General features: G+C 39.4%; 5 protein-coding genes and 2 long non-coding RNA genes across 16 annotated transcripts in view; 1 reads left to right on the plus strand and 6 right to left on the minus strand.

Moving 5' to 3' along the window:
• Positions 1–24,179, minus strand: part of MYH15 (myosin heavy chain 15) — a 59,152-nt gene extending 34,973 nt beyond the window's left edge. Inside the window, exons 1-12 of one of the 3 annotated variants that reach the window (XM_035315071.1) lie at positions 24,108–24,179; positions 17,629–18,007; positions 14,387–14,536; positions 13,213–13,316; positions 12,549–12,692; positions 10,674–10,830; positions 9,364–9,391; positions 8,375–8,468; positions 7,114–7,134; positions 6,427–6,519; positions 5,367–5,430; positions 5,158–5,256 (exon numbers count right to left, since the gene is read on the minus strand). In XM_035315071.1, the coding sequence (XP_035170962.1) occupies positions 5,158–5,256; positions 5,367–5,430; positions 6,427–6,519; positions 7,114–7,134; positions 8,375–8,468; positions 9,364–9,391; positions 10,674–10,830; positions 12,549–12,692; positions 13,213–13,316; positions 14,387–14,477 (895 nt within the window). In that variant the 5' untranslated portion in view covers positions 14,478–14,536; positions 17,629–18,007; positions 24,108–24,179. Of the gene's footprint in view, positions 1–5,157; positions 5,257–5,366; positions 5,431–6,426; positions 6,520–7,113; positions 7,135–8,374; positions 8,469–9,363; positions 9,392–10,673; positions 10,831–12,548; positions 12,693–13,212; positions 13,317–14,386; positions 14,537–17,624; positions 18,008–24,107 lie in introns of those variants that run through there. The other 2 variants (XM_035315072.1, XM_035315070.1) reach the window with 2 other exon arrangements.
• Positions 24,180–37,547: 13,368 nt separating this feature from the next.
• On the minus strand, positions 37,548–63,485 carry CIP2A (cellular inhibitor of PP2A). The gene is made up of 21 exons (XM_035315095.1): positions 63,296–63,485; positions 61,687–61,834; positions 60,317–60,429; positions 58,676–58,770; positions 58,008–58,104; positions 56,920–57,042; positions 56,623–56,768; positions 55,840–55,915; positions 54,476–54,703; positions 53,836–53,995; positions 52,657–52,798; positions 51,872–51,971; positions 50,931–51,049; positions 46,903–47,089; positions 44,997–45,071; positions 44,802–44,912; positions 44,326–44,522; positions 42,740–42,853; positions 40,772–40,854; positions 40,131–40,270; positions 37,548–39,013 (listed from the first exon to the last, which is right to left on the minus strand). The coding sequence occupies exons 1-21, from the start codon at positions 63,395–63,397 to the stop codon at positions 38,843–38,845; spliced, it is 2,727 nt and encodes a 908-aa protein (XP_035170986.1). The 5' UTR covers positions 63,398–63,485; the 3' UTR covers positions 37,548–38,842.
• A 1,220-nt stretch (positions 63,486–64,705) lies between these two features.
• On the minus strand, positions 64,706–90,029 carry SH2D1B (SH2 domain containing 1B). 3 transcript variants are annotated; one of them, XM_035315119.1, is made up of 5 exons: positions 89,941–90,029; positions 74,043–74,263; positions 68,636–68,699; positions 66,352–66,520; positions 64,706–65,758 (listed from the first exon to the last, which is right to left on the minus strand). In XM_035315119.1, the coding sequence occupies exons 2-5, from the start codon at positions 74,174–74,176 to the stop codon at positions 65,721–65,723; spliced, it is 405 nt and encodes a 134-aa protein (XP_035171010.1). In that variant the 5' UTR covers positions 74,177–74,263; positions 89,941–90,029; the 3' UTR covers positions 64,706–65,720. The 3 variants fall into 3 exon arrangements, with proteins under 3 accessions (XP_035171010.1, XP_035171009.1, XP_035171011.1); XM_035315118.1 differs by lacking the exon at positions 89,941–90,029 and adding an exon at positions 84,041–84,173; XM_035315120.1 differs by lacking the exon at positions 89,941–90,029 and adding an exon at positions 74,349–74,438.
• A 2,883-nt stretch (positions 90,030–92,912) lies between these two features.
• LOC118160421 lies at positions 92,913–95,740 on the minus strand. Its single transcript, XR_004747484.1, has 3 exons — positions 95,572–95,740; positions 93,687–93,826; positions 92,913–93,222 (listed from the first exon to the last, which is right to left on the minus strand). It is a non-coding gene; the product is annotated as an uncharacterized LOC118160421 (long non-coding RNA).
• A 1,458-nt stretch (positions 95,741–97,198) lies between these two features.
• Positions 97,199–101,955, minus strand: LOC118160418. 4 transcript variants are annotated; one of them, XR_004747478.1, is made up of 4 exons: positions 101,889–101,955; positions 101,301–101,373; positions 100,623–100,720; positions 97,199–99,362 (listed from the first exon to the last, which is right to left on the minus strand). It is a non-coding gene; the product is annotated as an uncharacterized LOC118160418 (long non-coding RNA). The 4 variants fall into 4 exon arrangements; XR_004747479.1 differs by having other exon boundaries at positions 101,801–101,953; XR_004747477.1 differs by lacking the exon at positions 101,301–101,373.
• Positions 101,956–125,063: 23,108 nt separating this feature from the next.
• LOC118160414 (T-cell receptor-associated transmembrane adapter 1) lies at positions 125,064–135,793 on the plus strand. 2 transcript variants are annotated; one of them, XM_035315116.1, is made up of 6 exons: positions 125,065–125,291; positions 129,885–129,998; positions 131,632–131,668; positions 133,570–133,631; positions 134,188–134,246; positions 135,454–135,793. In XM_035315116.1, the coding sequence occupies exons 2-6, from the start codon at positions 129,893–129,895 to the stop codon at positions 135,712–135,714; spliced, it is 525 nt and encodes a 174-aa protein (XP_035171007.1). In that variant the 5' UTR covers positions 125,065–125,291; positions 129,885–129,892; the 3' UTR covers positions 135,715–135,793. The 2 variants fall into 2 exon arrangements, with proteins under 2 accessions (XP_035171008.1, XP_035171007.1); XM_035315117.1 differs by lacking the exon at positions 129,885–129,998 and having other exon boundaries at positions 125,064–125,291.
• HJURP (Holliday junction recognition protein) overlaps positions 131,395–144,179 on the minus strand; it is a 30,265-nt gene continuing 17,480 nt past the window's right edge. For both annotated transcript variants that reach the window (XM_035315097.1, XM_035315096.1), the window contains 4 exons: positions 143,894–143,957; positions 142,648–142,735; positions 139,752–140,497; positions 131,395–131,404 (listed from right to left, as the gene is read on the minus strand). In XM_035315097.1, coding sequence (XP_035170988.1) covers positions 140,458–140,497; positions 142,648–142,735; positions 143,894–143,957 — 192 coding nt within the window. In that variant the 3' untranslated portion in view covers positions 131,395–131,404; positions 139,752–140,457. The remainder of the gene's footprint in view (positions 131,405–139,751; positions 140,498–142,647; positions 142,736–143,893; positions 143,958–144,179) is intronic.

Below are 144,179 nucleotides of genomic sequence, written 5' to 3' on the forward strand. Positions count from 1 at the left end.
GCTTTTTTCAAGTGCAGGGCAGCAACCAACTCTTTCATTTTACTGTTCCAGTCTAAAGACCAAGATTTAGAGAAAGAGTAAATAAAAGTAATATGAGAATACTGCACACTCTTCTATTAAACATGTTTTGCAGTATGCTGAGGTCTTCACTTCCTATATAGCCCGACTTTCTGCTTTGCATGGCTTTAGGTGGTAAGAACACTATCTAGTTACAGAGAAAAAATATTTTAGTAGGATTCAAGATAGGCACAAGTGGGATGGTTCCCTCTTTTATGACAGACCTCCTGAAAAATAGGAGTTTCAGCATTCTTTGGAGAAGTCTCTTGTATCTTAATGAACAAAAGTCTGAACATGGTTTTTTACTTCTCTCCTCTTTCCTTTCTCTTCACATCAAGTTAAAATTATAGAGTTATTTTCTAGAAAGCTAGAAGGCTCCAGTACTTCACAGAGTCCTGCTTCCTTATATTCACAGGAAGTTTCACCTGTATTCAGCAGACCAAGCTTTGACCAAGCTAGACGTCAATGTTTTATTTACATACACACAGATCACAGAATATCCTGAGTTGGAAGGGGCCCACAAGAATCATCAAGTCCAAATTCTGGCTCCACACAAGACCACCTCGAAATCAGACCTTGTGTCTCAAAGCATTGTCCAAAGCGTTGAACTCCCTCAGGCTTGATGACACGACCACTGCCCTGGGCAGCCTGCCCCAGTGCCCAACCACCCTGTGGGTGCAGAACCTTTCCCTAACCCCCAGCATGACCCTCCCCTGTCCCAGCTCCATGCCGTTCCCTCAGGTCCTGTCGCTGTCCCCAGAGAGCAGAGCTCAGCGCCTGCCCCTCCGCTCCCCGCTCCCCTCGTGAGGGAGCTGCAGGCTGTCATGAGGCCTCCCCTCAGCCTGCTCTGCTCTGGGCTGAACAAACCAAGGGGCCTCAGCTGTTCCTCATATGTCTTGCCCTCTAAACCCTTCGCTGTCTTTGTAGCCTTTCTTTGGATGTTAATAGTTTTCTGTCCTTCTAATATTGTGGCTCCCAAAACTGCATACAGTACTCGAGGTGAGGCCTCACCACTGTAGAGTAGAGCGGGAGTACATATCTAAGTGTGTGTGTAAATATATATATATATTTGTCTGTTAATATGTGTATATAAAATCATGTTCTCTATGTCTACACGTTACTTTGCTATGTAGTCACTGTCTTATGCAATCACTTATAAATATGGACATAATACATATATTTATCTATATTTAGATAACTATGTATTGATGTACAAAGATGTACATTTATTGTCTACAAAACAAAGCCACCACTGGTTTCAGACTCTTCAAGAGGCTGTAAACATGCCCCTCCTGGCCAGAAAGGTGAATGCTGTTTGTGGAATATACAGACAGTTTATGAGAAGGACCATATTTTCCCAGCACAGGGATTCACAGAGGAATCTCAGTGCAATACTTCCTTGAAATCTTTCCCAGAATTGTCATTAGGCCACATAAAAGCTAAGAGGGTTAGGGACTTGACCGCACACTGTCAGGATAAGACTTCAAAACAGATTATGATTGCTATGGCTTAATGGTAGTTTAGTGTAGCAACAGAGTGACTCTTCAATGCATTTTATAGAATGTGTTTCTTAGAGCACAAATAAAAGTCAGCTAGCCACATCACTTAAATGATTAGTGAAGGATCTATTTAAAGCATTAGGAGATAGGAGCAAGGAGACCTCATCTGCTCTCTGCTCTTCTCCAGCAGGTCTATGGGATTGCCTTCAGCCAGGGGAAACTTGAAAGGGGAGATCGCCAAGCAGCCTTGCATATTTCTCCTTTGCTATTAGTTGTGCTAGGATACTATGCCCGTTTGGGACAGGAAAAGGGAAATAGTTTTTCTTCATGGATATATAAGCAAAGCTCCTCATACACACACACACAAAGTGTGTGTGTATGGGCCGGGGAATTTAGGCCGGGTGTGTATTTAGGCCGGGGAATAAGGTAATGGCCCAGCTGAAGTGCATCTACACCAATGCACGCAGCATGGGTAACAAACAGGAGGAGCTGGAAGCCATCGTGCAGCGGGCAGGCTACGACTTGGTTGCCATCACGGAAACGTGGTGGGACCAGTCTCATGACTGGAGTGCTGCGATGCCTGGCTATAGGCTCTTCAGAAGGGACAGACAGCACAGAAGGGGTGGCGGTGTGGCTCTCTATATTAGAGAGTCTTTCGATGTTGTAAAACTCGAGGCTAGGAATGACAAGATCGAGTCCCTTTGGGTTAGGATCGGCAGGGACAACAAGGCTAGCGTCCTGGTCGGGGTCTGTTACAGACCGCCGAACCAGGACGAGGAGACGGATGAGGAGTTCTACAGGCAGCTGACAGAAGTTGCGAAATCTTCAGCGCTTGTACTCGTGGGGGACTTCAACTTCCCTGACATATCCTGGAAGCACAACACAGCCCAGAGAAAGCAGTCTAGGAGGTTTCTGGAGAAAGTGGAAGATAGCTTCCTGACGCAGCTGATTAGTGAGCCTACCAGGGGTGGTGCCCCGCTAGACCTTCTCTTCACAAACAGAGAAGGACTGGTGGAGGATGTGATTGTCGGGAGCTGTCTTGGGCAGAGTGACCACGAAATGGTGGAGTTCACTATTCTTGGCGAGGCCAGGAAGGGAACCAGTAAAACCACTGTACTGGACTTTCGGAGAACTGACTTTGGGCTGCTCAGGACACTGGTTGGTAGAGTCCCTTGGGAGGCGGTTCTGAAGGGCAGAGGGGTCCAGGAAGGCTGGGCGCTCTTCAAGAGGCAAATCCTAATGGCGCAGGAGCGGTCTGTTCCCATGTGCCCAAAGATGAGCCAGCGGGGAAGAAGACCAGCCTGGCTGAACAGAGAACTGTGGCTTGAGCTTAGGAGAAAAAAGAGGGTTTATAATCTTTGGAAAAGTGGGCAGGCCACTAGGGAGGACTATAAGGATGTAGCGAGGCTGTGCAGGGACAAAATTAGGAAGGCCAAAGCTCATCTGGAGCTCAATCTGGCTACTGCCGTTAAAGATAACAAAAAATGCTTTTATAAATACATCAACACAAAAAGGAGGACAAAGGAGAATCTCCATCCTTTACTGGATGCAGGGGGAAACTTAGTTACAAGAGATGAGGAAAAGGCGGAGGTGCTCAATGCCTTCTTCGCCTCAGTCTTTAGCGGCAATACCGGTTGTTCTCTGGATTCCCAGTACCCTGAGCTGGTGGAAGGGGATGGGGAGCAGGATGTGGCCCTCACCATCCACGAAGAACTGGTTGGTGACCTGCTACGGCACTTGGATGTGCACAAGTCGATGGGGCCGGATGGGATCCACCCAAGGGTACTGAGAGAACTGGCAGAGGAGCTGGCCAAGCCACTATCCATCATTTATCAGCAGTCCTGGCTATCGGGGGAGGTCCCAGCTGACTGGCGGCTAGCGAATGTGACGCCCATCTACAAGAAGAGCCGGAGGGCTGACCCGGGGAACTACAGGCCTGTCAGTTTGACCTCAGTACCAGGGAAGCTCATGGAGCAGATCCTCTTGGGAGTCATCATGCGGCACTTGAAGGGCAAGCAGGCGATCAGGCCCAGTCAGCATGGGTTTATGGAAGGCAGGTCCTGCTTGACGAACCTGATCTCCTTCCATGACAAAGTGTCGCGCTGGGTGGACGAGGGAAAGGCTGTGGATGTGGTCTACCTTGACTTCAGCAAGGCTTTTGACACCGTCTCCCACAGCATTCTCCTCAAGAAACTGGCTGCTCTTGGCTTGGACTGGCGCACGCTTCGTTGGGTAAGAAACTGGCTGGATAGCCGGGCCCAGAGAGTTGTGGTAAATGGAGTCAAATCCAGTTGGAGGCCAGTCACTAGTGGCGTCCCCCAGGGCTCGGTGCTGGGGCTGGTCCTCTTTAACATCTTCATCAATGATCTGGACGAGGGCATTGAGTGCATCCTCAGTAAGTTTGCAGATGACACCAAGTTAGGTGCGTGTGTCGATCTGCTCGAGGGTAGGAAGGCTCTGCAGGAGGATCTGGATAGGCTGCACCGATGGGCTGGGGTCAACTGCATGAGGTTTAACAAGGCCAAGTGCCGGGTCCTGCACCTGGGGCGTAATAACCCCAAGCAGAGCTACAGGCTGGGAGATGAGTGGTTGGAGAGCTGCCAGGCGGAGAAGGACCTGGGAGTGATAGTGGACAGTCGGCTGAATATGAGCCAGCAGTGTGCTCAGGTGGCCAAGAAGGCCAACGGCATCCTGGCTTGTATCAGAAATAGTGTGACCAGCAGGGCTAGGGAGGTGATCGTCCCCCTGTACTCGGCTCTGGTGAGGCCGCACCTCGAGTACTGTGTTCAGTTTTGGGCCCCTCGCTACAAGAAGGACATCGAGGTGCTTGAGCGGGTCCAAAGAAGGGCGACGAAGCTGGTGAGGGGCCTGGAGAACAAGTCCTACGAGGAGCGGCTGAAGGAGCTGGGCTTGTTCAGCCTGGAGAAGAGGAGGCTCAGGGGCGACCTTATCGCTCTCTACAGATACCTTAAAGGAGGCTGTAGAGAGGTGGGGGTTGGTCTGTTCTCCCACGTGCCTGGTGACAGGACGAGGGGGAATGGGCTAAAGTTGCGCCAGGGGAGTTTTAGGTCAGATGTTAGGAAGAGCTTCTTTACTGAAAGGGTTGTGAGGCATTGGAACAGGCTGCCCGGGGAGGTGGTGGAGTCACCATCCCTGGAAGTCTTCAAAAGACGTTTAGATGTAGAGCTTAGGGATATGGTTTAGTGGGGACTGTTAGTGTTAGGTTAGAGGTTGGACTCGATGATCTTGAGGTCTCTTCCAACCTAGAAATTCTGTGATTCTGTGTGATTCTGTGAAATAGCATGCTTAAAGTTCTATTGCCACAAACACTTTTAAAGGAATAGATTTTTCTAGATTTTTTGAGAGCTTGAATTACATGAATTCAATATGATGGGTTTTGGCTTCATAATGCTACATTTTAAAAGTCACATCCAAGTCTCATTCCCTTATTCTAATATCTAAAATTACATCACTTTATTGGGTATTTGCATTAGTGGAAATATAAGGGACTTTCTGAACACAACTTTGCTCCCTGTCTCTTTAGCTTCTGTCTATTCAGAGAAAGGCTGGTTCTTAAAGAGTGTATCCATTAAATGCTTACCTAGTAACTCCGGTTTCTTTCCTGACAGGATTTGGTAGAAGATGTGATAGTCTCTTTCGCCCGGCTGCTGGAAAATCACTCGGGATTTCTCCAGTAAATCTGGTTTCATAAAGAAAAATTCTGTGAGTAAGGTTCTCCAAGCTTTCAGATGAGGAATTGTACTTTTAATTACTTTAAAAAGAAAAAAGAAAAAAAAGTTTGCTGCTTACAAATCTCAATATCAGCGGATGACAGTTTGCCTGTGGTTCCAAAATGGATTCGGATAAATTTACCCTAAATCCCAGAGAAAAAAATATTCTAATTAGTGCATATAGTATACAGAGAGGAAAACTTGAAGGCATTCATTTGGTTCAAAGAATCAGGTTGTGCTAACTACTTGGCTTTGCATAGGCATGTTTTCAATGAGAAATGCCAAACAATGATATAACAGTTTTCTAAGCAGCCTGAGTCTGTATCTACGGCTCTTTAATCAGCTTGTGGGGAAAGGATAACTGTGTACTGTTATACCAGGCTGAGATATGAGAAAGCACGTGGCTTCCAGTTTCATGTTACAGATTTACAAGAACGTTGGACTCAGAGAATTAAGCCAATAAACCTTTAAACCTTAACATGAGACACAGATGTCTGTGTGCATGTGTGCGTGTGTAGTGACTACCCCTCATTTGCAATCCTGAATTATAATTTACAGGTCTAATGAAAACAAAGAGAGAGGCCCAAGCTCATGACAGCACTAAGAAACAAGCGGGGACAGCTTATTGAGCCAAAAATAAAGTAGATGGCATGGATCAAAAGCAGAACTGCTGTCTGTATGGGTCTGCAGAGGGGGAGGATTTGGGAGGGAGCAGGGATTGTGGTACATCTCTGACACTTCATGACAAAGTAGAGGTATTGTAGAGAGGGGGAATGACTTGGGCTGGTGGAAAATGGCAGGAAAACAAAGCTATGCAGCAGAAACAGTCATGGGGAGAATCTGCTGTTGCAGTTTAAAATTAGGTGATGTGAAGGGCTTCATAAAGTGAGGCTTTGCTTGGTTCCTGCTCAAGAAATTATTTAAAAAACTATTCAAAGTGGATTGATCTTTCTTTTCTCCCTCATTAATCTGTCCAATAGTTTTTCCTAGACAGATCCTACTTTGTTATTTCTTCCTTGTGAAGAAGCCCAACCATTTTAGTGGACAAAATGAGAAACAGTTTATGAAATGAGTATTGCAGAGATGTTACCAAGTGGCTTTGTTGACGACGACATTATTATGTTGCATTACAGACTTACAAAACGTGACGAGTTGTCATTTCTCAGGGTTTTGGCATTTCCAAAAGCTTCTAGGGCTGGGTTGGCTTGAATGATTTGATCCTCCAAGGTTCCCTAGAAACCAAGGTTGCAGTACCATTGAGAAACTCAGCTGGCAACTCTAACTCAGGCATGTGTTCACTTACAGAAAGATGCCTCCCAAGCAAAGCAGCTTAGCTCCACCCGAGGGGTGGCACAGCATGAATAGCCTAACAGCAGAATTGGCAGTCAACTAGGAATGCTTATAAGGCCTTGAATGTTCAGCGGCTCTCCACGGTTTTGCTTTGTAGATTTGCTAATTTATGCCATCTGCATGCAGATGAAATCACCATATCTTCCCGTGTACTCCGAAGTCTCTGGGGACATCCAAGTGCATGTGTGTAGGAGAGGGGCTACTGAAGACAGTGACAAGCACTGCAGTGAAATGCATTCATTTTTAAAGCACTCAGAGCTTTTACTGTCTAGAATTTTTGGAAACGAGAAAAGCATTAACCACCACTTGCACAAACTTCAGTTTGCTGAAGAAAACTACAACTGCCTTGGCTTCAGGGAACACTTCATAGGGGAACCATGCAAAGCAAAATGCCGAGGTTCATGAGATGGGATGACAGAGCTGAGTACCATCTTCACATGGAAAGGTAAAAAAAAAAAGCAAAGCTGGATACTTACCCCAGTTTTGGTAGCCGGTTGCTGTCAAAAGACAGGAAAAGAAATGTGAGTACTCACAAAAAGGACATCACAGAATATAGACATTAGCAAGGTTAGACATATAGCTGGGGCCTTCATACTAGCAGGAATTTCTGAAATCTTATTTTGCATTCAACACATCACAAAATAGCCAAGTGCTGCTCCTACCCAGCTCATTATTTTAACTCCCTGCTCTAAACATACGCCTGGTTTTGCTCCAGAGGTATTCCAGAAGGAACCACAAGATTAACGAACCAGACAGAGAAAAGAGGCTGGTACCATATGGTAAGGATATAAGAATGTAAAGGCAAACAGGAAAGTTTTAGACAATCAGATTGTTCTGCACGTGAATTCTTGAATTATTAGAAACAAAGGCTGATGATATTGAAGATAAAATGTGACCCCAGGTGACAAGTTATATGGACAAAGTCTTCTAGCTGCAATATCTGTTATTTGCACAATTTTTGCATGAGCATGCCAGATTTCTGACGCCATTATGAGCATCAATGTCATTGCACATACAAGGCTGGCTCTGGACCACTTCTGAGGCTGGCTGAAGTCGTAGCTTTATAAATATAGTTCATAGGAATCAATTTGCCACAAAAGAGCGTTGAACCTTGAAGTGCAATGAAGCATAGTGAATAAACTCATAGCAACACAGAATAAAAAGCAACATGAATGCAGTATTCACTGTAACCTTAGCACTTAAAAGCAGAACAGCACTTAACCAAAAGGAAATATAGAAAAGATGATTTAAAAACCTTTTGTCAAAACATTCCTATTTAAGAGGACAAAAAGGCTTTTCAACAAAACAGACATTTCAATCAAAGCTATGCTTTTGAAGACTGTTTTCCATGTGAAAAGAAATCTATTTTTCTTAATCTTCGTGGTTTTCCCAGCATTTGACCAGCTTTAACGCATTCAGAAACATTTAACACATGTGACAACTAAAACTCTTAGAAAAAAAGTATCAGCAACCAGCAGTACTTCAGAACCAGGAGGGGTTTTGCTGCTCTGCCTGCAGCATGGCAAATCTGGAAGAGCATTGCCTTCCTACCTTCAGGACTACATGGTTTCAGTAATGCCATTTAGATGCATCAATATATTTTCCCAACAAATTCTTATCTTAACCATGCCCATTGAGGTCTAGCACATGGCTCAGCACTCAGGATGCAGACTTGCAATGTTGTGCACAACAAATATCTTGGAAGCTTGAAATGAAACAGATGCTGGCAAGACTTACGTTCTTTTTACCAGGTTCACCCAGGGCTGCCACTGTGGCAAAGTACTGGATGACACGTTTTGTGTTGACAGTCTTGCCAGCACCGGATTCTCCACTAGGGGAAGAAGGAAGATAACATTAGTGTCGCTCAATCATCTCTAACCCATTTTTTTGCCCGCCCATCCTGTCAGCTTCGTGCACCTGCACAGGCTATTCTTACAGTCACTGACTGATTTCCGCAGCCTGTTTTGGGGTCATTCCAGGGGAAATCATGCCATATTAACTGAATGAAGAGGTGAATGCTTACAACAAGAGCAACTAAATATGACTGTGTTCAGAAATCTAATGGAAACCCATGCTACTTTGAGCTTCCTTTATGTTTTAACAGAAAGTTTTATTAAAAACATCCAGACTCAGGATCCTACTCTATACAGCTAATGAGTTAAAAAACATACAAAAAGCTGCAGTATTTTGCCAACATCATCCAGTAGAATATGTGAACTGTGTAGAGAGAGACCCAGCTCTCCTCCTTTCATGCTTGACAGTAAATGTGCCTCCTCTTTTCTTGATCATCTTCCTTCCTGTGGATGGGTCTATTAAATTTTATTGACTATGTTCTGTAGCAAGAACAACAACATTTTGAAGAAAATCCTCTGTGTCTAGAGAGGACAAGACACAGCAAGAACAACCCTGGAAGAAGCTTCTCTAACTGCCTGTTGGGTTGTTTTCATGCCTACTTGTGAAGAACACCAAATGCAGATTGGAAACGGGCTAGCCTCCATCAAACCCTCAGCTATTCCTTTCCAATGGGGCTAAAGGCAGCCATTACGTGGCTAAAGTGCCAATTATTTGACTTGGATCAAGTTCCAGGCAATACAGCTGAGCTTTCAAGGGTCAACTTGTATTTCAATGGGATTTTCAAGGAGATTTTTCAATAGTCTTTTTTTTCCCCTTTGAAGTTTTTTTCTGCAGCAAGAGAGTCTCAAATCAGCCAAAAGAGAAGCACTTACGTGATCAGCATAGACTGATTCTCCCGATCTGTGGAGGAAAAAAAAAAAAAAAAGAATTGTGGCAAACTTAGTTGGCTGTAGAAATTGCTTGTTATCATTTCAGATCAGAACCAACTGTTCCAGAAACAGTTCTGAATGGACAGGAGAGAATCACAGAAAGCAGCAGTGGAAAGGTAAAAATAAGCATTATTTAGTCCAACCTCCAGCAGTGCCAGTTTTTCCAGTACCCTGAAGCCTCCTCTCATGTTTTGTTCAAGTCAGTGCTAAAGACCTGCAAGTCATGCACATTCCCCTACATCTAGGAAACAAACAACAAAAAGAAAGTAATTTCCTGTCAGCAAAATGCTGCTTTACTTACTCCCGTGTAGGTCTCTGCTCACATCTGACCCCTCTGCCCTGCATTATTGCACCAGCCCAAGCATTGTTCATGGGCCATTCATTGTTCATGGGCCATTCATCACTGTATATATGTATTCTTCTTTGGTGAGCCATGTTGCTGAAATCAAGCTTTATAGTCTCCCTATTGCTAATGGCCTGAGCAGAAATAGACATCTATAAGAACATTTTGAAATCAATATATTATTAAACCAGTTCACCAAATGCTATCTAGAAGCAGATTCTAGGAACCACTGGGCCTGAATCCCTCTTTTCAGACATCCTGAAAAGATACATATTGGGCAGCCTGTCCATATTTCACTCTCATCTGATAAAAGAGCATGTTTCTGCAGACACGCCTCTGCCCCAGCACCTTTTGTCCCCTTGCAGCCATAGTGCTTGCCATTTTATGAAAACCAGGTGACAGCAGCGTGTGGCCACACCAAGTCTCTTTGGGATTTATCCTGCAGCCTCACAGGACCCGGTGTAAGTGCATCACTGCTGCCCTCTGCTGACAAACTCTTTTTCCAGTAATTTGAGGGCTGGGGCGAGAATTCACAGAAAAATGGCAGAGCTTGCTGCTGCACAGTAGGCGCCCAGACCCCACACGCAGTCAGCACGCTGCTGATCCACAGCAGCTTCTTGCCAACGATGTGCACGCAGCATCCTCCATAGCTGCCCTTCATTAACTTCTGAATGTTTGCATCTGATGAGCATCAGAATGAGCAGTTACCAGAACTAGCACAGAGACAGACAGGGCAGAAAAAAACAATAATTAAAAAAAATTACTGATGCAGACTCCCAAGCCCCTGTTGCTTGTCGAGTATCTGCACATTTGGTGCACACTGCAAATGCTCTCACAAACGGCCATCTGGTATCAATCATGTCTGCTAAATAAAGCAAAACTAAATTTAAAAGCAAGGAGCGCCACTTACTACGCAGCATGTCGTGGTATGCGTTATCAGCAATGGAGAAGATGTGAGGAGGAGCCTCTGAGCGCCTCTTGCCTTTGTAGGCAGCAACAACCTCCGACTTGTAGACAGGCAACCATTTGTAGGGGTTTATAGTCACGCAGAATAAGCCTGAGTAGGTCTAGAGGGGAACACAAGAAAAAGGTGGAAAAAAAACTTTCAAGGAATAAGAAAGAAAATCTGAGTTAACCCAGCAGGATGTTGCCAGCTTTTGATCTGTCTTTGAATTTTGGTCAGAATTGCAGCCTTTGATCTGAATTCCTAAAGCTACTGGTGTGCTACTGGACTTCCCATTGGCAATCAATGATGCCAACATGACAGATATTAAGCAGTTTTCCAACGGGGGAAAATTATTGTCAAGATGACATCCAGAGAGAAACAGCCCCTCCAGAAGAACAGAGGAGAAGCAAGGAGACCTCTGTCTGATTTTCGGCCTGGACACCCACTGAAAGCCATTTCCTTTTGAAAACAATAATTATGAAAAGAGAAAAAAAAAAAGTCACAGCATTTCTGTTTGAACTCTGTTCTTAGGAAGAGAAATCTGGGAGAAAAAATCTCCCATAACTAACTTGATGTGAACACCCTGGGGCAAATTTCAGTTGGATATTCAAAAAGAAAACAACTTTGTCGTACTATTCCCCAAAGGTTTTTCAGCTTTTGCAGAAATATAGTTGGCAAATAAATAAATAAATAAAATCTATCTTTATAGTCACTCTGTGGGATCTTTGTATCAGTTGGCTGGGGCCTGACAATTCTGAGGAAGAATGAGTTTCCAGTTGTAACACTGGGGGATTAGCATTAGCTGGTAACTTTTCAGGTACTTAGTCTGGGTCAGTGCAGAAAACTTCTCAGAACCCAGATATGATATGGGCACAAGTACTACATGCATATAGATTAATGAATTCAATGAGCTAATGATTCCAGGTGTCTTCCCCTAAAAAAGGATTAGGTCCTGCTCCAGAATGGCCTTGGCATGAGTCTTCAGTCCTAATTTTCTAAGCAGAAAAGCAAACAAACAAAATAAATCAACCTGTAAATGGATTAAGCAAGATGATGAAATTTCATTTTCTAACTATAATGATCTACAAGACAAAGCTATGTTTTAGGCCATATGTGTTTATACAGGGGTTATTAAATAAATACAGAAGCTATATAACAACCAGAATTTAAATTGGATTCATTCCTCTGACGTAAACCAAAAACCTGAATAAGGATTGGCTAGAAAAATCTATAGATTCTCCTGACTGACTTCAGACACAATTGTAGCAAGCTAAAGGTAAAAGTTTGGCCTCATGAAACTTGATGCCACTGAAACTTGTTCTGGTGATAACAGAAATTATGTTAATGATGTCATGGGGAAGACACAGAGTGAGGAAAAAGGCCAGAGCAAAACAAGACAGATGTCAATGCTGAAAATGAAGGGAATAAAATTACTGAACTAAAGATAGCAAGGCTCCTAGTTAAAAGTAGTTATATGTGTGCTCTAAGCTTGAGGCATTGTTTCTTAACAAGGAAATGGCTGGTAATGACATGGATTAGCATTAGAAGTGGAAAAATAAACTAGGTCTCCCCAAGGTCTTGACTGCTGAAAATATATCCCATGACACCTCTTTCCTAGACAAGCAAGGAAAAACAGAGAGTTAGACACCATCTTATTCACTTTTGTCTGTATTCAGTCAAATCTACTGCAAGGAACTTTCCTTTTTCCTCCTGAAAAAGTGAGTGAGACCCTCAGTTTTATAACATATCCAAGTTGTAAACTGAATACGAAGATCACATGTTCAAATATCACAGCATTTGAAATGCGTATTTCCAGAGATACAAAGCAGTGACCCTTACGTAAATCATCCAGTTGCTGTAGCGCTTCCTCAGGTTGTACAACACAGATGCTTCATTCAGATGGGTCAGCATAGCCATGTCCTCAATCATGTCAAATTTGGGAGGGTTCATGGACTGCACGTCGTCTTCTTTTATAGTCATGGTCTGCAAAGACAGATAGAGTACAGCACCACTGGAAGACACTGAGATTTTCTGTCACTTCACACACCCTAGAGGAGAACACATTTTCTCTGTAGAGGGAGATTCTTTGGCTCAATGTGGCCTATGTCATTTGTTTTCACAGACACTGAAAGAATGAGGGAAGGCTGAGATGGTACAAATAAGGAGAGTGATGGTGTGGCTGTGGAGCCATGGGAATTCACTGTAAGCATAGGGTTTTACCTCCCACCTCCTCATTTCTCCCTCTGGGGTCCAAACCTGGACTGGTCGGTCACATACCTCTGCTCTCTTTGCTGTGCAAATACTGATGCTCCTTCAGGCACCAGCAAATTCCTGTTTTTCCCTTGGCTGTTTCTCATTTGCCATCAGTTACTGAGGCTTCTCATTCACAGCCTATTTCATGGATGGCATGAACCAGGCAGCAGAGCTTAAACCAAGCCAGCTATGTTCTGGGGCTTGCTGCTCAGCCCTCATTCATCATGGGTCAGAAAAAATGCTATCATACCCGTCCATCTGTTGTCTCAACAGTCACTTTGCCACCACTGGTTTCTGTAATTTCAGCTTCAACATAAGCTTTCTTCTCATCGGGAACCCAACATTTCTTCTTCCCTGTGAAATTAAGGAGACAGAGGGTTCACAGTCTTGAATTGAGTAATAACGCCGTGCCCTACTAAGTGCGATTGCTTGGGTTAGTTAAACCCCTGGGACCGCAGCAGATCGGCAGTGCTGCGGGAGCTGCATGCCAAAACAGAAGGCTCCGGGCTTCCAAATGTTGTCTCTCCTTTGAAACTACCACTTGGCTTCCCTAGATCCTCCCAGCACAAGGTGTCACAATATTTCACGAATGCTGGCGAAGCCTCAGCCTCCATGGGAAATCCACAATCATCATCACCAGCGTGCAGATGGAGGAACTGAGATCCAAGCCCAAATGAAGCCATTTGCTAAAAAGCCACACAGATTATTGCTATCTGAATGAGGAATTCAGCCCATATTATTTGCCTGCCAGCTATCAGATTTAACTTTATTCCTGCACATTCCTTTGAAGTCTGTCTTGAAAAACAGTAATATTAATAACTCACACTGAGTTATGTACGCTGCTTTTTGGAAGTTTGGATTAGCCGTGCTGGACTTCAGATGCCTTGTTTTAGCAACTACTCTGAATAGCATACTGCTGTGGTTATTGGTGAATTTACTCTTACTACTACACCTCAGAGCTCCCAAATCCATTTCACGAAAAATAACTTATGGAAAGTTAAAACCTAGCACTGGGTTGTCGATAAAGCATGCAATCAAGCAGAGATACACATACAACAGGGACATTTAGTCAGGTCACAGAATTTCTTGCATTACAGCAACATCAGCAAGTGACATTTCTCTCCCAAATGGACAAAGCAGAGATCTCTCTTTTAGCAGTGCAGTGCAAGTATGTCTTGCTTCTAAATCTAGCTAATTACTTAGTACGAGTTGATAGATTGCTTCCCTTCAGCACTGCCTTAGGGCTCTTTGTAGCTTTGTAGAATAATGAAGCTTATTCAAACTTGGTTGAACCAGCCACCTCAAGAGCAGCAGCAACAGGGGCTTTGCATCCTGCTTTGCTCTGCATCCCCCCAGCTACATTATGGATGCAACCCTTACTGGGTTAACTGGCCACCACCAGCACAAATGGTGCCACAACTCACCATCGAAGGCGACGGTTTGTGCCATCATCAGCTCCTTCTCACTCTTTCGTAGGAAGGGAGCAGCCTCCCCGAATTCCGACATGTCCATCATCTTGGCAAGGTTTCAAGGTGGCACAGCTCAAGGAGGAGAAAGGCAGGGACCCGCTCTAATAAAAACGAGGAAAATGTTGCATTTCTTGGACCGTGTGATGCAATATGAAACACTCAGCAGAATGTGGCAGGTGGCTGATTAAAGCGATGACTAATTTGAAACAGAAATACCTAATGGAGATTGGGGGCTTTACTGAACCCTTCGCTAAACCCTTGCCTGTCTCAGTTTATTTAAAGCCAGACAGATCCTGTGTGGTTCAAAACCCCGACACGGGTTGCAGTTATCTCCACGGGAGAATGCAGTCTCCTCTTTATGGCATGAATGGTGCTTAAGAGCAGCAGATAAAAGGGACCACTTCAGGCTGTGACTTTGAAAACCACTTAGCAGTGGCTCTGCCTCCTACCAAACTCGCCTGGCGCGGGCTGCATGCCCTCCAGTGCTGGGGCACATCCCCCGGGGCTCTGCCACGCATCCTCTCTGGCAGGCGCTGCCTTGAAACTGCAGAGCGAGAATTCCCTGCTGCGAGCTGTCGCACAGGCATGCTTTACACCCCCTGGCGAGGCTCCAGGGAGGCATGCCCATGCTCCTGCAGCAGAAAACTGGAGCTGGAGACGGTGGAGTGCCCGCAGTGCTCGCCTCCGATGGTGCCAGACAGCCTGGCAAAAACCCAGGACTCATCTGGCTTGGGTACGGCAGAAGGCAAACGTGCCTGCAATACTGGCACTAAGGCTTTGTTGTTTCCCACATTGATCTGGGTTTATTAGTCCAGCTTAATATCTACAACACTTGTTTTCTCAGATGACACGGCCTCAGCATTTAGGAGCCTCTTATCATGTAAGAAGAAGCAGGGCACATTCATGTAAGTGAGACTGATTTGCTGGGTTTGTACTGCCAAGCACTAAGGCTGGTTATCCCACTCTTATTTTTAATGTCTGGAAAGCAGATAGCTCAAATCAGTGGCACTTTATATAATGGAAGCTATAAACACAGAACTTAATCTTTCAGGAAAATTAGTTTAAACAGCTCTACACTATATTTATTTTTAAAGATTCAAAACTTGACAGCTGGGCTGAAGTAAGTCTTACTGAATACCACTGATATGGATAGCTTTTTACTAGGAGTTAATTTGATTCGTGTGTGCTTTCTATATTAACTGTATAAATGATTTTTTATGTATATATATGTATTCACACACGCATACTTATAAAAACTTACACAAACACACAAGTATGTAAAATACTCAGGATGCTGTCCAGAGACATCTTAAAAGTTCCGCTGCTAAAAGGTGTCTATCCCCTTCCACCTCCCTCCCCCGGTTTAAATATTTCATATATTTTTCTCTTTCAAATCAATACTATTTAATTAGTACTGAAACTGCCTAAGTGACCCTCAGATATTACCTTTTCCCTTATTATTTTTACTATGCAATATCCAGAGCAGCTGATAAAGTTTCAAGAGTCCTATCAAGACAGACACTGCAGTCTTTTAAAATTTAATTAAATTTCTTCCTAACAAATCTTTATACAGATAAGAGATCTTCATCAATGAAGGCAGGTGATTTTTTTTTTCTTTTTTTTTTTTTTTTTTTTTTTTTTTCCCTTCTTCCCCCACCACATTCCTCCTGGGGAATGTAAAGCCCTAAGACAGTTTGGCTGCCAAATGTTTTACATCCAGCCCTCTCCCCCTGCCACAGTGCAAGCTTTGGATCTTCTGTCTTGTTGCTGTAAAGCAAAAACTTTCTTCTTCCCGCAACTAGCCTCAACTTTTTTCCTTTCTAAAGATGAAGAGCCTACCTAAGCACAAATATCAGCAATTATTTTAACATCATCTGAACTGACCAAAATTCCCAACTGGAGACAACTGAAAACTAGCACAGTGAAGTCTGTCTCCCATGGGGAGTGTCTTAGCTCTGGTAGAGCACAGAAACTACATCGGTTCATACATTTAAACAGAACAGGGTTAAGGCATGTAAGTGCCATTTCACATTAAACATGCAAAGGTAAGAGGAGCCACTCCAGTCTTTATCTCTAGGATTCAGGACAGATTCTCACGAGTCCGAATATAAACCAAACCTTTTCTTGTGGTTTAGCTCCACTTGCAGACCTCTTAGCGAGGGTTATCCTGCTTTGACTTTCTGATGTACTTTTGTTTTCATGTATATTTAGAGCTAAGCACTGTGTCTAACATGTTAGAGTGTAAGGAAGCCCTTGCTGCAGCTGGAACAGAGTCCCTTTTTCTGCAGCATTTTCATGTGCTGGGAGTTAAGACAGAAGCCAGAGCCCAGGAAGAGCACAACTTGGGGGTGCAGAAGACTCGGCATGGGAAATACACTGCAAGATATGAGAAACTGGAAGTGTTGCTTGGCTTAGGGTCATAGGATTCTTTGTAAGAGGTAGCAGAGTCAGGAGAGATAAGGCAGAACTAAGGACATTCACTTTCCTTTCAGTTTACTTCAGCTAATAACAAAAAGAGGTAGTCCTTGTACATAAATTTTGGAAGACCCTTGGAAGCACCTGCTCCCTGTAGAAAGCCAGTATTGGGACACAAATTCAAGTGGCACACCCAGGAGCATCAACAATTTGGTGGTGTGCTCCGACTTGGAAATCAGGGACCTCATCTTCCTTTGCTGTGGTTATTGGAAGAGCTACCACAGTGCCGGTCGCTCAGCTGCTATACCAACAAAAGCCATCCTTGCCTGCCTTTGAAAGGGAAACCAATAAATCTCCAAGGCTTGTAACTCAGTCTGGATTAAGCAATTCTTTGAGGCAACAAGCTGTTTAAAATTGTGAACTGCACAAATCATCATCTCTTGCAGATAACAGAGAAGACAGCAAGGATGACTTGCAGGTAGCGGTCAACCAGTCCACCCAGATGCACAATTATAACAGACCTGACAATTTCCTAAATGTTTATTCTAGCTGGCTAAACGAATGCACTGAAGTTAGACAAAAAAGAAGCACATATTTGCCATCCTACTGTTCAATCAACATCCCAAGACAACCAACATAGTGCTATACGTTTAGCGATACTACTAACACTCCTACTCCTCCTTAAGCCACATGAAAACCTTATCACACCAAAACTATGGCAAAGTGTTAGAGCACAGCTGGGCACACACATTTAGAAGTGAGAAAAGTCGGTACTCACCCTGGAGAGCACACAGTGTCACCACTCTGCCTGGTCCAGACTTTATATACTCCCACCTCAAGGTCACCGGTGATGGCTTTTTAAAGGCATCAGGGGGTTTTCTTCATGCCTATATTTGTCCTCCGGATGAGGAGACAATGCCGGAGCAGGGAGCGTGTCTGGCTGCGCCCCAGCCCAGGGGGAGGGCAGGAATGTCGGGGGGAGCACTCCTCGCCCCCCGCCCCTCGCGGTTCCATTCTTGCTCCATGACTTCATGGAAGAAACTTTTCCTGCTTCTCTGCTGTGTTTGTGCAGGGGCAAGGATAGCTTCTCCACGTGCCTCAGGACTTAATTAACATTGGCTTGGGGAAGGGGGAAATTAAGATTACTCAGATGCAGCTCCCCTAGAAAATAAGAAGCAAATCTTGTGCAAGGGATGACTGACTTTAAAGGGAATTTGGTTATGTGAGCCAAACAGCCTTTGAGCATCAAAGCAAGGATGCGAGTTCTCAAATCCCAGTCAAGCATCTTAAATCCCCTTGCTGGGTCCCAGAGAATAAAAGCCAAGCCCATCGGCTCAGGTTTGGGATACGTCGGTATTCCACCATTTGTAAGAAAGGCGAGATGGCGAAGAAGTTTAAGAATTTATTGATTCTGCCTGAAAAGTAAACCACAGACAACAAATAAAGCAAGCATCAATTTTAGTGAATGCTTTGCTTCAGCAAACTCATTTATGAGACTGAGTTCAGGCAACGTTTGGCCTTCTTGTCCACTAATTTTTCCTGTAAAACAAGTGTCATAAGTAAGTCAGGACTCATTTCACTTCAGCCCATAAACAGCAAAACAACCGACACATCCAGATTGATTTCCTTTTACCAGCATGAGTAGATATATGGGTTTCCTTTGGTTCCAGCATAAACTGAATATAAAAGCACAAGGGAAAAATAAAGGCTGTGGGCAATGCTTGCTGGCCAAAGGGGAAGAAAACATGTTAGCACTTCAGAAAACTCAATTTCAAGGAAGCAAGGGGGATCAGGGAGGGAGCTAGCCCATGGCTTCATCGAATTCTTAGATAACCACAGGAACAAATGGCTTTGTTTGTGACCTGGCGAGAAGAAAAATAATTGCATACTGAATCTGCTATTTTTAAAGCTGCTGCCCTGATGACTGGACAGTGACAGGTTGCCCAGACAAAGTAATTTTGGAAGAAATGAAGGGATCTGTGGAAGCGATAGGCTTAGAGATGGGAGATTGATGTGGCAGGTCTGAGGATCTGAGTGCTTTAGTGACTTGTTATTTTTAGTGTGAGGGGAATGCAACCAAGAGACAGAGAACCACTACTGCTTCACTGGAGACATGCTACCTCCAGACAGATTTAAGCTGAGGAGAGGGCCCTTTGCTAAAGCTACGAGTAAGGCTTTCAGTCTTGGTCTGGATCATCTGTAAAAGCAACCTGAGCTTCAGCCAAAAACGAGGTGCCTGTGTCATGCTCTAGCACTCAATGGGCAGTCGTGCTCTTCTCACTTATTTCCTTAAATCAGCATCACTTCCCACCCTTCCAAGCCTGCTGCTTTGTAGATACCCAGTACCCTGCAGCATGGAAGTGTTTTGATGTTGGATTTAACTCATTGCCTTTTTGTTTTTACATCTGGCAACAAAGAACAGAGCTCATGATCTCAAATGAGGTGAATAGTGAATGACTCTCTAAAGCTTAAGCAGATGCTCCTGATCATGTAATTGAAAACTGGATAAACTGCATGCATCACCCAGATTCATGGATACCATTAACCTGCTGTCAAGTCTAAGAATAAGATTATTTCATGCCGTGAGGATACAGCACACTGATGCTCTCTCCTTCTAGCTCTTTTCTTTTACTACCAGCAGCTTTAATTCTAAGCACAATATTCCCATTACCACCTACTTTGGGCAGAAGGCAGCATCTTTTGCAAATACTCTGTTATCACTTACATGTTTTCTGTTCTGTAAGTATTCAGCTTTTATCAGTCCTGCACAAACACTACAGTCTCTCTCCCACGCCTCCTTTTTCTTTTTAGGGGCTGCAAACAACTGTTTCTGCAGCTGATGCCAAGGCACTTCCAATGTATATGCCGCTAAAAAGGAACACAAGACAGCACTGGGTCAAAAGTGATCAATTTATTTTCCTTGCTGGCCTGACATGAATTGGCACTACACACATTATTCCCGCCTTTCTGGAGTTTATTAGCTTTGTTTTAATAAAGAAGCAGAATTCACTGAACATTTTCCCTAGATTAAATTTGTAACAGTGACAACCCCAGACACTTGTCTCTCGCAGAGGCTACTTTTAGAAAGGTTAATGCTGGTCACCGTTTCTGGGGAAACAAGGGCCTTTGATAAGAAGTGCTTGTGACAAACCTATTTTTAATGACATTACATATTAGAAAAGAATGCAATAACATTTATCAGCTCTAGACACAGATAGTGTCAATAGTGTGGTCTTATATAGTGAAGGTGACACCTGGGATCTGTAAAAGCCTAATTATGAAACCCATTCTATTTTATTAGAAAAAAAGCAACCAGCCCGGTGTGTTCTGACAATGTTGGCCTTTATTCTACCATCAGTAAAGCATGCTCTGTAATAAACTGGCACTCCTCAAAAGCCAGATCAGTGAGACAGAGGAACACTAGTTAAAGATATGAGTGCTTGGAGAAAGCTTGTAGAAAGCGTCTTCTGAGACATGATCTTCTGGGCTGCTCCATAAGTGAGCAGACAGACTGTCCCTCCACAAGATGTACCTGAGTGACTATAGCCAAAGAGACTGAGAGCCTCTTATTCACCTCCAGGTTGTTTTGGTCATTGCTTCTTGCTGATGTTTCACTCTCTGTTTAAAGGACACAAGGGAAAGAGGCAAAATGAACTAGCTGGGTGCTGTTTGCAAGAAAAAGGCCATCCATAGAGACAGAAGGAAGGAAGAAACAAACATTGCACCCAGCAGCAAATCCAGGCCCATTCTGTAGGAGCAGATGAATTTTCTCTTGTGAAGAATTACACTGCCATTATTTAAGCTGCTGATGCCCCGAAGAGAAATTGGAGGGGGAGAGAAGCTTAGCTTTAAAAATAGCTGCACTCTGCTACATCTCAAGAAAGTTGGCACTAAACAGTGCATTTAAAGTATGTTTATGACAGGCAGATTAACACTATTGGGATAGCAGGCTTCCCAGTTTGTGCAAGCCTTCCTGCTCTAGTGCACGTGCGGGGCTGTGGGCATAGACACCTGCAACCTGGAGAGGGAGGAGTAGCTCCTGTTCACACTTTTTTCAGAATAATCATTTTAAGCGGTTTCCTTTATTTAATTATTTGCTGATACCTACTGTGTGGTGTGCAAGCTTACCATCAATAGCATAAAGGAAAGCTAAGTTTCTCTATGGAAAGCACCGTGCCAAGTAAGATAATTTCTAAGCCAGAAAAGAAAAACAAAAAAAAACACAGCTCAAGTGTCTTTTGAACCACTGAAATCCGTGATCTATTGCTCTTGGTATGCAGACCCCTGCACCAGAATACCTCCTGCTGCATGAGCAGCCTGAAACCATCACCAGTGGTGGCAGAGGACAAACGCACAAAACAACAGGAGGCGAGAAGCCAGACTCGGGAGCTTCGCCAGGCTTCCCGCAGGGCTCTGCTCCCACCCCTGCCGAGATGAGCAACCTCTGAGAGCTGTCACTGGTGCCTCTGCCCCGCTGACACGCGGTCATTATGCTATCTTCAGGGCGTTTGAATAGGTCAGGGCTCTAGTGGGGGAGTGCAGCTTCTGGGAGCGAGACTGACAGCGCTTGGAGAGCAGATTACTGGCGCTGATAAATCAACCTCGGGTTGACTTGCACACCCCAAGAAAAGCAAAAAGGTGAAAACGGTAAGGAGTGAGCCTAAGTGAGTGAATGGCCTAAGATATCTGGCTGTGGAGAGGTGCTGGAAAAGGGAACAAAAGCTTTTGTCATGTGCCTTCTTATACCTGTCTCTAAAAGCTGGCATTCCCCACCCCACCATAAAAAGTTTTCAGTCTTGACCAATCTCGAGTGTCCTACACTGCCAGCTGGGTTGGAGACTAGTCAATGGCACATTTGCAGAACTGCTCTGCATCCTTTGCCCAACTTCCACATATCTCAAAAGCCTTTAGAGAGTTCCCCTCCCCACCGCTCTGCATTATCCGTAACCACTGGGGAAAGGCAGAGAGTTAAATGCCTTAATGGTGTATGTAAGTAGTTCAGGTTAATCTTTTCAGTATTCATTAACCAAGCATTTATTTGCACAGCACGTCATTAGAATTACCGAAGACCGTTCACCAGATTGTGCCCTTCTAAAGTTACTAGTCAGAAGTGCTTTAGCCTTGATGAAGGCAGAAAAGAAAAAAATAATCCATAAACTTCTCTCTAGAGTCTGCGTTATGCAACCCGGCTTGGAAGGCAGGGTGCTTCCTTACCAACCAACCCACGACTACGATGTAATCTCTCCGCTCAAACCGTCCAAAAGCCACATTTCCTTATCGACATGCAGCACTGCCCTAAAGATACCTGAAGGCCTTCAGACAACATATTCCAGCTCTCAGTGCCAAGCTCCTGCAAGACAACTTGCCTTTGTCTTTTCTACATTTCAGCCTCAAGCATTTAAAGCTTGCCTCCTAGCGATAAGCAAAGATAGGCAGAGACCTCACCTGTTTTTGCTGCTGCAGAGGTTGATTTTTCAGAGGTGAGGGGGAAAGAAAGGGAAATATTAATGCCTTTCTAGATTCAAGGAACTTTTCAATTTTTTGCTTCTGTAACTCCAAGTCTTAGCTTGACTCCTTGTCAAGGATTGTTTGCTATCTTGTGTTTGCTATCTTGTAGCTGTGTTTACCTTATGCCAATTGCAAACTATACCAAAAAATGCACCGACAGTTTAATCAGCAAAATAATTGTCTTACAGAGATACTTACTTAACATTGCAAGAGCTGAGAAAACAGACCCTGTGATTGACATGACACTAAATAGCTGGGAGCCACTGCAGGAAGCCAACTGTGTGATTTTTCACTATTTACATTCTGTGAGCAGAGACAAGACACTGTCTCTTGCCAAGTACAGCTATGCTGAGCCGATCACCTCAGCCAAGAAACTCAGCCAGCAAAGCTTGAAAAAACAATCCCAGTTCTTAAAAATCTATTTCTAGAGATATTACTTTCTGCCATAAGCTCAAAAAAGCACAAGTCTGTGCTTTGACATGGTCTAATGACTTAAAAACTTGACTGACAAGAAGCATCAACACCTCCCAAAATGGACACGCCATCCTTCTCTCTAGTGGCACTATCCTGAAGCAACTGGTTGGTGAGTGCATATAGACATAGATACATTTATATGCCTCTGTACACACACACACACACGTGTATATGTTTATGGATATACACGTGTATATGTATATGGAAACAAGTTTAGTGTTCTCACCTCTACCCTCCCAGCTATGGTGTTCCACACTTGTAGCTTAGTAGGTGACAAAAGGGACTTTTCCTGTGCAGACCCCACAGAACTGATCCTGGGAACTGATGCTGTACCAAAGGCAGCTTGGCCACTGCAGTGCTCCCCCCCTTTCTCTGCACCCAGCTCCCCCAGATAGCTCATCCCTGCTGCCCAGGTTCAGCCCCAGCAAGACCAGGGGCTGTTCCTGAATAAGCACATGACACCTAAAAACAGTCATTTATGAGAATGCACAGCAGGGCATGATTGGAAAAGGGGAAGAAGTACCAGGCTGCAGCATGCCAGGCTGCTGAAAATGCTTGTTGTTGTTTGGGTGAAGGGCAGGGGTGGGAATACCAAGATGCCAGAAGTGATGAGAGAGAGGGACTGGGGAGGCTACAGTGAGAAAGGGCTGTGCTGGACCAGCCAGAATAATCCAGAGCATTTGGAGACAGGCTGCGCTATGTGTCCAAACCAAAATCCACTGAGAGATCACAGCCAAGAGGGGCCAGGCATTGCCTTTGCAGAGGAGGACTGCTTCTGCTGCAGGAGCCAGCAGCAGCTGGGATTTCCAGCAAGGTTACATGCATAGCTCCCGTTAGAGTCATACCAGCTCCTCAGCAGCAGCTAATCGTATTGCACCAGAACTGATTTTAAACACCCTTTTTGTAATTGAAATACATATTGTGTCTTTATGTTGGGGGGGAAAGGGAGGGAGATGAAAAAAGTCAAATTACATGCTTGAGAATTATTGCACAAAGCCAAAGTGCACAGTACACATCCACAGTTTTAGGCACTTCAGTCTCACACAATGGTCTAGAAGAAAGAAGAAAAGAAATAACACATATGGTTGGATGAGGTAAAGACAGATTACTGGAAAAAACACTGCATGAGAATGGGAAATATACCCTGCCTGCATCAGTGGGGGCCTCAGAGGCTTCACTTCAAATATCAGCAGCTCAGCAGCATGGAAACACCAAACAATTCATTTGACAGGACCACCAGCTCGGTTGAATAATTTGTTAAACTTTCATCAAAACTCACTCAACAGGAAACCTCAGGCTTCAATCCAGCACGTCCCACAGAAACTTCTCACCAGCAGCTCAATCTATTCAAACCTATTCACCGAAAGAGCACTTGGGAATAGTCCTGGGTCAAGGGCTGCTGCTGCCCTGTGGGTGCACAGGGCTGTGCACAAGGTCTCACCTCTCCTAGTGCTGTCCTGCAGGCTGGCCATCTGTGCTGTGCCTCTGCCAGAGGAGACCGTGGGGTCCTAACAATGGTTCCTGCACAGCAACAACATAACATTTTTATTTATACAGCATAGGAAGATGTACATTTTTAAAATCATCACTGACATTTTTCAGAGAATCCAAACTTACAGCAGCAGGCTTAACTGAAAAATTTGTCACAGAATTTTAACAAAAAATACAGGTTATTTTGGGGTATGAAAATTTGCTGTGGGAAAAAAAAGCAAAGGAAACTCTGTAAAATAGATTATTCTACTTCTTGCCTGGAAGGATATTTTGGTCCTGGTCCTTCTTGTCATACTGCAGTTGATGAACAGGAATCTTTCAGAGCAGAAAAGTCTCCCAGTTGCCACCCAAACAGGCACCAGAAGAACCTCAGAGTGGGAACTGCAGAACTTCAGGCAGGGCAGATCATTTCCATTGTTTTTTCAGCATGGTCACAATACCTACATTCAGCCATTACTGATTAACCTCCATCCTACAAGACCTGTGACGTGTCTATCCTCATAAATAAGTTGCAGTGATGCAGATATTACCGATACCTTTCTAGGAAAGAGGAGCTGATTGAGGCCAAGGTGAGGGCTACATCCATGCACGCAATGAGGCAGACAATTCATTCTGATTTCTCATTGCAGAGTTGCAAGGCTGATTACCTTTCAAAGAAAAGGGACTAAGCAGTCTGGTCATGGCCATGCTGGTGGACCAGGAAGAACCACCAGGCAAAACAATCTGACAGCACGCTCAGACAGTTGCTGTGTCCACGGGGAGACAGGCTTCTAGCCAGACAGGTCATCTCTTTTAATGCTTACTTGGTCTAAAGAGTAGCAATTTTACCCATGTAATAGCTAATGGCATGTCATTCTTGTCAGATCAGTTTATTTTGAATCAAGGAGAAAATTAAGATGTGCGAGAATCAGATTTTGGACGTTGAAAGCGTAAGGAGCAACAGCACTAAGTGGCACTGCTGTTCAAAACAGAACAGGCAAACATAGTCAAAAGATAATAACAAACCCATTATATTTCAAGTTACAGCTCAGAAAAAAAAAATTGGCTTACTCCACATTGGAGACACAGATTGGAGTTTTAGCTACTTGCAGCTAGAAACCATAAAACCGTCATGAACGCACCTGAACTACTTACAGCTTTCTATTGCCACACGGGGTGCGCAGCTGGGGTGATGAAAGAAGCATGCAAATTGGGATATGGGTTGAATTCATTTCAAGAAGAGAAGGAATCAGAAGGCAGATGTGTGGATCCTTTCCCATAAATAACAAAACACTCCCAGACTGAGTCCACCAGTGGGCAGCAGCTCTGTCCCACAGCCACAACATGCAGGCAGGTCTTACTGATTTGATCAAATGGTATGTATAGAGTTCAAAGGAGAAAAGTAATTACTCCCTTAACCAGAAAGGCTGCAGTCCTAACTACAGCTTTGAGATGTGTTTTGGTGAGCATTACAGACTATAAAATAAATATGAAGAAGCACTTTCTCACAGGTTATAAAAGGAAGGTTGCAAAAGGGCAAATTATACAAAATCCTCCCCACTCTCTTCCTGTTCCCAATCTCACAGCCTGTTTGTTAGCAGTAACAACGTGTGACGTGTCACACAGGGCTCTGCTGAGCTGAGCTCCAGACCTCTGACACTAAATCACTGATAAAGTCATAACATGGGGAGAAAGAAAGGCTGTCCAGGTCCATAACCACGCTTTGGTAGCCAGCAATGTCTGACTTAATCCAGCTGCCTACATTAAATGTCTCCCACCACTGTTATCACAACCAGAAGCAAAAAGGGTGTTAGCAAAGGGGAGAGATTTTTGCACAGTGCTCTTTAATTGAATAGGGTTTGTGTTTGCCTTACGCTTTCCAGCTGAGCAACAACAGGATAAGGAGAAAGTGCCTGTGCACCAGGGTATGCATGGGAACTGTCAGGCAGCTGTGAGTGTCTCGTAACCACATGCATTCAAAGAGTGGACCAAATAGCCATCATCCAGCTCTGCTTTGACATATGGATATCATTTAATTTCCCTCAGCTTCACCTCCTTTGTCTCCCTGCCTCAGCTGAGGACAAGATGATCGAGGGGCCAGCTCCTAATCTGCCTCTTCCTCTTTTTGGACTCTGGAAGTGTGCAGCAGCAGGAGAGCACCAGGAGAGGTTGTCACTTTTGGCTCTGCATTTAAAAAATAAGAAACAGACATATACAGGCAAGCAAAAAAATTAGTGGATGTTGTTTAATTCTTATTCCTTTTATTCATTAATGTCTCCAAAGACTCCTACTTCCTCGCCCCCAAATAAAATCTTCCTTGAAACAACAGGCTGAACACATCACCTCAGATGTTTTCACAACCTGACAAAACATATTAAGCACTAGCATCCAGTTCATCGTTCTCGAGGTTCAGCGCTCGTTGTGTCTACTGGAATTTTTTTTAGAGGTCTAAAATACAAAACAATAACAACAAAAAAAGGAATCCAGCAGCTGCTGACAGAGTATATTCCTAGCCTTAAAGGATTAGGGGCTTTAAAAAATAACAGTAAAAAAAAATAAAAACAAAAAACAAACCTGAAAATTCTTTGTGAACTAATGATGGGAACAGATCATTAATATTAAAATATTATGGGATATTAAAAATAATATATCATCCTACTGCGTTCACAGTATCTCTGATGAGGCAGCCTAAGTAAATCCAGCCTGGTACATACACATTCAACTTTGAGAAAAACATTTCTTAAGGGTGGAATTACAATTAGGAATGTGAAGAGGAACACAACAAGGATGATCACTGATCCAGAAAGCTAAGAGATTAGATAAAAAATAAACTTGACTAAATTAAATGAAGAAACGCAGCTCGGGGTGCTCACATGCAGGGTACTAATACAGGGTCTTAATATTGCTGTATAGTGAGGACAGACCATGACGAAGGCATCTGTGTGTTTGTATTCCTACTAGCTTTTATAAGCTAACGCCACCTTTCTGAAGTCACCGAATGAACAATTGCTATCATTCATTCATTTTTACAGGCTTTAAATTAAAAAAAGGAGAACTCGTACAGAGAAGTGGTACGAAGATCCTGCTCTGAGCTCTGTGGCTCTGCCTCATTCCCACCAGCAGCCAAGGTTTCAGCGGTATGGGGGACATTTCATGCAGCAATACGCAAGCCACTCAACCATTAAGGCATTAAACTTTTAAAGACAAAAGCAGAGTGGCATGGTTAATCCACCAGTGAAAATGTATGCATGCCTTGTCTCCCCCGTAAGATTGGCATTTCAGGCAGTACAGTGCTTGCCTGCAAATTAACCTGCAGAAGCCCAGTAATACTTTGCATTCTCTCTGATACCACAGTGGACCAACCTAAGATTATTTTTTAGCCTGGTTGTATGCTATACATAACATTAAGTACAGCCATTATTAAAAGCTTAGCTTAATTATTAGCTGATACCTTCATATGCATGCAGACATAAGACTTCAATTATTTTTAATTATATGGAAATTTTCAAGTGTCTGCTTTATTCTATTTAGATCATTCAGAACTCAGTAAAAGCGACGAACGCTTAATTTTTAAATGACAGTTCCTAATTAACTTGAACTCTGACTAATTAAAAGATTTGCAGATTCCAACAATCTAGCCCATTTTCAAAAGGCAAATCTTTAAGCCTGCAAAAAAAAAAAAATGCTCTACTTTCCATCGAGATTAAAGACTCAGCCCCTACTTGAAGTGCAAAACCCCCTTCAGCTCCAAGGTACAAACAGCCTCTCGAGGATACCCAAGTCCATCGCTCCCACTCACATAAAAATCTAGGCTCTGGAGACAGGAACAAGAGCTTCAGCCAGAGCCTGTGGCGGTGACAGCCTGGGGTAATCCCACTCACCTACCAAGCTTTTATCTTTGTGCAGCGCTATATAAAAGGGGAAACCAATGCCCAGCTCTGACAGCTGCTGACAGACAGCCTGCAATGTTAAAAAGGAAAACGCATTCGCTAGGTACCCCCACAGAAATGCTAGCTTCAGGGGATAGCTTCAGCAAGGGAAGAAAAATATTTATATCTGTAGCCAATGAAAACGAGGCTTATGGCTGTGCTACGGATCTCTCAGCACCCACAGCTACATTTACCCTCACTGATCAATTCTGATGACATTCAACGAGGTGAAACTCAGCGACAGCCCGGCAAGGCAGCAGATGGACTCCAAAGCCAACATGGACAGAAGGTGGTCTTCTCATATTGCGTATACCAGAGTCCAACTGGCCAACCAGTCCAACCAAGCCAACACCACTACATGTTGTTTCCACCCCAGCGGGAACATCAGTAGTGGCACAAAGGCAAAGAAGCTGAGGTCACTTTCTTGTGGAACGAAGCAGGGCTTAAGGAGGACACAGGACCCAATCCCATAGTGTGTGTATTTTGCTGCTTTCATCATGCGCTGCTTTTAAATGCCTGAAAATCAGGTTGTTGGCTGGTGTGAATAAAGTTGGATTTTCAGCACAGCAGCTTCACACAGCTGCTGGCAACGAGCTTCCTTCATGCACAAATAGAGCTGGCTAGATTTCTCCAAGTAGAGCGAGTAATGCACATAGCCATAGTAACCAGCTCCTGCCTCCGAGCCTTCCCTTACTCTGAAGCCGACCTGCGTGTGCACGGATCTGCAGAGAGGAGTTTACATTTCTCCTGGTTAGAGGAGCGAGTGCAGGAGACCTGGCTCCGCGATTCCGCGATGCGCTGCAGCAATGACACGGAGCGACCTTGCCTACTGGTCTGTAAGTGGTTTTCCAGCATGTCACATGCATCTGTTACCCACTTATCGACCCACTTGAGTCACATAAACCAGCCAATACTCTGCTACACAGGGTTATTACTGCACATCAATGTTGCATTTTTAACATCTCCAAACAAAATTCCCAGGCAGGACATGGTGTTAGAAGACCATTTTCAGTGAGTTCATGGAATTTCACAGTAAGACAGGTTTATAGTCAGCCTTTACGCTAGCATTTTGTCTGCCTAAACCATCTTGCATCTGAGGACATTGAGCATTTAGCATTTTAAAGATACAGGTGTGCCAGAGCCTTTAACGCAAGATAAAATCCAGTCTCACTCGCACACATCAGCATTTGTAAGTGTTGGCACCTGAGTTATGAGCTCAAGGCCCAGAGCTACTTGGTTTTATTCCTTTGTAAACAGGTAGAAATAAACACATCCTTTCTTACCCTTTATGGAGATGAAAACATTGCAAAGAAGGAAGGACGTGTGTACCATGAAGAGCAGAGTGAGCTGCAAAGATTACCCCAACAGGGCATACAGCAAGCACTGCTTCAGCTGGTGAGCACTTCGTTGTACATTGCAGTGTCTATATAGAAAATTAATGAATCAGATCATAGCTTAGACTGCATAGCTTAGACTGCATAGCTTTCCCTGAAGAGGGAAAAATCCCACCTTCCTCTCTGAGAAAACACTAAAGGTTACAGAGATCTTCGTACAGAGCAATGATATGCAGAGTAAGAAAAATCTCAAAGCTATTGTGATTTCCTACTGTTATGCAGTGCCTTCCTGAATGAAAGGGAAGCTGGCTGTGTACAAACTGTGGAAAGCAACCAATTTCATCCAGAAGTAAAGAAGACCTGACCTAAATTGCTGAGCTTAACTTTACCTTGGGCTATGGACAAGTGCAGAAGATGTTAGGTACCGCTGCAGAGCCAGCACTTTTTACCGCCATTGAATTCCTTCACTTACCTCTAGGTTGCGAGGCACCCTTGTAACTGGCTAACAAAAAACTAGTGATTCATGTCAGTGGCACAAACGATCACTGCTCAACATTTCAGTCCAGCAGGGTTCTCTTCCAACATGCCCCTGTGACTGATGACGTTTAATGAGTCTGGGAGAAATCCAGGAAAATGTTATCACCAAACAATAGACAGAGACTAATGCCAGGCTTCAGCTACCTGCTTTAAAGTTTTAATCACACTTCAGCACTACACTGAATGGAAAATACTTATCAAAAAGATTAGCACCATTCCTTCTATCTCTCCTCTAATCACTTGCTCCCTTAAGGTCTAGGAAAAGGAAGAAAATGGGGGAAGCAGTGGTAGAGGGGACACTCCAGTTCCTGTAATGCAACCACCTCACACGTCTTAGCTCATGGGGCAAAAGATGCTCCTACACCCTGCCTATCCAAGGCTGTAGCACAACAGACTTTTTAAATTCGCATGCATCATACAGGAAAATAAAGTTCTTAGAGAACTTAAGAGTGATAATTTAAATATTTTCCCTCTAACCTGAGATTTATTGACATAGTATGATGTTTTCCTTAAGCTATTCAACATGATATTAAGATAGAAGAAAAGTAACAAGTATCACCCTCCTATAAACAGGAGTCTGCTGGAGGACTCTGTACCTCCAAACAGCTCTCACTTCGGCTCAGCCAGAAGGTTTTTCACCCTTTAGCAGCATTTTACAAACCAACTTGTGTGCAGACTTGGTACCCTAATCAAATTGTACCTGCAGTTTAGGACTAGCTTCCACATTTTCTCCTCCCCAACTCATGAATAAACATGATGGTATCAGGCTCTGAGTAGTTAGATTTCTAATCAACAAGGCTTAGGAGCAGTAGGGAAAGGGGGAAAGAAAATCGCCGTTTGAGTACTCCAGGCTTCAGAAATAGAACTAAAATTGGAGGCTGTGAGACCTCGCTCCAGTACCTTCGTGCGTAAGCGCTGTGCCTCCAGTGATGTGATTAGATGCTATTTTTCCCCTGGGGGCTCTGCCTCATTCTGCGAATGAGGGAGGCCTGCGTGGGGAGGAAGGCAAAATCAGGTGGCAAGGGAGACACTGCTGTCTGCATGCCCCTTTTTGCTCTGTTGCTGGAGCTGCCTTCTGTATGAGTCAGAAGTGAGAAAAGATGATTTTAAGATTCAAGTAATTGCTGGCTGCATTAGTATGCCAGCATGCTTCGCCTCAAAGCACCTGGGTGACAGCAGCAGGGCGAGCCAGTTACACCAGCCTTTAGGCAGGCAATCACTATACCTGGTTTAATTTTCAATGTGACTAGGTTGAGATGCCCCAGGTTTGCAAAAACCTACTGGTTTGTATGGGAGCGCTGAGTAAAAGTGCATGATAGTACTGTATGCACAAGCTGCTGTCAAAGACATGAAGAACTATTTTTTGAGCCATAGATACTTGTATAAAAACCATAACTGTGCACGCACGTATGTATCAAGTGTTAAGGGCCAAGCTGGATGGGGCCCTGGCCAACCTGATCTAGTGGGTGGTATTCCTTTCTATGGCAGGAGTGTGGAGTTCAATCACCTTTAAGACCCCTTCCAACCTGAGCCATGCTATGATTCTATGACTAACAAATGGAGGTTTTTGACATTTCACAAAAGGAATCAGAAATTAGCAGCTTATCTCTATTTGCTTTGTGGTTCTCTGTTGGTAACACGAAGGTAATTGTACATAGATATACATAATAATAAATGTCATACAGAAAGGAAGAAGATAGAAGTGGGCTACCCATTAGATATATCTTCATTTGTTAAATAGCTACAGGTCAGCAAAGCTCCTTACGTGTACGCAGATGTTTGTACAGTCTAAACAGCAGCAGGTGTCCGAGCAGTTAGATCTGTAGCTTGCACAGAGAGGCAGGAGCAGTTTTTATCCTGGCATTGCCCACAGCCCGTAGCCTGTTACCTCTCTGGTGGGGACAAGTCACCTCAGAAGGCAACATGCATCAGCCAGCCCAAAGATGGCACTCCCTAAGCGCACCATGCCTAAAAATAAATGGCACTTCAGCCACGGGCATCAAACAGGTCAAGAGGTGACAACAGCCTTGTGTACAGAGGGTGCTGCTCCCCGGGGCATTAACGCCTCCCCCACCAAAAGTTACTTTGCTCTTGCTAATGAAAGGCAAAAGAGGAACTTACTTGGCCTCTGCAGAACACAAGCAAGGCAGCAGCTCAATACCTTCAAGATTATCTTGAGGAACTTCACAGCATCAAAGCAAACTGCTAAACTGATCCTGCAATGAACACAATAGCTCTCAGATTTCTTACTGCCTTTGAAAGCCACAAAGAAGTTGTCTTAATTCATCTCACCCTGAATACAAGAAAGAAAATTAAAGGCTTCTTTTAAAACATAGATTCAAATCCAATTGCTAGATATGCGATAAGAATAAACCAGAAGATATTTTGCTAAGCTTTATCCTCAAGAGATAAAAAGAGAAACAATTAAGGCACTTGACATGACACACAAGCAAGCAGAAATGGCTCCTGACTTTGGCACTCAGCTCCCATCAAGATTAAACAAAATACATTGTAACTGAGCAGCACTAGATTTTTTTTTTTCCTGGGGCTTACCATAAGCCTCTGGATTTTTAAATTACAATAGCCTTTTACTTCCTTCAAAGGTTATAGGACTTCTTGGCTGTACTGTAAAACACTGCTGAAATGCAACACTTGGGTACCAACATAAACAAATACATTCAAATAGATTATTCTGAGATAAACCGAGCCAACACGACAGCTGCTTACTCACAAAATTAGTTTTTAATAACTTAATACAGTGCAAAACCCTAAAACACATTGTTAGCTCAGTTGCTCAGAAGAAAAATGTAACTAATACAGTATTTACTGGTGCACAAAGGCTCCGTTACATATGGGGAAAATAAGGTTTAGCCATTCTTGCTATGTGGGAGATCTCAGCGTTAGAAGTGTTTGTTTTCCATGCAGAGATAACCTTTACAGAGATGTACTTCGGCTCAAAGGGAAGGGATCCCACAGAATTCAATCGGCACGTATTAAGTGACAACCCACAGGCTGGAGTTAGAACAAAGGCTCTGTATCATGAGCCAGCCACATTAAAGGAGAACTGCAGCCAATTATACTACTGTAGCTTAGCCAAGGAAATCTGGGCTTTATCCACTCCTGTGTTTCTTTAGGACAATATTCTCCCTTTCCCTACACTCTGCTTTCTTATACCAAAAGATCGGCAATGCTGGAAACATCCCACAAAGAAAACAGTTGCACTTGCCATCTACCTGGGCTCCCCATCTCACAGCGAGGAGTGTGTAGGCCATCGTCACACTTCTCAAACACTGAAGAGTTTATTTCTGACACGGAGCTTTAAAAGGAGATGATGTTCTCAAGCCCAGCAAGCATATAAGCAGTGCTTTCAAAATCCATCTAAGCACCGAAAGATGCAATGCCCCCTCTTGAGTTATGTATGCTGCCCTTGGTTTTGTACCTCCTTTAAGAGCCTCAGAGGTCTGTATCAAAATAATAAAACAAGTGCTGTGTTCACTACTGAATTACATGCTGCCCGAAAGGATACCTCAGATCATTCCCAAACATGAAAGAAAATGTAAGTCATTGACTGCTTTCCTCAAAGTTGTGCAAAAAACCCCTCATCTGAATCTGAGGCTCTTGGGCTGGCAGTTTTTAAGTGTGGCAACATTGGTGTTTGGCACTAGATCAACTGCTTCCCAAATGATATTAAAAATTCTTGCTAGACTGCGACCAACATTGTCCTTGCAGGACATTTTTCAAGCTAAGCCAGAGCCTGCACTGCAAGACTGAAGTTCTGTGCTCTCTGCTCTGTGCATTTCTATTCAACCTCTTCTGATATTCAGACAAAGTTTTGAGCAGAGCTATATTAGTATACGTTCCTATTTACATTTCCAAGGACATGCTCAGTAATAAAAGATCTATTGTTATGAGCACAGTGAATGCAATGTTAGCTCAAAAAGCAGCAGAGCCCAACAATAATAGATGAGGAAGACAGACAATAAACACATTACTGGTAGCAACACATTATATCAGAGCTCCCAGAATTCCTCAGCTTCCATTTCAGACAAAAGCTAATGCCATAAATGCAAACAAAGCAGGAACAAACAAAACCCACCACCAGCAACAACAAAAGAACAAACACAAGAACAACCAACACACCCCAAAACTCACCTTCTAGACTCAAACTTGCATTTACAGTTCAATTAGGAAGTCACACAGGCTTAAGAAGAGGCATGGAGTTCACACAGTGCTAATGCCAAGCCTGAAACACATCCATGGATGCAGCTAGCTGCTTTTATTAATTCCCCTTTAAAAGAATCACCGCTAAGACAAGATGATACCAACTGACCACCTGCTCTTCAGCCAAGACTGACAGTTAATCCAAATCAAAGGGCAATGTGTCAAAATGGACACGAGGTTCTTCCTTAGGAAGAAGAGCTTCACAGATTGCCAGTGTCAGAACCTTAGGCACAGCAGACTTAAGCAGAAGCAGAAATAAAATTAAGGATCATAGTACCTTGCTATTGCTGTTCAGGGATAAATACCCTCTTTGATTAAGATGACTTTTTTCCCTGCAGTCACCAAAAAATCCCCACTTGCCATTCTGGAGATGCTCCTTGCCCTAGCTGTCAGGCATAGTCAAGGTCTACCAAGATACCTACATGAATAGCTATATGGTTTTCAGCGTGACATAATTCAACCTAATCCCTCGTGCCTCATTTCTACATACTTCTAGGAAAGTATCCAGATTGGGTTGGGCTGGGATGGAGATACACAAATGTGTCACTGGGATCTAAAGCCAGCAGACTTTCCAGCTCTATCACCCTGCAGGAAGGAAGTTGGTGAGTGGTGAGAAAGTTGAAAAGGAGGCATGTTTCAGACAGTGAACAAAAACCTGAAGATTTCACTAGTAACCAGACAAATGCATGGAGGAGTGTGTTATATATATACAAACCAATTTTGTAAGGTTGAAAGCATATCTTGTGAAACAAGTACTTGCCTAAAAACACTTGATCTTTGGTTGCTAACAATAAATCCTTTCAAGTAAAAGGAGCAGAGAACATCTTACATCTTCACAAGAACACTTAAACTAAACCCATAAAGCTGGGTGTCAGTTTCAATGGAGTTTGTTCCATTTTTTGGGGGAGAACAAGTGCAAGTCAAGTGCATTGTTAAAGAATTCCTGGAGAATTAGACGCTCACTTCCAAATCAAGATCAAGACAACTGCAAGCACAAATAATACATAATTCCTGGCCCACATTTAACACTTCTGACACTGATGAATCAGTACCGTAAGAAGTAGATTTTAGACTTCATTCCAAATTCTGTATTTTGTTTACACAGCCTTTAAATACATCTTACTCCTTACAATCAGTGCTAAACACTGCCTGAACATCTATCAAAGAGCACACCATCTGTTCATTACATTGCTTATTCTAAGCAGGCTTACTTACCACCACAGCATTTAGGATTAATTCCTAAAGCAATGCTTTGTTTTCAGTTTGTAAAGCTCAGAAGTTGTACTATTTGTGCAGGATGTTAACTACAGGATGAAGTTAAGAAGAAATGCAGCCAAAATTCCACATGGCTGGGAAGAAAGGTTCCCCGCTCCCCATGTTAAGTCACACATTATAGCACTACATACCTGTTTTGACCATACCAATAAAACAATGCTGTCTTGGTAACAGGAGTAAGCATAGGGGGGAGGACAGTGACAACATAAGAATTGGTTCAGGAAAATCTTTGTTTTCCATCATATGCGCTGGCAAGGATGACCAACTGCACTTCAGAAGTACAAGTTCAATGACACTGTCTGTTTTATCTAAAGGTTGGAAAGACTCCACTACTAGAACCGAACAGCACTGGGAAGCTTCCCAATTTACATGCAAGACAGACGTCCCCAGGTGAGAGCAAGCAGTAGACACTGTCACTTGGAGTCAGTGCTGAAAGGAGCGGAGAGATGAAGTATGGGAATGTGAAAATCTAGAAAAAAAGATCAGTATGAGCGAAGTAATAAAAAGATCGGAGAATCCAGAATTGACACCAAAGAGGAGGGTAGTAGTAAGATGAAGACAACAAGACAAGTAATATCATACGACAAATCATATATTGAAGGGCACCAGCTCCAAACTGTCAACTCATAGCAAAGAGGCATACCAAAAGAACTAGTGAGTACAACAGACAAACATTACAGATTTCCCCCATCCAACATGAGTGAAGCAATGTGCAAAGCTTCACAGAACCCCACAAATGAAAACTTTCTCCAGGTTATGTAGGATGAAGGACATCTACTCTCAGATATTAAGGGTTAGAGTGCCCAATGAGACCTGGTGGTGTTCTGAATTAAGACAGCTCAAGTTTCTGCGCCTGTAAAACAGACAACTGACAACCTCACATAATGCACAGATAATTAAAAATCGACTCTATTGAAGAGCTGTTCATTGTACCAGTTACTCTGCACTAAATGAAGGAGCCTGTGGGAAAAATAGTCTGATAGCATATTATGTGCAACAAGAATATTAAAACTGCACAGGGAACCTGATTACAGAACTGTTTTCAACAGTGATATTATCAACAGGCCTAAAAGCAAAATCCTAGAACACAATTCATGTAGAAAGAGCTAAATGTGAAAAGCTACAGATTTTCTCTACAGTGAGAAGAACTGCGTGTTTTGAATAAACATTTTAAACAGAAACGAATTTATTTGCTATTTCCATTAGCCAATATTACAGATTTGCTTCATTGCTGATTAGAAGAAACGCTGCCAGGAAGGAACACAGAAATGCTGTCGGAGTGGCTTGATGGGCCCATGCATTTATTTGCTGTGTATCCCTATGGAGTTCAGCAACACTTGGCTTAGAATTACGTCATATTGACATAACACATTTTTTCCAAGGGGGAAAAACAACAAGCCCAATCAATACTTATATATCATGCCTATTACTGTGGATTTTATGATGTAAACTCCAAAGATTCACTTAGCATTTTCTGGGGCCATGAACCTTATTACAATATAACCTTACTCCCGTGAGTAGCATGAGATTTGCATTCTACTCTGAAAACAAAGTCAAACCAGCAATTTATCAGTTTAATTAGTAACACGCTTGACATTTCCTACTTGAATTTTTTTTCTGGCAGAAAGTGAGCAGAAAACGTTTACTTGCCCTTTCACCGTGACCAAGAGACTTAACTAGAAATGAATCCATGCCTGCAAACTTACTCTGACACTCAAATTTCTTAACTCATTACACTGAAGTAGAAATTTATACTTAATGAGGCTTTATTTCCCAAATGAGTTTGCAAAACTAACAGAAACCCTCAATTCAGCAATTTTGTTGACACTTTCTGATCTTCCTAAGCAATAACTACATTTTCTGCAAAAAGGCAGCCAAACTGCATGTATTCTGTACTGCGTTGGCAGTTTTCCCTATATCCCTCACTTAACAAAATACATAAGACACAGAAGATAGAGCAATTTGTTTTTTATTCCCCTGGTCTTCACAGAGACCAGAACAACATCTGTAAATCTTATTTGGGCCTAAGGCATAAAAATATATATGTTATAGGACCAGATTAAAATAGATACAATTCATCGGATGTATAATTGCAACTGACTGTACAATGCTATTTTTAGACATGAGTAGACATTTATTACCCAACTGAAAACCTAAGGAAAGTCAGGTGTTTTAAGATCTAGCCATTACAAATGCGATAGAAATAAAGTCAGTAATGCTACAGAAGAGGATATATAGGAGATAACCCAAAACTCTCGTAGTTACACAAAAAATATATATATATCAAGGAAGTAATTCTGCCAACTGCTAAAAGACATGTTATTCACATCATATGTAAACTAATGAGAGAAAAATGTTCTGCCACTCAAAAACTTCAGTTCTAGTCTTTCACATGAAGGTATACTTAAAAATTACCTAAATATTTATACTATGAACAGTATATGAAATCCCGTTAGTGTACAGCAGAAAACAGCAACGCTGACAAGAATTGCATCTACCAGACAGGACTGTTAAAAAAGTGCACCATTTTTTGAAGAACAAATAAAATGATGTGGGCTTAGGAAAGTATTATCTAGTATTTATGAAGTATTTGTAGATTCATATATTTCATTATGAGCATGCTTTCCCTAATTGATGCTCTTTTTTAACAAAACACTCTTTTATTTGCTCAGATGAATATCTCCTCAAAATTAGAAACACCTGCACATATTTACTACATTAAGTATTCACAATAATATGCTGATAAATACAGCTTGCAATGTAGTATGTTGTAATTGATATAATCCATTTTATTTCAGTGTTTATGCCTTAGACAGCAGGAAGCATCACTGCACAAAAAAAGATGGTACTCAGAAGAGTTAAAAAGAACAAGATTAAATTATAAAAGTGCCTAACATATCAAACCTAATTACCTGACTGCCAATAACAGAATAAACAGACAAAAAGGTTGAGCGACTCCCATTTTTCCATACATATTCGGGAAGGTTAGTCACCAACTAGTTGCATTCAGCTCCTAATACAGATGGACAGTAGTAGTTCTACCAAGACCACTATAAGACCTTTTTGGTATACAGCAGTTCAGTGTTTTTAAACAAGAGCTTCCACAATTAATTTTTTCTTCTCAATTGATTGTTAAGCTACTTTAGTTTTATATGATTTTTAAGACAGATAGCATTCTAGCTTCAAGTTATTATTTTTTTACATATTTATTCATATGTATTTCTATACTAAAATGTTAAAAGACAGCCCTATAAACTGAGGTTCACTGTTTCTGCACTTAACTTGCCACCACTTAGACTGTGAATCATTGCAATCATATTGGAATGTTTGTTCAGTTCTTCCTTCTGTAATTTTACAAGTGCTTCTTTTTCTTCCAAGCGTACTTCCAACTGAGATTTTTGAACTTCCAGAGAAGATGCCTGCAGAAAAAAAAAGTTACTATTTCCTCCACTGTTGACTGAAACAAACCTATACAGCGTGCAGCAAAAGGTAAGTGACCTGGTGGTGAATTTAAGCAAGCAATTAAAAAGCACTGTTTTAAAATTATAAGCTTGTTTCAGAAATTCTTTTCTCAGCTGTATGTTTGGTGCATACGAAAAGTTACAGCTACTGTTGCAATTTTAGCATTAAATACCAAGCGGAAGAACCAACCCCCACATTATCATTGTTCTATTTAAGCAAGAGAAGTGGGTAAGTGCTCGCAGTTAAACCATTCATGTTTCATTTCAATCCACATACTGGTAAATATTTATTAAGAACAAGTAAAATGTTTACTATATACAGAATAGTCCTAGAGATTAGACTCCTTCCAGAGAATGGAAATACTTTAACAAACTGCACACTTTGTTATAATTACTGATTAGTTTGCATCGAAAATGAACCTCTGTCTGCATTGTGTGTTTACTAGGAGCCTTACTTATAGGCAAGGATATATCAACTCTGCTGTAGTTTCTGGGATTTTAATTTATATATTTTAAAAATATTACCCTGTTAATTTTGTGGTATTGCCAAACTGGTCTCTCTCATGTTTTGAGAGAAGATATTGTTTTTAGAGGTGAAAAATATGTATTTTATTAAAATTTCAAAGACCAAGAAAGTCAGATGTATTTTGTTGTATACATACATAGTATCTTAATACAGGATGCAAGAAACAGGAAGGGGGGAAAACAAAACAAGAAACTCCCCCCTGCGTTGTACAGTAAGCAAAACTAGAAACTGAAGAGGAATATGCTGTGTTCATTTATTTAATACTGCACCACAGTTTTTCTTCCAAGTACTATGTATTCACACACCTTGCCTTATACAGCCCTATTAAACCCTGACTGTGACTGTTCTCTTGAACTCGATTTCTTTTCTCAGCGATTCAAAACTCAAAAGGTGCATAATTAAACCTGAGAGTTCATTCTTCACCACCACAGGGACTGGTCTAGTTTCTTTGGTTACTTTACCACTGAAATATTGATCTTCCAGCTCTATCAGTTATATAGGTATCTAATACTCCAGTCTCTAGAGCGCAGATTGCAAATAATTCCTTACCTTGATACTCAGTTCTTTCCTTGCTTGTTCTGTTTTACTTAATTCCTTTCTAAGAATATCTACAGTATCTTCTATATTATTTTTTTCTTTCTGTTGAGTTCTCAGTTGTTCTTCCAGAACTTTTATTTTCTGTTGCAAGCCTTAAGAAAATCAACACATTAAAAGAGGGGTTGTCAGACTTAGAAAAGACATACTGCATTGCCTAGGAAACAAGTATATACATTTATTTTTAATACTCAACGTTGCTGCTAATAAGTGAAGTACTGAGTAGTGCCACCTATTGCTATGTTCTAGCAACTGCTTTCCAGCATCTGCTGAGGAATTGAACTGAACTCGTTTGCAGTTCCTACAGAAAACAGGTCTAGTGAACGTGCTGTGAAGAGGTCCTGTAAGAACATATGATGCTGTGCACAGATTCAGTGAAATTCATATAGTCTGGGAAATCACATTTTTGTATCCTTTCAAAGATATATAGGCATATACACACACATTTGTTGAATTCAACTGTTAAATTGCATGTCCCTGGCTACCTTTAAGATCTGCAAGTTACTAAGAGAAATGTAGCTGCTTATCTATAGCACATAACATCTACTTAAACCAGTTAGTTCTTAAGGTTCAGTGACTTTTACTAAGTGACTTACTTGCTATTTTGCCATCTTTATCCTGTAGCTGTTGCTGTAATTCTTTTCTGTGATCTTCAGCTTCAACCAACTGTGCAGCAGTCCTAAAATTACAAAGAAAATTTACTTATCAAAGTGATATATATTACCATTTCTTTGTTCTAAGAAGCTAGAATGACTTTGTCTAACTTCTAACTGCTGTCAGGAGCTTCAAATCAAATCAGCAAAATTATGAAGGGTGTTAGCACAAGTTTTCTCTCCTTTTTTTCCCCCCTCATGAAACTGTTATTTCCTTCCTTTGATCAAAGACATACAGTGTAAGCTACTGAAAACGTTTATTCAGAAAGCCTAGACACCAGAAATTGGTGATCTTGATTACAGCCACAAGGTATTCAAGGTACCTTGAACAGATAGAACTGAAGATAATAGAACTGGAATTGTCTTTCAGCCAGAGTCAGAATTCACTGACATCAGTGATTGAGATATGGGGCTTCTAGCTCTTAGTATGCTCCTGAATTGACAATATCATTGCTAACACCCGTTTCATGCAAGTGTTATCATCTATGCAAACACATCTATGTGCAAAGATTTTCTAACACCATTCTGAACATCTCCAGACTGTCACGTAACACTCAGCAAAAACTGAATTTTCTAAGACTTCACAGTAATCCATATATAGGTTATCTGCAGTCCTCACTAGTTAAGACTGTGGGAACTTAATATTATCCTAATATATAGGTGCTCTCATTATAGCTGTAATCCAAGCACTTTAAACTCCACAAAGTCAATTTCCTTTCACCATTACTAACTAGCATATACCATCTCTTATTTGCCTCACCTACATGCCACCTATTGTCACTCTTGCTCACTCTTGCTTACTTTATCCTCTTACTACCTAAGAATTTCTAAACCGCAGCCTCTGGCAATAAAGGGGGAAGAAGGATATTTCCATAGTCTGTTTTATTTGTGGTAGTTCAAGAATATCTATGCAGTAACCAGTAACTGCTCCCTCCTTTTGCCTTTAAAAAAGAGCAGCTTTCTCAGAATATATCCCCAATTACACTGAGCTGCATACTGTACCAATAAGAGTTCGTGTCCACATTTATGCAGAAGCAAATAACTACATCTGTACGAAAAATTTTCCATTTGAATCAGAACTCAAGGCAGTAATCAGAGCAGTCTGAGTCACTGACAAGGCAAGAGCCTGGAAGGATGAAGTGAACTTTGCAAGTCAAACCAAGAAAAGCATTTTATTTCTACAGTGAATTTCAGGCTTGCCTGTAAGCATATTTTAAAGATACCTTCTGCAAAATTAAGTATTAAATAAGGTTTCTCCAATAGAAGCCCTATTCTTTAGATACATCGGTGAAAGTTACATCAGACCTCTAATCTTAAGCCATTAAAAATAATAAAAAAATAGTTTGTCAGACAGAAGTAGTGCTGATTTTATGGTCAAAGAATAAAATTCTGCACCAGAGACAGAAAACCAAATCAACACTATGTCTAATAAAATTTTTAATTTAGTAGGTTCTTTCCTCCCCCTCCCCTTAAGTATCTTAAAGAAGCACTTAAACACTCAAGTACTTCTGCTGATATAACATTACAGAGAAATTCTGCAGGCTAAAAGGGAATACATGGAAACCTTGGGTGAGAGTAGCATTCAACAATTCAGCAACCACCAAAAAGAACCCCTATCCCTCCAAAAAAAATCCACCCCCAAATTGGGTTGTTATCATTAGTTCTTTTAAATTACTACTACTGGTATAGTCTGTAGTGATTCCCTCCTGCCCCCAACCAATACAGTAGAAAACAAAATTGAAGTCCCTACTACAGATTTTCATCTAATATACACATACAAAACAACTCTGAAGGATCTTTTACTTCTAGTTCTACTTCTCAGATGTTACTTAAAGCATAGACAATTGAAAAATTGAATGCTGAAGCACTACTTAGTTTTACTGTCTACTTAAATGACTGAATCAAACTTACCTGTCATTCTGCTGCTTGAGTGATTCATTTAGTTTTTTCACTGCTTCCATTTCTTTATTTAGGGAATTGCATGTAATCTGTAGATCTTTATGTTGTCTTTCAGTTGTTTCATACCTACAAATAAATTAGAGGATTATGGTTGAAGAGGATAAATGCTTTTGAAGAGCTTTTACTTTAATAGTTTGTCAAAAAAAACTTGACATCTCTGTGCAATCTTCCCACGCAAGCTAGAAGATATGTATTTTAAAGGAACATACTTGAAAAAACAAACTTCCCTAATTATTAACAGAACTCCCTCCAGTAGAAAAATCTTAGAGACTAACAAAACACCAGATATCTGTGGTTAGGTATCTGACATACACAAACTGTTATAAGGTTTTTGCAGTCATCTTTGAAGGGACCCTTTGAGACAGTTTATGACCTCCAGTTATCCAGTGATACTAAAAAATGAACATAATGGAGACAGTGCAAAGTGTAATTAACAACAGTTTGAGGCAGATCTCATGCTCAAAGCAAATTGCTCTGCTACTTTCCTACCAAAAGGAAAATTCTCACTCCTCTATGGTAGTTATCTCGTTATTTTTAAGGAACAGCATTTAAAATCTACAGATGGTTTAGAAAGTATGTTTTTACTTTATAAAAACAGTATAACAATCAGTAAGTTATTTTGTTCCTACTTTAGGAAACTTATAGCTGTAAGATAACAGATTGAAGATGCCTTATTCTACACAGATTAGTCAAATGCATGCTCATAAAGGATATACATACAACTCAAGCAAAAAAGTAGGTACTTCCACACTGACCACACTAGATCCTTACTCAAGAAAAGCCATAATGGACAAATTGCATACATTTTTCCTCCGTCAATTACTTCCCTTATTGACAGTGATATACCTTCAAAATTTCTGGCATAACTTCTGTTATTAAACAACCAACTTACTCTCAATTTTATCAGCTTCTTTGCCTTGCTGACACCTAGTGACAAAACTGATGCATGTGAGCTGAAACACCATGGATATTCTAAGTCTTTATTCTTCCAAAGCATGTTTGTTTTCTCCCATAAACAATTTCTATCCCTACGTACTTTTTATGTCTCACGTCCTACGTGTTATTTGGTTTTATTTTAGCTTTAGGAGCCTAAAGAAATAATACTTGTAAATAATTTGGAACACATTTCCCCCTGCATTGCTTTAACCTCATTTCAGTCATTTGCTGCAAAAGTGAGCAAAGATGCATGCTCAAAAAAGACAGCATATAAGATCAAAGAAAGAAGCTGAGAGTATGGTGTAACACCATCAGAAATTAAGCACTGTCAGTGAGTTTTAGAGAACAATGCTCAAAGTTCTTGCCATTTCTTCAGCCAGGCCTTCAACAACTACATTTTCACTTCTCACTCCATTTAACATACTAACTCCTTAAATGATATGCTGTAACCTGATCTGCAAGCATACAAAGAAAAAAGTACTTTTTACTTAAACCCATGAACTATCATGTAATATTGCCCTTCTAACATGCTTAGCTAACCCAGAACAGGGTTTCGTCACTTTGACTATGACGTATTTGCTTACAAATCCTAAGCTTTTTACCTCTGAAGAAGATCAACAGATGACTTTTTCAGTATTTCATGTTCCTCAGCAACTGTTTGTAGTTTCCTGTTGTGTTGAAAGAGCTGCTCAATATCAGTCTGTGCCCTTTCAGATTCTATCTGCTGAGCTTTCAACAAAGCATTAAGTTCTTCATTTTTTCGTTCCGCATCCTTCAACATTGCAGCAAGAGTTCTTGCCTTTGAGTGGAAAGCCCCACCAAAAAAACACAATTACAAGCAATTCTATTTTAATTCATGTTTTAATAGGAATATTAAAAGATATTAAAGAATCTGTTCTAAAGAAACATCCTGCTTTCCTTTGGATTGTTATCATGAAAATTAATAATATCCTCATTTGTAAGCATAGGTTATCTAAGGAGTATAAAGTTTCCACATGTGCAAATACAGTTAAAGCTGCCCAGACAGTTATTACTCTGCCCCACCCCAAAGTCCCAGAAAGAGACTCCTGTTACTCACCTCAGACTCAGCCTGGACCCTCTGGCATCGGTACTGGGCCATCAGCCGATCAGACTGAGCCAGAGCCTGAGCTTTCGCTTCCAAAAGGTCTTGCAGCCTAGATTCTTTAGACTGTGCATAGGAAGAACATTCATTTGTTAACACTCCCTGGATCTACAGACAGCATCGTACCCCTACACACTAGGCTGTACTCACAGCTAATGATGCCAGCTTCTGTTCATAGACATCCATTAGTTCAGATATCCTCATATCAGTGATTGGCTCCTTCATCTGTGGAAAAGTTTTGCAATTACTGCTACTGTAAATTTGTATTTACTTGGACAGATAACGTGTCTTAAAGAGCTTGGTAGTTTTGTGAGCTTTCTGTCCTTTTTCTGTTTACTTAGCACATATGGCCCTACAGATCTTAACTGTTCATTCAACTATGTTTGAGTCAAGTAAGAATGTTAATTGATGATTTCAGGCTATGTTTCTTAGGCAGTACTGCTACTATAATGCCAATTTTGAACAGGTGTTCATATATGCTGGTGCACTAAGTGCAAGTTCTCTCTGCTGTTCATACAATAAACAACTACTAAAAATATACCACCTCTGCACCATTTTGAACTGTTACATAAGATTTTTTTGGGCATATTAACAACCCCCACATAGCTAGCTCCAGTTCCAAGCTTACTGTCCTGTCCCTAAAACAAGAAACCAGTAGTTTCTTTTCCTGCTGGCGAAGTTGTAGTAACATCTAGCAGGACACAGAAAACTATAAGAACAGCTTCTGTAAGCTCCCTTTGCTTTCTCTGTACAGTAATACTATTAAAAGTGTTCAAAACTTTTTTGCACACATTTGAGCTTCACACAACCCAGAGAATGCACAGAGATGAAGTACCAGATGTTTTAAGCTATTGTGTATATGGATTTTTAACTAATGCATTTTTAAAGGAAAATTCTACTTACTAGAAGGTCTAACAAAAGATTCACTGAACATTAGCAATGTTTCCCCTCCCTCAAAAATCCAAAGAGCTGCACCGTCACATTACAGGAAGCTGCTGCACTAGTGCTGTTGCACTGCTGCTGCTTTGACTTACATTACTAGATACTCAGCAGCGTACTTACAGACCGTCACATGCAGTCCTGAAGAGGATGATCAACAAGAATATCCAGTGGCAGAATGAGAATGAAACCAAGGAAGTGTCACTTGACTTTTTTAAAAAATATTATTCCAGCAGCTGACTGGTGGCTTGCTATTTTTTATTCTTTTCAGTTGTGACAGAGAGGAGGGTCGCAAAGCTAAGGCTGGAGGCAATGCCACTAATATAGCTCGTGAGCCATTATCTGGCACTTTCTGTTCATTTTTTGCTGTTTGCATACTGTTCTTTTGAGTCAAAAGAAAATATAGGCAACAAGCCTTCACTCCATCTGAAGTGGCTACAGAACAACTACTACCTTGCATTGAACAGAAAAGAGAAAAAAGAAATATGTTCAGTATCTCACAGTATGGTGCCCAAAGAGGTGCACCATATGTGGTGCCTGTTTGAGTGTCTCATTTACAATGCACATTGCTGCACAGAAGTAAAAAGCCTCCTTCTGAAGTAATAATAGTGCCTTTCCAAGAAGGCCACAAAAATTTAACTTGAAATGCTCAAGATACAGCTGCGGGCAAGAAAATGTAAGTGTGCGTGTGCCTGTTTAGACATACAAAACATGCGCCATACTCTTATAAAGCAGCATAATAATTTTTATTTCACCACAGGTTACTTCTTACAAAGGTGTAAGGAAGCTCCAGATGAGGGAGCTCCTTGTACAGGTCTCAGTAAGTCTAGTAATTTACAACTATATCTGACATCTGCCTCCACCTCTGACAGAGGGAAGAACATGGAAAACCCAACCAAGGGAAGGGATTTAAACAAGGAACCCAGCTGCACAAAGAATCATCATTGAATTTCACTCAAGGACTCAGTAAAAGGAGCAAAATTTTATTAGGTAGGAAAGTAAATTGAGCTCAACTGATACAGGCACTGTAGCCTGACACTTGTAGGTTAAGGTTTTTATTTTTCCTTAGTAACTGAAAAAGTCAATTATTTAGGAAAGGTATGTAAATGTTACTCACCTCTAGTCCAGAATGAAGTTTCTGTATTAAGTCCTGAATATTTGAAGTCGCAGATTCATCACCTTTAGAATAAGACAAAGAACTTGGTGTAATGCTGGTCATGGGTGACTGCATTTGGATTCTTTTTGATGTGTGCTCTGTTTCTTGTTGTCTGTAAGCATTATTTGCAGCAATACTTTCACCGAGTCTGTATAAACATAAATGATATTAATGAAACCATCTGCTACAAGTACTGTTGCAAGGACTGAAGAGGAGAACAATTTCACAGCATAATTAACTTTTTTCTTTGAAAAGACAGACTACTGGAACAGTTACATTTGCATTATCACACAACATTAAGATGTGGTTCCAGACATGTGCCCATACTGTCTGAAATACTGAAATGTCTGAGATACTGAAAGCAGAAGGAAAAACTTAAAAGCCTGTTAAGGCTAACTGTTAGAAACAAGTGCAGTACCTCACCAGAAAATGCATGTTTTTCAGCTCTCTTGAGCAAAACAGATCATCTGTGTCTTATTATTCCAAGAAACAAGTTGAATAATGACATGTGAAACAGCATAACCATGCTACTGCTTGTAAGTAGGAAGATTGAGAAGGTATTTAGTAGGAATGATTTTGTTTATCAGGCATAAACGTGAATCATCAAAAGGCAGAGTGCTACCAATACATTTTAGTTTTTCCCTCTGTAATGGTATTTCACAATATTATACTGAATACGACACATTTCACTTTTTAAACTTTAATCATATTTTAAGCATGCAGATAGAAGTCTAATGAATTCATATTCATTCGTACAAGGAAAAGACGACAAAAGCTTGGACTTAAGTAATTACAGTACATATATCCCAGTGTCTGCACGTAACTTGGGGCTGGTATTTGCAAGGCAATTACTAGGGACATGTTCCAAATCAGAGCTTATTTTTAAGTCAGTCATTTTTTTTTCCCCTTTCATTAAATTCCTGAATTACTAAGTTAACCCAAAGACTTCACTGAAGTGCTGTCTTTTGCTTAAGTGAGCAGAGCCGATTTCTAACTTGCATTTAGAGGCATGTTATTTGCCTATTCCTTTGTGCAATGCCAGGCACATTGAATTGTACAGATCCTTTGTTCCTCCACCCAGACAATTTGTTACTGTCCATTATAAGAGCGTTTTATATGCACTAAATCATGCAATCATAGAATAGTTGAGGTTGAAAGGGATTGCAAAGATCATCTAGTTTAACCCTCTTGTTCTAAGCAGATTGCTCAGAACTACATTTCATAGTTTTGAATATCTTAAAGAATGGAGACTGCACAACCTCTCTGGACAACCTTTTTCAGCGTTTGACTGGCCTTACTGCCTTAAGAGAGTTTATTTTGTATATTTAAACAAAGTTTCTTGTTTGAATTTGTGCCCCTTACCTCATGTTCTGCTAACAGCTATGACTAAGATGACTCTGGCTCAGTTTTCTTTGATCGCTCCCATCATTTATACACATCAATGAGATCCCTCTGTGTCTTCTCAAAACTAAGCAATCCCAGCTCTCTCAGCCTTGCTTTCTGTTATGACACATGCTCCAGCCCCTCAAACATTGTAATGTCCCTCCACTAGACTCACTGTGATAGGTTTTCCTCTCATGTTGGGAAGCCTAGACCTGGACACACCACTCCAAATGTGGTCTGACCAGAGGGGAAGGATTGCCTCCCTTAAAAAACTCCTAGCAATGCTCTTCCTAACACACTCTAGGATGCTATTGGTCATCTTGGTCTTCCTTGAAGACAGAAGTCATTTGCTTTCTTGTAGTCCTCAGGAACCTCTCCCAGTCACCAAGACCTTTCAAGGATGATATAGGGTGGCCTCCCATTGTTATCAGACAATTCCCTAAGTACTCTTAGTTGTATCCTGCCAGGTCTCTCAAACTTGTACATGTCCATTTTGTTTACACGTTCCAAAACATGGTCCAGTCTTCCTCCAGACTTGCCCATTGATCTCAGAGACCTGGGATTCCCAAATGCAAAGCATACCAGCGAAGACCAAGCTGAGTAGGTCACTGAGTTCAACAGCCTGTAGCACCTCTTGCCCTCCTTCTGCACTGATCTTGGTGTCTGCAAGGCTGATTCTCACTCCTCGCTCTCCCAGCTGCTGTTATGCAGCAGTTTTTTTTTTTTTCTTCTTCCTTTTTTCCTTCTCTTAAATCTGCTCTCACAGAAGCGCAAACAACATTGCTTCCTGGCTCAGCTCTGGGCAGCAGCAGGTCCCTTTGGAGCCAGCTGGCCCTTATCTAACATGGGGCAGCTGCTGGCCTCTTCTCACACAGGCCACCCCTGCAGCCCACTGCTACTAAAACCTTACCCCATAAATCCAATACAGTGCCCTACTGTGTTACATCTGCAGCAGACACCAGGGTGCTTGGACACCATGAGGACCACAGATCTGAGCCCTGCAACTGCATGCAGACCTCCAGTTTCTTCTGCTGCTTCCTAGCGCTGCATACAGGCACTTCACAGAAACATTCTGTATTGCTGATTTCCCAGAAAAAGTACAAGGGCTTTTCTCCCCTTGGTATCTTGCTGTAGACAATCCCTTACTTATTCGCACATTAGGGTGACCCCGCTTTAGCACTGCTGTGTTGGCTGTAAGGTCCCTCCTGTTCACGTGTACCCACACCCTTTGCCTTCCAACCTCACTTGATTGATTGTGGTCATCCCTTCCCCTGTTGTTTTTAGTTTAAAGCTTTCCTCATCACGTTAGCTAGTCCTTGATCCTGAATCTCTTGGTCATGGAAACCACACCTGTTTGACAGGGGTTACACAACCAATAGTTGACCAACAAAATCTGTCTGCTCCTCCTCAAGCCCTTCTACTCTCACCCACAGGAAGAAATGGAACACCACCATTGTCCATCACCACAGGAGCCATGTAACCATGCTCGACAATATTCAGGTCTCCCCTGCCATAACATTTTTGCCCTTGTGGAAGGCTAGCAGATGGTAATAGGCTGAGGGCTAGAGAATCCTCTGTATTTTTTCCAAAAACTTCCCAAATCTAATCTCCCAGAAAGTAGCAAGCCTTCCTAAATGGTAAGTCAGGTTGCCACATTCTGAAGCTGCAAGGCCTTGAAGGAGGATCTGGTCTCTCTCTTTTTCATCATCTCTGATGATGAGTCTGCTAATTTCCTTACAGCTCCTTCACTTGGCACCACAGGTCCTTAGCAGCTGCACACCTCCTGCAGGTCAGAAGACCACCTCCCGCTACCCCAGCTTAGGGAGGTCCAGAACACTGCCTGCAGCCTGAGCCCACCAGAGCTGCATACCTGTTCTGAAATTTCATTAGAGTTTCTGCCTCAGCTTTCAAAATTTATTTTGTAGCTGTTTTGATGGTATTACATACCTTCTTCTACTTACAAAATAACAGCCCCTCACCCTGATTGCCCTTCTGAAGTCTCCTTTCTGAAGTCTATTATCTAATTAGATATAGGGATATTATTGATAAATAGTACTATCATAATCATAAAAACAGCATTTATGTTTTCAGGATGAAGTTTTAAGCTGTTACCACCATATTTTTATTTAAAAAAAGAAATAACCTTCTGTACGTGCCACCATCTCCATGAGCTTTCTCAAAAAAAAAAAAAAAAAGACATAACGAAGCAAGTTACCACAATAAGGCTATTTGATCATCCTTCTTCCCCATATAAAAAGCAATTCAGACACTGTTCCAAGTTAAACTTCTGTCAGAGCACTCTGACAGAACATCAAATGCATTTCAAGTATAAAGCTCCAAGCACAGACTTGAAAAAAGTGAATCCTGAGGGATGGAAATCACTATTATGCTCTCTAGAATCTGATATTAATTAACTGTCAGCATTTCAACTAATTCCTCTGGCCTCTAAAACCACTTCTGTCTCTTAAGTGCAGATTAAGAGGAAATGACAATTTTTCTAAAGTTACTAGCTCAGATGAACTGAAAGTAATATGTCAAGAAATGCAAGCATCACGAAGGCCATAAAAATTTCAAAACCTACCAGACTATCACAAAAATAAACTTACACAAGGGCCGGAAAATCGGGTAAGGGTGCAGCCTCAAACAGTATTCTAAGTCCCACTTGGACTTGTTCTCTGTAGTCTGATGTTAAAGCAAACGTCAAAGGTGTAATCAGGCGTTGATCCTAACAAAGAAACTACTTGAGTCAGAATATATAAGAGTAAACAACAAAACCAAACTTAATACCAATGCCCATGAGCACAGAAAATTTTTATCCAAAGCTGCCTTTTTAAGTTTTGCCCTTCTAAGTTTCTGAAGCCCAAACTTAATGAAACAGAACTGATTTGAAAAACAGTTCACACTTGGGTGTATAAAATTTTGTTTTCCCAGTTAGAGTTGAAATAACAGGTAAAGAAACTACTTAATTCCTTCAAGTTTAAGTGCTTGATTTCCATCATAAAGGATCACGAGCGTTAAGTTTTATTAGGATTCCCTGATAGCTGTGGGACTACAACTGCTATCTATTAAATTACCCAATTCCCATTCTTCAAAGAAAACTCTCCAAAATAGTATGAAGTGTTCGTCTAGTTTATGTTCCATCTACAAAGTAAGCAGCTAATGTACTATCCAGCCAGACTGTTTTGTTTATGTCAAGTCACATCATAGATTTATACATTTAATAGTAAATAACCTCACAAACTACACGATTACACAGTTGTGATAACTTTTCTCTTTGTTTGCTACTTTAAAACTGTAATCCTAATGGAGTCTTAAAAGGATAATCCTTACCATGCATTATTGAAATAAGAAGTATAAAAGCAAACTGCTCTTATTTTAGAAGAATTAATAGTGAAACGATGTTTAAGAATGGTACCCAGGGGACTATTTCCCTAACAGCTTTACCACCTCAGAGACAAGCATGCAAAAGCATTTAGAACTAAACCTGCTGCAGTGCTATTATACTTTTCTTGACACATACAGTTTATAAGACATTTTAAATTCATACCTGCAGAATTTTGTAGAAGCTCACTTCCATAGTAGGTACTTCCTGCTTCAGTCTGCTCATAAGATCAAGTGTTTTCAAAATAGTATCAGCAGTGAGTTTGCTTTTCAACATACAAATGCAAAAGCAAAGTGGAAAAAAAGCAGAAAGATCTGTCAAACCAGCACTGATAAATTCAGCCAATTTACAAAATGAATAAATACCTTCATAAGGATGTTAAACATGTCTAGCAAGGCATCAGTGCCAACACAAGAAATCACTCAGGACGTGCTGTTGATTTTTTCCAGTGTACCAAGGACAGCAGTGAAGCTCAAAAAACACTTTCAACTTGAAAGTGAAGTGGGTTTAATCACAGGTCAGTTTTATTGGGCATGTAACTCAGTTATACTGATATTCAAGTCAATGCCACTGAGCTGAAGGAATGTATGTTCTTTGTTAGTGTAGTCATTGGCTCCCCTATTCCCAGAGTGTTGATGCGTGATATCACTTCTGGTAAGCTTCACCTCAGATGAGCTTAAATTAACAGATGCTTAAAATCATTGTCACACATCGGTGGAACTCTGGTATACACACAAAACAGTACCAGAATATTTAAGCCAGGTTTTATATATTGAACTGACCGATGTTACATTCTATTGCCACAGAAATATTAAATCTGATATTAAAATAGTACTGACTTACTACCATTTAAATGGTAATTTCAACTACGGTATATTTTCTGTTGGAACAGTATCAAAACTCACGCAGGTCTAGCTGAATTAGATTTCAGAAAAAAATTGTGTGCTTACCACATTTTAGAGTCCACTACCTTTGCCCCAAAACCAGCATCGATTCTGCTATAGTTAAATTGATGTTCAATTAGAGACACACATTGGCTGGCAGTCAGTACCTTTGAGGTGTGCATTTTCAGTATGTCATCTCTACAGAGCAGTAGATGGAGTTAAGTTTTATTCTCAATATATTTATGCTTATGTATTGTCACCATAAGGTAATATTTTTAATAAGACAGTTGGTACATCCAAGCATGACATAGTCAAAAATACTTTTAAAGCCCAACTACATAAACCACTTAAGTCACACTTAACAGACAATCCAAGAAAACTCTGCTGTTCAACTAAAAAACAAATGTACTTGAAAACAGACAGCTACGGGAAACCAGAATAAAATGAGGCGGCATAAAGAAAGAAGATGAACGAAAGGGATTGAACAACCAGTGCCTAAATGCAATAACTAGTTATCTATGGAAGAACTAGCCAAGAAACTCTTCACAGAATTCAGCTGAGATGCTGGACTACATCCTGCTATCACATTCGCCTTACTTCAGGACACCAAGTTCAAAAAAGGCAACAAGACAAAATCAGAAGCAGAAGAATGCAACCTTCAAGTACTTCAGAGCTGTAGGCTTGAAGATGACATTATAGATTTGCCTTCTCACCAAGCTCCTTGGCAAATCTTGCCCAAATCCTGTCAGAGACAGGATATTACAATAGGTGGACTAGAAAAGCTTTTTTGAAATTCTAATGAAGGAAACCCCATTAAAAAAAAAGTAAAATGGTATAATTCTGCATTATTTTTACTCTTATTTCACAAGTCTAAGTTTTTATCATATTTGCCTAGGCATTGCATTAAGCTTAGCTAGGCCAAAATACTCTAATGATTAAGAAGACGGCCACCCACCCTCCTCCTTACAATTTTTACCAGAAACACTAATCATTTTTGATCTGCAAAGTGCTTCTGTACTCTTGAACAGCCACATTTTATTTTGAAACCCTTTACTACAAAATAGTTTCACAACAATTAGAAAGCTATTTAAGATCTTTCAAAATGACAGTGCTAAGTAAAATTAGTGCAGTTGTCATTAAATGCTATCAGTGTGACCCAAAATGGACTTTTCTTCTAATACCTTGGAACAGATCATAGTGGAAAAAATCGTAAGTTAACTGCCAACAGGCATGTAAAAAGGATATCTATGAGGACATTAATAGCCTTGACCATTCTTTCACACTTTTTCTTCACTAACAGCTCATCCACAATCTGTTCTGGCATCTGAAGATGATCAAGAAGAACAGGCAGCAAAAGATCCACAAAGTGTTCAGCTGAGGCACTGTTCCCACTATTAATAGCATCCTGTAATAAATTTTATGTCAATGTTTAGAACTACAGAGCAAGGAAGACAAGCTTACTCCTTTCTCCACCATCTTGTAATCAAGCTTTCCCAGGCTCTTGCTATTTTAAGTTTAAGACTATTGATCAGTATCACACTGGAGAAAGAAGTTTAACAAATAACTGTGAAAGAGTAGAAACTCTCACTTCTACAAGTCCTAGAAAACAAGTCTTGTATAGCTTTGTATCTATCTGCCATCTGGCCATATGGAAGGTAGATATGGAACTGCCATATCTTCCATTTTACTTTCAGAACAGATATATTTTTGAAATACATATCTTTAAAAAAAACATCAATATTAAAAGTATGAAATTTTAGAACAAAAAGAGTAAGGTATATTTCTACATGCTACCTTTCAAGTAAAATGTTATTAGATGTTTAAAAATCAAAACAAAAATATAGCTGCTAAGAAGCACTTTAAACTCAATTATCAGTTCTGGTACCTCAAAAACCTCTTTGAATAGCTGCAATGCTAGAACTGAACAGTCTTCAGAGATTTCCAGTGGTTGGTTTGACAAGTGTACCAATGCAACAGATGGTTCAAAAGTCTTTGAGCGAGTCACAAATCTGGTATTTCCAGAGACTGGCAAGCCAGATGGTTCCAGTATCGCCTGCCGCAGGGTATGACGCAGTTCAACCACAGAACAGAAGGCGAGCAGCAGTTCTAAGATCTGTATGAAGCGAATGAAAGAGTTCAAATGCTTTTAAACCAATTACTCATACAGCAATTGCAACTCCCATAGCACAAATCTAAAGAGATATTTAAGTTTTAATCAACTATTCTCGGCATTTTAAAGTTCTATGAACGATATGTTTCCCTCCATAATGTCAAGTGAGCATCAGCAATACAGTCCACTAGACCAAAGAAAACCATTGAGTGGTGAAGACTTGCAACAGTTGGTATTCAGTGTACTGCTTTCCTTTCTTAAGCAAGAAAAAAAAAGACACCTGCTGTCTAGTGATGTACCAGCAGTAGAAATGCTTTGGTATGCACTGAATTAAAAAAAAAGCTATGGAAGGGAAAAATATTCTGAAATATTAATGAATGCCCATATGCAAACTCAGACGAAAATGAACCCCCCCCCCCCAAAAGCTCCCTGTCAACATGTTGTTTATTGGTTATTATTTAGAAACAAAAGTCACATACATGGAAACATGAGCATTTATGTACTATGATGTGAAATGCACTCTTAAAAAAAGTTTAAGATTTGTTTAAAAGATATACTTTGCCCAAGCATTTTCACGACATACCGTATTTTAGTTTTTAGCACCACATAGCCAACGTGTCATTTACTTAAGGTGGTAGTGAGACAAAGCTGAATAGAACAGTGAACCCAATTTGGCATCAATTTGTTCAATTATTGTGAAAGAACATAAACCCTACTCTGAAACTAGCGTCATGGTTTCTGGACCATTAGTTCAAAATTTGAGTAGTATTAATTCAAGTCTTGATATGTGAAGTGGGGCGCACACTGCATTTCTGGTGCAGTAACCCACATTTCTTATTAGCCAAAGTATGAAAGGTATTTATGTTTGCTTTTGCCTTTATATCTGTTGCCTGAAAATAGGCACACAAAACCTGGCAAAACAAATAAAACCCAACAAAAACAACACATCAAGCAAATACAACCTGACAGGCTTTTGAACAACTACAAGACTTAAACTGATAAACACTAAGTCACTAAAAAGTCTTGAAATCAATTTATTTAATCAATCCTCATACACAAGGAACCTATTTATGGCTACAAAAATGGAACCACGTTATGAGTTGTACCCTCTTAGCCTTAAGCTGACAAAGTATAAATACCTTAGATGATGAACTGGGATCCTTTCCATGAAGAAGATCTAATACTTGACCAAGGCATGAGGTGAAGTGTTCATACCTATACCATGCATGAGGGGGAAGGGGGTGCAGAAAAGCAGCATTTGAAATTTGAACTCTTAGAGATTTATACCAAGGGATGAAACATGACCAATTTCCTTTTTTACCCCCAAACATTTCAATTACAGGTGATAGCTTTGATGGTGTAATTTTGCTGAAACACAAGCTTGACTTCAAAAATATTCCAAGAATATAAAAAAGTCCTTAAATACATCAAGATTTCCAGCTATTCGTATTGCTAGAAGATTCAGATGGAATTTCACAACTAAATTCTACTAGCTGAATCTGCAGAAGCAATAGACAAGTACTCTACACAATTACTCTGTAGCGCCCTACAGTCAAATTATTCCAACTTCAACAATACTGTTTCACCTCAAATTAACGTAGACCTGCAAAAAGGCACGATAGCTGTTCATGAAGTTGTCCGACCAGTGATACTATTGAGACAAAGAATTACTGAAAACAAGCATTAAGTATTCCTTACGCAACAAGGAAAGCATGTATTTTGATTTACATTTCTGCATGAAACAGGTAACACAAGAATCCTTGAGTTTCAGGCAGCATAGTTATAATCAACTAGTAACACATGAGAAGCATCTACAGATTTTTTTCCAGTGTGTGGTTCAGAATACAAATGGCATATAGCAAAAGAACTGAACAAAAGCTTATAAAAAAATCTTAAATACTTTTTATAAAGTCAGGCCATACCTGGTAAGATAATCTGCAATTTTGGGGTTTTTCAGAAGATCCATGAGTAGATCAACAGAATATTTTCTTGTTAGAGTACCGTCTCCATTTACAACGATATTGAATATTAACTGAAAAGTCTGATGGATATTCCGAGCATGAAAGAGCTAAAAGAAAAAGGAAAACTATGTTCAAGAACATACCTAACTTGCTCAGGTTTCTTGCACATTAAAGTTAGCTGGAATTAGAACTTCATTTTGCCCGTGTGGCCAATAGATTTATTAACAACTTGAGAACTGATTTCAAAGTATAACTTACTTTTTCTCCTACTTCTTCATTTAAAGTAAGGCTTGATAATATTGAAAGTGCAAACACAACCACAGTCAAACTACTGTGGGCCAGGAAACTTATCAAGGTACGATAAAAACTCTTCACGTTATTCTACAACAAAAAAGAAACAGGTATTATAAGTTTCATTTTGTTCTATAAGAGCACCAAACTTACAGCTTGCTCATATTTAAAAAAAAATGAAAAATCATGAATGATACAAAAATGTTATAATGACAAACTTTCTCTAGGAAATCTATTTTAGCATTCTTCTACTGTACAACTACTGGAGTTGACATCAATGATTAAATTATTTGTTAAATTTGCATAGGGTAGAACAATAAAAAGAGAGGAAGGAATTCCGTCACTATTTTAAAGACAGATAAGAAAGTCATTTTGCTAAGACTTCAAATAAAAAAAAAAAGTGAAAATTGAACCTATCTCCTCTCTGATCAAACTTGAAAATAGTTCTTCCTTCCACCTTCCCTTCCTTTCAAGGTAAGCAATACAGCATTCACTGTCACATAGATGAAATTTTATTGCTCCATCAAGAAATAAGTTACATTTGTATGGATTGATGAAGAGACATGGACGGGAATGGTTCAGATCCGGATGTGTGGTTGAGGACTCCAAGACCCTGACCTGACATAGTTGTATTTTATTTATTTTTTTAAAGATTTATGTTTTGAAAATTAAGTCTTTTTTGGCAAGATGCAGTAAATTTTGCCTGAAATCCAACTACAGCCTTTATATTTTAGCATTTAGTTTTTCTACAGAAAATACATTCGACTTTTAAATTCACCCTTCCTTTGTAGAGAACGGTTGCAATAACTGAATGTGTAACGCAAGCCTGTGCAACAGCAGAGCAACAAAAGAAAACCTAGCTTCCAGTTCTACTGATTGTTTTCTCCAATTTGAGAGAAACAACTACCAACACTGGACACAACACTGAACAAAGAAGGTCAGGATTATTTCTTATGCATGGAAGATATGCATAAGAAATAGCAAGGTAATTCCTCATAGTCAAGTAACTCTTGTCCTCAAGCCAAAGAGCCATGCCACAAAACCAAAACACTTACCAAAGATTTTATCTGAGTTTGAATAGATAAGTTGTGACGACAGAGATTTGCCAGGAGTCCTAAACATGGTATCGTTAACTCATCTCCAGTGGATTGACTGGAAATAAAAGTCCAGAAGTTTAAACAAAGATGTTTTCACTAAAGCATCCCAAATCTAGTTACAAGTTTATTATTGTTATTATTATTTTTAATTATTATTATTATTATTTTTTAAGTAAGATACCATTACTCCAAGCAAAGCAAAACTAAGATCTGCAGGCCTCAGACTGTGGGCAGCTTTTAACTGAGTTAAACAGCAATACCAAGAACAGGAGATGAACACCATCAAAGGTCAGGTGTTTTTAACAGTCATTAGACTCGCACAAAGCTGATATTAGTCTAAAGGAAGTCTGCTCACCACAGCACGCATGAATATGGCTTTTGTGTTTGTTAGCTTCCCCTTCTCAGGGAAGGGTTAAGAGGCCAATTAGCATTCAGCCACCCACAACACTACATTTAACAAAATTGAAAAATGTGTTTAAGTAAAAGTCTCTGGTAGCTTCACAGCAAAAATGTCACAGCTTACTCTGAAGACCAGAAAGTTTGTACAATATGCAAATCATCTTCAGAAAGTTTGAAAACCTAGCTAGGGATTTCCCATGAGGAAAGATAAGTGAGTACACACTTACACGTGGTGCATTAGAAATGAAATCAATTCATCGAGGTTGGCACCAGCGCAAAAGACCGGAACATTGTAGGTTAGCCTCTGAAGCAGCTGAATACTCTGAGGAAATAAAAAGCTATTCATATATGTCTTCCTTATAGCATCTCACTGAAGAACATTACAAGTACAAAAGGCTTTTCCTACAGCTAAAACTGAAAGGAGAAATAACCAAACACTACAAATGAATTCCTTTTTCAACTGTAATGTTAGCATAATAGTTATACAAGCTGCTGCAAGTACTTGGAATAAAATAACCTACCACACTGATCACTGGGTACTTATTAAAAGCCCAGACAAGTTAGTAAAGTTTTATTTTAACAGAGAAATTAACTTTTTAGCCTATCAATTCTCCTCTTTTTCCTCATCAGCCAATTCTCCATTCTGTCACTGAGAAAGGGGTTTTGTACCAAAAGTTCCACCAAAATCTAAAAGCACTTTGGAGCCTCTTGCAGAAAGCATGCTTATAGCAAAACATACCTGCTGTAAAAACCACCAACAGACCTAGTGATAGTACTGTCCTTCACACAACATTCTTCTGGCATATAACTGAGTTCATGTGACATGAATACATTTGGACATGACAAGAATCACAGCATAGCTAAGGAAAGCAACTGATATGAAATCTCACCCTGTAGAATACCTAACATAAGAGCTTAAAAGTCTTATATCTATTTGATGACTACAAAGCCTTTTCCATTGACTGATAAGTCACTCGGATCCCCAAGTCATCTTGTACTCTCTAGTATTTTGAGAAATACGCAAAACATTAGAAAAGTGTTCATACTGGCCACTTGATTAGTTTCCAACAGATCAAGGGCAACATAACTGCTAGTAAATTCATTTTTCTGCTTTCCCTCTTCTGAAAAGACAATTGTGACCACAGATAGCCAGCAAGTACATGCTGAAAGCTCAAAGCCACATATGAGAAATCCTATACATATTTTTATAAAAAATAAGCCCAACATTACTGTTCAGTGCACAGGACAGGTGTAAGTTGGTGTAGTCAGACTGGGAGATGTCATGTGTTCAGTAAAAATAACTAAAGCAATAATGTCACAATGTCTACACTTGGCTCCTAAAATGAGCTTCCATTAGTACAGCCCTTTGTATTCACTAGTAAATAGCAATGACCACAGTGAAGGAGGCATACACACCCTGCAAACCTTCAGTGAGAACCAGCCACCACAGCTTTCCCTTCACTCATTCCCATTTACCTGTCAAAGTACTGATTAGACAAAACAATATCCAGGTTTTTGTTAGAAACATTAGAATAAATTAACAAGTTTACCTCAGCTGAAAAATAAACTTCCATGCTCTCATACAATGATTTCATGCAGTAGAAATTTACAGTTTCAATAAGTTTTTTTTGGTAAATTAATTAGAGAAGGTGAGAAGCACAAGCAATCTTAAAGAGAATATGCAGAAATATATGTAGTGCTAAAATCCGGTCATATTAGACTCACACAGCAAATAAAGTACCCAGCTTATATCAACTTTCCCTCAACACATACTGTAGGTGTATATAACAATTCTTAAAAAGCTCTATCTGAAATAACGTATACTTCATAAAAGTACCTAAATATTATTAAGCATTAGATCCTGTTACCTGTAGTAATACTGCATCGTTAAGATTAGTAGAGCTTCGATGAACCACTCCTGCCAGGACACTGGTCAGATTGTAGGTATCCTGAAGAGCTTCTCTAGTGTCATTGTCTAAAGCTGGAATTTAGGTATTATTAACAAAAACACCCTATGTAACAGCAAAAGCAATCATTGTATTAGAAACTTATCTAAGCATAAGCCCTAGTCTTTGGCCATTTTTTCCATGTAGATTTCACAAGTAACTGCAAATCACAGCTCCTACGCACTTGAATCTCTACCTTAGTTCTGAGCTTAAAGTGAATTGAAATGCTAATACTTCTCTTTGGGATGTTTCAACACTGAAGAAACTGCCTACCTCCAAAGTATAAGCTCTACCTGAGACTTTAAATCCTGCAGTTAAAAGGCTTTACAGCTTAAAATTAATGACCTTAGTTTCTTGCTTCATGCTAAGGTGGCAAGGAGACTAAAACCGATACCTTGATATGGTTATCTAGCAACAGTAGTACTAAAATCCAATTCTGCTTAGGCAGTCCTGGAAAAGACATGGTGAACAAGGATGACGGGTAAAGCCAACAGATCAGCTGGAGGAGGACTGACTCTTAAAGTTTTCCAAACTGAACAGGTTGGGAAAAATAATTATGAACCCCAGCAACAAGTATCATTTTACAATAACCGTTAAAAAATAAAAGACAAATAAGAGATCATCCTAAAGGTCTCAAAACACCAAGAACCACCCACACCTCAGGGAAAAACTCTAAGCAGAGAGCAAAGGGATAATTTTTCCCTCTACATGTAACATAAATATGTAGGTTATGGTGAGCACAGAGTTCCCTATACAGCTAAGTCCCACTTCCCCCTTCCCTCCCCCCCGCCATTTCCCCAAACACAAAAAGGCTCCAGACCGTTTTCTCATTTGGAAACATGGGCCCAGGACATTGTAGTATCCACACTGCTGCCTAGCAAGCACTCCAATTAGAGAACTAAACTGAGGCAAGGACAACCATTGATACAACATTGTTTTTCCCTTCCTTTCACATCCCCATGGCAGGTTTCTTAACTTCGAAAATATTTTCAAGTTCCCAAATCAATGCCCCTACAAGAAAATAATTTCTCACACAGCCCGGTGGGGAAAAAAAAATCTGACAAGCATGATCATTGTCATTTCACATTAATGACTTGAGCTCTGTAATAACGATTTAAGATCTTATTTGACCTTGTATATGCAGTCAGGTGGCTCAGCCAAGCGCTCCATCATGATGAAAAATACTTAGAACGTAAGATGTGAAAAATGAAGTTCAACACACACCACAGTCAGCATCCACCTTGTCTTTCCTTTCTCAGACCCAAAATTAGAAATTAAAACACAAACTTTACCTAGCTGTGATAGTAAAGTAACCAAAGACAAGGTTAGAGAAGGGTCTATATTAGTGTCCTCAAGGAGTTCTACTAGGCAATTAAGACATTCACTTGGTAGAATCTGGTTTGAAGCAAATAATCGTGTAAGCTTCAGTCCCGAGATAACCTGGAGATGAACGGAGAAAAACAACCTCAATTACTTAACTGCAGCAAAGTATTTAATAGAGAAGTCAAAGCACAAAGTTACATTAACTATATTTTGCCATGTTTGAAAAACTGAGAATGTAACCGCCACTCTATTAGGACATACATATTTGAATTTGCTGCACACACACAAAAAAATACAAAACAAGTTCATGTTGCGGTCAGTTACAACATTTTGGGACTTGTTTGCTTCCCTTTTGTCAGCATTCATTGTAACAACACATTCTTGTTAAAATGTAGCAGAACAACACTTATTATTTCTTCGCATATTGAAAAGAATTAATACTAGGTTGTTCTTCATACAGATTTCAGCATAAATAAAATACAGGATTTATTTAAAGAACTATCATAGATACTGCTCATTACAAATGATTATTGATTAAACTTCAGCTCAACCCAATAACCTATTTTCTGAAGAAGTGGCCAGACATACAAAGGTATTACTCTGCTTGCAGGTAAAAGGAAACAGCGCTGTTTTGTGAGTACTCTATGCTTAAGATGAAAAAGGGAACTTGTTTTCAGGAAAGCCCATGTAATAGTATGTTGAAAATGATACACCTGCACATCAGTACGGGTAGACACGAGTTACATGTGGATAACGCAGCAATGAAGCATTGTTTTTGCACATCCCCTGTGTGCCTCTCTACAGTGGATATGGAGAAGGAAGTTAAGATGAGTACCAGCTTTTATATTCATGTTTTAGTATTAGCAATAGAAACGATGTATTTGGAAAAGATACTTTGCAGAGTAAGCAGATAAGCCAGCATGTCCATCTCTCATCTCACCAGAGAAGCCCCCCAAGGCTGCACACAGGCCCTCCGCGAGGTCAGGGAAATCAACAAGACTTCCCCTTAGGGGCAAACACCTCTGTTTACAAGTTGCATGAAAAAGGCAGAGGCCAGACACAAGACCTGTCCGTCGTTCAGACTGTACTCTTAAGTCACAAAATTAAATGATTCTTGTTGGGAAGAATTTTGGGGATCTGGAAAAACGTCCTTTATATGCTTAGCGTATATGCATATAAGCATGCAGCGCACGTTTATAGGAATATAAATACACAAAAAGCATACGATTGTACAAAAAAAAAAAAAAAAAAAAAAAAAAAAAGGACGAAGTAAGAGCACAGGAACAGAACCAAACACTGAAACGTTTCTTCTGCCCTGGCAATCGGGCACCGGGCGGGTTTCCCCTTCCCCGCCGGACAGCTGGGGCCGCTGCGGGGCCGAGCCCAAGGTGGCCCCAGAGCCCAAGGCGATGGCGGCAGGGAGGTGCCAGCCACAGCCAGACACCGTGGCGGTGCGAGAGGAGCCGCCCAGCTCCCCGACCCCGAGGGAATCCCACTGCCAACCCCTCACCCCGAGCTGAGCCGCTCCTCCGCCTCTCCCAGCGCGGCCTGAAGCCCCAGCACCGGCGCCATCCTCACCTCCAGGCTGCGCTGGACGAGCGCCGCGTTGCACGGCGTCTTAGCAGTCTTATACTGCGTGGCTGCCAGGAGCAGCGACTTCATGCAGCCCGAGACATCCATGGCACCCCCTGGCTATCCCCTCAGATAAGGGAACAACGAAACCCGTTCATATTTCCCGCCGCCGCAGCCATTTTAGCGGCAGCGTCCACTGAGCGGGAGCGCCCGCCTACCCCGCGGGGCACGGCGGGAGGCGCCGCAGCCGCCATTTTCCTGCCGGGACAGGGGGGTGGAGGCAGGGGTGGTGCTGAGGGGAGAGAGCCGGGACGTGCGGCCCTGGGGTGGGCGCCTCCGCCGGGATGTCCCTCCTCGTGCCAGTGCGATGTTAGGAAGTTGCTGTTGGGGGGCGAAACTTTTGAGCGTGCCTCTGGAAGCGTGCACACGGGTTTTTTACCAGTGTGCTAGGCCTGCAGATCATTTCGGGGTGTGCATATTAACCACTTCCCCTCATGCTGTTAACAGAAGAATTTATTCTTACAAAATACAGCTATGCATCGTACATCGTTTTCCATTTCTTCAGGGCCTTTGCTCCAAACTTTTAAGTAGTTGATCTGTCACGGGGTCTGTGCTTCAGCTGCCTGGCACAGTGCTTTATGCATCAGCGGGAAGTCGTGGCTGTACAGGCCTGGATGTACCACTGGATATAGAAGCAGTGGCTGGAGCCTCAGCCACTGTAGCACTCTCAACTCAGAGCTTGAAGCGCTGTGGCATGCAGTACAGCATGAGAAACAGTACTTGGCCAGCTAAAAAAGCACCACAGACCAGTCCATTGTCATGGTCAGCTCTTCAGGCATCAGGAGTCACACTGTAAGGGTCACGAGGCGCAGACCTGGATCTGGTGTCGCTTGGCCTTTTCCTAAGGCTGATCATAAGTCCGACTGATACAGCCCATGGAGGCCTGCTGAGACTCTCACTACAGAAAAACTGCAGTGTTTATACTGTTGAAGACCAAGGTGCACTAGTTTGGAAATCAGCATGGCAACTGCTCAGTCTGATACATGTGATTACCAATTATTGGCCAAGTTGTTGAATTCTCCAAGTAGGGAAGACACACCTGTGTATGTGCTTCTAGAGAGGGAAGGATTCTCTCCCCCCCCCCCCCCCTCCCATAGTACTGTTTTTTAAGCACAATTGCTTTATTTTCAGTTCCTTTTTAGGGACACATACTAGTATTTTCACAATGTGAGAATTAGTTTTTCTTCTTAGCTTTTGTTTCCCTCACGCAACAAGTAACCACTTTATCCTGGCACCAAAAAACATTACTAAGGTCACAATGAAATCCAAAGCACTGAAAGATCTAAAAGTCTTTCAACAAACAGTGGTGGAAAAGATGTATAATAAGAAACAAGTCTGCTAAAATGAATGCATAAATCATTTGTGAAAGATCTTAAACATACGGAAAATATAAATGTCTTCCGCAAGATTACTGACCGAGGGGGAGTTGGTGCTAGCAACAGGAAGAATCAGAACATACATTCCAGTTATGACTTCAGCTGGCAGTTACAGGCCGCCTTCAGAACAAACACATACATTAAATATTTAAAGTGAGGGGTTAAAGATTAAAGCAAGTTCTTACATTAAAAAATACCCAAACCCATGCACATGGCAGTAATGGCAGCGGTAAATAAAATGTAAGCATTCTGAGGTATGCAGTACCTATTAGAAAAAAAAAAAAAAGTGCATAACTACACAGATGGTGAATTTGCACTCCTCTAATTATAAACCAGAACCATTCATCAATATGAAAAATACTTAAAATCATTTTCATGTTATTGATTAATTTTGTATGGCATGAATTTACAACAGCCTTTTTGTTTTAATTTAGATTATTCCGAACCACAGGATAAAACTAGTATTCCTTAACACAGCTGAACTACTACCCATATATCCACCAATGAAGTCACATGAATCACAAAAAAAGAACAGTTCTTAAGCATCGTATGATGCAAATAGAATTTTTAGCATGTATCATTTTTATCAACATATATCATTTTTGCCATAAACTAGGGCTTCAAGCACATTCGTTTATTGTCTTCACATTGCTGGCTTTCTAACAGATTATTCATTTCAGCAGTTGATACCTTGGAGAGTTTGCTAAAAAAACAAAAACCACAAAATGCAGAAAAACACATAACCCACTTTCCCCTCATATATATGTATATGTATGCATGTATCAAAAAAATAATTCTCTTAATAATGCACAAAAATATACAGTATTTTCTACTGAGGCAGAACACAGTTGCTCTGACAGTCTCCAAAAGGCACTAATTCCAGAGGTATAGATCCACTGTTGCGAATGTCCAACCATTAACTCTCCCTAGCTGTCCTGTTTTGCTGTGGTGCTGCTTAGGAAGGTGGCTTTCCAAATCATCAGATCACAGATCATTCAGGGTAAGACAGCAACGTAGTCACTTTCATCAATTTCTGTAAATAAATTAATAAATGAATTAAAAAACAAACAAAACTCGTGGTTGCAAATTGCTCTTTCAAAAGACCCCTCTAAGCAGGATGGAATGTTGCCATGTTGATAGACCGATATTATTAATTCAGTTTGATTTCTTAGTATTCTGTCTGCTATTGCAGGGCCAACTTTTTAAGCTTAGTGTCTTATGGACTGGTCATCCAGTCCGTAAGCCCATGAACTGCCTTTTCTGAATCAGCAAGCTTTGGTATTAAACAGTTGTATTCACAAGACCTCTTCTTCCTGAGAAAGTCAAGTGTAGTGAATACCTGATAGTCAATAAATCAGGTCAATAGCACAGGTATTGATCTGATTGGAACGCTCCGGTACCAAGGCTGTGATATTGAGCACAAGGCTATCTATTTCTTATTTTCAGTGTGCTAACTAAAATAAGTCATGTTTTAACACAAATCACAAGAAGCCACAAATTAGATGTCTTTTTTTTCTTTCCTTTTTTTTTTTTTTTTTTTTTTTTTTCCCCTCCAATGTCTCCAACATCAGACCTGTCATTGCAGTTGCCTTAATAAAAAGACAGAGACTGAAGTAAATTTCTCACCATCATAAATATTATCCTTTCCTAACTTGAGCCTCTGGCTTCTTTGTGGGGGCGTTGTTTTCTTGACTGGGTAGAGAAGATTTGTTACTAGTCCTTGGTTTGGTTTCTCATAGTTGTATATTAAATCCTTTAATGTTCTGAATACCTTTTCTGGAATACCTTCAGAAGTCTGCAAGGAAAGGAAAATAAAGTTAGTTTGCAAGCCTATTTCACATCAGGTACCTTAAGCGAGAGGAACTGTGCCTAGCTTATTGTTCACCAAGGGACAATTTTGTAAACCTGTTTGGTGACTGAATATTGTTGTATCACAGAGGTCCCTGTGTGGTGGTGTGGTTATGGTACTAAGCATAACCTCCTTCACCATCCCTGCTTGAGTGCGCTGCAGCCTAGGGGAAGCTGTTTAGTGCTCTCTGTCTGGGTTCAGGTCACAGGCTTCCCATCCTAGCATGAAGAAATGTTACCTCCTTCAGTCCAATAGTCACTGCTTCTAACCAAAGAACTTCACAGCTCTGCATGCCTGGCTACACCTCTCAGTTCCTCCCTTCAGGAATCCCTGACCAGAGATACAGGACCAGCCAGCTACTTAGAACAAAATTCATGTAGTTTCACATTCATATTTGGCTGTTTAAACAAAACATTCAAAGGGATCTCAGTCAACAACAGTCCATGTGCTACTGAATTTCACTCTTTTTCACAAGTCAGATTTTTTTTTTCTTCTTACATTGCAAAAGAACAGAACCAGTTGCTGTCTTCCCAGGCAAATGTTTCACTCCCTAAATCTGCCCTCCAAGACTTGGTCTGTGCTACCAAAAGGTTTTCTGATGTTGCTGTCCTGGTAAACCACCTAAACATAGATACCTACCAAGACTACAAAAAAGCTTCTTGCTTAGAGTTAAAATGTTGCTGAGGCTCAGCAAAATACGTCCTATATGTATTCTGGATTCTTAAGCAATATAAAATAGTGGAGTAGAATCAAAACTTAAACTGATATCAATTATTCAGCTGGGGATCTAAAATTATTACAGCTACCCATCCACCACTTCTTCTAGAGAGTCTCATAGATATTATGAATCTTGTGACTATTTATTGTGGTTGCAGATATTGAAAATCAATATTTAAAATATTGGTTCACTCCAATTCAGCAGAGTTCAGAAGAGTGAAAACATTACCGGCTTCCCTCTGGTCTTAGAACACAAGTTTATGGGCAACATATTTAGTTCCCACTTAAAATGCTGGGTTCAAACAACGATGTGACAAGCAGAAGCCAAATGTTTTGTGAGATATCAGCAAAGGACACCTACAAAGGCAACTACAATGTCTGGGGACCCATATGAATGTTCCAGGCATCAGCTTTTGCTTTTAGGCAGGAGTTTATTATTTGTCTCAGATTTGTCCAAGTTTTCAACCAGCACCAGAGACTCCTGAGGCCAAACATGGATGACACTCTAAACGTAGGAGAACAGGGTTCTCACAACTGCCTTTTAACACGAGGACTGAACTGCTTCCACAGCACAGCCCCTGAGTAATCTGTACAGAGATTTTTGCAACACTGGCAGTGAAGAGAGAGTAATGTCAGAGAGCAAGCACGTTAATTATCTCTCTCACAGTGAGAGTCCCACTCCCTCTACTAGTCATTAAAAGAGAATGGAGCTTTGGATTCAATTCATCACTATCCAGCAGATACTTTCTCTCTCTCTCTCTCTCTCCACATCCTCTATCTTTTCTACATCTCACGATGGAGTGGATGCCTCTACCTCTGTGTACTGGTTTTGGCTGGGATGGAGTAATCTTTCTTCTTAGCAGCCTGTATGGCGCTGCGTTTGGATTTCATGATTAGAACAGTGTTGATAACACCAGTGTTTTGGCTGTTTCTGAGCAGTGCTTACACAGCATTGAGGCCGTCTCTTTTTATTACTCTGCTCCCACATCAGATAGGCTGGGGGTGTGCAAGAAGCTGGGAGGGGACACAGCCAGGAGAGCTCACCTGCATTGACCAGAGGGGTATCCTGACATTATGCTGACATTAAGCTCAGTATTAAAAGCTTCAGGAGAGTGGGGATGCTTGTGGTTACAGTATTTGTCTTCCCAAGTAATCATTATGTCAGCTGAGACCCTGCTTTCCAGGAAGCAGCTAAACATCTGGCTGCTGCTGGGAAGTAGTGGTGAAATTCCTTCTTTGCTTTGCTTGCACATGACTTCACTTCACCTAATAAAATTTTATTTTTTTTTTTTCAGGAAAATTGTCTTTAGTGCAATCTGTACTGAGGAAATGAGGGTTACTTACCTGTATTTTATAATATCCTTGCTTTTCCCTGAAGATACGGTAAGTGTAGATGAGTTCTTCAAAGCTGTGAAAAACATTGTATACATTATGCTTTTCATCAACTGTCAGATTACGGCAAATTGCTTAGACTGCCACAGCTGAACTTGACAGTAAGGTTTTGGTTTTCTTGGCTTGTTTTTAAAGTAAACTGCAATGCTATGAAAGACTAAACCCGAAGAGACACGTCTAACGGAATGTCTGATGCTATATACCATCGATTACATATATATGCATTCAGTTTTCCATTTCATTCATATATGACTGCCTTCAAAATAGTTCAGATTCTCTAAGTCCTGTTTATTCATCTATTAGACAAAATTAATCATGCATGTTGTTTTCATATGCCTCAGAAATCCAAATATTTATTTCTCCCACCTTGTCAATTCAGATCTAACCTTCTGTAAATGACAATGAAGAGCTGCTTGATTTTTGGAACAAATGTATTGCTCTCTTTTTTGCCCTGTGGAGCTAGGCCAGGTATGGTAAACATACCTAAGAGTGCTGTGTCCAATCTGCACTCACTGCACTTTCCCTAGGATAGACTTTGACCAAGCACGGCCAGTTAGCTCATAGACCTCCACATCAGCTAGCTGCCTGAGCTCTCCTCCAGCTTCTTAGGTCCGTTTCCTGTGCTGTGTTTTGTATTTCTACAGCTCCGTTAGAATAGATCTGATAAGTCAAAGCAATGAAAACACTTCAGGTTTGCACAACCAGACAGGGCTGGATGTCACTGCTACTTGTTCTTGTGCAGTAAAACACAAAATAGAACCTAGAACTCTATGCTGAGGTGCCATGCATGTAAAAGAAATCTTTGCTTCTGTAGGATGCCTGATTCCTTACTCACCATCAGCAGAATTGCTTCATTGCACTAGAAACCATTTTGTGCAAATGTCCACATGGGAATAAAATGGAGGCAAAGAGCAGACATGCACCATTGATAATTGCAGTATCTCCATTAGCAGTGAGGAGAAGGGGGAGCAGTAGCCTTGTTGACTCTCAGACTCCAACCATGTTGGACTTACCATCAGATATCCTTTTCACGCTACAAAGATGTTGTTAACATGTACCCCTACTTCAAAAATGGAGCTACAGCGAAGACCCAAATAGCTACAGAGAAAAGTGAGGTGCCTTTCTTTCTATGAAGTCATATACCAGGGGCAAATGGGCTGCCTTCAAACTAATTAGCAACACCACAGGAGAAACCGTCACCTTTCGAAAGGCTGATCCACACCATAAAACATGGTTGAGAGGATTACCCAGGTTACGACACAAGATTGCAATGTTCTGTGGAAAACACAGACATTGTCCTGAAACGACACTAGAAGGCTGTCTTAGGAAATGTATCCTATTGTACTGATAGAAGTTGGGAAGGATGGGAGAGGAGAAAGAGAAGGAAAACCACATTAATCAAAGTAAGGGTAAAGAATGATCCTGTAGAAAATCTGCAGTTCACCCTTCACACGAGATCTACTGGCATTCCTCTGAAGAAAACAGATGTAGAAGTCTCCATGGCATACACAGAAGTGTGAAGTTGTAGAATACTTTTCATGTAAACTGCTTTCCTTGTGAGAGCCCTCAAGTAATTGTAGCAGCATAAATTCATGCTCTTAATTTCCCCACAGTGACCCCTTGAGTTGTTCATATTTCCACGTATACCGGATGTGATTGTGTACCAGGCCACTTCGACCTCGAATGTGTTTGATTTGACCAGATGCGTGTGATACTGGATATTTAACAGTGAGCACATAAATGAGAGCACACATGATATTTGGGTCTCAACACTGGGCTGAGTCTCTGACCCACAATGCTGAAAGCAGACACAATGGAGGCAGGAAGGGAAACCGCATTTTTAACAGATATTGGGGCTGGAAATATCTGCTAATAGCAGGTGATATTAGAGACACAAGAGGCTGTACACTAAGATTGACTGAAACTAAGGTAGAAAAGCAAGACAATGGGGAGTCCAGAGTTCAAAAACTGAGAGGTTTTAAATTTTGAAATATGTTTGCCCCAACTAAGGGTTTCAAAGAACTGATGAACTAAACCCAACACGTGCCTTTATATGAGAATAGTTTGATACCATAGGCTTCCCATCCTCTTGTCTATCCTCTTCTCTCCATGTGATACCTCCCTAAACTTCACTTTGCAGTTGTATCACAAGACAAATGTTGAATTCTTGGAGAGATGTTCGTAGAAAATGGCCTCCAGTCACCAGCACGCAGAAAATGACTGCACAAGTTCTACTCCTAGAATATTATTTGTCCTTTGAATTTCCCATGGTTTTGCTTACTTTTTTTTTTTTTTTTTTTAATAAAAACACTAAAAAAATAATAAACAGTTTGAATACTCAAATTACTGATGGCTTTGGATATCATTTATCAACTGAAACAAAAGCTTTATCAAATATAGCAATGGCAGCTATTCAGAAGATGAACTGCAGATCATGATCAAAAAAGGCAGTAAAGTTGCAGAGAGATGTAAACCACAACAAAGAAACAACAACAACAACAAAAAATATCTGAAGACAAGTTCTCTTAATTGGTATGTATGTTCAATGGAAGGATTTCAGCTATAGCTAAATCAATTAAGCTGTCCTGAAAGGGAGAATCTAAGGGCAAAAACCTAGTTCAGGGGACTTGCATGTAAATGGATGGTTACTCTGAAGAATTTACTACGGACTGGTTTCATAGTAACTGAAGAAGTTACTATGGACTGGGACCAGTATAAAACTTTCAGTTAGAATAGATTTACTTTGATTCAAAGAGTTGCATCTCAGGGCTACATCTTGTTTATCTCCCCCTCCCCCCCCCCCCCTTCCTGAGATACCTGTGGAAATTCATGGGTATCTATCTAGCTTATGAGTTTTTTATAATGTTAGTATTCATTCTTTAAAAATAATTTGCAAGTAAAAGTAAGACATAAAGGTGAAGAATAATAACCTAAACTGATTATTTTTTGAAACTTATTCTTTACCTGTCAAACATTGGAAGGTTAGCGCCTGTATTTTATTTTGGCTGCGGTAGTTATGACAAAATAAACATGAAACTGCCATTACAATGAAAACTTCTTATCCCAAATCAACTACTAACTGCATTTCAACAGCTGCATATTATATTTGAAATTAACAAACTGCCTGGTCTGGGCACAAGGAAGATCCAGAGGCAGACAAACAGGATGAGATGAGTTTGTTTTGGTAGGCTGACATGTTGAACCACGAGAACAGCAGCAAGTGCAATAGGTATGGACTAAGGGATTGTCAGAGACCTGCAAAAGCTTGGGATGAGAACAGCAGTACACCATGGAGGAAGAGCTGTGTGTTGTGCCTGATTAGAGATGAGATGTTTTTGAACTGGTGCCACCATTTTGACACTCAGGTCTTCTGTGGGCATGTCACCTCCCCTCAGTCAGTGGGGAGGACCAAAAATTTTGGTTGTTCTGTGTAGCATGTGAATTGCTATCCATGTCCATTGACCAGCTAAGTTGAGAACAAAGTTGTTGTTTGTTTGTTTTTAAACACAGGCGAGCATCAGTTTGTTCATCAATCCTGTTAGGTGCTAGGCAATGTTTTAAGATGTAATTCTAATCCAGAAGTTGTCTTGAAACAGCACTGAAAGTTTTAGTGTTGATGCCTCCAATTTCAGAACAAATGCATTTCCCTCAAACAGTTTATCTCCCTAGTCAGTCACTGACAGTCTCTCAGTTTCTGAGTAAATCCTCTACGACCCTCCCATTTGCTATCCTTTCACCTCTACAAGCCCAGTATCTGTTATTGCTGCCACTCCTGCAGTTTAACTATTATTTTTCTTAATGCACAAACTAAATTCAAATATGCTGCCTCCTTTCAGCATTAAAAATCCAGAGGCTGGCTGGAAGCCACATGCTTTTGTATATGTTTGCCCAGAGCACTGTAGATAGACAAATTCACAACTGCAGACTATCACGAAGTGGATCTGCTTTGCCCTTAGCAAAATAAAAAAAGAACCCTCCTCCCCACCCCCAAAAAATGGAAAATAAAAAGAAAAAAGGGAGGGAACACAACTGTGCTAGTGCAGCACTGCGCTTAACCTTTATGTCAGCTTGCATCTGCCCATGATGTATTCAGTAGATGTGCACTTTGTTACTTCAGTAGTTCAAACTCATTACACACACAAGTATATCATCTCGTTCTTATCTACCTCTGCTGCATAAGATCTCCAAAGCCATCCTCCCAAGTCAAGGACTAATATTGTCATTTCTCCTCTGTGCCGGGATCTCCATTTGTCCCTTCTGACAGGGTATACATATCCTTTCCCGCATATGCTCTCTTTGCTCTGAACATTATCTCCTTCCACACCACACTGCAGGCAGGTTCCTGCAGTTCCCTCCCGAAGTACTCTGTTTGTTCCCCACTTGCCATTTCACTTCTTACTTCATTTCTCTGTCATTTCCCGATCCTTCTTTCTCTTACCCACCAACACAATACTCCATTTCCCTCTCCTTTATCTCCCTTCTTTGATTTGTTTCAAAAGCAACAAGATTTTGCTTATTGACAAAAAATGTCCTGATATTTCTGAATTAATTAAATGTGGTGTTGATTTTTTCTCCCCACATCACACTCACATACACCCTCAAGGAGAGCGTAAAATCTTTTAGGTTCAAACAGAAAAGACTCAGAGTTATTAGCTTATAAACTGTGAGCGCATTAGGAACAGATCAATTATATATGAAAAAATGTAAAACAGGCTTCTTGAAAGGGAAATAAAAGTACTATTCCCTATAGGAAAAGAAAATCATGAGATTTTAATTGCAGTAAGTTAAGGACTAGTGGTAGTAATTTTCTGTGTTCATCTTGTTCATGGGTTTGCCATATGAATTTGAACAAGACACTACAGCTTTCAGTCTTGGCTTATATTCGCACATCAGAGACTGTGTAAGAAACACAAGGCTAAGGTTTCACCAAATAGTCAGAAAGCATGTGAAGAAGGACGTGCTTTATATCGTACTATGAGACTTTTCAGGGTCTCGATAGTGCTAAAATGCTATTTACTCATCATTACAGAGGCAGTAACTTTAAACGACTTTCTTCTCACCATGTTTTGACAGGCTGAGATATTTCCTCTGGGCTCCCTCTATTGTCTGCAGAGAGAGGCCAGCACCAGCAGAGAACAATTAATCAATCCTGTGTTGTATGAATTGTCTTTTGCAAATGCCACCCTCTCACCAGTTACTACAAAGGAAGCCCAAGTCAACCAGCAATACTTGAGTACATCTACACCAATCCTTTGAATCTGTTAACAGTAGGGAAAGAACCAGCAACCTTAGAGAATATGAACCCTTGGTTTTGAATCTGTTTGAAAACTCTTAAGAAATTTAGTATCGAAGTACTTACAAAACACACAGACACAAGGCTCCTTCCACGCTTTCGCTTTCTCGTATTAAATAGCTACCATTCTTTCCATTCTTGCACAGCAGTTCTTCGCAGGCTTTCCTTGTTATCTTTCCATGGAAAAATGGGAACTCCATGGACAAACAGGAATGAGCTTCCTTGTCCTTCAGGCCAATTCCAGGAACAGAAGACTGGCATTAAAAGAAGACTTACTCAAAAAGCAGCTGTTGAGAAACAACTGAAACTGGAAATTTGAAGTACATGCTTTGCTTGTCACCAGTCTGTTGTAATGCAGTTATAGTTATCTACTTTATGGTTGTGACAGCAGGCAGGAAATGGGAAACGGTTTGTCTACACTAGTCACAGTCCGCATCAGAAGATAAGATTGTTCTGTCATGCCACAGAGTTGACATTTGAGTCGCGTATCATGCTTTAAGTAATACAATAGCTAAGTACAGTACAATAGCTAAGACACCTTAGCATAGTTATATTTTAAAGTCAATTTTTACCTTTAAAGTTGCTCAAAGCCTTGCCAGGCTCACCTTATAGAGAACTAGGAAGAACTAGGCTGGACTGTGTTTCTGAAAGAAAGGAAATTGAGGGAGGACCTAATGATGTGAGGGAAGCTAGATTCAGAAGGTGAGACTGAAAAGAAAAGAAGCGAAGCACTGATCATGCAGATAGAGTGAGGTTGGGTTTCCAGGGGAGAGGGATGGAACAGAGAAAGCAGGAGATACACAGTCCTCCAAGGTGGAGAGAAGGATCTGGGTGTGCTGCAACACAGCCTGCTGTCGAGGTCAAAACAGAGTCCAGATCCATGAGTGCTGGCACTGGCAAAGGCTTTCCAAATTTTAAAGTTTGCACGTTCACTTCCCAGCTCTGTCACCTGAGGACAACTCTGAAGTTGTCTCATAAATGTGAAATTTCCATGAGGCAGCATGGTGTGGATGACTCCCCCAGAAGGCCAACTCTGAACAGGAACAAGAGCAGTTGCTTATCGCTGCCCAGATTGAGGCACTTTCTTTTACTCTGCAGTGATAGGAAAACTAATATTCAACAACAGCAAATTTCTCTTTCAGGAACATAATAACTGTTCCTCACATTTTTTTCCATAAAGACGTCATTAGCTAGAAACAGAAGACAGTAAATTCAGTAGATCTTGTGGGTCTGCCTCTAGACAGTTATTTAAATGGAAATGGCAGCCACACATTATATTATGGCTAATATTGTACCAGTATAACATCTAAGGATTATCAGAAAATTAATGATTACTTTTTTTTTCTATTTCTGAAATGAAAAGTCAGAACTGGGAGAATGCCTTAAGTATGTAAAAAGGGCTGGAGTAACACCAAACAAATCTTTAACAGATTTGGTAATAAATAACTGAATATAATTACAGTCAGCTGTGTTCTTTAGCATATGTAACCTCATTCCTTGTTTCAAGGTCTGGGCAGTTACTGAACTCATGTAGTATCAGAGCAATGGTACTTACACTGGTGAAAATGGCAGATTTTGAGCTTGGTATTCAACTCTCAAGTGGCATCAGATGTTGATGAACTGCTCCTGTTGTGTCTAAGGAAGCCAGCTTCTCTACCTGCTTCTTAAAGAATGAGTTCTGATCTGGACACAGAAAAATAAAGGTGAAACCAACAACTTCTTTTCAAGAGAAAGTGCAATGGGCTCAGAGGCTTCCCCCTTCCGAGAAAGGCAGCAATTCCCCCTTATCAAAACAAGTGTTGGCTCCGCTTATCTCAGAAACACTTCTGTTCTGCTTTTCAGGAGAAAAAGGTGTCTATTTCTTTCTCGTTAGTTACAGATCTGGGTGAGAACATAGGACCGTGTATTTTAGTTGTGTGCAGCTGTCTAGTCAGCTTTTTTTAAGCTTAAAAAAACTTAAAATTTTCAGCCATCACAGTAAGTTTCTGTTAGGAAGTGAAAAAATTTGTTGTGCCACTGGCCAGGTGTGTAACACCCTTCATGTGTTTATGAGCACAGCCCCATTTCTAATTTATTTCTTTCATCTGGAAATGAGGCCAACGACATGCTTGATGCAGCAAGATTGGAACTGCCCTCTAGTCAGATCATTGTTTGGAAAACCTCTTTCCTTTTAGGGTTTCCCACTTTTTTATTCAAACAATGAATTAATAATCCCAGACAGAAGTTCTCACTGTGAAATGGAAACTTGAAACGTACAGAATCTTCCTGTGGTTCGGTGTGCATATTGCAAGTTTGGTAGAGCTCAGAATTTAAAGAATACAATCAAGGCAATATGGTTCTGCAGCTCCTTGACAGTGTTCAATAGAAGAGGGTTACCCAGTGTTTGATGTGATTCTTTTTACCTTGCCCAACTGTAATATTCATGTGGAGTTGAAAATAGGAATTTGATTTAGAAGGAAAAATCAGAAAAATACAACAGAAGAAAGTCTGGGAGGATAAGAGAAGAGAGAGGCTGTAAATACCATCTGGTCTATCACTAAACCACAAACATGATTCACTGACCGGACACAGACCCGTCAACGTCTCTTGCATGCATACATGCATGTACATACGCTTTGCTCCGGCACTGGTGGGCTAGTCCATGGTGAAAAATGCAAAGCACTGACAAAGACAAAACAGGACTTTCAGGTCACAGCTGGGTATAACTGTTGACAGACACTGTATAAATACTTGGAAGGTGGTGGGAGGTGCCCTTGTTAGCCACCTCAGAGCTGTGCCACAAGCCTCTACCTCACTGAACTTCCACTGTGTACCTTTGGGTCACATAATGACATACTTCCATGGGTCAAATTTGCCAATAAATTTAGACCAAATATTTCCTAATAAGTATTTCTCTCTTAACAAATTTAGTGAGTATTTTTGGCTTACACAAGCCTGCATATCCAGGCTGCTCTCTCTGCTTAGTCTGAGGAGTGGTCAGAAACATGATCTCATGGTATTGACTGTAATGAAACCTGAAAGTATTTCAGGTTAGGAGCTAGGGAAGTTCACAGGGAGCACAATACTTGGGCTTCTTCACAATTGTTCACTGATAGAAATTCTTAGCTGGTATAACGTCTGAGAGTCTCATCTGAAACCTGAAAGGGGTTTTGCCTATGTGACAGTGAGGAGCAGAATCTTTCTTGGTGAATTCAGGATAGTAACAATTCAGGATTCATAGTAATTTTTGTGCATCCAGACTTGAGCCTGGGCTTCTGATCAGTGCAGAGGAGCTGCTGTAAGCTATAGTGGACAAAGTTGTTATTGTTTCTCAGCCGCAGCTAGTTCTTGAGCTACTGTGATCACGGCGGTGGGGCCTGAAGCCACACTAGTTCATGCTAAGGACAGTTTGTGGCAACAGTGGCTTTTCGTTTCAGAAGAAAAGTCTGAGAACTGCTCAGTCCTGGGTAATTTGTGACAAGAAGCCTGGGAAAGTAATGGTAATGATGCCCCAAAAAATTGTGTGGAGGAATCCATTGCACAAAATTGCCTGGTCAGAGGGCAGGGAAAGGTGCAGGAGAGGCACCATGCAACATCTGGGTCCCTCCAAGCCCGCTATGGGGCTTGCATCATGGAGGCAGTCATGCTGAAATGGGCCTCTGGGCATTATGATTCACATTTTAGCAACACTAAGCCAGGCTGTGGCTGGTGTGAATCTGCTCTTGAAATCATTTTGCTCCACTCCAAAATAGGACTGGGTTACTTTTTTTTTTTTTTTTTTTCCATCGTCCACTGAAGGATGGAAAGTTCCTAGCATAGCCTCCTACAGTGATTAGCTGGCCTTTAAATGTTAGAGAAACAAATAAATCTTTTTCCAAAGAGAGAGACTGCTTACTCTCAACCTTAGATGGAAAATCACTCCCTAAATATCGCATATATCAGAATAATCATTACTCTATATTCTTAAATAAACGCAACAACTTCCTTCAGTCTTTCCCCAGAGGTTTTCTAACCCTGCAATAGTTCTGTTTTTCTCTGACACCACTTTGGCCACTACTTCTATAAAATTTGATGCCTCTGGCTGAACAAAGTCTTTTGACTCGGGGAGCAAGATAGGTAGCTACTATTCCTTGCACAGAACAGCTGTTACTGAAACAAGACCTGCAACGTTTTTTGCAGCAGTGCCAAGCCCCAGTTGTCTTTAACTCCAATTTTCTTTCTGCCGTATTGCTGCCTTCACCCATTTTCAGCTTTTCCTTCTGTTCACGTAAAACCTAAAACTTACTTTTCATAGTAACACCTCATATTAATGTGCATGTTTGGCATGCGGGTTCTGCCCCCTATACAGGCTGTAGCTTTAACACAGCAAAGCTCTCAATAATGGCTCTGGTAAGAAAAGGAAAGCTGAGGAAAAGCTAGGTTGCTTGACATGAAGAGTTGTTTTCAGTAAATAATTCTAGGCCACAGGTCAGAGTTAAATTGAAAGCTGTGGTCAAAAGATGCTAAAGGCAAAGTCAGTGTGCTTGAAAACTGCTGAAGTTGTGAATAAAGCAGGAAGCTGAAGGATCATTTATAATTTGACCAGGTAGCAAAAAGCACAACATATGAAAACAGAAAGAAAGATGACTTCTAGATAAGTCTCCTAAAAATTTGACATGTTCTTGGGCTGTGCTGGCAGACAGTTCTGTTATTGGGGCTTAGCTTTACAACCGAACCAATAAAGGGTTTTATGAGTAGCAAATATAGTAACACATTTAATTTTGCAAACTTCACAACTGTTGCAAAACCAGAGACTGGTGTAAAAAACTATGTACTGCACCAGAGCACAAAGCTTTTTGTGATGCTGATGGCAAGATTTCCTTCAGAGTGAAGGATGTAGTTATGGTGTAAATTCAGGAAGAAAATTTCACTTGTGTGTCTCCTACTTATGGCTTGCTGTTGCAGTTGACTTTGAAATGTTAGAATATTTCCCTAAGGCTCCAGAGTTTTTCCATTAGCATTCTAATCAAATGTAAACCTAGGAGGAAAAGCCTGATTTATAATCCTCTTAACAGATTTACTTGTATTTTTTTTTTTTAAAATGTATTTTGAAAAATAGTCAATTTCAAACTTCTCTGTGCTAAATTAGATTAAAAGGTCATAGAGCTGAATAATTAAAAACATTTTACATCTATAAAACACATACATATGTGTAAGCAGGGGGTTTGCTTACAATCCAGTAGCAAGATAGAATACAAAAATAAATAAATAAATAAATTCCTTTTCAGTGGCAACCCAGTCATCAGGGTTGTCAGAGACCCATATTCAGTTACTCCCTGAATCTACAATATTTCTGATTACTGTACTTCAGCTAACATATTTCTTGCAGAAAATGTCAGAAAAAAAATGAGAGATGAAGTTTTTCTTTACATAAGTGTCTTCAATGTTTTTAAATTGAGGAAACTGGTGGCATAAAGTGACCTCTCCAAGAGACCATGATGCCTTCTGAAATACTTTGGCCAGCCACAGGGTTTTTGAGGGATATAGAACCCCACTTGCACCAGAGCATTTCAGTTGCTGAGCAAATGCAGAGAAACAATTCAGCCTGACCAGAAACACACTCCAGGTATTAGATTCCAACAAAATTCCTCTTATAGTTTAGTGGAACAACATTTCCACAAAGAAAAGGATTCTCTTGAAGCTTGTTTAATCAATTCTAAATGGTACAGATTTTCATAAAAAGTACACTACTATGGTTATGAAGCCTTCAAGACCTAAAAGGCAGCATCTCCAGATTCATTTTCACAAAAGCTTGTGCCTCCAGCTTGACAGTCCTTATTCATACTAATTGTTAAACACCTAGGAAAAAAAAATCAGCTCCTTAGTCATAATTGGTTCCAAATCTTGCATAAAACAATTCATGAAATACAATAAGAACTTAGTTCTTATCACAATGTCCCCGCATTACTGCCTTTCTCTTTAGAAATGTGTAAATAAAGGTGTGAGAGATAACAAAATCCACATATGTTTAATCACATCTCTATGCTTCTGCTGCATACTACATCCAAGATAACTTCAGTATATAAAACTCTTTTGTAGCTTTTCTCTTAGTATTTAATGAGAGTCTGACTAGAGTGGTCATCTGCCCTTCACATCTAGAGTAATGTCAACAGTGACTTTTTTTTTTTTTTTTTTTTTTTCTTCAATCAAACAAACAAAAAATCCTTCTCCCTTCTCTCTTACATTCTTCTAGCAAACATGCTTCCACTCTCCTGTCCAGCTCACTGCACACCTGATGACTACAGCTTGCCACTTGGGAAGAGTGGCTTGCCTTGTGCTGTTTCTCATCTTTGCATCAACTTGAAAACAACACTTTTCCTTGTAGTAATTTGGCAAAGCATTGTTTAAAGAAAAACAAACTAGGTGACAATGTGCAAATTCCAGAGGGCTTTTCCTTAATTTTCTGAACCATTTTGATACCAAAGTTTTATTGTTATTTCTCAGCTACCAGATGTGTATCGCATCTTCCTATTCCATTGCTGGCTGTCTGGGCGACACTACAGAGAGGTGATCAGAGAACCAAGCTCTCACTGTACACCGTGCACTGCATGCACAGGACAATATGATGGTCCTTATCCCAAAAGCTTACAAGCCAAGTTCACATCTCAAGGCAGATGGCTATGAATCTCCAAACAGATGTTTTGCTTGAGTGCGTCAGTTGGGGTATCTCACTCAAGTGAGAGCAACAGTCACAGACATGGAAAATGGTGTCAAAAGAATAGGCTTTGAAAACTGTTTAAAGCTGAATTTGGGGAGGATAACAGAAGAACAACAGCACACTCACCAGAAGCAAAGAAAGCATGAAAACTGCTCATTTAGGTTGAACCAAAAGCCATCTATATACCTCACCTTCAACATTGGTCACCAGCAGCTATGTATAAAAATAAAGTGCAAGAAATACATTTTTTGGTACCAAAGTGATTTTTATTATTATTATTATTTGTACAGCAGGGTAGAAGTTGTAGAAGGGTGATGGCTAGAATAAGAACTTAATCTGTAAAGATGATTAGCAAAGGACATGTCCTGGGGTTGGTAGACAGAATAAGCAAAATTTAGATAAAGACTGAATATTGGAGCTTATAGATGCCCCACTGAAGGCTACATTCAGCTTTCTGACCATTTTATTGCTTTCCATGAGGAAGATGATGAGAGTTGGTTGTAAAGAAGGAAAGGAAGGATTGACTTGTAGCTGGAGATTCCATCCAAAGAATGTGTCAGATGCTTAAATTTTGAAAGAAAGATTTAAACAATGAGTATCTTTCAGCAACTTGTTAACAACTTGTAGACACAGTTGTAACTGCTGCAAAAAGAAGCTGGAGAAAGATTTCAGTCAGAATCTGCTATGATTCCTCAGGGGAAAAAAAAGCTAGAAAAAGAGAAAGGGAAGCCCTGAAGGATAATGCTATGGAAAAGTCTTGAGGAGAAAAAAGAAATCTGGGTGACATAAAGTCACTGCAACTGAATGAAAAGAAGCCTTCAGGACAAGTGTACTTTAGGGCACTGAAATGATTTAACAGGTCAAGAAATTTTTTGCTCCCCAGCTCTTATAAACATAAGCAAGGACAGTTTTAACAAAGCAAGTCACAAAAAAAAAAAAAAAAAAAAAAAAAAGGGGGGGAGCACAAAATGAAGAGAATGTAATAGGAATTACAAGTGAGATCATGGGAGTAGTCCTTAAAATGGGGGAGTCTAACATGGGAAGAACATCACAGTACTCAAAGATAAATTACAATCCTGCAACAGGTCAGCAGATGAGGTAAACCACAGGTGGAGGCACACCGCCAGAGGAGAGAAGGGAAAGCAACAAGGGAAAAAGTGTGGGTGAGTGAAACAGAACCCAAATCTTCCTTAAAAACAGAATAAAAGGCCTTGGAGAATGATATGAAATGAAATAATACATAAAGACTATTTAAGCTTATCCTTAAAAAAAGACCTATGTGCAAGCATTGATCATACAACAAGTAATTCATTAGAGCAGCGTGAACTGCATTTGAATCACTGAAGCAGGCAGGAACATTTTTTCTCATTCCCTCTTGCTCATGGAGTTCTCAGTTCTGGTTCATTTTGACTCCCTTTGGCAGATAAAGCCTCCTGCTGCTGCTGTTGCTGCTATCAAATTCATATTCAAACCCAAATGCTCCATCTCACAGCATGCAAGCTGTGTGAAACCATTCTCTGACTTGTTGCCTCTTTTGGTGGTTTTACCCCGATGGGCAGCCAAGCTCCACCACAACCACTCTCTTACTCCCCCTCCAAAGGAGAGGGGGAGAAGAAAGTATGCTGGAAAGAAAAAGGCTCACGGCTTGAGATAAGGATGATTCCATTAAAGCAGAAAGAAAGAGGCAAACAAACAAGCAAAGGCCATGCAGAAGCAAAAATGCTAGGGAAAGAACAGTCATGCTGTACTTCCCATCAATGAGCAATGCTTTCACAAAAAATGTTTTTCTCAACTGTGAAGGAAAAATTTGTCATAAGATAGCACTTAAAGTATATGTAAAAACAAACAAACAAACACACCAAACAAACATGGCACTGGGAGCTGCTTTCAATCATGGCCCGCCAGGAGCTCTGGCTACTGCTGGATCACAGCCCTGCCTGGTCCCAACCCAACGCCAGCACCGGGGTGAAAGCCCTGAACATGGCTCCAAAAACTTACAGGAAGATATCTGGATTTACAAATAATAATAATAATAAAAAATAATAATTAAAAAAAGCTTTTACCAATGGGCTTCCTTGCAAATTTGAAGGTAATCAGTCCCAAACGAGATATCGATTTTTAGCATGGCTTTCAATAAGCTATCAAACAGACCTGGTTTGCTGTGTGCCCTCTGGGGGAGCCCAATTAGACCTCTCTGCTCCACAGCCCTAGCTCTTTACTACATGCTGGGCATTTTGTGTTAGCTTGGAGTTATTTCCTGACTGCCAAAAAATAAGGAAGGCCTGTCATGCTGATTTGTCACATTGAAGTGATTCAACAAATTGCCCTGTCAAACTTAAAGGAGCTCTGCTGGCTTCCTCAAGATCTCTCATAAAATAACAGCTCACTTGGCTCATTACAGACAAATATGCTATGGTTACATTTAATATTGTGCAACCAGCAGGTAGACTTCCGCTGTTTGAGTGGCTTTAAGAAGGTACTCAAATGTTAAAAACTTAACCCCCTCCCAAACATGCAAGAAATTCATTTCATAACAGGAATGAAAACAGATTTCTGGATAATGTTTCAGAATTCCTCCAGTTCTTTGTTTTAAAGTATGCCTAAATTATGTACAGAAACTAAGAAGAAATCAGCAAGGTAACTGGTACAAAACAATGAAACAAAAAGATCTCCTGCCTGCATTACTCTATTGCAATAAAACAATGCACATCCATCTATCTAAAGAAAGGCAGAGTGAGTTTTCTGCCATTCTGAGCCTTGTCCTACGAAGGGATATGAAGGAATGACATCTACGATGAAGACCAAGCTCAAGAGACTTCCTAAGGGCTCTCTTGACTAAATATTTTTGATGGATTAGGACGTGCTGCCATTTTCTTCCCCTTTTTTCACATTTCACTTAGCTGAGTGAAAAGAAAGGGAAGGCTGCAGATCCAGGGAAGATCCCTCTCATTTTCCTCGCAATAGGAAACAGTGAGGCTGATGGGTGCGTGGCACCTCTTTTGTTTTGACGCTACCCCCAGACTGAGGACCACAGGTCAGCTTAGGTCAGCCCCCAGATTTTCATATATGCCTCATTTTCATGGACCCATTCTTTTCTTGTTTAAGGTGGGAAAGGAATATCTTTTATGTGTTAAGGAACAGAAACAGAAAACAACAAGGAAGGGTTTTGCATACCCACTTCAGCATGGATCTACCCTGCTTTCTTCAGAGACATTGCTATGAAGGTGCAGGAGGAATGCACTGGAGCTGTGCCCCAGTGGCTGCACAGCAGCTGCATGGGCAAAAAGTACCGGTATGCCCTTTATCAAGGACTTCCTTTGGCCTCCAAATCCTACATGACCCCAACACAGATACTCTATCAGCTGTCTCAGGAAAGGTCAAGGCTTACTTTACATGATGATCACCTGGAAGACCCTTGATAAACATATGCACAGTTGCTCTTCCAGCAGAACAGTAATCGTAGGCTAGTTGTAGTAGTCATTGAGCACAATGCACCATTTCTCCTTCATCTCCAGTAGACAAAACCCGAGATGAAAACAACACAATGAGATCAGAATGTAATAGGTAAATACCCTCATGCTCTCACTACAGGAGCAATAAAAAACAGGGTCTCTCTGTATCAGAAGAAGAACATTTTCTTCAAGACGTAGAGACATACCTCTGAGAGACTTAAGGATCCAGCATAGACCTACTGCCTTCCAGTGACTCTTCTACAACCCACACAGTATTTATTATTATTACTGAGATACCCAGCCTCCATTTACACTCTATTAAAGAGAAAGAAGAGTTTAAACTTATATGGTATACAAACAAGAAATGCATCTTCAAGCATCTAGTGTTAAGTAAGAAAGTGGGGTGAGTATGGGGAAACATCATCTCAGTTTTGAAATATTTTACTTGGACTAAGAAGGGCTGAAGAGCTGAAGAAGCAGGACTGCAAGTCCAGCAGAGTTGCTGGTCTCCCTTAAATAATTTATACAGCACCCCAAGCCTCCAAATCTTCCTCTTCCTTCTCCTTTAAATCACCAAGGTTGTGAAGTGCAAGCACAAATAGCAGCATCTATATGTCCTGACTGACTGATTTAATCCCTAAAAGGGATTAAGTGAATGATTCTAACTTCTTCCACAGAGATGATATACATATAACCCAAATTTTTGGATGTCTCAGTGAATTAAACAAACTACAGCCACAAAATATATATAGGGACCTGTTGCCCAGCTCCTGAAGGTGGCTTTTCACCCTGAGGCCTCTTCAGTCTGGATCTTTCCATCACAACTGCAGGTGGCTGTTTACAAGGGCAGTTCTCAATTTACGCTTCAAGTCTCAGGAAAATTCAGACTGGCTTCTTGGATGTTAATTAAATCTCTTGTGTTTAATTAAAAAAAATAAAATGTATTCCTACTCAACATTTTTCATCCCAGATTGTTTACCTCGCTCCGTGTGGTAAGTGGCTTTTGCCAAGCGTTTGTTCCCTGCAGGTTACAGGGTGGGGCAGAAGTAACCCTCCCCAGACACTTCCTCAGCTCAAGAGTGGCATGTTGGCCGACACCAAGCAGACATAATTCCCGACACAGCTTGTACCAGGAAGGCTAGAAACACAAAGCAGGTCCTATCTGTGCCTTAACCTGCCCCTCCTTCCCATAAACACAGCAAGGGAAAACATATGCTACCACAATTAGCTTGGAAGTTTGCAGAGATGATCTTACAAGTGCTTGGTGCCTTCTGCAACTGGGCTGAAGTTTTTAACAGCTGCAGTTCAGGCTGCAGTTACTTTAGGGCCTGAGTTTGATTTGGTTAGTTTTGTTTAAGCCTGCCTCCCCTCCAGCCCCCAGTCTTCTTTGCATTGTTGTTTTTAACATCAGATCTCAAAAAGAAACAAAGGAAGCGATAGATCCATATTCCAAATGACTAACTTAAACAGCAGCAAAGACAGCCACTGCTTCAGTGACAAGCAGTATTCTCAGGGAGTAACGTACTGAACCTAAAAAAGCCTCCGTTCCTCTAAAAGCTGATTTAATAGCTGGTCAAAATTTCTGTGTGGTCTCTAGATGGCACTGTGACTCTAAATAAAGGTTAATCTAAACTGAACAGCCCTCTTAAAAAAAAGTGTTTGCATTGCCAGTTGGGCAAGAATTCACAGCTGTCAAGTGACCAGCTTCCACTTCTTTATCTATCAGAAGTGTAGTAATAGCTTTATTTATAGTGCTCAATTACTACTTGGGTCACAACACAAGCTTGTGCTTCACATGATGCCATCCTGAGCTTGTTCACAGCTAATACTGCAAATACAGCCAGCTGGGTACTGTTACATATTCTTTCTTAAGTAAGGAAAATAAGCTAATTAGGGACTCACTTGATTGCTTTTCAGTCCCTGTAGTCCCAAGGTGTGTTATCAATAGCCAGGCTGCTAGAAACGCTTAATGGAGGGGTTAATTGGCTCTTCACAGCTGCTGGGGATCTGTGTGATCAGCGTTAGTGAATTCAGTGCTGGCCATCATCTTGCTAAAGGCATGGAAGGACATATCCAATGTCTTAAATCAGTAGAAATATATATTTTCTACTTTTGAGTGGAAATGAACATTTTGAAAGTGTTAAAATAAAAACCAACTTTCTAGTCTATGTTACTGTTCAGAATTACTACTTGCTGAAACACTAGTGAAGGTAATGGGTAAAGCACAAACCAAAAGCAAGTTCAAGATTCCAGAGATTTTTTGAATCATCAAAGAGACTTGTATTTAGTCACCTGCTGATTAACAATAAGAAAAAACAGTAACACTATTTCCTTGGTGGAAAGCAGTGTGAAACATTTTGTGATGAAAGAACTAGCTTAACATCTGGGATAATTCAGCTGTGTGTTTGAGCTGCAATTGGATCACAGCTCTAAGAAGAGTAGAATGAGAGAAGAACACATTTTTCCACAGACAAGCTTTATCTGTCCTACTCTCAGATAGAATTGGGAATTAAAGGAAGAGCCAGTCTGAAGTATTCTGGTCGATATTTTGCAGAATGAATCCCACTTTTTCACCATTCACGTCCAGAAAAAATGAAAGTGAAATCACTTCTTGTTTATGGAACAGCAATTGTAGTTTTTTTTAGCCCCAGCTCCCCTTCACCACTATTCCCCCATTTATTCAAGGACAAGAATAAAATGATTTTCATATGAGAAAAATGACTCTTCAACATCTCTGCGTCTCATTTATCAACATACTTTGTGGTTCCTTGGAAAACTGCAGATTCATTGATTTTAATTAGCTATATTATACCAATAAGCTACGGCAAATGACTTACCAGTAAGGCCTACCTCTTTTTGTTCTTACATGCCATTTACTTACAAAGATAATTTCAGCATTATGTCTACAGTTTCACACTCCAGATTCCAGAACAAAAACACACATTTTGGCTTGTTGCTACATTATAGAAAATGTACATTACATTGCAAAAGCTTGTTCTTTACTAACATAGTAAGCCTATTTTTTCTAGGGAACTGAAGTAACATCTTAAGACAATTCACAAACCAGGCTTACAACTCAGTGGAAAACATGAAAGGTCATTACAAACAATAAAATCTGTATAGATAAAGATTTGAGGGGGGAAAAAAATCCTTATTTCTAATACATCTGTCTTGAAGCTCAGATTTTAATCCCAGACCAACCATTTAAAGGGGTCCAAGATTTTGATCCAAATCCACTTATTTAATGGCTCTAGATTTTCTTTCACTTCTATGAGTCTGATTGAAAAAAAAAAATCAACAGAAAACATTTTATTTCGGTTCAAAGTTATCAAAGGATTATTTTATTTTAAGACTTGTGATTTGAAATGTTTCAGAACTTTGATCTGAGAAGCAATATGTTTAACCATTGCCCTACTTCCCGGTAAAATATATACCATTTCACAGCATACAGATTTTCACTAAGGTTTTCTTCTCTTTGGTTAAACAAACTCTGCTTGAGCTTGTTATTAAGTAATTATTGAAAAACATTATCTCATTAAATACGTGTGAACTGATATAAGCATTCTTCAGTTAAGTAGATGATGATAAAAAAACACTGCAGCATAAACAGAGTCCTTAGGTATGATTGGGCTGTAAATTTCCCGATGAAATAGGGGAAGAAATAATTAGAAAATCTGGGGAACAGTTCAATGGGAACTTGCATCACAGAAAGTTTATTTTGAGCTTGTGCTGGCTACACACAGCTTTTTCTCAGGATCCTCAGGATTAATCCTGGATCAGTTTTAACCACGGTCTTTTCCTACAAGTTTTGGTGAGCACACAGCCATGCAGAGCTCCGTCAGGTTGCACCAGCAGTACCAGCTGGTGTGCTGCCACCTTAAATGAAACATGACAAAAGGTGTTGCTTGCCTGCATGCAGCCCTCAGGAGCTGTGAGCAGCTGCTGCGTTTGCACATGGGTGATGTACGCTTCGCAGAAGACATCACAGGCTGGAGGTGGGGAAACCATCAAATACCGTCTTTGGGATGCTGTTCAGGTGTCTATCTTCCTGGTTTTAGACATCACATTTATTTGGACTTTGCCTGCCCTGGAAAAGTTATGTGTGTAGCAAGTTGGCTTTCTACACCCAAGAGAGGAGTGTGGGAGCTTGCACAGAGGGCAGCCCTCCTGCACCAGCTACGATCAGATACACAGCAGAACAGCAATCCTGCCCAGCTGGCCACGGAGAGCTGTTAATATTTGTCCCAGCCATCTGATTAAGCACTGCCATGCTTCTGAACAAGGGACATGAATATTTTCCTCTCTTTTCTGATCATTCGGATTCAGGTTGCTGAGATGTTTTACAGCTTAACATTTATTATACATTATTTCAACTTACTATTATTATTTTCCAAAAGGAAAACACACATTTTATTCTGTTTTACCAGGACACTCTTCATATTCCCAAGCTTTGCTAGAGCTGTACTGAACTTCCATAATCAAAGGGATTCATTAGAAGCCTTGAGCATTTTAACACAGAATTTTCCATGGGGTTTTCCCTAGCTTTCATTTTAATTTAATTTTTCATTCTATTTATTTCCTTATGATGTTATGGGGTTAGTTAAGTGTAAGTAGTTACTGAAAGGCAAGTTTTTGAGACCAGCCTGCTCTTCATGTCCTTAGAGCCTCAGCTATTGTTCTTGGTTTTCTGTCCATGTTTCTCCTTGTTTACGCATAAGAAGTGCCATACTCATGCAAAGTTACAGCCCCAGTTATTGTGGTGAGTGTTACTGAATAACTAATGTCTTTTGTTACACATCCTTTAGCAACAGCCTCAGTTGTCCTGATGTCATCCATTCTTTTCTGATCTATTTCTTGTCTTGTGATTCATTTTACAGCAATCTTTTCTGTCTCGTTTTGCAGGTGTTAATGGAAGAAACAAGGTTTGCATTTGCTTCTTTACCTTGTTAACATAGCTTTTGGATTATTCATTAAAAAACAAATAAATGAAAACCCCTACCAAACACAAAAACACCTGAGCCATTGGCTCACATTACAGCTTAAAAGGGGATCAAGAATTTGCTTGTGCAAGCCCATCTTTTCCAAACTGGAGCTCTGCTCTCTAGTACCATTTGCAAGTGTTGTGGTAGCGTCTCTTTTATTGTCTGTTAGCTGTCTCAGGACTGTCTGGCATTTTGTTCCTTAAATGGACTTTTGTCTTGCAGCCGTACAGCGAGTGTGGTTCCATTTGATGTCACATAATCAAACGCTGACATTTGCTCTCTGGTATTACAAGCATAAGCCTCGGTCTGCTGGCCACATCCAGATCACATGTGGCTCACCGAACCTCAGTGTGCGTTGTGCTTCGTGTACTGGATGGGCACATTCCCAAACGGTCGCAAGCATCCTGCCCACTTCTTGATCCAGGAAGTAGTCATATCCCACGTGTAAACCCCAGGTGGGTGTTAGGAATGATCCCTTCCCCTTCAAGAGGGAATAGACTTACAAATTTTGGCATGGCAGTGATTTAACTAAGAGGACTTACATGGGATCTCAGTAGTCAATTTCCCAAGAAAGAAGCAGTGAGATGGCCTCTCTCTTATCAAGTGATCAGAGCCTGTCGGAAACCTCTCCTGCACTTCTATCTTAGCATGGCTCAGAGATCTTAGCTTGCATTTCTAAATGGTAATAAACAAATGATGAGCTTCATTGCACAGTTGGACGTATGCACAAATTCCTGTCAGCCAGCTCGCTACCCCTTTGTACGTTTGACAAACTGCCAGTAAGGCATATGCCGTAGCTCCCAACCACCAAAGCCCCATGACCCCCGCAAGAGAAACGTTGCTCCCGTCCGTACCACAGACAAACAGCCAAAAGCAGCACTGACACCTCCTCCCTGACTGCCAGAGAGAGAGGATCCCAGGACAAAAGATGTGTTTTCTCCTTCCCAAAGGCAGCCCAGCCTCTGAGAGTGCTTGGGGAGGAGGCAGGCATGGCTGGAGAAGCAGGGGACGTGGAGAAGCAGGGGGATGTGGTGGCCTTCACCCAGCCCCCACCCACAGCCAGTAAAGCTCTGACAAAAATGCCTCCAGCTGGTCCTGCCCTCTTCCTAGCCACAGGTGGTTTTGGGGGGCACAAGGTCAGCAGACCCCCACATTCCTACTGGGATTTTACCTCCCTCATTTCTTCTGTTTCTCAAGCTTAGCTCGGAGCAACTGGTCTGCTACAGGAGCATAAAGATGCCATGAGACACACCGAACGCTCACACTGCCAACTAGCTAGTTGCTTTCCTCTTGGAGGAGCTTTTCTCAGTTCCTGGCCTGTACTTGAGGACTTCTAAGACTTGCAGAAGGACAGGGAATTCCTATCTGATCAAACACTACATCGTGCTTTTACAGAGGGAGCCATCAGAACAATTTTATTCTGACTGTACACTGCTACCTACAGCACAGCTGAAGAGGCAGCTGGGCACTGCTTGTTTTCCAGCCCGTTACTTCCATCACTTGCAGAGGAAATATCAACTTCAATTACAGCAGCAAAAAGAAGAAAGGCTTTATGACTGCTCTAGTTGGCAGTCCATAATTTAGGCATTAGATTTCTGCCAGTACAGAAATTCAGCCATAATGTGAGTCATTGCTAAATGCAGAGAGGGATTCAATTTTCCTTTTATTCCGCTGTAAGTCAGGAGGGATTCTGGGGGAACAGTGCAGAGCTGTAATAGGTGAAGGGACTCATGTTCAAAAACATCTGTTCTTGGTAATTTTCTGCAATAACAAGGTAATTATTATTTTACAATTAACATCTTTCATACTTTTAAACCTGGTATAGACATCCACAATTGAGTGCCACCTATATGACAGTCAATCCCACACATTTTATGGAATAGTAATTAATTACAAATGTCTATTTCTGGACAATGTTTACTGTGGAATCAAAGTTTGGAAACTGGGAAATAGTGTTGCTTTTCATTGCAGTAAGGACAAAGATCAAAGGCTCCAGATAAAAAAAAGTTGTTCAATTTGCAGCAAATCCAGATGTTATAGTGAGATATTCAGGGAACAAAACCCAAACTTTTTTTTGTGTGTGTGTGCACGCACAGAGAGAACTTCTGTCTCACATGTTAAATGAAGTTGTTTTATAATGAATTAAAAGGTGCACTTTCAAGCAATCACAATATTTTCTTAGAGAAGTGCAAACATGCATCAAACCAAGGATGCTGGGTAAAAAGTTGCATAGCTATTCTTAAACCACTTTGAGCAAAATACTTGGTGCTAATTTTGTTTTGTCAGTACAGACTTCAGCACCCAATTGAAAATAAGGAGTTAAAAGAGTCTGGGGCTCTTCCCCAGTTTCTCAAGCTAAGTATTATTTCAAATTTGAGTGACTTTGTGATATGGCCAGGGGGCCCTTTCGTAATGTCTTTGGGCTCTGTAAACGTAGCAGCCTTTGAAATACATTCTTTTTACTTGGATTGCCCTACATAGCCTCTGTTATGTCACCAAGGTCAGAATAACTCTGAGTCTTGAATACTATACTGGTACTACCACCATATGCTTTGAGACAAAGGAAGGGTCTTAAGTAGTAAGCAACAAACCACAAAAGCTAGATGGGTTTATGTCAGCTGATAAATTCATCCCTTTCAGGTCTTACACAAGGCCATCTTGCTATACACTGTAAATACAAAACATTGATTTGAAAAATAGGCACAGCTACTTCATAGAAATTTCTCAGACATGCTTGAGGCACAAAGACACTGCATTCAAAAGATTTCTTTAAATCAGTGTATTAGTGCACTTTCTTAGCAATCTTTCTCTGCCAGAGTCAAAAATATGTTCCCCATTTTATATCCTAAACTTTCTACAGTTGCCCAGAATGGCTTCATAGACTAGCTATAGTTGCGTGCTCCAGACTTACAGGAAAATGCTGGTACTTTATAATCTGGTAAGCACTATTTACTCTTCATGTAGTCTACCATGCTGCCCATTTTATCAGTGGACCATTTCATGGACCACAGAAAGAAATATAATTTCATATAGGGCAAAGAACAGCAATAGAGCAGAAAACAATTTGTACAATCACAAAACAGCTAAGGGCTCTCAGTATCTTTTCATATCTTATCCTTGCTTTTTTTAAAAAAAATATGTTCAATTATATTACAAAAAGTAATGCAAACAAGCATTAGGGCACGCATTAAAGAGAACAAGCACATCCATGGCTTGAAATTGTCCCGTATTTTTGCTTTTGGAAAACAAACCTAAACCATTGGGCTCCTGAGACCATTCAGGAAAAGACCTAAACTTTTGCTTATGTTTCATACATACACATTGGTTGGAGGAAGAACTCTGTGACACAGAATGTGGTGTGTAGTTCTTCACACATTGTTAGAGAATTCCTCCTAATTTAGCACTTTATTGTGATACATCTTTCTTCTTAGGCCCCCAGATACCACTGAAGCAATTACTGAATACTGAGCTAATTGCTTTAGCTCAGTTCAGCATAGAAAAGTCAAATATTAAAATGTCCTCAATAAAGCAGGACCATTTGGATATTCTTTCCCTGGTTTTGGGCTTACTCTGACAACAAATATTACAATTATTGCCCAAGCATAGAGGATTAAATCCTCAAAGAGTCTCACAGTTCTCATAAATTCCAAATCAGCACAGAAATGGGGTGCAGAATTAAAACATCCCTCACACTGCTCATGAGGTAAAATACTTACAACTTGATTCTAGAACATCTTTTCCAAGGAGTACAAGAGGTCAAACAGAGACAATTTACAATATAAATTAAGTTGAAGACAGTACCTCTTACATTTGGTGAACGCTTCACTTTTTTTTTTTTTTTTTGGTCACCAATCCAATCTAATTCCAAGCATTTCAATTTTCAGACAGAACTGCTTCCAACAAATAAGTGGTCTTAGGGATTAATGAGGTTTAGATGATTTGCATTAGGGGTTCTTCTCTTCTCAACTTGCACTGGTTGCAAAGGGTTGTCTGTGATGCCCTGAACTGGAGGGTTTTCCATGTTTTTAAATGCTAGTATAGGGTGTCTTCCTTAGGAAGATGCTGTATTCTCACTGCAGCCATGCCAGCCATCACACAGGTACTGCTTACAGGTGACTCTTCTGGATTGCTAAAACCTGAAAACAAATGGAGAAAGCTCTATTGGATAAGCTCATGAAGGAAAACAAAACAAAACAAAAACAAACAAACAAAAACCAAGCAAACCATTAGAATACGGTACTCTTATATACTGGACCATACAACCTTGTTTCAAGAGGAAGGACAGAGTTACTTAGTGAGTTGCAGTTGAAACAGAAAGGTTCACAAACAACAAAACCAAAACCTTTATATCATTTATGTTTTTCCTCACACCAAGATGCATCAGCTATACTTCACTGTGGTTTATCACACTAGTGCAAGCATTTCAAAAACACAAGTTTTGATCAGCAGTTTTCATTGCCTGCAGACTGTTATGGAATTCAACTTCAGGCAGGGATAAATTGTAACATCTGAGAGATGGATTTGCTGATGCAGCTAGCTCATTCAATGTCTAAATGAAACAATCTCCCCTCAGGCTAGAGGTTGGTTGAAAATTATTTACCTACAGATGGGTTATATCCATGGGCTTATTTCTTTACTCTGCCGTTGTTCATTGCAGTCCTCCCATGTCCTGTTCTGTCGTATATGTAAACTTTAAGAATAATAGGTTGTCTGGAAAGACTTCTTGATTTTTCACAGGATCTGTAACATTAAAAAATAGGTATCAAGTCTAAACAAGATTTTAAGGAATGGAGAAAGAATATAATAGTGCATTAAAAAAAACTTGCCTAATGTTTTTTCTGAAAAGTATTTCACCTTTCACTTCCTTTCGAGGAAGAGAACAATTTTAGAATGAAGGAAATAATTTGCTGTGAAATGAAGGCAAGTCAAGAATAAAAGATCTAGAAATAAAGTTCACTTATTCCCCAACAAAGGCTGTAGAATGATTTCTTTAGGATAAATGTGACTGGTGGTGGCAGAAGAAAATCTATTGACATTTAGGTGGAGTGGCATGGGGGCATCTGCATTTGTGTGAGTGACCTGTTAATCCAACTCTCAAGAAACTAGGGATGGTCAGTAGGTGGAAGCCTTTCTTTTGAAATGAGCCTTTATCCTGGTGGTCTTTGAGACAGAATTAATGAGTTAGTCACATTGCACTGTTCTGCACATACACACTCTTCTGTCTGTTAGGTAGGGCTATTTATAGCCCATCAGGAGAACTCATAACATGCAGGCAGGCAGATTTGGTGATTTCTGGACAGTAAAACAGTGCTTCCCAGTGTGACCAGGGTGTTCTGCCCAGTAGACCTGTTGTGTCGTTCACAGTAAGCAGGATCTTGACAGGTGAGGAGTGCTATGAATCTCATCTGGCAGAGCGCTGTAATACATACATCCTTACCTTCAGCTATGCAAATACCCCTGCTGAGTTCACTATAAGCATGCAAGACAAAACATATGCAAAACTAAGTGCCTTGCTGAATCATGACCAGAATACACAAAACTGCAGGATTACCTCAGGCAAGATTTTTCTTCCCCCGCTTTCCATTGTCTTCAATGCTTCTACTGATGTTTATGGGAGTATCATTTTTAGGGTCATTACAGGCTGCAAAGTGTAACCCTTTACTCCAAGAAGTTAAGCAATTTAAAATTTCAGCAGATTGTTTATTGCATATTTTGTCACTATGGGACATATATAGAACCTGTGTTTAAATAAACTGGGATTTTACATTTTACAACAAGGATCCCGGAAATAAAATTGCTTTTACATGAACTGGATGTTGTTCTAACTTTGCTGGGTAGAGGTGAATGTCAGTTTAAAAGTGACAGATTGGCTTACACTAAGCAAATAACTTGCTGATGGGATCTAACCCACATACAGCCATCTTCTCTTCCCCATCCCATAACCCCAATGAATCTTTAAAAAGGGAGGGAGATAAACTAAAGAAGAGCCAAGATACTGTAGGACGTAATTTACGATTAGAATAAATCTTTGTTCTTTAGGAAGCCAGAGAAGTCTGCCCCAGATGATGACTGGAAGATGGCAAATGCCATACCCATCTATGAGAAGGCCCAAATGAGGACCCGGGAAACTACAGGTCCGTTAGTCCTACTTCAGTCTCTGGGAACACCTCCATCCCTGGAAATGTTCAAAGCCAGGTTGGATGGGGCTTTGAGCAACCTGGTTTAGTGGAAGGTGTGCCTGCTTATGGCAGGGGGATTGGAATTAGATGATATTTATGATCCCTTCCAACACAATCTATTCTATGATTCTATGAAAGTTACCAGAAGAGTCCTCCTAGAAACCATTACAAATGAAAACAAGCAGGTGACTGAGCAAAGCCAACATGGGTTTACCAAAGGCACATCATGCCTGACTCACTTGATCACCTCTTCTACAACAAAATTACATTTTTTGTTGACATGGGAGAGCACTGGCTATTTTTTACCTGGACTTCAGCAAAGTGATTCCCACAACTTTCTCCTAGGCAAACAGGCAAGATACAGATTGGATAGGTGGTCTTGCAAGATGTATAAGCTGGTTATTTCAAGACCACAATCTTCAAAACATACTCTCATATCTCACTGAGCCTATCAAGATCTGAGGTTTCTCCCATAGCATTTATTGGGGGAAAACAAAACAAAACAACAACAACAAAAACTGAAAAAAAAATAAAAAAATCACTCCCCATATTCTCATACACTCACTGTATTGAGGTGTGAGGATTTGATAGTGGTGGGATGAGCAGACGATTTATTTGTTTCAGTTTCTATCTATAAAATGGAAGTACTGGCTCTTCTCTGTGTCATAGGAAAACATACAACTATATATGCACTTTAAGACCTGGATACCACAGTGAAAATAGACCAAGCATAGTCCTTGGTATGTATAAAACCATAGGAATTGTGAGGTAACCTGCTTCATGCATGTACTGTAGCCTGTCCTTTTTACCCAGTTTGAAGAGCAGCTTCTGACCTAGCTCTGACCCACCTCCTCCGCTTTCGGGATTGGGACAAGACACATTTCCAGTTAAGTCATACCTTCATAGCAGCTTATATAAAAGTAACATGTGAAACATAAAACACACAAAGTCTTCTGAACAGCTTGCCTATATACGGTAGGCAGAGGCTGCTCAAACTCCATACCAGTTTATTCCTTTTTCTCCTTGATTTAGTAAAATGTGGGATGTATTAGTCTTCAGCTGGTTATGTTTCACTTGCTCTTACCTACACTCCCAAATCGTCTTTCTACTTATCATGCATACAAAAATACACCAAACTGATCTCATCTGAATTAGAAATAACCTCTCTGATAGCCTCACTTTTAAAAAAGCTATCATTTTCAACAACACCTTTTTATGGCCTCAAGCAGCCTGATATTGCATTTCAGTCTTCAGGGAATCTGCATATTTTTTTTTCCTGTTGCATAGCTATGAGTCTGTGCTTTTTCCGTTTCCAGATTTGAGATAAATAAAAATAATATATATATATACATATATATATATATATATATATATAATAGGAGACACTGACATTTTCTTCATGATCTTGACCAGACATTCAGGTTTGTAAGAGAGATCTGAAAATTTGGAACCTTTCTGTGGTTTCACATACTAAAACAAGACTTCTTAGTGGGTTTAGGGTCTATTTAACCGTGTTCAGCTGGACCTTTGGTCTGTCTGCCTCTGAGGTAGAAGAAATACTTATTAAACTGATTTCTGGATAAGAGTGCCTCCTTCAGGTCACTGCAGATCATAGTTTTGCATGGTGAACCTCCAAGCTATTTCAGAGAATCCTAACAAGCTTCAAGAATTCTGACCACTTTCAAACACATTTTTCAGTGTTTAACAGCTGCCCTTCCCACCTGTCATTTACTGTTCTCTAGTTCAGGAGAACATTGTTATTCTGTATAGGAATTATGCAGTACAGTAGAGGAAGCCAAACACCAGAAATAGTAAATGATCTACAGACTACCAATGGGATGCAGGTTCTTTCTTAACACCTAGGAAAATAAATGTTGACTTTTTTTTCTTTTGCAAGCTGTTTGCAACACCAGAGAATATCCATGGTTTATGGGTCACAGCAAATGTTTATCAGTCTTGGAATATCAAGTATTAGCTGTCTTCAGACACAGCACTTCAGTAATTAAAAACTTCATTTAGTTTTTCAAAAGGTAACAAGGCATCACAAGAAACTTCTATGGTATAATTGCATACTGTATCCTTAACTCCTATGACAGGCCATACGTCGTGCCAAATCTTTTAAGAACTCCATTTACACCCCACTCTAATACTGAGAATAAAACACATTCAGATTTAACCCTGAGAGTCCAAGAGCTGGGAATCTTGGGCTAGATCTAAAGCCTCTATACTTCATTTCATTCCCTGGAAGCAAGGCAATTTCTATACACTTCAAATACTCACCAAGTACATAGTTTCTAGGGCATTGATTCAGTTCTGTCATAACATCTAAAATTATAGTTAGAAGCTACATTCCAGATTTCATGTGAGAGTTTTTAAATTTGTGATGAATGCTTAACTCTATTTCACCAGCTTGTTTTTCAGAAAGAAAGGGAAGCAGAACCTTCTGCAACACTCCTCCTCAGACACTCACAACAAGTAATTTGCAGACATCTATAATAAGGGAGCATGGAAACCAAAAGCAACTGCAAGCCAGCTGCTTTCCATAGAAGGAAAAACATTCGGACCCCTAACTTAAAAATCATTTTTCATTCATTGCAGTGATTATTCCAGATACTTTTGCAAAAAGACTGATTTCAGTCCCTTTACTTGGTTGCATATTCTCTCAAGATACCTAAATTAGTCACCTCCAAGAGGAGGGACATCAGACAGTTTTGTTGTCTCTCAACTTCTGGTGAAGAAATCTTTAGTTAGTTTTCACTAAAAAATGTGCAGAAAAGGCACAGTTTTATTGAATCAATAAAATAATAAGGATAGGACAGTTTGCAGCTGTAATATTTGAGCAGTTGAACCTGAACTTAACATTTCCAAAAATACTCAAGAGCTTAAGGAGCACAAGGATGTAGTGACTTTTATGTGGTATTTTCCTGATATCTCAGGTGGCAAAAACCTCACTGAACTAGTACTTAGAAGTACCCTTTGCAGCTCCACATTAAGTTTGGCAAACTGTTACTATACTTTGAAAATAATTCACTATATAACCTCTAAGCTCTCAGCTTGGAAAAATGCAATACTTCCCTTAGCATCCAAAGAAACCAGGAAATATTCAAAGGACTTTCCCACAAAGATGCTCACTTGGAGTGAGGTCTCTCCAATGCTGCTCTAACATTCATCCAAACAAAGTAGTAGTTTGTAATTTTATTATCTCATTATCATGTGCACATGTGTAACATCCCTCTGAGGCGTGGCCATGAAGGCGGCAGCTGCTGCTTTGCCCACAGTTGTCAGTGCTAGTGGAAGTGCTCCAAAAAATATCAAGTACTACTGCACTTGCCTCTGTGAAAAGGCAAATTACGCAATCTTCCTTCAATGGATGGAGTACAGAAAAGGACTTTGAGTATCCAGCTCTGGTGTTTAATCTATATTAACTTCAGTCCATTTCTGGATGTGCAAGGTTTAGTTTATGTTACCCTAGTTGTTGCTGTACAACAGTTGGACAGCTACTTAACCTCAGCCTGCTCCCAGGTAGCTCTTGAGGCAGACAAGTGCTACACAATATTAATAGTGCTGCTTCCCCAGTCCTAATAAGCAGGCTTCTAATCACACCTATTTTAAAGCCATTAGTAACAGCAGTGAGTGATGACACCAGGATGTAAATGATGCTTTAACCTACTATGAAAACTTACGACTATGAAACAGTACCTGAAGAGCTATAAAATCAGCATAACAACAAACCTGGACCTTTTAAGTGATATATGCTTTGTATTTCCACAGACTGTATGACAACACAGACATTTCCCAGCACAGCCTATGTTAAATATGGTACATCTGCAATGCTTGCTTTACATTTGATTTCATGTCTTCCTCTGAGGCCGAATGCGACATCTACTGGAACATGCTAAACAACATCCAGGAGAAACTAACCTTGTCACCTGAGCACGTGCAGGCTGGCACTAAACACAATGTCTCCAACGGTGATGGGAAGTAAAGTTTGACAGCAATCTTCTGAGTGGTGAAGTCTTCTTGGAAGTGAAGAACCTCAGCCAAGGGAAAGAGGACTTCATGCTTGCTAGGTAGCACACCTAACATCACCTCCATACCTGAAAGCAAGCCACAACTGAACATACGTATAGATTTTAGGATTTTGCTAACCTCCATTTACAAGCTTTTCTCCTCAATATATAGTTAAAACACAGGATGTTTACACAAAAGGAAAAAAAATACAATTATTTGGCATCCAATGAATAAAAGCTAAATTCACCATAATCTTAAATCTTCAAACTTGCAGGAGTAGCCACGGATACTGAAAACCTGTTTATCCACAGGCTGACACTCAGTGCAACCATGAATAATTCTCAAGTTTGCCCACATTCCCTTACGACTTTTCTGTTTTGGCACAAAGATATCCTCTAGTCATGGGTTTATAGCAGACAGAAACCCTGCAGCTGCTAGAAATCTTGGCACTGGCAGAGTTATGGATAGACCATGTATTTCACAATTCAGTTCACTGAAAGTGGCTTCTTATGTATCAAAAGAGCATAAGTTTACATCTTGGAAAAAAAATTTCTATATTCCCTGCCACACTGGTGCCATACATTTGGCAGCCAATGATTGTACATGTACGGCTATGGGCTTTGAGTCTGCAAAGATATCATGAGCCCTGGCAACATTTTTCCTTTTTAGTACTATAAAATTTTAACAAGGTGCTCTGAAACAAAAAAGATTTTCTAAAGAAAAGGTGCTTACTCTTGCTGTTTAGAGATGCTGATTTTTTGTAACATTTCTAACAAAGATATGTATTTTCACTTCCTTCCCAAACTGCACGTCTGATTTGCCACAAAGAAACCTTCTGACTCCTCTTCCTCTTTCCTCCCTGGTAATCTGGGTTTGTGTTCTGCTTGTAGCTGGAGTCATAGCCTTCAGCGGTATCTGAATTTTCAGAAGTTCAGTTAGTTCACACAAGAATCTTTAATTTGTAAAATCTTTTAATACAGGTGTGATGTACAGGTTCACTGGTTTGGAGTTACACAGCTAGGAAACTGTATAGCTTGCATCTGAAAGGAACATTGTATTGCTTCAACTGTGCTTCCCTCCCTAAGAGAACAATTGCCCTATTCAGCTGGAAAAGGAGAGGACAGGGGAACAAGTCACTAGACAGAAAAGATGTGAACTCAAATATAAATTGTATTCCTATGCCAACACTGTTGTCTTGAGTGTGACTCATTCTTCTCTGTCTCAGTTTCCTATGTGGAATGGGAGGCAGATGCTATGTAGACACTTTAGGCTACACAAATAAAGTTATTAGAATAAAAAGAAAAACAGTCAAACCCCAAAAATCGTTGGATGCACAGGATGCTTACCAGAAAATTATGCTGCAATGGAATTCCAAGGAGGAGGGGCTCTGAGGTAGTAGAAGTACCCCACCACCTCCTCGTTCTTGATAATAATTGTAGGACACCTTGAAAAACAGAGATATGCACTCAGAAGACCATATTATATGAAAATGTATTCAAATTGCAGAGCCAAGATAGGTACCTTTTTTAGCTTAGCTGAGAAAGAAAGATCAAAATACTGAAAAAAAGCAGAAATTCATAAGAACTTTTGTGTAAGATGATACTGAAATCAAAAAGTCTCCAGTGGATTTTATACCACTGGGAGAATCTTCCCAAGTCTAAAACGGACACATCTGAGCGATGGCCATTATGAAGATGACTAGAGGCATTTCAGTCCTGGCTTCTTGTCAGGCTCCCAGTGCTTTATACTTCTCTTCCCCCCCGCCTCCCTCATACTTCCAACAGTTCAAAAGCATGCATTTGGCTTTTGTTATTGTGCCAGCTGCTTATTCCTGGTGTTATCTAATAGGATTAGGAGGACATGAAAGGTGGAGATACATTGTTCCTGTAATACTCTGGGAGAATCAATATTTTCTGTGTAACACCTTAAAGTTTTATTTCATTTTTACACCAATTTATAATGGAATGATTTCTCCTCTCCTTTCCCTTCTCACTTCCTCCTATGTCTAAAGGGCTACATGTCACCTTGCAAAACAGCATGTGGGATCTGACTGAGACAAGCAAGAGAGAAAAGCTTTCAGGAGCAGATTTGTGGTCACTGTGGGAATCAAAAGCATAAATCTGAAAAGCACAGGATTAACTACAGTCTCAGATTACAATGTGAGAAGTAATGAAACTGTATGCTTTTCTAAATTCTTGTTAAAAGTAAAACTAATTTTCTTCTTTAGAAAGACGGTGGCAAAAATATCAGGTATTTATCATCACAACTCCGAAGCAATTTAAAAGGAGCCTAGTATCTTTGCAAGAATCTTGCAGTTCAAGTAGCTACTTCCTATATTCTAAAAATAAATAGTTCCTAAAAAGTTGAGTAGTCAGATACTTAAAAAAAAACAAAACAAAAAAAACCACCACCACCACCACACAATACCAAAAAACACACTGCCTTCTAGTTCATTAGAAATATCCTATGACAGAAACATACAGATCTATCTACATAACCCCCTAAATAAATTAAGTTGTATTACCTAATAACGCTGTGACAGCCTTATTGATGTTCCTGAATGCAAACAAAATGACAACAGATATAAACTAGTGTTCTGGCTGAGTGCACACCTTTACAACAGATAGGTCTGAAAGCTTTCATCCTTTCCCCAAGAGGATATTACACAGAGCATTTAGAGAACAAGAAAGAGCAGGGAGTGCAATATTTAAAGAGATGCGAAGGTAATGGCAGGTGTGCTTCACAGGAGGCATTGCTTACTTGATTTTTTTTTTTTTTTTCTCAGCTGCTTTCAGATATAAAGCAGAGTGCATTTACTTAGGCAAGTGGCCAGGATTCAGTTGGCTTTTGCTCAGAGTAGCAACTAAATAGGCTTGACCTGCTGTACTCAGGAGTCTCTTCCTGTCATACTTAACTACTCACACATGACACAAGTCAGTGCTATCAGGAGGCAGCCTTAGTCCTATGCTGCAGATACGTGCCAAGAGCTCTTAGAGAAGTGAAACCAAGCTCCAGGTGCTCAGCCAGGGGAGTTCCAGCTTCAGGCTGTGGTTGAGAAGGCTTAACTCACTAATTCACTGGGTCTGTTAATATGCACGTGGATTACCATTGAGAGAGAAAGAGCAGCTTTCACTTATATTGGCTGGTTTGCATCTTAGCTTTAAATTTATCCTCCTGAGGTTTTTCTGCCCTTTTTTTTTTTTTTTTTTTTTTTTCTTCACCCTTTCTTTCCCATTCTCTACCCTGTTTTAAATCTCTTTTCACAGGTGCATTTTGCTGGATTTTAATCTCTCACTTTCCCAGCTATAATTTTGATCTTCTTACAGGGAAATGCAATGGTCAAGATGAGCAGCTAGTGAAATGCACAAGCTGCTAGAATAAGCTGAATTACGCAAACTGAGTTAGGTAAGAAACCTGCCTTTTGCCTACTTAGACTGGCAGCTCCCACATCAAACAGCTCAATTTTCTATCTGTAGTAAGATGATTAGCATCATTCTAAAGTAGATATTCCCATCCATCCCCTTCCCCCATTCTTTCGGAACAGTCAGCTTGAAAGAGTCATTACATCCTGCATCCATCTCCTTCAGCCTCTCCATTATGCCATTTTATTAGCATCTGTGATGTGACTGAAACATTCAGGGTTTCATTCATAACATGTACAAAACCCAACTACAGACGTTGCTGATAAATGAAGCTCCAAGTTCTACTTGAAACATTATTACATAATACATCAGTTTTATGTCAAAGGTACTGATGTTTTTATGGCCTCTCCATTCAGAGTAATGTGTCTGTACTCACAGGGGCTTCATAACTTGAAATGCAAGCATCTCTTAGATTGACAGAGTCCTTTATAAAAGCTGCACCACGAGTCAAGGCTAGTTATGTAAATTGGAAGTTTTTCTTGAAGTGAGAATTGTCACTTTCCTTTGACAATTTGTGGTCTATATGTTCTCTGGAGAAACTCCTAATCCTCCTCTAATGCACCTGAACAACACTTTCTTAAGCTAAAGAAAATAAGTTAAATATTACAACAAACAAGTTTTTTTTTTTTTTTTTTTTTTTTTTTTTTTAATCTAAAACATGTTTTTAAATGTCTCTTATATAAATCTCCCTGGCAGGTGAAAAAATAAGGAACATTTTTTGAATTCGTGAAGGTGACTGGTTGCAAGCAATGCGGGATTTGACGAATTAACTCAGACTGTAAAAGTCCAGTTCCTGCTTCAGGTTCCTTCTTTTTGTCTGAATTTATTACTGTTCTTGTCCTATCGCTTTGCTAAAGTCCTAATAATCCAAACAAAGTGGCACCCTGGCAATGTTCATACCAGACATCACGCTGCTTTTTTCTATTTCTGTCCTTGTTACCTAAATAATATAGAAGTACACTACAAAATTGAAGTTGTCTTAAAAATTCAGTGTGAAAAAGTGTTTTGCAATGCCGTTCTGATCCTGAAAACGGGGAAAAGCAGTTCAGACAGTTTATAAAACACTTGACCCTAAACCATTGGGCAGTACATTGCCTCCAGTTTCTCTATGATTCAGCTTTATCTCGTTAACCCTGTTATTCCAGTGTGCCACCAAAACATGAAATAGAATTTTACGACATTCCTAGAAAAATGGTTGGAAAGCTCTGACTCCATCTCAAATCTTAAAATATCTGAATAAGAATGTTTCTGCTAATGTTGAAAATGGGGAACAGATTCTCATTTGACATGAAACTACTCAGAATGGCTCCAAATCAGCCTTTCCTTCCCATCACCGAAGCATGGAGGGTCTTACTAACAACACCTACAAAACTCTGTGTGCTCCCCTCTGAGTCTGATGCAATTTCTGGTCTATTAATGAGAGAAGAAACTTTCCATTATTTAAGCTTTTACCCTATTAAACACTATGTTTTGATCTTCTTTTACATGCAAAGGGAAGAAAGGTGAGCTTTCAAAATGCTTAGAGCTTTTTCATTATCAGAAGATAATATCTAAGAAAAGTGGCTATAAGATTCAAATAACTTCTAATGGTCATTTAGAGATTTAAGCACATTTAGTGTTTTAATATTATTTGACTGTTGTAGAACTTGTTCAGTAGCCATGAGAGACTAGAAGACATGTTTCTAAACCAGTAAGAAGGTTATTAGGAGAAATCTAGTAGCCTAATGGAGATAAACTACTTACAACCTTCATTTGAGTGTTTTATCTTGAGCTATCGTTGCTTGCTAATGACACTATTCCACAGCATTTGTATTTTAAGTACTGGAAAAGCAAAGGAAAAGAGACCCACATCACCTTAAACGAAAAGGTTTTGACATTAGTATTTTCAAATTCTAAGAAAGGTTTAAAAGGGAAACAAACAAACAAACAAACAAAAACCTTTTAACAAAGTTTAAAAAGAGGGGAGAGGGGAAGGTACCATTTAGTCTAGGTAGCTGTGCTGCTGAAGAAGACAATGATAACTAAAGATACTTCATCTTAATGTTTTCCCAAAAGATGACCTGGAATAGCTTAATAGATATTGTCTATGATATCCACAAGCCCCAAAACTTTACATACTAGAGGAACACAACACACAAAGGACCTATCTATTTTCAGTTTATTTTGAACTCTACCTACCCTGTGTCTGACACTTTGCAAGCACAGATAAATAAACCTTCCTCTTCCAAGATGCTGTCTACCTTCAGACAAAGGAAACTACTGGGGAGGAAAAGCAATCAAGTGTAACAAAGAGATCTTGCTTACATATAACAGTAGTTGTACATGTAAACAACTGAATTACTTTGGGTGCCTGACAAAGAGAATCAGAGTGCAAAGAAATGTGTGTGTATATATATATGTATGTATGTATACACACATGTATATGCATATGGATATAAGAAAATGTATACCAGTCCAAAACACTAAATGCAAAATAGTCACATGGGTAGACTGTAATTCTAATTGAATTTAGACTATTCAAGATTCTCATCCTTTATTCGTATTTCCAGGCTTTTGCAATAATGATTGGCAAGCACTCTAATACGTAGATTTAAAGTTCTTTCCAGCTTCAAATAAAACCTCCATCTGGTAGATCACATTCACAGCCATCAAGAGCTTTCTTGATATACGTGGACATGAATTTTGCAGGGCTGAGTAACATGAAGGAAAGATGAATGACCTTGAACTATAAAAGTCATAATGTTCTCATACTTTTCCTGTTCCTTACCAGGAAAGTTACAGATGTGCTTCACTTTGTATTGAAAAACAAAGCAAAACAACACCCCCTAATGATTTAACATTGCATACAAGTAGTATAAGATTTTTTTTTTTTTAATTCTTATTTTTCTTGAGAGCCTTAGAATTTAATTTTGTATAGCAAGTTGCAAGCCAGGTTCAGAGTCAGCAACACACTTCAGTTTCCTAGAATTAAGGTGCTGCCCAGGTCTTGCAGATATAAAAGGGAACAGTTATTTAATTGCAAATGTTTACCTCCTTAAAAATATTATGTGGATTTCAGGCTGTTTTTTGTTCTTTGGCCTCAACAAAGAAGTTGCCTTTCCTTTTAATTATTCTAATGCTAAATAATCTTAATAAGCCATCAACATGTTTTTTTATATTGTTTGTTTGTTTCAATCAAAATAACAAAATTCCAAGCTGAACCCCTCAAACAATGCAAATGCAAATATGGCCTGCACGCTGCACTGACCAGCCAGCTGACTCTGGCAGTAATTTTCAGAGCAGCATGTATTTTTTTGACCTATCATCCAGGTCAAGTACTAGCTGGATTTTTGCCTTCAGTATGCCTCCATTCCTTAACACTTTTGATTAGATGCCCCATTCTTTTCCATTTGACTTGCAACAATATATAGTACCTCTATGAAATTATTACTGCTGTTAGAGCTAAAAAGCAAGAGAAATACTCAGCAGTTACTGACGAAACTCAGCTCCTGTCAGGACAACCTATTAATACGTAACAGTCACTGAGCACCACAAATCACTGCTTTTCCTTTCCCCTTCTCTTAATAGAATGTGTTGTTATTTACTTGCACCAGAAATAACTACCAGCTCCTATAATTCCTATTAGTTTCATGTTAGCCAACATTCATAAAAGTAGTCAGGAACTGGTGTGCTTGCCTGGACTCAGTGGAGCTACTCTGCATATTCCATACCATGGTCTGTGCTCTGAACTACCGTCTTCCACACAAGTTTGCATTTGGATGTAACAGAAGAATCGTCATTTCTCAGTCACTGGACTGGAATCTTGACAGCCTGGACACATTGCACACCATCTAGCATGATAACAGCTGATTGACCAAGAAATTGACAATTCTTGTGGTTCTGTTTAATTTCTGTTCCTAAAATGAAACAGAAGTTGTATCCCCTTTGGAAGGATTTAAAGTTAACACACAAAACAATTTACTGTTGCTATCATGAGCAACCTTCTGAAAAGTTAGCTGCAAATGGAATTTTTACTGCATTGTAAAAATCTGTTATTTAGGATAGGATGACCTTCAGAAAACTCAAGGTGAACCAGAACCTCTAAGCAAATAAGAGAAAATGTTTTTCTTTGTCAGTCCATGGAAGCTTCCCCAAAAACATTAATACACTTTTAGTCTAAGGTAACAAAAACTTTGAAATAAACCAGTTTTGCACCAAGCTTTAAAACTTGAGTAAGAGTATGGATGTTGCCGGTATCTCCTCAACCATTAGTTTATGAACCCACCAGCCAGCTTCCTAAATTTATGGAGCTCCTGGGTAACAAGCCTGAGCTTGCTTTACTCAGAGCTCTCACAGTTTTCTTCCTGACCCTCAGAGGAGGCTGGACTGCTCTGTTTCTTTCCTGGCCTAAATTACTCTTAGGAATTGTGATGAGAAAGACTAAAGTGCAAGATAGTGGCTAAAGAGGTCTCGATGTGTGGCCTGTTCCACAAAGGAACCGTGCTATCAAGACTTTCAGAAAGAAATTAATTTTCCAAGACACTGTATCTCTAGCCACACACTGCTTTCACCATCAAAAGGACAGCTCAGGTAGTGTTACAAGCAGTCTGCACAACATGGTTAGCTAGCCTTTAATTTGTGCAGGAAACTTAAATATAGTCTTCAGCCTCACTCATATCTAAGAGGGATGAAGTAAGGGAGAGGTGTACAGGATCAAATTAAGGTTAGAAGAGGGTATGGTGAATCATACCTGCTAGAATTATGATGGTTTAAATGGGATTATCAGCCAGTCAGGCAACCAGGATCAAGAGACTAGATTATTCACTGTGCAGCAGTTCTGTGAACAAGGGTTGGATATCTTTAAAGGCTGATGACCTTTCCTCATCCCTTTGGCATTTATCTTCTTAACCATCAAATAAATTGCCTAAATTGCCTAGCTGTATTCAACACATTGCACAAACTCCAGCCTCACAGATCCCCGCCTCACTTCTGAGTCACTGCTCTTGCCACCGGGAGCCCCAGAGCTGACCTTGGGAAGTTGACCACCAGTCCCATTACTCAGTGCACCAATAAGGGTGCTCTCCAACAGAGTGCTCCCAGGCTTGTTAGGAAATATGAACAGGCAGCATTTAAACCATATTTTATGAGAGAGGAGGAGGCAGCTGACACCAGTTCACTCACTGAAGTCTTCAGAAAGTCCATCAATAACTCAGCAGGGGCTAACCAGCTATTTCTATAGCACACGCTAGCTACCTGCAGAAGTTAAGGAAAGGAGATGGTCCAACCCCTTGAGAGCTAAGCCTGAAGAAGGCACCACCAGAGTATTTTTATTTCTTCCACCCTCCACCTTCATTTTCTTTGCAATTTACCACACTCACTTTTTCCATAACTCTTCACATCTCAATTCAATAGCAATATGAATCTGTTTCTCTTTAGCTTTGAGTCCTTATCCTTTTTTAAAAATATATTTATTTATTTTAAATAGAAGTGTCCCCTTTCATCCAGGTAACTTTGGTGCTATTGACTCTTTGGCTACATATCTTTCATTGCCCTAATTACTGATCATTGTCACATACTTTCCTACTTCCCTTACATTTATGTATCATCTGAATTTCATAGCTTCCTGTCTCATAAGTCCTTGTTCCTCTTAGCTTATTCATTTTTCCCTGTAGTTCCACTACGAATAATAAATACGTTTTTATTAACTCAGAAAAATAATTGGTTTCCTTTGTGCCCGTCCTTTTGCTAAAACCAGATTAAGCAACTCTTGCAGTAGCAGCCAGAGGGCGCCACGGGAATGAGGGTTTCTGTTGTGCTAAGCATTGTAAAGACATACCAACTTGACCGGTTGTACTTCCAGAACACTTTGTCCTTTGAAGAAGTTCAAGGTTTCAAAAAGCACCGGCCACAAAGGGGACAAAAAGTCAACCATTTAAAATGAGTTTCTGCTGAGTACAATTTATCCACAATAGCTGAGGGAAGAAATATTGCAAAATGTTGTTGCAACAAGGGAACCTTCAATAAATATTTGATCAAGCTTTTCCAAAAACAAAACATCAAATCCTTTTTTAATGAAAAGTTTAGATTTTATTTGAAGTGACCTTTTGATGAAAAACTCTTACAGTAAATGCTGTTACAGACTCTAATTGTGAGCTTTCTAGGCAGGTTACTCAAACAGAAAAAAGTGCATTATTGCCTTTTGTACCGTTATTGTGTAAATACTGAATTGAGAGAAAGAAGCGCCAAGGTCAGTTGGGCAACCCTACACCAGAGCCTGGTGCTGAACAGTATTTCTCCTGAGTCTGATAATGATCAGTAGTTAACTTCAGATGCAGACATCTCATCTCTACTTCTTGTGCCAGAGCCTCTGCCATTTCTATCACCACCTCCTTTACGCCTGTGTATACAGAACAGGGATACAAATAGAGTCAGGTCTTCCACAAACTTCATGTATGGCAGCAACCAGGAATTCTTTAAGAAAAGTGCTCATTTTATCTGGATTGTTTTTTTTTTTTTTTTTTTTTTTTTTTTTTTTTTTTTTGGCCATGGATATGAATGAAAATATCCATAAAAGTTGCCAATAAATGAGTAACATTCAAATCAAGTCAACATATGAAGTCTCACCATCTTACTTATGCCCATAGTTTGGTAGGACCAGATTTACAATACAATAGAAGCATTTATATTTTTATTTTTATTCAGAAAACTCATGTTTCAAGACACCATTTTAAGACTTGTAGACTGATTAGTGTAGAACAGAAGAAAAATACACAGCTACACTTTTGTATTTCTGATTAGCTTTACTTTGTTTGTGTTTTATCTTCTCTTGCAGGTCAAGACCAAACCCCAAAATTCAACTAAAAAAAAAAAGTGTCATGAAGCATGAAGCACACTATTTTGCATTGCTGTGCCTAAAGCATAATCTCTGCTGTGAGACCTGTCTGAGCTTCACACCTAAACAAGAGAGACAACCTTCAATCAGAAAACAGAAACCCCCAAACATATATATATATATATATATATTTAAAGAAAAAACCTACCCACATTTGTTAGGATAATGAAACAGTGTTTAAATTAAACCATATAATGATTTTCTACCAGTCACTGTGCAAAGACACAACAGCCACATTATTCATTGCAAAAAACAACACTAATCGCAAACTTTTCTACCAATGTAGAGACGAGTTTCTAATCCTAGAAATATTTTGTTGTAAAATGTTGAGCTTTTCCTGCAGTGGAATTTCTCACTAATTCTCTGCTTGATTTCCTTTCCTGGACAGAATAGTTACTATGATCAAATTGTTTAGTATGAAAGAAAGAAGCAACAAAGTCTTCTTTCAATACACTTACTAAGTGGAGAGGAAATTGAAATGAAATCTTACAATGAAAGAAGAAAATAGCCTAGATGGAGCATAGAGAAAAGAACAGGGGTCTTTGTCTGTCAGACTTTGCCACTGTCAGATAACTGACAAACTTGGATGTTTTACAGTTCTATCTCTGCACTTCCCCAATACTGGATAAAAACCAAAGGATGTGATGATAGCCAAAAACAGGTCTACAGAGAGAATTATATGACCGTAAGGGCTGTTCCATAATAAGCTTTTAACTATCTTTTGGACATCCTTCTATTCACCCTGGAGTAAAAAGAGGCAGCGTTTTCATCAGCTTGATAGATTTCTGTTACTAGGCTCAAGGTATGTAGGCCCTAGTCCCTCACTGACATGTGTCTGCTCTGCACACAAGTGAGATGAGCCTTTGTTTTCCCTCTGCCTGATCCCAAAGATTTTGCTGTCTTTCTGCAGCTGCCACCCCTGTACACTGCTGTTTTCTACTGTACATGGGTACCAGGGCAAGGACAGTTTTGGAGAGGACAACAAAGATCATTCATGCTCATTTGCAATCAAAATTTTTGGACGTTGTCCAAATATCTAGAACCTCGTGTGCCACAAGGACCACTTTCCACCTCCTAGCATTATATATCAGAGCTCCATTAAGGTGGTCTGTGAGCAATCTTTCAGTCTTGCTTTGGGGGACAGCTGTTTGCAAAGAAGCATTAGCAGATCTGTATTTGGGCAAGAAGCAACAACCAACTGCTATCTGTGACAATGAAGGAAACATCTTGAGCTTGTATTCAGTGTCATATTTAAATATGTAAGGCAACAGAGATGTCGCTTGGTATAAGGTTATGATGCACAAAAATCTTGCAAGCTTCCTTCTGCTCATGTTTGTTTTTGAGAACCAGCAAGGAGTAGTTTCATTCGTTTCTTACGTTTTCCTGACATCCACAAGAACATATTGAGAATAGCTGAATGGTTCAGAATAGCTTTATTTCTGTCTTTTCCCCCTTTCCTCCTAGAAAAGGAGAAGCTTGATATTATTATAATTCTAGATCTGATTTTTCCCTACTTAAGGGAATCAGAAATAAATATAAGCAGTAAAAAAAGTGAAAACAAAACAGTTTTTCCCCCAAGCTCCTCTCTTGCAAATTATCTGCACTAAATTGAACCCAAAAGGCTGGCCTTGTTCTGTAAACAGGGTCTGTAAGAGGAAAATCCCTGTGACTAATACAGCTGATTGGTAGAGGGGAAAAAAACACAAACACAAGCATGTAGCATTTCACTATCTAAAAGTTTTTTTTTTTTTTTTTTTTTTTTTTTTTTTTAAATTTAAACCCCAAACAGCAGGTTTTCCTTTCCTTGATCATCTTCTGACTTTATTCAGTCTGTGCATACCAATTAGAGGTCACGAAAACCTAGAGATGAACACCCAGAATCCTTAAATTTTAACTGTGACATTTGCTGAATCCATAGCTTTGGAAGCTACTGGCTGATGGCTGGCAAGAGGTGGCCAAGAAATGAGTCTTACCCTAGATTCTAATGCATAAACTGTGCACTTGACAGATGTACTGCTGCAGTAGGAATTGCTGCTGCAAGCTGTATAAGTTCAGGAGAAAAAAAGAGAAGAGAGAGCAAGGAGAGAAGAAAAAAGTAGTTGGGAGATCCCACAAACTAATGTATAAAAGAAATACTTAAAACAAACACCTTGGGCTTCACTTAGAAATTAAATACCATGATGTATAAACTTATTTTCCATTAGTGACCTCTGACACATCTCAGCACTAAGTGGTGCTGGTGTACAACAAAAGAGGCAGACTTGTATTTCTGTAAAATAGGAAGCAAGGCAAAGCTCCTCACTGACATATCATCAGGCTGTAATAGGATAGAAAATTTACAATGGACGAGACCCAAGGGGCTCTGAAGGTCTCATTGTTACTCTCAGAACTGACTTAAGGTAGGTTTCTAAATCAGAAAGATTAAGGAAGCATCTAACATCTTTGAATGTGATATTTTTTAAAAAATTATTTAAAGATCAAGGGTGATGCACTCACCCTTATCCCCCTCCAAAAAGAGTACTCAAGCAAATGCTTTTAATTTGTTAATTATGGATTCTGAAAGATTCAATTTCATGCCCAGTCTGGCACTGAACAAGAAGCACTTACGATAGAGAATTGGAGATGGAGACTTAATGACGAAAATACTTCTCCAAATACACATACTCCTCCAAAACAGAGGGTGTCAGGTCAGGCTGACCTACAGGTGGAGAGGTGAAGAGTACCCTAAGAAAACTTTCCTCCTTTTAAGACGATGCTAAATTTCTACGGTGAACACAGTATGGGAGCTGACAACAAGAATACCCTCGTGATCCATTCCCACACACAACAAACCATAACAGTGTTAAGTCCATGAGGTTTGTGGAGTGTTTCCAGCATGAAGCACATAAAGCTGTTGGGTAAGGTTGTTACAAACCACTCAGCTTTCAGCCGGGAGGCTGAGTGGAGCTGGCATTGGAAAGGACCCATGACAGTCCATGGAAGCTTGACAGCCTTTTTTAAGCTGATACTGTAATAAACTGCTATATTCAGTGGGCATATCAATGCACGTTATGGATGTTACCTATGCCCCTTCTTTGCTGGCATCACTGAGGGACAGAACAGACCAATAAACTGATAAAACACACAATATTATCTATCAGCACCTTTTGCAAGGGTAGTTAATAAATAAACCATGTTGTTACTGACAAGCAAAATCCAGATTAAACCCTGCATTCAGAAAACTGACAATGGGTTCACTATAAAGAAGGAAAAGAAAAAAAATGTCTTCGTATACCAATGATTCATTTTCTTCTGCATCAGTAGATGGTGCTCTTTATATTACGTATCACAGGCTACTTCTGAGAAACAGTGCTTGCTTGCCTTGGGGAGAAAACTCTAAGTGCTTTTTCCATAGGCCCCTCTTAATCTCCTTAAATTGCCAGATCTTCTTCCTTCTAAAATGGCTAGACAATCATATTAGCTCTCATTGTTTTCAACCAGGAACTTCAGATTTATCTCTCCCAGTAAATAACCAGAAGAGACAAAAAACATGCAGGACTTCTATGCCTCTCTGGAAGGCTACCACTCAGTAAATGCTAATGTGATCCTTTCTTTGAAAGTGCCACAATGGGCACCTCACCATACTTCTGTCCATGGTTGCCTTGGTAGGAATGTGCTGAGCCTCAGTGACACCAGATCTGACAAAGACCAAACACAGTACATGTTGGTGCAGACCATATTTAGAGTTAGTGTATAAGACTGACACACGGCAGACACAGCAAAACCACTTTGCATGCTCCTGTAACATCACTTTCTCCTATTAGGCTACCATAATCCCAAACACCCCAAACAATCACATTGAGATAAAATGTAAAAGTGAAGAGTGAAGAAACCTGAGAAACTCACACAAATACTAGCCTTTTTTCTTTGTCCCAGAACAGAGGAATTAATGGTTCAGACAGTAGCAGAGCCAGATGTCCTCACATCCACAGCCAGGCACACAAGTCCTTGTCCTCTGGAAATGGAGCATTTGGACATTTGTTCCAGCATAACTCAGGAAGGTGACAGAATATCATGCAGCCTTTAAATAGTCTCAGAGCCATGACAAAACAGAACCAAATTCTGGGATAATAGGAGGAAAATAAGTCTAAATATACACACACACATAAATCAAGCAAGTTGGCACACTTACATAAAAGCGATGCAGTACCGTGCAGGACTCTTCATCCTTTCCTAGTTGCCTTTTAAGTCTATAGATTTCTACAACTGGCATTAATTTCTTCATGTATTCTTACTGAGTCTGGCACTACAGGCTGCTTTGAAGTTAATGTGTTATATGAAGTGACCTGAATTTATAAAAAAGAAATTAACCCATACCACAAAATGCAACCAGCCCACGACAATAACGGCAACCCAACAAACCACAAACAGTGCCACTGACAGCAATAAAGCAGCAGAAAAAAAAAAAAAAAAAAAAAAAAGAGTGCTTTTCAAGCTAGCTTTGCCATCAGAAAATAAAAATAACAAGGCGATACCTTTTATACTACTGCCTTCTTAACTCCTTATCAAACTTTGTTGGGGCCTCATTCTCCAGAGGTCAGAGATTGAGTTCCTTCATCTCTGGTGGGGGAGGTAACCCACAATGAATGGGTTCAAGGAAGAACAAAGTCGTCCTCAAGAATTGGCTCCTGCACAGCTGATACCTTTTCAAACTTAGAAAAATTCCCCTATTTCTTTTGTTCTGAGTCTTTTGCTCATGTGTACAGAGCCTTCTCTTTGCCCTCCTCAGGAGGTGGAGTATTTCTCCAGAGCAGGCGAGGAAAGAAGCAAGTAGCTGGATGTGAGGCTCTTTCTTAGGCTTCAACACTTTCATAGAATTTTCCAGATAAATGGACAGGCCTTATTTGTCCATTGCCTACTTCCAAGTCTCTGGTCCCCCAGCAGGCCCCCCAGAGATTTTGAGGAGGATGTATTAGCTCCATCGTCCAAGGCTGTATTCCTCTGGCTATTGTAAAGAAGCATACCACACATTTTAGGAACCTTTGTTATCCGTCCTTTACAGAAAGGATTTCAGTTCTGCCCTATGTCTTTCTATCATATCTCATTCTTTATTTCTTATATTTTCTTCATCTTAAATCTTCCTTCTTTTTGCCCTGCAGTATCCCCCAGTTGCCCTTTCCAGCAAGGCCTATGCTCCCATTCAACCTTTGATGTAGCAGGCTCGTTGTTAAACTCAAGCACCAATAACCTGAGGAATTTCTTGAGAGCAAAGGAATCCATCTCCAAAATGTGCTGCTGAAAAGCATACATAGAGACTTAGAAACTCTGTCTCTGTCTATATTTTCAAAATTTCTTTCTGAGTGGGAATATTCACCTCAAGATAGCACCTAATACTGCATGAATATACAGCTTTGGCACCCAGTCCTTTCCACTTCTTTTGTTTGTCATTTTAATGAAGCAACATAAACCCCCAGTATCTTTCTCCCAACAGAAACCATGTTTCTGAATGGTATTTAAGGTACAGAAAAGGATATTACATTTGGGCTGTCTAGGAAATGTCACTCTGCTGTGGTAAACTGAATTATATATCTTGACCTGACATTTTCCGAATGTATATATGGACTTGTTTTCACTCCATGCTCTGCTCTCTCAACATATGCCACCCTTTGAACATAGGAGGAGGAAAGGGAGACAAAAGAGGATGAGAAAAAATTCACTGGCACTGCGACAAGCCTCTAGCTCCTGCTGACTGCACAGTGCTAGTTCTGTGCTTAAAGCAGAAAGACGAGAACAACAAAACAGAGTTGGCCCCAAAAGAAAGCATCACTCGAAGAGCTCTCCAAATTAACACAGGTGTCTGCTGAAAGGATCTGAAGTTCTGGCTACTGAGCTTATCATTACAAGAAAGTCTTCACACACAACAGATGGATGCATCGACTGTTTTAAAATCCTCTAATTAAATCATAGTTTGGGTTAAAATAGCAGAAAAGTCCTAATGTTTGCCAGAAACCAGACATGGGAAGAAAAGTAGCAGTTATTGATCCCCCTCCAGGATAACAAACATCTTCATCTCTGAGCTGCAGCAAGGCAGCTGCCAATTAACTGGCAGCCTTGGTGAGAGGAAGCCTTGCTGATCTGTAAAAATAATCCCCTCAGCTCAATAATATGGGATCACAGGACCTCTCTGACCACTGAAGAAGCCAATTTGCTCCAAGAAGTGTTAATGGCATAGGTAACATCCCAATACTCGCATTTTCTAAGTCTTAAGGATTTGCATGCCCTTCTCTCCACCTCCTAAAAGGAGGCATTGGTGACATGTTACTAAAGGCTGGTGTGCTTGGACAAGCCTCTGGTTTTAGCTTTGTTTGTGCTGTCAAGTCTCTCACATAGAGAAGAACAACCTGACCCAACTGTCCCCCATCACTTGCTGCGCAGCTTATACCTTGTGAGCTTAACCTCACAAAGCAATGCAGGAGAGAGGCTCCAGGCCTGCACAGGAGGCAGGACAGACCAGGGAGGACAGTGCTCAGGACATAGCCTGCCAGTAGCAAACTACTAACTGTGTGTAGGCCCAGGGCAGGAGTCCCTCACTCACCTCAGAGCCATGGTGGTGGAAGTAGGAGGAATCACATCAGGAAAGCAGAGATGTAGAAGGATGGTACTGTAAGTACTGCATGGGTTACATCAGTTAAGTTCATTTTAATAGCTTTCTGTTCCCCTCCTTTGCTGTTTCAAACTTGAAATGAAACCATCTAAATCATCGCTACTACTATAAAAACACTGGCATCAAGGGGACTAGCACAGGTAGTATTTCATACTTTGTCGGGCTCTCCGCAAACATGGGGTAGTGTTACTGAGTTGATACATTAGTCATGTTATAAAACAAAAGCTTGATAGGTAGGGTAGAAACTCCCTTGCTCCAGGAATTTTAGAAATACTAGTACAATGCCCCTTCCTGAAAACATGGACATGTTTAGCTTTTAAATGCATTAAATTACCAGATTTCTCCCATGCTTAAATTAGATGTGAATTAGTGCTTTCAGCAAGTCATTAAGGCCTGAACTTGCAAATATAGTAAAGCTCAGGGGAGATACAGACCCAAGGCTCTGGGCACATACAGCACTTCAAAGGTAGTATAGGTTTGCAAAAAGAGAAAAAATTACTTCAGCATATGGAGGAAATTTTGTGTTATTACACTCTAATCAGGAGTAGCTAGTCTGCATTTCTCATTTGATGGCATCCTTCCATCATGGCCTTAAACAATCACACAGGGCTGCTGCTGAATAAGAGAGATATTCTATATCAGAACTGACTGCAGTTCTGAATTGGGTGTACATTCGTGTTGTTCATGATGCACACAGCATTCATTGATTTCAGTTTATGAAGTACTTTTATTGGTTTCAGGGATAGACATTACAGTCCTGCAAGAAGTCTTCTATATGATGCCTTAAAAAGGAGTTGAGTACAGATTCCATTCTGTATAGCTTCCCTCTGGATTTCAGCATTCCCTAAGCTGAAAGCATGGGCACATTAAAATATAGAATCCCATTATATTATGGCAGCAAATAAAAAGTTAGCACCAAGTCACAGCATTAGTGTATGAATCATGCATGCAATTATACATGCTTAACCAGTGAAATAGAAACCTTCTGTGAGCTACAAATGACCTCAGAAGTTCTTTTCTCTCAATTAAAAAAAAAAGAAAAAGAAAAAGAAAGAAAAAAAAAGTATCAACAGCTTCTTTAAAAGAACTTCCTTAGCCTCTGGCTATAGAGAAAAAAACTCTGGTTTTTGCATGTCAGTCAAATGCTACACTTTTGTTCATAAGTGTATTCAGTGCAAACTTTTGATGTATTCTGAAAGTCAATAATTTTAAAAGAAAAGCAGTCTTTCATACATATGAAAAAAATTCCAGCTTTTCTTCAGACTCCTCAGTCTTGTTACTGCTGATGAGTTATAGCACAACTTCAGGAAAGTTGCTTGCCAGGAAAATCAGAACCTGACATCTCCGTCTTACAAAATGACCCTCTGTAACTGTCCCACGATGTAAAGCCATGATGTGCACATTTCAAACACTAAATAAAAGCACTCAGTAGGAGAAAGCCACAAACCAGAATGGTCAGCCTTTACCACAATTTTTTTTTTTTTCTTTCCCCATGTAGCTACATCACCCAAGTTGTGACTGTTCAGCTGAAATAGAAAAGTGTTTCCAAGGATTACAGAAAACTATTTGTGCCCTCCTCTCCATTTTAGCATGGTGCCATCCTCCTAAAATATGGCTTAATTTCAGGTAAAGGATAGAGTGAGGTGCAAAACTGATGCTTTATCTACGATCCTATAGCTCACAGCAAAGATAAACATTTTCAAGTATACATAAGTATACTTATATATACATATATAAGTATGTAAGTATGTATAAGTCTTTGTACTAAGAAGGAAATAAGGCTTAGTGCACAAAGATCCAATAGTAATACCATTCCCTTGCTTGCCTCACTTCATTTTTAAGCTTCAGGGGTGTTTTTCCCCACTGTAGTGTGTATTTCAGGTGTATTTTTTTTTTTTTTATTTTCTCACTGAAACATAGGTACAGCATATAAACTACCTCAGTATACCTCTCCACCCCCTGTACTACTTAATAATGTGCCAGCTCTGCATCAGGGAGGTTCAGTTAAGGTTAGAAAATGGCTTGCTCTACCTGCCTCCTTGTCTTGTAGGGAATGCTGTCAAGCTTCTGAACTCCGTTTATGAATGCCTTTCTTTCCAGCAGCTGCAGAGCATGGCCTAAAGAGTTATTCTATGAGCTACTTAGTTTTAAAACACTTTCTGCTAAAACCTCACAGAGTTTTAAAGACAGAAATGTTATCTATTTCTGCAGTACTCATACAGAGGGATAGTGTGGCTGGCTGAAACTGAGCCCAGTTACAATATCTTCTCTCTATCTAGTCACATCTGATAGAGAGCTGAACCTAAATATGTACATCAATGGTGAAGTAGAAGGATGTGAGGTTTTTATTTATCAGTTAAATCAGCATCTGAACAGAAGTTTCTAAATAGCAATAAAATCATACGTTGCCTGTAACCTTTAAATACTATGCAATTTTGTTCTTTATATTACAGAAGAAGAGCCACTCATACAAATATTTCCTATATCCTTGGACAATACTACAAATAAAGTACTAAGCCACACAGCAATAAATTGTTGGCATCAATAATCACCCATAGGGTAAGTCTTTCCTAAGCATCAACTATGGAGAAGGGAGCTGCACACACAAAAAGCTGGAAAAATACTTACAAGTAGCATCTTTTCAAGAAAGAGAAAAGCACTTAACTAGTCAAATAGACTCAACGTAAGAGATACTAAGCACTACACATGAATAGAAAGACTACAGTACCCTAGATTAGAAACTAAGCCAAAACCAAAATCATAGGATTATTCTTGATAGGTTAAAAATCTGAATTGACAATCACAGAGCTTGCTTAAGGCTGATCAGTTTTACAGCAATGCCATACTTGCGAAATGAAATTACCTTGTTAGACACGGACCTTAGTGGAATGTGTCATGACACTTTTCTTGGGACAATTTACTTCCACTGGGGACACAATCTTTGTACATGACAGGATAAGGCTGCCCACACCACCTAACTAGTGCCCGTGACTACACTTCTCAGTTGTCACATGGAGACAGATGCTCAAGTGCATGTCCTGACTACTTCATCCAGGAACTTTAACCCAAGACTCAAAGAGAACACCTTAAACATATACTTTCTCTGGCCTCTGAGAAATGTCAAAACACGTGTGTCAAATATAGAACAATCACTCTACAGCCTTACAATACTTTGTGGGATGAGAGAGACATTTTCTGCACACCTGTGCTCTTACTTTCTGCAAACGCTAACAAGTCCCTGGCAGTTTTTGCTACAAGGAAACTAGCACGCACTACTCTGTACCCAAATCCACTGTTGAGCAGGAAGTAGTAAGAAAACAATGTTTTTAACAGCCGTGTACATGGTGAGACAAGTGGTTTTATCTGCTTACCAGATACTACTTTAAACAGAAAGATGGAACCACAACATTGTTAAGCTGAAAGCTTTAGAAGTTGAGTGATTCAGACCAAACTCACTACTCCACTGCATCACTGACCACTTTTAAAGAACTATCTTCATAGCCACTGTTTCAGGTCTTCATCTGGACTTACACACACACAGGTCGGATCAAAGATATCTCAGTAGTGCTCAGCTGCACTGCAGAGTTGTCTTGGCTTATTGGCAAATGTGTAACCACAGAGATTAAGTTGAGGCAGGCTCATGCATTTATTTAAAAAATATATATATTTCCTCCTTAATGCTGGTGACTTTGCAAACTTATGTCCATGAACATGCCCCTTGACGCTCAGTGCTGTGGTACTCCTACTGCCCTCCAGCAACTGTGTCATAACAGGTGAACAGCATCCGTCAGGGATAAAAAGCAGGTAGGATATTAGAGGAGAAAACAAGGGGGCTCAAATGCTTTTACCAGCATTGTCATGGCAAGGAGAGGTGGGAGAAGAAGCATATACAGAGGAGTCTGACTTCTAAAACATACCCCCAACTAGACAGCCTACCTTAGGTCTCCAGCAGCTTTTAAAGAGCTCAGAAGTTTTGCTGTCTCCAAAAGAGGGATTAGGCCAAAGCCCAGTTAAGAGCCAACATTAGTCGTGCTGTGATAACAAAGGTTGTATGTCAAGGGAGAATTACAAAAATCCTAAAACCAGGTAAGTGGATTATAGCAACTTTACTAGGAAATTTGTTCTTCTTGTGCCTATTGAAAGAAACACCACCAGAGATTACATCTCTCTCAGAATACAGCAGCTGTCTGAGCAGAAAATAAAATCCACTGAATTCAGTGAAAAGGCCATGCTTCTACAGGTTTTGTATGAAGGGGCATCTGTTCTATTTGCTTTGAGATAGTCTTGCAGAGACTCTGCTCAGCAATTTCACATCACGCAACATAAAAAACCCCACCCAAAGCTGCACAAGTATGCAGCGTTAGCTTTCAATGGAAATTTTGACAGTGCAGAATTACCAAGATAAGAAGTTTTCTCTTGCTACCTCTCTTAACAGTCTTTGATAATAAGGTTTTGTAACATTCGGAAAAAATAACCTGTGGTTTCCCCACAGGAAACCCATGATATTGCTTGTAATAGGAGCCATAATTTCAGGGGCTATTAATGGGGTAACATCGAGCTTAACATTGGCTTAAGATAAAACAAGAAAATTCACGCCATTGTCTACAATGCACAAAAGACAGTGATTAACTTTACCAGAAGTACAAAATTCACAGTATTAGTCAGAATCACTCTCTAAAGCATTTGAGGGTGGATTCAAAATTCTCACCCTCTTCTCTCCTCTGTAGCATTGTTGCTGATTTATATTTACTACAGATGTAGCACCAGGTCTGCACCTGCAACCTAAGCAAAGGGCCACGTGCTAAGGTTAAAAGAATAGTTCTACTTCCTTGATGTGTTCATGAGATTAGTGTCGGAATAGACACCACTTTAGCATGAGCTCATCTCAAAGCATTTGCTATAGTTACTTTCCCCTGCGAGTCAGACAAGATTTACGATTAAAAACATATTCCCACTTCAAACAGAAAGGTCATTTACATCTTGCATATTTTAAGACTACAACCAGTCTCTCTGTCTTCTATTCCTTACAAAGGGGTTTTCCACAATACCATCTAGCATCATAAATGATATAATTTTTAAAAGAAAGGCTTTAATATGAGTAGCAACAGAGAAAGTAGGCATTTGAGGCCTGATTCTACCGTCAGCTGTGCAGTTTATTTTGTCTTCAGGAAGCTAGAAAAAGTATGCATTCTGAGGTCTTAGAAAAGTACAACTTGCAGGTGACATGCGTATATTGCAAAAAATGTACTGAACTGAATGAGTTCTTAAGTAAATAAGAGATGTTGATTTATCAAGTCAAATACATTAGAACCTTGTGCTAACTGCCTTTTAAATTTGTGTTTTCTCTGACTACACTTGAAAAATTTTATATTCTTTTTTAACACCCATTTTCTAAGAAACTGATAGGGCAGTCCCCAGAAGTCTTCTTTTAGAGGCAGAGCAAAGACTTTCTCACTTGAAAACAAGGAGGAAAGAATCAAGGGGGGGGGGGGGGGGTTGATTTCTTGGGGAGGAGGAAAGGGGAAATACAACTGTGAAATGAGTCTCAGATTGATAAGGCTGAAAACTCTTTTTCTTTGAAGTTTTCAGTTGCAAAGAGCAAATTCCAGGCTTGGAAGAGACTGCTGGGAACTGCTATGGATTTCAGTCACAGTAAAAAGTTCCATCCTGCCACAGTTCATCCTGGACCAGAAAAGTACTTTAAACATATATATTCCAGTAACGGTCTTGCTTTTGGAAACTTGCTGACATCCTCTGGGTCTCTGCAGTCTTTCCTTGGTCAGCCATTGCCTTAGCTCCATGTTTTGTGGCAACATACAGCCACCTCATCATAGAAATTGTATATATATAGCTACCATGTTTAGCTGCTGTCCCATATTTCCTTCCCCAAAATTGTTTAAAATACAAGTTTAACAAATTTCACATAAGTGTGAGTTATCATTCCCTATAACATGAGTACTTAAAAGACAAGTACTGCAAGGACTACTAATTATTCCATTCTGTAGATAGCACCACATATTTTCAAGACAAAAATGAACAAACAAACATTTGTAACATATTACTTACTCTTTTGTTTTGTCTTGTTCCTACACTAACATCAAACTTAGAAAGACTCAGTTAAGCCCAAAGAAAGAATTTTAAGATCAACCCTCTCCCTTCCCTATGGCTTCCCTTCCAAACATCATCTTTCATACCTATTTTGGGATTCTCCTGCCTGCCTTTCCCTAAAACAGCCAACAAAATAATACTTTTTAAGCTTTTTAATAATGTTTCAACTGCTCTCTTACTCAGATTCACTTGATCATTCAAGTCTTATGCCAAAATGTACTGTTTGTCTGACTCTATTTGACCACAGAATTACTCCTCCTTATATGCCTGTGCATAACCATATTTAATAGTACTTCGTTTACCATTTCCAAGAACTTGTATAGCAAGAACCATTCCCAAGCTAGTCAGTTGTCTATTTGATGTAGAATCGTATCTTGGAGACACCAGCAGCATATATTTACCAAAGATCAAATAACTAGGTAAGCGGTCAGAGATACTTCCCCAGAATATGCTCCCTGCAGTATACGGCTCAGGGACTTTCAAAAACAGAGGAAACATCTTTGTACACAATAAATGTGCATGGAGTTACATTACTTTATGTCATGTCTTTCTAAAATTAGGCACAATTTATCCTTTTTATCCCTGTTTTTATTATCCTGAATAAAAAACTTTAAGCAGGTGAGTGGTTCTCTCTCTCTCTCTTTTTTTTTTTTTTTTTTTTAAAAAAAAAAAAAAAATCAAAAAAACAACTTTAACACAGATATAAAAGACAGGAAAGAAAAGTAACAAGTCATATTCACAATGGATTTTAGGGCCTGCAATGAAGAATTTCTTGCTGTCTAACAGATCTTGCAGTCTGTTGCAGGCTATCCAGAAGAGCACAAACTCATGTCTAATCCAATAGACTTCACTCCTGTGACCAAAGATGCTACTGTACAACAATGATTTGCTCTTGGAGAACAGATTTATTAACATGCTACCAGGGCTACCTATGAACCTAGAAATCCCCTACTGTATTCTCACTGTTCACCTACCCATTATGGCTCTAATTATCTCCAAAGGAGTTTATTACTCGTAAGCTTCTTGTTCGGGCTGGTAAATATTTTATTCTGAATCCTCAGCAGATCTCAGTTTTACTCCTCACACTCTTAGCTGAGAAATTAAGCAACTGTCTCCATTTATTAAATATGTATTTCCCGCTCTCATCAGCTTCTCCCTCAAATAAAGATTCTTTCTCTTTACAAGACATCTCTTTCTGAGTTTCATACTCTCATAAGGTGGCTTCACGGCACTTCTGTTCACTTGAGCCTACGATATGGAACTACTAAATGCAGTTGTTATAACTAGTTGAGTTGTTTTACTTCCCTAAGCTCATGATAAACCCTTTACTTTCAAAGGTATCAATTGCGGTCACCATTTCATAAAAAATGTATCTTTTTCCCTGTTGAAAGCCAAGGTTTAAACCACAGATCATAGGATGTTTCACTTTTGAAAGGAACTTTCACTGAAAATGGAATATAGAATTAAATGGGATGGACCTAAGGTTTTTGATTTAACACTGAGAAAATATGTATCTGTAATTTTGATTCTACCGACATTTATAAGTAAGGTGTCTAAACTCAGTTGCCGGTAAACACCAAAGCTATAACCATTTAAAAATATGTCATTTTTTCATGCAATTTTTCATCAATGTAATTATAACCTCAAAAAATTTTTTAATTATTTCTATATTAACATCTCATAATCAATGCACCTCATTCTGATAAAGCTCTGAGCAGTTAAGAGTCTTATTTGCCGTTGGTTTCAAATGGAAGAGTATGTCATATTAATTAAGACTAACCTGCACATTCAAAGACGATGCTAAACCATTAAGTTATTTCTTAAGCATTGATCTAAAGCAGTTAATATAAAAATAATATCCTGAAGTAATAACATCCCAAATAAACGTGTACTGCCAAGATTGTTTCCTCCTATAAGAGTCTTTCTCAAAGAGAAACATTTTACATTGCTCCTTAGATTATAGTGAGGACGTTTTCAATTCGTGTATTCCAAAAAGACAGTCATGTAATTCACCTTTTTTTCTTAACCAGCGCTCCCCACTTCTACATTATGTGTAATTGGAGATAAAACCATTTGCTCTGAAAACAAAAGCACATAAACCCTCAAAAGTTAAAAGAAAGCCTCTTCAACAGTGATCTACATGCAAGCTTCCTCTGGAAGAAGCTACTGCAATTCTGCGAATAAAATGTCTTTTCTAGCTAAACACAGGCATGTTTTGCTAAATAATAATAATAAAAAAGACAACAAAGAAACAAACAGTAAGACACATGCTGATTTACCCTCTTTTTCCACAACTGAGTTGTAAGCCCAGATTCACAGACTTTAAAGAACAGAGGGAGCATATTATGATATCTTAACCTGACCTTCCAAATCTGGCAATGGTGTAATTTCTGCATCATGCCTCTGTGTCGTCTTACTGGCTAAACTGTAGGCTCTCTTGGCGATGGACTTGCAGACTTGGTTTAGAAACCTCAAGAGGGAAAGAGTCAAATAGCAGTCCTATGTAAAATATTTCTGTAATTGAGTTTAACAGGCATCCAAAATACTTTTGTTGAATTCAACATAGCACAAATAGGAAGCTTTACAGTATGGGTCTCATATGAATATTACCATAGTAGGTTTGTATCATATAAAATTGAACTAATAGTCTTGTACGTGCTTTTCTGTGGCAAAGACAAGTGGTTATTGTATGCAAGTGCACATATGAATACTTTATTCCCTCTTAGAGGCGTACACTCAAGGAGACCGTCAGTTAGCTAGTAAAGTTGTAAAAGCCTGAACCACATTTCCTGTCTGTAAGAATGCAGGCGAAGACAAGACTAGAGACTTTTAAGACTGACGGCAGCTCTGGAGATAGATTTATGCTGTCAGATCTGAAATAAAAGCACATCCAAGGTCTGCCAACATAACATAATTTGATTTCCTGTTGGATAAAGAGACGGGGTGTATTCCTAAAAAACAACAAAACCAGGTGAGTCTAGTCTTTTCAGTATTATAAATTTGGAAAAAAATTGAACAGTAGAAACATACTTTGGTTGATTACCAGTCCTTCAAGAAGGTTGCCCTTTGTGCTGAAGTCAAATTATTAATAATAAACATAATTATGAGGCTGAGTCACCATCAACAGCTTAAACCTTCATTAATCTTCAGCTAAGTGGGCAAAAGCACGAAGGTTTGTTAATGAAGACTAAGCATTGACATCAATTTTATTCTTAAAATATTTACTGAGCTAGGGACTTCTTATTTTATAGTGTGCTTCTTTCCTTCTGAAGTATGAAGTTGGTATCTTACAAAGCAATTAGTTATGCATTAATTAATTGCATCTTAACAAATCCTTTCTGGAGAATTAATCCTGTCTTAAAAGCTCACACAGGTGGAAGCATTATTAATGTTAATTTAACATTCATCAGCCTCTTAATGGGTTTCTTTTTGGTAGGGGTCATTGGTACAGAATATTATTTACCTCACCATTTAATAGGAGAGAGAAAAATATTTTTGTTTAATCTTTGACAAATTTACAGACAGAAACAATGAGAAACAAACTATTTTGTGCTCCAGCTTATCTTCTAAAATTTGGTATTGGTCAAAGTAATTTATCTTTTTACATGAATAATGAGTTGATACAATAGCTGGCAAGATGGCTCTTGCTAGATAGGTATCTATATTCCCCACCTCTTGTTCCTTTTTTTGTAGGAAAGTATAGTAGAAGGATAGTATACTCCTGTTTCCCTTTGTGACATATTCTCTGAATAAAATACATTAGAACAGGAAGGAACAGAACTTAATACCTCTACTATTTATACATATGCTGCTAGGAGAAAACACATCTACTTCTAGCCCCAAATTGCTGAATATGGCCTGTTCCACCAAAAGGTAAGTACATGATTAGGAAAGGATGATTATGTTAATTCCTTCAATTTGCAGTAATTGCAGAATTCATCCAGGAAAGGCTAGGGTGTTTTAATTTTGTCTGTTCTTTTTTGTCTTTTATCCCCCCACCTAATTACAGTAGAATGGACTCTGCCAATCTAGGAAAAAGTCAACAAATGTTTATTTATTCCCGTGTCCTGTATTTGTTGGTGCAGAAAGTCATCAAGAGATTTAAAAGGGAGAAAAAGCACAAATAACTGTCTTTCAAAATGGTTTTGTTTCCCTGTATTTTGTTGTGTGAATTTACTAAAAAGAGTTGGGTAACCCCATCCCTAAAGTCACAAAAGTAGAAATAAATAAATAAATAATACAGACAGAGTAAATAAGTACCTGAGGCAGATACTCTGCTTGGATGGACATCCAAGTTTGATGCTATTTCCAAACTAGAATGAAAGAGCAGCAGATTAAGAACATACCAATAATACTAGAGAGATTCTGGTATTAGGTATTTGAAATTCTGGCTTCTTTGTAATGATTAGATGTAGTACCACCTCCCAAATGATTAAATGTAGTACCCACCTCCCAAGTTCTGAATTAAAACTAGAATTGTTGTCCTCATGAAATCTTTGGCTATACGATGAACTCTTTTCTTTCAAAGCAGAGCACGTTGCTTTAAGAACAGCTTCAGTATGAGCAAGTTACTATTGCTCTTACTATTGCAGAAAACTCTGATGGAAACCGGGTTTATCCTATTAGAATAACAGTGTACTGTCCCTAGGGGCTTATTTTTTCCTTAGGACATTTTTCTGAAGATATATATATACATATATATAAATTTATATAAATATATTTTATATAAATTTATATCATTATAATTAATTTATATATGAATATATATTAATTTATATAAATATAAATATATAAATCAGTTTGAAGGTAATTGAGTGGAAATGTTCTGAACACTGTTTTAAGGGTTCTTAAGAATAAATATATAATTTCAAAACGGTAAATCTAGTTTTGCTACATTTGACAATAGATGATTTAGAATTAAAATTAGAGAATGGAGTAAAACTATGTCAGAACACTCTAAATTACAATTAAACTTCTCTTGCTATCTGTCTCTCAGTGTCCATCCGCACTTGCCTTACCTTTTTTTTTTTAGCACAACCAGTTAGCTGTCACAGATTACATCTGCTATCATAACATAACGAGAGAGCAGCGTAGTTATCTGAGGAGACAAACTGTTCTTCAAACAAGTATTAGCTTTCCTTTTACCACTGCAGTTGTCAAAGTAGTAAACATTTAAATAATGCAATTATAAATGTAAATAGCTAGCATATTGGCAACAAATATAAAGGTAGTAAAAGAACAGCTGGGGGACAGCTGGGAGTTGTATATCTGTAAATCTGAGATATAAAAACAAAATCTCTTATATTTTGTACTTGAAAATTAGTATTACCTTCAAACTGACATTAGAAAACCATAGGCCAAACAGAGGCATTCCTGTGTGTTTGATCAAGGCCTTTACTATGGTTTTATGGGGTAACTGAAAATTGATTTTATTTCTGAAATATAAGTAGGGTTGTCTGAAAAACAAGTAGTATTGCAAAGGTAAGAGAAAAAAAATAAAAAAAACATTTACTTCACATATATGTTTGTGTATGTATATGGGTTAAGTCATGTATTCTACTGAAATACAAGCAGATGTTTAAATCGGCATTTTGGGAAATCATCTTTAAAATAAATTAAATAATGATAAATGAAACTGTTGTTTTCTACTTTTCCCCAAAGCTATGCAAGTTTCTAAACTAAGTGTAAGAAAGACCTGTAGTTTGTAAGATTTAAAACATTGGTATATTTTATTAGAAATAAAAGTTGTTTTGCTAGAGTATTTCAGAAATTCTGGAGAGGTGGAATTGCCCAAATACTGTAGATTTTAAACTTGAACCTGAAAAGAAAAACAACTCTTTTTCCCAACATCAGCTATTTTCCAGTCAGTAATTCAAATATAACTCAGAAGTTGAAACATGAAAAAAAAAAAAGCTTGTCCACAAAAATTTGGTTACCTCTTCCACATCAATTAAGAATTCTCCTTTTTCTCTGGAAACACCAAGGAAAAAGAGAATTCCTGAAACAGACAAATAAATGATAGCCTTCAATACCTAGAAAAGGGTACAAACTCAGATCCAAGCTGTATATTTGTTATCTACTCCCTGTTTTTATTCCAATGAATCACAGGGTTTTTGTTTCTATCACAGGTACACGTGCCCTTCTCAGGCCACCATACTGTTTTTGCTTGCTGAACAAAATACAGTCTTAGAAAAAGCAATAATAAATGAACATAAGAAAAATGGATGGCAATCACTTCACAAAAGATAGGACAGAAGAAGAAGGAAGGATGATTATTATTATTTAGAGTTAGACTACATTGAGACTTAAAATTTCCTGTCTTTCGCATAGACTTCTTGTAGTTTTGGGCAGGTTGCATAGGATGCAAATTTTTTGTAGTGACTCATGGTAGAGTAACCCGGTTCCAAACACTGGTTACTCTTGATGTTATTACATCTTCTCAAGGTGAGATCTCCCTTTTTCTTAATTCCTCCTCTGGAAAATGGGAATAGCATATAGTTATATCATGGTGTTTTGTCTCTTGCAATGAATGTCTCATTCATGTATCTCATTGCAAAAAGTACCTCTCAACATGAAAAGCGTTATTGCAGTAATGGAAAGCCCTCAAATAACTTTTCTAGAACTAAACTAGGAGAAAAGAAGGCATGGAAATTGGATATCTAGTTTTAAATGGCCACTGGTCGGACTATCTGGAATAAACAGTTACAAAGCTGTCAGGAATTTACAGATTTGCTCTGCTTTGCTCCTTCAAAAAAGAGAGTCCAGATCAGGAAGGAAAAGTGCTACGTAGAAGTCTACGTGACAATTTCTCACTAACAAGGATTATCTTATCTTGTTTTAACAAGATAACAAGGATTATCTTATCTTATGATGTTTTATCATCATAAGAATATCTGTGGATTGGAATTAAACAAAACTAAAAGAGTTTTTCAACACCAATGTAATTAGGGAACAAAAACCAGAAGGGGCGGTTTCTAAGGTGAGCTGGTGTCAGTGAGCCAAGGAACAAAGCTCTGTCTTCTCAATAGGAGTAAATGCATTGGTGCCCCTGCAACATGTGAATGTATAGTGATGCATTCCTTTACTCAGCTTTCTTTTAAAAAGTAAGCAAAACATTAAGCCCCTGAATGAATCCAGCTATATTAAAACCAAAAAGGAATATTACCTGAGTGAATCTAACTCTGCCAGTGTCATCTAACCTCTGCTCTGCTCCAGCTACCTTTAAGACAATTAGAAAAACACTTTCAAAGCTATTTATTCATTTTTTTTGTTGTTTGTTTTTTAGCAATTTGTGATTTTTACTCCATTTGACAGGCAAACTAGTACCCTAGCCTAGTACCCATAGCTGATTTGCTATGAAACCACAGCTCTGTTAACAGTTTATGGATGTTGTTTTCTTGTTATTTAGCATCTGGTTTTGATATTAATTATATAGCTCATAGAGCAATGGCTGCCACAAAATAAACAACAAAAAGCATGAATTACAGAAAGCAAAAATCAACCAAACACAAAGAATACAGTGTAATTGTTAGAAAATACATAATATAAAATGATTTTCCTTCAGTTACAGAAATGGAATGCCACCCTTCTGTCTGGGGAGTTTTGGCCTTTCTGAGTCTGGCTCTGATTGTTTCATTGATACTGAATATTTCACACTACATGAAAAAGAAGCAAGAAAGTAAGTAATGTTGTCTCTGTAAGGAAAGGATTTTGACTGTTTTAAAAGCGCCTGCAGAGAAAGCCATCATTTGTGGGAGATGTCAAGCCAAAAGATTTATACTTTTGAGTCTTAAAATTATTCCTTGGCAAGAATGATTCTAGCTGTGAGGATGTAACTTTTAAAATTTTTAGAAAAGTCAGGTAAGATTACAGAGTGATTATTACCTGCCCAACCCACCGCTAAAAAACACTATCCAAATCTCTCCTCTGATTTCAAATCAACAGAAAATGTACAGGATGAAGAATTTATTTCTGGCTAATGTTTTATTTTCAGTGTATTTTTAAAGTCATATATATATATGTATATATATATGTATATATATGTATATATATATGTATATTAGGAGTACATTTCATGTAACTTATTTATCAACTGTACTTTAATTTAAAAATGATTTTAAGTAGCTGTACTAACACAAAATACATTTGAGAAAATTTTATCCTTCCCAAATTCCTGAATGCTTATTTGAATTTCAGATTTCATAATTAGATTAATATTGATATTTAAAATTACTATTAATATTTCATAATTAATCAGCTTAATCAGATCATTTTCAAAACAAATAAAATTGATTTTCATCATGGGATTCCATCTCTTAAACCAATGTGCCGCTGACAATAAGGAACTCATTTGTTTTATTTTTGTTAGAGGATGACTACAGTCATACTCTGTTTTTAGTTAAAATTAAGTTTTTAAAGATTATTATTTTTTTAATGTGATCGACTATGACAGTACAACCAATCTTTTGTATATAATTCTATAATCAGTTGTACAATCCTACTGCAACCCTTCAGGAAAACCTGTCTTTACACAGGGAAAATTGTACTTTGTGCTGTATGAATATGAATGGGCAGGCAAACACTTATATTGAACTACTTTAAATGCTTACACGCATATGTAATCCACATAAGCAGAAGGCTTATGCTTATAAATTGAAATCGCCAATAAGAGAATTGGTATGACTACAGGCTATTAAGAGAGATGCCGGAGTGTTCTGGGAGGAGGGTGTTGCTTGTTTTTTCGTGACTTCTAGTGTTATTAGGCAGATATTTATACAGTGAAAAATCACAGTCATTTACAAAACTAACCTTGAGCAAGGTTGCAGATTGGCTGATGCTTACCATGGTAAATTCTGGAGTCCTGGAGCACAAGATAGAAAATCAGGCATTCCAGAGTTATTAATCAAGCTCTAGCAATAAATCCGTTTGTGGCTATTGCCTCTCTGCTTCAGTTTCTTCATCTGTGGATCACAGGATATCTCTCTTTCAGAGACAGAAGCAATGGAACTAGTAGAAAAACAAATGAACCCTTCATCTTCTAATATAAACACATGATGCACCTCCCTAGGCATAGAAAAAGATATGCTAGAAGCAGAAGGAGGAAGAAACAAGAAATGAATCTCATGTATTACAGTATGTTTTTGGGAGAACGGATTATATTTAATACTCCTATATGTTGCTTAAAAAAATAGAGGCTGGAAGACCTACTTGTGTGCAGTGAAATCAAAAACATGTCAGTTAGGACAATTATCTGAAGCACTCTTAAATAACACATTTCATTTACTTTCTCTTTTTTTAAACAAATTTTCTAGCTAAAATGTATAAAGACTATGAAGACAACAGTCCAAGGTAAGTTGGATAAAAAGTTTCTTTCTGAGAAGAGCATAATAAGCAATAAATTATGACAGATGGCTTTAGATGGATGACACGGGAAAATCCATTATCTCACATGGCCTGCCTGGCACTACTGGAGAGCAGGAGAGTTATGAAAAAAAAAAAGTTATATGAAGGAGGGAGGGAAATAACTTCACACAGGAGAGATGCACTCCAGTCATTTTATCAACAATAAATAACTGCATGATAATGTGGTTATTTTATACACTGAAGGAAGTGCAAGATATTGAGCCAAAACACTATCACTCAAATTCAATGAATCTATTATAATTAAAGAGAACTCTCAGAAAATAGTGAGAAATTATGGTTTGATATTTAATACTTGTTGAGCAGTAACTCGTGAGTATTTACTTTTCGTAACCTCCTTTTGCACATTACATTGAAAAGCCCTAAAACAGTCTGTTTGCGTTGGTTCCAGCTGCTGGACAGCTCCTGATCTCTCCCCAGTTTATTCCATATCAATGAAATTACTTTAGAAAGCAGATGGAAGGAGTTTCACCTCAACACAAACATAAGAGGCCCTTGAAACAAAAATACAAAAGCTGTTGTCCTTCTCCCCAAAGCAATCCTCAATTACATGCTTACTTGAAACTGGGAAGTCCCTCTGTTCGTTACTGTCTGTTCAGCTGATTATACCACTGAAAAAAGCAGCCTAAGATTGCATTACTACATCCTCTTTACAAGCCACAGTATAGGGATCCAATGGGGACAGGATCACACAAGCGCTTCACTCTAATGATTCTCATTTTTACAAACATGCTTAAAAAATTTTTCAAGAAACACCAGGTAATGGAATACAGAATACTAGTAAATATCCAAAGCTTAACTTTGTTTTGGTCTTGTCTAGGTGCATTGACATAAGAAATTGAGTTCAATCAGGAGTGCCCTTTTTAAGAACATCCCCCCAAAAGCACCATTTACTTCCTTCGTTTGTATTGCAAAGTGGTCTTGGAGGATGTGAACAGGGTTCCCTTCAGATGGAACCAAACTAAGAGCCACGCTCCAGGATTGTACCTCATACTCTGTTAATTGGATTTCAATGAATGGAACCAGGCTTGAGCTAAACAGAATTTAACCCTCCTTCCTAACCACATACAGCTTCATCTATTCCTTAGCAACAATTGTTTGACTCTACAGGCACACTCCTGTTGTGCCACACTGCTATATTGGGCCTCTTTGACCTTCACCTGCTTCCCCCAGACTTGTCAAATTTACCTTGCAAAGCAGACATTCAGAAGGATTAAGCAACCTCTGCACGTGAAGTTATCATCTGAAAAGGAGCACATTTCTGTAGGTTAAAGGACTTTAGCTTGAGAATGAAGGCGTGTAATTCGACAGTGAACAAATTTATTTTGGTGGTAGAAGGTTCCTTATCACAGCAGTCACTATAAATATGAGTAGCAGGTTTAGAAAAGTTTGATATAGTTCTCAAATGATTATATGGTATGTGAGCCAATAAAGCAAGAGATTGGTTACACTTAGCCACAAAGTCCTTTTTGGGCCACTTTTCACAGTTATCTCACTGTTACTAAGAGATCATTAATATTTTTAGAACTCCATCAACCAGTAGCTTGGTAGTCTTGAGATTACCTTTATACTTACTTAAATTACAGGAAAGAAGAGTTCAATCCTTGGCTAGATAATAAATCTCTTCAGAATGTTGACACTGTCTTTTCTTCCCCTTCTGCAAATCCAGCGTTACTACCTCCCATACCCCCAGATATTCTTCGTGTTGTTTTTTTAGGTCATCTACAATCTTCTACTGTATATTTGTGTAAAATGCTCAAAGTAGAATAGCAGGGTCTTAAACAAAGCTTATTATGTGATTTTAAAATATTTTTCCATTCCCATTCTAGCTATGATGGCCAATACACAGAAGATGACCCAGTTTATGGCAATCTCAGTCAAGAAATTTTAGGTAAGCTTCACTTTAAAAACACGTGTCTATTTGGTGGCTATGAGAAAAGTGAAGTTAAAAGCAAGATGACCAACTCATTCTGTGTTTCTCAGAAAACTTGGGAATCCTTTCCTTTTTAAATTGCTGTAGTAATACCTACTTGGGGTAGAACAGCAAAAGAATATACTGCACTGTTTATAAGACCATGTCATCTACTGAATAGATCAGCTCTACTGACAAACACTTTGGTATGTGAAGTTACCCCCAGCCGAAGATGTTTTAGCAGTCTAAAATGATGTCTCTTCAGTGAATAACGAAAAGCATGCCGTCCACATGAATAGAACATTATTTTCCATTTTAGAGTACCTGTGCCTGAATTTCTAAGCTACTCTCTAAGTAGAGTAAGAGGGAGAGATCTGTGTGTCACTTCAAAACAAGATAAACTTCTATCAAAGTAAATTGGTGGGGGTAAAGGGGTGGGGTTACTTCTGTCACGGGGGTTTGTTAATTGGATTTTTTAATCCTCAGTAGGATGTCCTTAATAACTAAAACATTTTTCTACTTTGGAAAATTATAGAGGAATGTTGCTACGAGCAGATGAAGTCCCAGCCTCAAATGCCAGTTAACGAACTACAGGTATCTTCAATTTTAAACTTGGATATCCAAATTAGGGTAATGTGGTCTGTCTCAGACTTTTTGTGGTAATCCCATGACAATAAGTAACTCAAATCCTCACACTGCTCATCACAAAAGTTACCATGCTTGAGTGTCTCAGTTCATCAGGGAATTTAAGCACAGACTTGACACTTAATTCAGTCTAGGCCATTAAAAAAAGGAAGCAGGATAATTATGGACTGCTCATTTCTATCCATATGGATTAACAAAGCTCAGTCACCGGCATGCAGATCAGGCTCAAGCATGCATCTATTGTAATGGTTTATATGAAGAATTGTATTTGTTTTTGACATCAACCAGATGAAAACATAAGCTGCATCACATGATAATCATGAGTTTGACTGACTCTCTCCTGCCCAGCACAAAAATCTATGCCTTAACAAATGAAAGACAACTTATTTTCTATTGATTTTTATTTTGTTGTTACTCAGACACCTAAAAGCATACAAGCTTCTATTGAAATTTGTCTGTAATTGAGGCATTCCTAGTATCAATTTTTTGAATTGATTTCCAGGTGTTTCATAAGGAGTTATTTCCAGCCTCTCGCTCTCAGGATACTTCCAGGGGGAAGAAACGTGCTTTCTTATCTGAACATCTGTTAACATAAACTTCACAGAAACAGAATAATCTATGAAAATTCCAATGCCAAAAGCACTTAACCATTTGACTTGAAAAACATAGGAAGTAGCAGTGGATACACACACACAACATATGTTTTGCACTGGAAATCAGATGAGATAGAGAACAAAGAATCACCCATCTTTTATTTTCCACACAAAGCCTGCAAAAAATGTTGTTGCTAACAATGGCATTCTAATAGTTCAAATGGGAGACGAAAAACAGATCAAACAATGTCTTGCATCCCAAAGAATGTGGGATGATTGTATAAGCTATCCTTATTCCCATAGAGGGAATAATACCTTAATGATTTTTTTCCTTACTGCCATTATCCCAAGAACATGAGTCGTTTACCATTAGGTTATATTGGTCTCTTTTCTGTGCTGCCATAACTTAATCATTTGTACTTTCAATTAGTTCATTTACAGCTAGTTTGTGTAAGCTTCAGCCCCTACTACAGTAACAATGCAGACATACTGAAAGCCTTCGCTGTAATTTTAAATCAAGCATGGCTACTTGAATGCTAAATGCAAAATGAATTTCCTTCTAGGTGGAGCCTGAGCATCAGATGTGTTATGCCTCACTTGATCACAGCGTCAAGGGAAAACGCAGAAAACCAAGGAGAAAAAAAGACCCTTCATTAGAGGATGAAGAAAGATCATCCAAACCCACCATTATCACTTCAAAAGTTAGCATTTACCTCAACAGTGATCAGCTGGCTGCTGAAAATACAGTAAACATAGAAGCCATTCATGATGATCCCATAAGATTAATGGGTTTAATTCATACATCAAATGGAGAGAACATCTGAAGTAACTTCATGAACCAAATATGTAATCACAAAGTGAGATCTGCTTTGGTTGTTCTGGAGGAACAGTGAATGATGAAATATCGTACATAAGTGTAAAACAGCTAAGTGAAATGTTCCAAATTGTCCTCCAAGCAAATCCACGGACTAAGCAAGAAATAACTGTAGGTCCAGACTGCCATTTTAAAGGACCTGCCCTCCTGAAGAAGTTTTGAAAGGGAATTGTAGGAGCAGTATCACAGCATTCACATGGTATTCAAGTAAAAACTTTGTTTAAAACAACCGTCAACCTTCAAAAACTCACAACAGACCTACCTACTCATTTGTGTGTAAGAACTCCTGCACACTACGACTGTTCTTCTATATAGGTTTTCACAATACTTTTGGAAAGAAATTGTGTTTTGCACAAGTACACTTAAGGATTTAGTTGTTTTCCCAATTAAACACTGATCTGCTATTCAACATTGTGTACTTCCCCACTGTCAGTAGCCTACAGCATTAAAGGAATATACTTAAAGCTAATCGGAGAATAATTTAACAACTTGTTTTAAGTAGTACCTGTACATCTAGGAAGATTTAACAAAACTCTTATATATCTTTAATTTCTTTCTGTGAACGACATCAACATACAACTCAAATCTTCATTCCTCTACTAACAGTGTTTTATTCATCTGTATTCAATAAGATATTGACAAATGATCTGTACCAATAAATCTCCTGTAGAGGATTTTTTCCTTCTAAAATTATATTTGATATTTAAATTCCTACTGGATTTTACAGTGCATTTATCATTTATTTTTACTTTTTTTTTTTTTTTTAAGTAGAAAGATTTTTATTTCCTAGGTTATTTACATACTGGTTGCACTCCTAAGATGGTAAGATTTTATAGTGAGGATTTCTTTTTGTAGCACATTCTGGGAGCCATGAAATAGTAGCAGCAGAAAATAACAAGACATGCTGATGTACCATGCTTACCTCTAGGTGTCAGAAAGTTCTGACTTCTCAAAAAAAAGATATTAGTGCCTTTAAAATCTATGCAGAGCACACTGCCGAGGAGCTTGAAATGCTCAAGGACATTCGGAGGCCTGACAGCATCTCAGGTCCTGAAGGAGACAGCAGTCTTGAACGCAGTTACAAAAAACAACAACAACAACAACAACAAAAAACCACCCTACAATACAAAGAGCCAACACCTCTGGAAAAAGCAGAACTGGCTGCCTCTGACGCAACAAATTTATGAAGAAAAACAAATGTAAAAGTTCTCTGACAGCCTGGCCCACATTTAGTTTAGCTTAGTTAACAAATCTCTCTCACATGCCTTAACTTCTGTGCTAGACCAAAATGAATGACCCAACCCCTGCAGGCCAAGCTGCTCAGTGTCTTGTGCTAGCATTGACTTTTATGTGCAGAGATCAAATCAATGTTTGGCCATTAGATCCCAGAAACAAGGCAGACTCAGTAGCATTAAATGAACTGTTATCATGGCCGTTGACCATGTTTACACTGGAGAAAAAGAAAATACTTGTGAAGAAACAAAAACAAACACATGCACACCACCACTTTAATGGAGCATGATATTAAATGATGACCCTAACTGAAATCCCAAGGAGGGGAAAAAAAACAGAAGTCAAATCCAAAATCCAAAGCTAAACAGCAAGATAACAGAGCACGAAGTACTATCTTAATTTGATGAGGTTGGAAAGAGTACCTTGTTTTTTAGCAGGGGCACAGTAAGGAAGAATAAACTAGGTATTTACAAGCTCTTGCATAACTTCATATATCAAAATAGTTTGAGTAGCATTAATGATATGTAAAATATTTCAATTTAACTGACACCAATCAGATGCAATACTCAGCCCTGTGAGCCAATTAGAAGTGAGTTTTCTTAAACAGCATCTCCAGTATACAAGGAGAGTCCCATGGAGCCTATTTGTCATTGTTTTTCCAATGCATACATGAAAAAAGAGATGCTATTTTTTTGTTAGTACACTTTGTGTAAACTTTGTACAAGGATTGCTATTTCCCAGTTTTCTCTCAGCATTTGCACTCTCAATTATGCCTTTCTTTTCAAAATTCCGAGATCAAAGATCTTCTGAGACCAATATTAGAAAAAATATCAATAGAAATGAAGTATACACTTCTCATTGAGTAAACACATAACAATAAGGCCACTGCATAATGTTTTGGTATATTTAGTTTCCCCTGTATACTTAGTGTTCATTGTTCAGTCCAGCTATTTATTTACTAGAATATTCATCCGCTGGTTTTCCCTGCAACTTTGTTTCCTAAAAAGAAGAGTTCTTTTGTAGATATCATCCTTCACTATACACTTTCTTTCCAATTTAATCACTGTTATCAATAAATTATTCACTGCTGCTCTCACAGCCTCAACTTCAGGATCATCTTTTGTCAGGCTTATCAATCCAAGGCATTACCAATGCTGCTACAAGTCTAGATTCATATTTATTCCTCTAGATTTTTACCTTCTGTTTGCTTAAATAAGGAACTAAACCTTTGTAAACCTTTTTTTTTTTGTGTGTGTGTCTGTGTCTGTGTGTGTGTATTGTTTTCAAGTGACTACTGATTTTAAAATTAAAGAGCATGTTCAATATTGCTCCATCTTCAAGCCATTGACAAAGACTTATGTAAGCTATCATGCCTTTCTTAAATTCATTCTGCATAAAGAGTTTCCTTAAATCCATTCCGTATAAAGAGTTTCAGAAGTAATTAAAACAAAATAGGAAAAGGAGATCCTAGGTCTGGTTTTGTACTATCTCAGTAACTTAACCTGTTTTTATAGCATTCTTTACAAGTATTTTGAAGCAGAACGATGCCGTTTGAAGCTGTCTTTATAACAGTAAGCTTAGCATTTGACTCAATTATCAGTTCAATGGAAACGTGAAAAAACAAGCCTCATAGGAAAATGGTGGCAGAAGCAGAAAACTGCGTGGAATGCAAGAATAGATATCAAAACAGAGTATCAAGTAGCGCCATTACATTTTCATAGGTCTAGAACAGGTATCCTTCAGCAGTCATGGCAGACCCTTGGTGATATCACACTTAAGAATCAGAAGACAAACAAATGGATGTTTTCAAATTCCAAAAATAGTAACTTTCTCCCATTCCTTGCTACTGCTGGAAACAAAAAGGTTGCACCAGGATGAGCTTATCTTCCAACACCAGGAGTTTTTCCAAGAACTACCTCTTAAAATTCTAAGCCATTTCCATAGATGGAATGAACTATTGCTGAGTTCTTTAAATAAACTTTTTTTCCTACCTTGGTAAGCCTGTGTTCTGTTGCTGTGTAGGAGTCATATTTAGACAGGTCCAAAAATGATTCCAGTTTAGAGTTACTTCAGAACAGAAAACATTAGTGGAATTTTGTAGTCTCTTGGTAGTGGTATCTCAAGAAATACTGGGAAATAATTACCTCAACAGATCAAAAAAAAAGGTAATTCATAAAGTATTTCCCTACTGTTCACCCATATTTGGGGCCAGAAGTGAGCCACCACAAAAGCATAAAGCATTTCTAAAAGACTATTGTTGAAGACACTAACATATGACCAATGAGGGAAGGAACGTGTGCATTCGCATTGCAGAAGCCACCCACTGAAGTTTATTGTCTTACCCTAGAGAAAACGTTACTGACGTTGACTTCTTGTTCCATTCAACACCACTTAAAACAAAAATTCTGGTTTTAAGTGATACAATAATGTAAAGACAAAGAAATAAGCAAGCAAAATACAAACAACAAACAGCAGAACACCAAAACACAAGAAACACATGCCAAGAAAGGATGTCAAGGAAAACTATTTTCCTTTTCTGAAGCCTGGAAAGCTGACATTGGGCAATGCCAATAAAACAGGGTGTATTTGACCTAACGCTTACCACTAAAACAAACCCCTCCAAGAAGCAGCACAGCAATGAAAGCCGGTGGGATCCTTCCACATCATTGTCATGAATTTGTTGTAGGCATACAAACTTATCCTGAGAATTTATACCCAAAATAAAATTCTGAAAGCAGGTATTTTATTTCGAACATATGTCAGGTAGAACATGGTCAGAACATAGAGATCAAAACTAATGTTGTATAACACTTAATAGTACAACCAAATCTGGTGAGCTACTTAGAAGATTACACACTAAAATTGCATAGCAGGCATATTAACAGTTAGGAGTATAATACTGCATTTGGACCACCCAGCCCAGTTTAGATTTCTTTCATGCATTTAGTACTGACACATCTATAAATCAGGAAGGGGGTGGGTGGGAATTAAGCAGACACAGAACTTAAAATCGTAGTATTAATAGATGCAAAAGCAAAGTTCCTCAGCAGATAAAAAGACAATGCAAATCATGTTCTGTTACGAAAAACAAGACCATATACAAAATTTAAATAAACTGAGACATAGAAAGGAATGTTGATTCCTCGCAATACCTTTTGAAGCCCAAGGAGTAAGGAGTACACTGTCAGAAGGGAGGAACCAGCTTCGGAGAATTTATGTTACAGGAAAGTATAAATCAGGACTGATTGTATATTACAAACATGTTCTTCCATACTACGGATCTTGTGCTTAAAATATTTAAATTAATAGATTTGGAAAATCTATTAATCTATTTGGATAATCTTGGAAAAGAATAATAAACACAAATCAAAGATTATAAAACAATGTTTTCTCCGTAACAGTCCATGAAGGTTCCTTGGTGACTTTTGACCAGGACATCATCCAAAGGATTACTAGGATTTCAGTCTTTTTCATTGGTGTAACTTAGTTTTCTTGATACCCTGTAAAAAATAATTGTTTAGAGAATAAATTACATAAAAATACTATACTTGCTTATACTTACTATACTTATGACGAACATAACAGAAATGAGACAACACACCAAGGTAAGATATATGAACACTTTGATTGTGAACAGCAGCAGGACTCCTTGCCTGCATTGCTATGTTTGTTCAGCTAAAGAGGAAGCTTTTCATCCTACGTCAATTTAAATCTCAGTAAAGCTACTGTATTAACCTAAATTATGTCAACATAACTATCTATTGAATTTTCAGTTGCAAACTCTGGAAGTATTCAGAAGTAGATAAAAATTAAAGATATAAATGAGAATACAATTATTTCTTTGCAAGTTACTTAAGAAATGGCATATAATTTTTTAAGATCTATTTTCAACTAATTTGGTATATATTTACAGTTAAGTATAGCACTGTAGTTGTAGAACAGCATTCCCATATATATTTCCTTTTCTGAAAAAGGTCTTTTCCATAATCAGCTTCTAAATAAAGCCAGCAAAGTTCTAGACAGGAAGAGAGTCTCTTTTCCTTTCCCTGGAAATGTGTCTTCCTCTCCTCTTCAGAAACAGTTATTACAACAAACAGCATTTTGCCACCTGGCTTAGGCATAAAACTTTTGAGGGCTCTGAAGCCATTAAAGAGCCTCAGTCCTGACAAGTATATTTCAACCATAAAAGCCTAAGAATATCACACCACAGGCCTAAGGAATCTTGCCAGCTGACAGACCATTTTGGCTACATATCAGCAAACATGTATTTGTGTAATTAAGGAACAGAGCAATAGATTTTCTTCCAGATGGCTTGGCAAGAAAGCACACAGAGACATTCTGATTTCCTACACTTTCTCAAACTTCTCTACTTGCATACATTAATGAAAGGAAAACCTTTTCCTTCTTGAGAACAATTACTAATTGCATAGGAAGGGCTATTTAGTGTGGACTCAGGAAGAAGTAAAGAAATAAAGGAATTCAAAAATGGAGCAGAAATTCACTCAACCAAGTGGGTATATTCAAGATCACTTAAACATCCCTTTATAGTCATCAACACACCTCCCATCTTCCACCGTATCAGAAACGATCCAAATACAATCTTTACTGGTATTGTCGTATATTCGTAATTCAAGCTTTTAAGTTTTAATACTATCTTTGCTTAAATTGAGACTTTTTTTGATATACAATACAGCCTCTTTCAGATTAAGTTCTCCATACGAATAGTTTAAAAGCACACTCAGGCTTCCTTTGAAAATCAAAATTTTAATTTGAGCCCTGTCATTTTTTTTATTTTTATTTTTTTATTTTTTTTAATATTAGCTGTATGATCACCTTAAGTGTAGCGAAAGCATTTATTGACTTGAAGTTGAGGAAGGCAGCCTATCTGATGGTGCCAAAACAGACTTTTTGGCAAAAAGAATATCAGAAATGTTTTATAAAATAAAACTGTTCAGAGAACTAGTAATATTTTTTAAGCCTGCTACCTATTACATTAGTTAATAATTAAAAAGCCAAGATATCAGAAACTTGAGAAACTTGCAGAAGTCATATTTTCTAAGGAAAATAGATGCAGTAGGCCATTTTCCAGGGTGCTGAAAGGAGTTTTCTCCATCAAGAGATGTCAATACATTGCCAATAGTGATAACAGAACAGGAGGCAAGGATCTCAGATACCTTCCAAACATATCCATTGCTTGTTTACACAGAGCCAAAATACACATAACCATGACCAAAAGCACAGAAGCTGACTTTTGAAAGTCCATCTAAATGACAATATACTATGCTCTCCAGAGCTTAAGGATCTGAGAAAACTCGTCAGCTCAAGCACACAGCCAGAATCGAAACAACTATGTAGTCACATAGTGGCTGAAATAATAAATATCCCTATAATGAACACAAAATAAGAACTGGAGTAGCTGATCCCTTAGGCCCATCTTGTATTCACTGCCATCCACACTGGTCTCTGGCTAGTTTTGTCCACACTTGCCTGCCAGTGTTCAAGTGTGCAAGCTTGAGCTTTGTTTTCTCAAGCATCCATGCTCATTTTCATTATAGATGCACTCATTTAAGCAACAAACCCCCTACATTTAATATAAATGTACAACAGTATGAATTCCCTCTGAAATTTCTTTTTCTCCAAAGGCACTTACTTTTGATGGCATTTCCATGCATTTCCAGGACAGCTGTAATTTTGTGTTGTCCTATGCCTGCTAGAGCAGGCATCTGCAATCCCAGATTCTGGTGATGAAAGATAGTATCAATAGGGTAAGAACGATGCTAAGCATCATAAAGAATGCAGTACGTTATAAAAATACTAGCCTGTTAAGACACTTCAGAGAACTCCCTTTTGGCAAAACGTAATTTCAAAAACATTTTATACTCTATATTCAAAAGCCTCAAATACATTTAAGTTTAAGCTAACTTTTCCCAAATATTACTTATGAACATTAGAAAAAGGTACAAGGAGGAGAAATAGTTATTTCCAGAAAGAAAATGTGACAGAAAGTATGAGGAATTAAAATATGAGGAAGGCAAAATAAGACAGATGGGATACGTCTCAAATGATACGTCACCTCAAATAATCAAATTCTTTTAAAAATTATTTATGGGTAATGAAAATGCAACAAGGCAAGAACCATGCAAACAAGTTCATTTCTTTTGCCATTTTCTCTTTGTATATTAGTTAGCAACTTTTAAAGTAATGATCTTCAGTATTTTCCTTTGCATGTTAATTAGTTATTTGATGACCTGACTCGTAAGAACAAGGTATAGAAGAGAAATATCGTCAATTTTGACTAAGCTGGAAAAAAAACTACATCATGTTATAACCATACTTTAACCAAAATCGGATTATTAAAGGAAAATTATAAATTAGCATCTAGAATCTTAAACTTATTTTAGTAGTTTTTCAGTCCAGAGTTAATAAAATGATACTGTCCTGACTCAGCAAAAGTGGTCTTTTTCAGATCAATAATCCAATTCACCTAAGCACGTAACAAAAGATAGGCATGCAACAATACAATTGCACATTTTTGTAAAGCTTAAGAATCTGCACAAAAGCATTTGGTTATTCAAGTGTATGACTAACAAACTATCCCCTTCCTACAAAACATTTATATATGGAAAGTAAGGTTAGGAAAAAAAGGAGAGACAACTAACAGATAATAAGCAATATTTAGTAGGAAAATTCCTACAGAAAAAGCTTCTTAAATTACTATTTTGAGATTCAGGAAACCCTTTTCTGCTTAGACTCCTTACTTATTAAACAAACACATCTAATTATTAACGAGGAAGAAGAGCTGTCACCTAGAGAGGGGTCTATAGAGGAGATCTATATGTGTACCCTTTAAAGACATGACTGGTAAAACAGTAATTCACAAAGCTTCTGAAACTAACCTTTCAGGGAAGTAACAGGACTAACAAGAAAAGTTCTATCTGAAGAAGCGTGAAAACCAGAGTCCTGAAAATAAAGCATAAACATACTACATCAATGAAAACACTCAATTATTATTTCTCAGCTTGCCTTAGAAGAAACAACTGGAAACTTAGAAATAAGGGCCTGGTTTAAACAAGTCTGGTAATTCCAAAAGAGCTTTTTTTTTTGGTCTCACCTTGCTCATGTATATAATGAATAAAACGTAATAGTTTCAGAAGGATAATCTGTTAATTAACAGAGTCACTG

The sequence above is a fragment of the Oxyura jamaicensis genome, chromosome 1 (assembly GCF_011077185.1).
Source record: "Oxyura jamaicensis isolate SHBP4307 breed ruddy duck chromosome 1, BPBGC_Ojam_1.0, whole genome shotgun sequence".
In the NCBI taxonomy this organism is placed as follows: domain Eukaryota; kingdom Metazoa; phylum Chordata; class Aves; order Anseriformes; family Anatidae; genus Oxyura; species Oxyura jamaicensis.

Coding starts and splice junctions, on each gene's coding strand:
- LOC118160414 (XM_035315116.1), top strand. CDS start 129,893: ATGGAATGCCACCCTTCTGTCTGGGGAGTTTTGGCCTTTCTGAGTCTG. Junction 131,669..133,569: donor TATGAAGACAACAGTCCAAG/GTAAGTTGGATA, acceptor TTCCCATTCTAG/CTATGATGGCCAATACACAG. Junction 133,632..134,187: donor TCTCAGTCAAGAAATTTTAG/GTAAGCTTCACT, acceptor GGAAAATTATAG/AGGAATGTTGCTACGAGCAG.
- CIP2A (XM_035315095.1), bottom strand. CDS start 63,397: ATGGATGTCTCGGGCTGCATGAAGTCGCTGCTCCTGGCAGCCACGCAG. Junction 58,105..58,675: donor TCATTTCTAATGCACCACGT/GTAAGTGTGTAC, acceptor TTTTATTTCCAG/TCAATCCACTGGAGATGAGT. Junction 40,271..40,771: donor TAAAGATGGCAAAATAGCAA/GTAAGTCACTTA, acceptor GATTTTCTTAAG/GCTTGCAACAGAAAATAAAA.
- SH2D1B (XM_035315119.1), bottom strand. CDS start 74,176: ATGGAGTTCCCATTTTTCCATGGAAAGATAACAAGGAAAGCCTGCGAA. Junction 68,700..74,042: donor GCCTTGTGTCTGTGTGTTTT/GTAAGTACTTCG, acceptor TGTTTTTCACAG/CTTTGAAGAACTCATCTACA. Junction 66,521..68,635: donor AAGGATATTATAAAATACAG/GTAAGTAACCCT, acceptor CTTTCCTTGCAG/ACTTCTGAAGGTATTCCAGA.